General features: G+C 41.8%; 3 protein-coding genes across 4 annotated transcripts; 2 read left to right on the top strand and 1 right to left on the bottom strand.

The window, feature by feature from the left end:
- The first annotated feature begins 2,800 nt into the window (after positions 1–2,800).
- On the top strand, positions 2,801–13,477 carry GGCT (gamma-glutamylcyclotransferase). Of its 2 annotated transcripts, XR_013921860.1 has the most exons (5): positions 2,801–2,966; positions 6,125–6,270; positions 9,286–9,421; positions 11,686–11,993; positions 13,072–13,477. XR_013921860.1 is itself a non-coding variant. In XM_080339958.1 (4 exons), exons 1-4 carry the CDS (start codon positions 2,832–2,834, stop codon positions 11,833–11,835), a joined length of 567 nt encoding a protein of 188 aa, XP_080196084.1. In that variant the 5' UTR covers positions 2,801–2,831; the 3' UTR covers positions 11,836–13,477. The 2 variants fall into 2 exon arrangements, 1 of the variants encoding a protein (XP_080196084.1); XM_080339958.1 differs by having other exon boundaries at positions 11,686–13,477.
- Positions 13,478–24,163: 10,686 nt separating this feature from the next.
- Positions 24,164–44,637, top strand: NOD1 (nucleotide binding oligomerization domain containing 1; the record flags this gene model as incomplete). Its single annotated transcript, XM_080339830.1, has 11 exons — positions 24,164–24,379; positions 26,226–26,400; positions 27,628–29,431; positions 31,505–31,588; positions 32,619–32,702; positions 34,254–34,337; positions 36,550–36,633; positions 38,731–38,814; positions 39,428–39,511; positions 41,568–41,651; positions 44,506–44,637. 11 exons carry the CDS (start codon positions 24,164–24,166, stop codon positions 44,576–44,578), a joined length of 2,856 nt encoding a protein of 951 aa, XP_080195956.1. The 3' UTR covers positions 44,579–44,637.
- A 15,532-nt stretch (positions 44,638–60,169) lies between these two features.
- Positions 60,170–113,050, bottom strand: ZNRF2 (zinc and ring finger 2; the record flags this gene model as incomplete). The annotated part of the gene is made up of 4 exons (XM_080339314.1): positions 112,578–113,050; positions 81,262–81,357; positions 60,984–61,089; positions 60,170–60,227 (listed from the first exon to the last, which is right to left on the bottom strand). Exons 1-4 carry the CDS (start codon positions 113,038–113,040, stop codon positions 60,170–60,172), a joined length of 723 nt encoding a protein of 240 aa, XP_080195440.1. The 5' UTR covers positions 113,041–113,050.
- Positions 113,051–144,179: the final 31,129 nt, after the last annotated feature.

The following is a 144,179-nucleotide window of genomic DNA, read 5'->3' as shown; positions in this document are numbered from 1 at the left end:
ATGGTGGAGTCACCATCCCTGGAGGTGTTTAAAAGATGCATAGACAAGGTTCTTAGGGACATGGTTTAGTGCTAGAGTTAGATTATGGGCTTCAGGAGTGCAAATTGACTGACTCAGTTAAATTAAAAATTAATCTCAATGCCATAAATCTCAACAGCATTTGAATTAGCATTATGCTATATTTGGAATAGGTAAAACCAGCTTACACCACCCACACCAAAACTGCGGTCCTGGAAATACTATTTCTCTTTGGTCATTGAACAGGCTTGGTATTCAGTCCAAAGTATAAAAATTGAAACCTCAACGTATTTTAATTTGAAAATGCCTTTTTGAGTGATTAAGTACTTAGAATTGAAAGTGGCGGTGTTTTAAATTAATTCTTGTCCCATAAGTTTAACTGTAATTTTGCTAACCAAGGTTTTCACATGCATAAACCCAGCTATGAGATCAGGGACTCAGTCTCCTCATTTGTCAATCATCTGACTTTGTAACATTTAAAGTCTTGATTTGAACAGCATGAAAAAGAACGCAAGCTTAAGAGTTTCCCCTTGTTCAAAATATACATGGGTTTTGAGTGAAAAATCATCAAAACAGTTGTTGAAACTCTGAGTGTCAAGAAAAGAAATGGCATTTTTTTTGCAGAATGTCCAAAGTTTCAATAATGCAAAAAGTGTTATGAAAGGCTGTGTAGGGATTTCTTTTTTAAAAAGTTGTTTTGAGATGAAAAAGTTAACAATTGCTACGTGCTTCATTCCAATTCCTATATAACATTTCTTCTGTTCAGAAGGAAATGTCAACCTCAGCTCACGAGGGAGAGCTCACAGCAAACCCAGACGGGCAGTTCAGCACACACCAATGCCCTCCGGCAGGTTTGGTCCCTGGAGCTGGCTGATTTTGGGGTACACAAAGCTGTGAGCTTTAGTCAAAAGCTGGGGGCCCTCCAGAGGCCGCTCGTGTGGGATCCCCACCATCCCACAGCCATCTCTGCCTGTTTTCTTGAAAGTAGCAGAAACTTGGTTATCTCTGAAGGCTCTTACTTTCTGTCACCTCTGATTGAAATTAGCCAGCAGTCCAGCAGCTGCTCGAGGAGCAGCGAGACAAACTTCTCCTTGCAGAGTTTGCGTTTCCTCAGGGAAAGGGGACTAAAAGCAGATACCAGAAGCAGATTTTCAAAATCTGCTGTTCAGCTGCTTGCTGTCTTAAGGAGCAAGATTGAGGGAGTATTGCTGTATAATCCTATGACCCGTGTAACAAGTAAACATGATGGTTCCCTCTCGCCCTAAAATATTTATTCCTACATAAGAAGAAGAAAAAACAAATCAAAACATCAACCCCAAAAGAAACAACAAAATTAAAAATAGAAAACTGCTTGTCAGGAAGGATCAGACTCACATTTATCACTTTGTGTGTTTTATGATGAATGACTTTGCCCACGCCTGCGTTGGGAAAACTAAAGCAGGGATTCAAATGAAGCACTGCACATGCAATCAAAGGAAGGAGGCTGCTTATTAGCTCTCCTGCTTGCTGCTTTCCCTTGCATGGGCGAAGATGTGTGCAGAGAGGCTGGGCGCTGTGCTGCCAGGGATCCTGTGCTGAATCCTGCGTGGGCTGCCTCTGCTCAGGATACCAATGTGGGCTTTTATATGTACACACACACATGTATATATATGCACATATTACTTCAGCGGCTTATTGCTTCTTCACACTGGTGAGACCCCACCTGGAGTCCTGCATCCAGCTCTGGAGTCCTCAGTACAGAAAAGACATGGACCTATTGGAGAGGGTCCAGAGGAGGCCACCAAGATGATCAGAGGGCTGGAACAGCACTGCTGCAAGGACAGGCTGAGAGAGTTGGGGTTGTTCAGACTGGAGAAGAGAAGGCTCCAGGCAGAACTTATTGCAGCCTTTCAGTACTTAGAAGGGGCCTGTAAGAAAGATGGGGACAGACTTTTTAGCATGGCCTGTTGTGATAGAAAAAGGGGTAACGGTTTTAAACTAAAGGAGAGAAGATTCAGGCTAGACATGAGGAAGAAATGTTTTACACAGGGTGATAAAACATTGGCCCAGGTTGCCCAGAGAGGTGGTAGATGCCCCATCCCTGGAGACATTCAAGGCCAGGCTGGACGGGGCTCTGAGCAACCTGATCTAGTTGAAGATGTCCCTGCTCATGGCAGGGGGGTTGGACCAGATGAGCTTTGAAGGTCTCTCTCAACCCAAAAGAGTCTGTGACTCTGTGCTCACGGGTGGCCAGTGGTGAGGTCTCCTCCTGTCTCACTTATGGCAGGGAAGGAGCGGAACTGCCCGTGTGCCTCTGCAGTTCCGCCTGCCCACACACCTGCATCTTCCCACCTTTTACTCTTGCATGTGCCCAGTTTGCTCTGAGCGCTCCCGGCTGGTGCAGGCTGAACTGCTTTACTACTCTAAAATCCTTTTGCTAATCTAAAATTCATGACTGCTTACATTCCTCTCAGAGGCAGCCACGATGCTCACAAGCAAAATGCATTGCACTATTATTTATAATGGTTACATTATTATTAATTTAGCGGGGGGTCTCTGACTCTCCCCGCGCTGGAGGAAAGGGCGTCCGGCTCCCGGCCATGACGAACACACCTTGCTTACGTCACGACCCCGCGTGACGTAACGCCGACAACACTCCCACCGCTGCTACGTCACAGCGCGGGGAGACCTGAGCGATCACGGAGCGGCGGAAGTAGCGGGGTGGGGGGCGTGGCGCTCAAGCGACTCTCCAATGGCGAGCGGCTCCGCTCGGAGGCCCCGCCCAGGCGGCCGCCGGCGGGAGGAGGTGTTAAAGCGGCGGCGCAGCGGGGCCGATGGAGTCGAGTGGTGGGACGAAAACGGGGGATGGCGGCTGTTTCCTGTACTACGCGTACGGCAGCAACCTGCTGCGGGAGCGGCTGCTGCTGAGCAGCCCCTCGGCGGCGCTCTGCGCTGTGGCGCGCCTGCAGGTGCGTGCGGGGAGCCCGGGGCGGCGGTGCCGCGGGTGGGAGGAGGCAGCCCGTGGGTGAGAGTCCGCTTGCCCAGGTGGGGTCGTGTGTGGGCCTGGCTCTGCTGCCCCAGCCCCGCTGGCCCGTCCTTCCTACCGGTAGCGGGGCGGACGTGGCACGGTTCGAGCAGGGGGGTCCCCATCATCCTTGGTGCCGCGGCGTGGGGACAGCCAGGGCCTGCTGTCTGGGCTGCCCTCGGCCAAAAAAACCCCAAACAATTTATAATAGTCCCACCTCTGTGGGGTTTATCTTACTGGGTTTAACCAAGTTTGTAAGGCTGCAAATTGAGATGTGTGAAGAGTTGCAAACCTGAAAGTGTAGGTAGCAGGTGCTTAGTTGGGTTTATGGGGCAAGTTTCTGGCAGTTTTGAAAGGATGATGCTTCATTAAAAAAAAAATAATCTAAATTTCTCCTTGCCCTTTGCGACAGTGGTTACAAGTGAGAAGCCTTCCCCACACCATGTGTTGGGTGGGACAGAAGCTTTCACCCTGTGCTGCACAACTGCAGCGGGCACCCTCCTGTGCCCAGCAGTTCTGCACACACCTGGGATTCTTAAATGTTTGTATATCAACTTGGCTTTGATGTAGACTTGGAAATATGAGCTCATGGTCATCAAGCTGTTGACATACACATCTTTGCAACTGGAAGGATGCTTGGAGGAGCAGAACATTGATTGATACTGCTTAAGGATGACTTGAAGGTTCTCTTGGGGTAACTGGCAGGAGATGACCTACATTAGAGCATGTGAGGGTGTTCCAAAACCTTGTAATTAATAGAATCCCTGTAGTCAGGGGGTTGGTGTCTCTTGGAACCATCAACTGAGGCCTGCTCACGTAAAGTGTGAGGCACTTACAGATGCCCCTGAGGAGCCGGATGTGCCGAGAGCCCAGCACCTTGCAGGATCAGACCTCAGAGGTGAGAAGGGCAGTAGTATTGCATACGTACCTATGAATAAAAGAAAGCCTTCTGCATCAGCCCCCCCTTTTGGGTTTCAGGTAGATTTTTCAGGTTAGACAGTAAGTGTTTTTGGCTGCGCTGCAGGCTGGCTGTTGAAGAGCTGTCAGTCAGGTGCCAGCCGGCCTTTGACCGACTGCTGTGCTCCCTGCTAACGTCGGGTGGCTTCTTTATTTTTTAAAGCTCTGTTAATCTTCAATCAAAAGCTGTAAGAAATGGGATTTCTAACAGTCACAGAAAGGGTATTACACTGCTACTTAGAAGGAGGGCCAAAGACCACGCTCTTGATCTAAGACCATATCTAGCATGTTCCCTCCTTCCTGCCGTGCTGGCTGCAGTTACCCGCATCGCCTAACAGAGGGTTCCTGCTTCCAGAACTGGAGCTAACCATGCTGTTTCTGTGCAGTCTCTGTTGCCATTTTGTTTTGTTTTGGTTTCTTTTTTAATACTAGGTTGATGTGAACACACTTGGCTCCACAGGATTGTTTCCTTGGAGCTGCCCTGCAAGCTCACATCCACATCTGTAACTTCAGTCTGTGACTCAACTGGGCTGTTTACTTGTCTGCAACCTGCTTAGGCTTGACTGTCTGCAGGGTCTAGTCCACAGTTCTCCTCATGCAGTAATCCAGTGACCTGAACGTTGCAAAGCCATTGTGCAGCAGGTTGTGGAATGGTTGATGACTAGTATGTCTAAGTAAACTTTTTTTCTAATGAAATTAGTTTAATGAGGGATATTTTATGGGGAAGAAAGGTGATTGTGTTGATGGAGTAAACAGTATGGCTTTGCCAGGCTGCTGATTATCACTTACACTCACAGAAAAAAATCATTAGTGTTCTGATCAGTGCTGTTTTTCTGTCTGTAAGCTTCAAACTACTCACCTTTAGCAGCCTGTTCCCCATATCTGGACAAATTACAAGAAGGTAACGTGTCTCAGAAAGTGAGTATTAATATGTACACACATATATTTCAAATCAAAATTATGGCTTGAAGAGGGTGATCATGAGAAATAAGTAAAGCTGTGGGGTTGTATAGGTTTGGGTTTTATTTTTCTTGTAGTTTTTAATTCTTTTTGCCTTTGCCAGATTTTGTTCTTGTGATTAAGCAGGTAGCCTTCCCTAAAGCTGTTTGGTTTGTTTTGTTTTTCCCTTCTCTACTGTAAGGGAAGGATCCACAAATTTGCTAACAAGTTAGAGTGGAAACTGAGTGTATCGAGTCAGATGGGAAATCACACTGGAAAAGTGCAAGAACCTGTTGTTCTCTTTTGTTTATATAGTAATATGTGACATTATTTTAGAAATCAAGTATCTCTTTTTCTTATAAGTGATGTTTTACCTTGAAAACACCTGAGTAAGCTCTCTCAAGGAGGCATATGCCTTGGCTTAAAAAATACCCAAGAATGTGCCAGTTGAGTGATGAGATGGCACAAAACACTGGAAAATACAGAGGATGGTACTTAATAATTGGGCAGTTGTATTAGCATATGCGGACAAGACCCAGTGCTCACTATCTTATAGGCTTTTTTGCCCCTAACTATTTTCCTGGATTCTGCATGGTAGCATTTGAGTCTTATAGCAGCACCAAAAGCTGCAAAGGAATGGGCACCAGGCAGGCTTGTCTTTTGAGGAACAAGAAGAAGGCAGTAGTCAGGTCCCTCCTCCACAGTACACCTCAGCCAAGGGCCCTTCAGCCTGTCTAATGGGAAGCCCATCAGTGATTCCATCACTGCCAACTTGGACAGAAGTCAAGCTGACTTCTCTTCAGCACTGCTGTATTTACTGCAGAACTGGGTATGTGTGTTACTCTTGAGAAAGGGCTACCTCTGCTTTCTTATCCTTAGAAATTGTCAGCTAATGTTTAGGCCAGACTACTAAGGGGTCTGTATGTCGATCCAGGTCTCTGCAAACCAAGACTTTTATCAGTCATGCTTTCTGCCAGACTTTCCTTCCCTTTGTCCCAGGGCTGTCATTTCTCATGGTGAGGTGGAAGAGGCTGACTTCAGCCCCATCTGAGGTGGGACCTGGATCAGTTCCTGCCTGTCTGTTCCTTCTGTGGGCCCAGCTGACTACTTGCAGCCTCTCCTTTAGCTGCCCTTTCCATGTAAAGAATAGCCAACGACCCTTGATCTGAAGTGAAAACTGATTCTCTGCCTTGGTTTCATTTGCAGGATTTTAAGCTCGAGTTTGGCCATCATCAAGGCAGGACAAGTTCTGTCTGGCATGGAGGTACAGCTACCATTGTTCAGAGCCCTGGAGATGAAGTATGGGGAATAGTGTGGAAAATGAACACTAGCAATTTAAGTTCACTGGATAAGTAGGTGACTTAACTTTTGCTGTCTTCTACTATATTAGGGAACAATTGAAAAGTAGCAGTTACGTTTTAGTAAAGAGCTGTGTGGAAGCTTTGGCATTGAAATCAAGAAGATGCTTTGAATTTAATATGTGCATTTCACTTCACAGTACATGTATTGACTTCTAACGCATTTGTGATTAAAATGGCTTTGTTTCCAAGCTGTTTGTCCTGTGACACTGTTCCTGTTGCTTTAGGGAGAGTTTCCCTTGAGACTGACATCAGTTTGTCTTTATACATCTGTAAACTCCAGTTGTAGTGGAAAAGGAAGGGATTGAGGACAAGACTTTGCAGAAGAGAAGGAGGTCTTTAATATAGGCAAAGGGACCTTTTGAAGAGGTTGTTTTGCATGTCTTTTCTTCCAAGGATTCAAACTTCTGTGAACTTGAGGTAGATCCAAGCAGGGAGCTGGGGTGTTTGGGTTTTGTTTTTTGGGTTTTTCTTTTCCCCTCTGAATGGGAGAGGCCGTCTGCACCACCACAGTGCATGATGGAAAATGTTCTGCCTGTGCCTGATAATTAAGACAGGTTTTAGGCAACCTGAGCAAGTTGTTCCCAGGCTGAAGTCTGGAGGACCACCTGGGTAAATAAATCAAGGAGTAGCAGAACTTCTTGCATGGTCTAAGGCAGGATTTAGAACTTATTTTCCAAGATTTTGGCTGGTGTCAGGTTTAGTGCAGCTTCTGGGATGTGCCTGCACAACATGGTGCTTCTGGTACACAAGGATCCTTTGTTCAGGGCAGTTCATCACTGTCAATTAATTCCAGTAGGAATCTGGGCTACTGAGGCTAAGGAAGCAGGGCATATTAAGCCCATTGAAAGCATTACATTAATACACTTCTTCTGCCTCTGGTACTGTTGCGATCTTGGTTATGGCTGCACTGTGCTGTGTAGACATGTCCTTATAACCTTGGCCATGAAACTTGAAGTTACAACTTGCTTTTCATTGCCTACAGTGAACCTGAAACACAACAGAAACTGTTGCCCAAGTTCTTTTAGCACATCGTGGGAATGGGCACGCTCAGCACTCTCAGGTCCTGGTTGGGAATGTTAGTCCCAGCAGGAGGGCATCTAGCTGGTATGCTTCTGGTTGGGGAGAGCTTCACATGTCCCTGCTTTACCTCCTCTGTTGCTTATACTAGGACTTACCTCTTGGTCCCTTTTCTGCTGACCTTTACTGAAATCTCCCAATTTACCATTCTTTCCTAAAGTGTAAACTTCAGAAGTATGAAAATCCTATCTGGTAGCTTTCATAGTAACACTTCATTTCCCCTCTATGGGGACAGCATTTTGTATTTTGTCTTCTAAAACTGTTGTTTATGTACTATAGAATTGTGGATCCATGGCATTTGTTTGATAGGAGATAAACTTTAGTGCTGGCTGAGATGCTAGAGCCTTAAGTGCTGTACCATCACCAGAAACAGGAGGACAGTCATTAACATTAAAAATTGGGGTTTTTCCCAGCTGCCTCATTGATGCCATGAAGGTGGACTGGAAATGGAAGGAAACAGGATGTGTTTTTGGCTTTTATAATGATAGTCGATGGTTTTCTTCTAAGGATTGCTCCTAACCAACTCAAGAGCTTGCATGTGTTCCTGCTAAAGAGCTTGGGATTCTTTAGCTGTGCAGAAGCACATATATTTGTAAGTTCTCAAACAAGTTATTTCCTGGAATTTCCAGGTATCATGAAAAAAACAAAACAAAACTACTTGCCCTTCCCCACTGCCTTTTTTTCTCCCAGTCTGGATAAAGAAGTCTCTGCTTTGTTATCCAGAAGCAGAGGAAGGGATGTGTAATTGATGCTGCATGTAATTAGTTGAAATACAAATAAAACAACATAATTATAGAAAACAAATATGGGAGGGGAATCTTTTGCTTAGATGGGTGTACTTTTTGGCTTCAAATGCATTTTTGGTGCTCTCTCATAGATTATTATTTTTTTTTTGTCCTCTGTACTTCACAAATCTCTATGTTACAGGCTAAATCATGACTTTTCCTCATATATCCTAGCAATGGATGTTAGTTAACTGGAACATTTTTCTTGCTCTTACACACCTGTGTGCCTTATTTTGCAATTTGTTGGCCTTGAATCTGCAGTTAGCCTGCAGTCTATATTTGCACTTAACCTAGTTACTCATCTAATGTGGCCTGTGTTTTGTACATTAAATAGCTTGAAATGGTAGTAAGTCTTTGAAAGAAAGTTGTCAAAATTATGTCCTGACAAGCAGCATTTAAACCCACATGGTGACTTGTGTCTAAAGTTAATTGTGCTATAAAGTCTGTCTTGTGTTGCTTAAGCTTGTCGTTTACTTCTTACTATTTCCTCAGACTGTAATTGGTGGCTAAATGCTAATGGTCAAAGACAATAAGTAGCCTTGGGTTTGAGTTTGGTTTTGTTTACCTAAGACAGCATGATTGTGCTAATTAAACAAAACAAAACAAAAGTTTTGCCCTGATCTGGCTTATTGTTGCTGTCTTATGCAAATGAAAGGGTGTCTTGGATTATTCATTGGAATGTACACTGGAAGAGTTGTGTGAGTTTCCCCTTATTCAAATGTAACACAATGGGTGAGATAAAACTTTGCAGTTGTTCATTATCTGAGAGGAAGGTAATGAATACGTGCCTGGTTCATTAATTCTGATAATCTTGGTTATGTTTCTCTTGCAGATTACCAGACTTGCACAGTAATTAATTGACAAGGAGTATTCTCTAACTTTGCAAGTTAACCACTAGTCACCTATCTTACAGACCTGAAATGATAGAAGTGAACGCTGCTGCTGCTTTAGAAACTTTTTTGATATGAAACAAGCTTGCACAAAAAGGGCAGGAATATGTTTTGCTTTATTTTTCTTTAAGACTGTTAACAGCATAGACCAGTGTCCTGTCTTGAATTCTGTTATAATAAATGCATATGTGTAACTGCACAGTTTCGAAGATGCATGAGTTATGTGGCATGAAAGAAATATATGTCCTTTACAGGCAAGAGGGAGTTGAAGGTGGTATTTATGTCCCAATAGAAGTTAATGTCCACACTGACGCAGGAAAGGTACTGACCTGTCGAAGCTACCAGATGAAGGACTACATCTGTGGTCCCCCTTCTCCTCAGTACAAAAAGGTAGGTGTTGCATCACTGTAATTTTTGAGAGAATAACAGAAATATATAATGCAGTAGTTCTGTTATATTTTAAAAGTACTTTATTTACAGTGGATGGAAGGCATGAGAAGCTCTAATGTAAAGGTATAACTTAACCCTTGTGCAATGTAATAGTGTTGTGCCCACATAAGATTGCTAGCTCTTAAAGGCCTACTAAATCAGTTTCATTTTTTGGCTTAGTTATGCCTTACATGAAGCCTCTGTTTAACTCGTGAATTAGTTATGATGGATGCAAGGATTTATGAAGGATGTTCATTACATAGATGCAGCAATTCTCTGTTTGAAAAAGTAATGTACTCCACTAAAAGGACAGAGGGAAGCTCCTGGGGGGAGAATACAGCACCCGGCTTGTAGTCTCAAGGACACAGATTATCCCTATTGTCTTATGAAGTATCTTACCATCATTTGTATCAAGAGTCTAACTGCCTCCTTTTATCAGGAAGAGGAGGGGCAGGTGCCGATCTCTTATCTCTGGTGACCAATGACAGAACCTGAGGGAATGTCAGGAAGATGTGCCAGGGGAGGTTTAAGTTGGACATGAGGAAAAGGTTCTTTCCCAAGAGGGTGGTGGAGCACTGGAACAGGCTCCCCAGGGAGGTGTCACAGCCCCAAGCCTGACAGTGTTCAAGAAGAGACCGGACAATGCCCTCAGACACATGGTGTGAACTGTGGGGTTGTCATATGCAGGGACAGGAGTTGGACTCAATGATCCTTGTGGGTCCCTTCCAACTCAGGACATTCTATGATCAGATGCATCGTCAGTGCACCACAGGACTTCCCACAACACTGCAGAGTACTGCAGGGTTCCCACTTGAAGGCTGGCGAGGCAAAGTGTTTCAACACCCTTCTGCAGCACGCTGGCTCTGTAGAGACACATGATCCAGTCACGCAGCAGGCCTGACCTGCTTAGCTTGTGAGATCCGATGCAGGTCCCAGCCTCAGTCAGCATGACTGCGTGTCTGGAATTGTGCAGCTATTAGCAATTGCAGATAGACATCACTGGAACATGTTGACTTTTTCAGACAAAAGCAAAGGGGCTTGAGCTTGTTAAATCCCAAGTGCGCCACCTTCTCTTACCTGAGGAACTCACTCTATGACTCAGCTTCCAGGGGGACAGCTAAGCCCAGCTGCTGCAGGACTTCTGAAAACAAAGCTTGCTTAGAAGGCAGGCTCTGCTGCTTCACAAACCTCCTCCCTGCCAAGCTGCATCCTGTCAGGACAGATCTTTTGTGGCTTTTCAGGGAGTTAATACATAGTCTGCTGCTGTGTGTCAGCTCTCACTACTGTGCTGTAATGGCAGACCTCTGATATTGGCAACTTTATCAAGCTGGACGTTCCCTCCTGCTGTTGTCAGGGTCAGTTTTTAGTTCTCTTCTTCATCCCTGCCCCCAGCTTTTATTTCTTCAAGTTAACTAGGCAGGAGGGGTGAAAATTTAGTACACGTGACTGCATCGGCATACAGTGATCTACATCGATCTACTGTTGTGTACTTTTTGTGGCAAAGTTCATCCTTTCTAGACACTTCATCCTTGAATTTCCTGGCTGTTGAATGCATAAAAGAATATTTACAATAGCATCAGCTTTTAAAATCTATGTATTTATCTGTTCATTTTGATATGGGAGCTTGCTGGTGTCTCCTTTCCCCTCAATGACACTTCTCTTTTTTCTTGCACCAATACTTAAGTTTATTTTGTATGTATAAGGAAAGCTGCAGTAACAAACTGTAAGGAATCTCTGCATTTTCACTAAGCTAAGTATCTGTTACTGTTATTCCTATAACCTGTCTAGGTACTCACTGTTGTGCTTTGGATTTGAACAGCTTAGTTTTTAAAATAACTTCAATAATATATGCTGCTTCTCACTCAGATGTGATACTAAGGCTGGCTGAAGGCATAAAAAGTTTTCATCCTTGCTGGAAGAAATAATGGAATAACTGAACAACAGCATAATTGTACAGTCTTGTGCACATTAGTAACATGTCAGAATCTTAGGGGTATGCCTTGGTAGTTACAAGCCTTTTCAGAGGAATTTTGTTGACACTATTAAGGTCTTCAGTGGTCTTTCAGAAGCTTTTTGCTGTCTTTAGGTATCAATAGCATTGTTGGGGATGAATGCTTTTGTTACCTCAAGTGGTTCTTCCTGTACGTGTAAATGTTTGGAGGGGTCTGTCCTTCCTAATACTATTATTGAAGACTTTGTTTTGTTTTCTCCCCTTTTGATTATAGGTTATCTGCATGGGTGCAAAACAGAATGGCTTGCCAGCTGACTATCAGAAGAAATTAGAAGCTATTGAAACAAATAACTATGCAGGGCCGGTACCAATCATGGAAGAGATTGAAGCTGCTATTAAAGCAAAGAAAATAAAGTCTGCATAGAATACCTCTGCACTTGCTTGGCCCTTCACCTTGATTTAGATACCTCTCTTCACTGTGCTGATTAGCAGTTTCTTTATTTATCAAGAGAAGATGAGTTTGCTGTGCATCTACAGTAAACCATTAGACACAATTTGCACTCTGAAGGCACACTGACATTGGTAATTTCTTTGCTTTGTATATATAGCTTGAGTACCTGCTGAAGTTTCTGCAGATTTAGAAATTATCTTTCTGTAATTGTCATGCAGTGCTGCATGAAAATTTGTGCTTCATGTCCTGTTTACTGACCTTTTTAAAAGAAAAAGGCCATCTTAATGAGTATTGGCATCTGTTGCCTCCAGAGGAATAAAGGCTGCAGGATCAGGCCCTTTGTTCTTAAATGTTGTATACATGATTATCAAGAATTTCAAAGATTTGTTAGATGCAAAGTAGACTCAAAACTCTAAACCAAAACTAAACTTTTTCCCTCTGCTGCTTCTCTTAATGGTTTGGAGCCCAAGCTATCTGAAGCTATGGTGTTCTTGTTTCTGTTTATATAGTTACCAAAGAAAGATAAGGAAATTTTTTTTTTTTTTAACTATCTCCATGTTATTAAGTATTAGTCCAAAAGGCAACCCAGGCATGAAGACAACATTCGGGAAAGGATCTCATTCAGAGCATAATGGACAACTCCTATCTATGTCTAGTAATCGTCATAAGTGATCTGGTTAGGTACAACCAACAGGTTTTAAAGAATTCATTTTAGCTGGATAATTCCAAGGTTTTTTTAAATGACCTTTTTGATGAGCTTGTTGCTTATCTAGGCCTCGGTCTTGTGTCCAGTGAAATCAGGAAGTCTCCTGTGAGTCCTAGTATCACAATATCACAGTATGTTTGGGATTGGAAGGGACCTCAAAAGATCATCTAGTCCAATCCCCCTGCTGGAGCAGGAACGCCTAGGTGAGGTCGCACAGGAACATCTCCAGGCAGGTTTTGAATGTCGCCAGAGAAGGAGACTCCACAACCTCCCTGGGCAGCCTGTTCCAGTGCTCTGTCACCCTTACTGAGAAGAAGTTTTTTTCTCAAATTTAAGTGGAACCTCTTGTGTTCCAGCTTGATCCCATTATCCCTTGTCCTATCATTGTTTGCCACCGAGAAGAGCCTGGCTCCATCCTCATGGCACTCACCCTTTGCGTTTGTTTCATGGTTTTGTTTGTCAAACTCCAGATGAACATACTTGTCCTCTCTTTTTTTCCACAGCTTTAACCTCTCCTGCAAAACTGGAAGCTCTTGTAAGGTTTAGAGTACTTATCTTCATGGTACTTGGCAACCCTTGTAGGTAGTCTGTGGGGGACAAGGAAAAATTTACAATCTGGAATATTTCAAACCACTGAATTTTGTCTTCTGTACAGTGGGGTTTTTTTTCTTTCAATGTACAGAGGGGTGTAAGATACAATCAGTGTCACTGAGTGACTACTTGGATAAATGATGACAAAGTAACAGACTTATGTCTTCTCTGCACAAAATTTTTCTGTAAACTGCTGCCATGCCTGTAGAGGTGCTGTCCTGATGTCTTATGCTGATTTCTAGAGCTGGGCATGATGACCACAGTAAAACATGGTACTTTCTGTATTAGCACTGTCTAGTCTGAGTGAATAAAACTGCAATTACCAAACATCTCCCTGTTCTGTTCAAGGCATGCTTCAAGAATATCTGTGGTGCTTATGTCAGCAAGAGCTGGTGATGTGGAAACGTTAACTGAAACTTCCATGGGCTATTTGCATTTTTAATGGTATAATTTCAGTACGGAGGGCAAAACTTGATACTTGAACACACTCCTCAACATCAGCACCACTTTTGCGTTACCCTTTTGGACTTTTAAGGGGGGGTTATTTTACTCTTGTGAAAATAGAAAATAGTAGAAAATAGAAAATAATATTCTGATGGAATTTCCTGCCCCTGGGGAATAGTGTGGGTGGAAGAGACTCTCAATATCATCAAGGCCAACCATAACCATAACTCTAGTGCTAAACCATGTCCCTAAGAACCTCGTCTATGTGTCTTTTAAACACCTCCAGGGATGATGATTCCACCACTTCCCTGGGCAGCCTGTTCAATGTCTGACAACCCTTCCCATGAAGATTTTTTTCCTAATATCCAATCTAAACCTCTCCTGGCACAATTTGAGGCCATTTCCTCTTGTCTTCTCACTTGCCACTAAGGAGAAGAGACCAACACCTTCCATGCTACAACCTCCTTTCAGGTAGTTGTAGACAGCGATCAGGTCTCCCCTCAGCCTCCTTTTCTCCAGGCTGAACAGCCCCAGTTCCCTCAGCTGCTCCTCATCAGACTTGTGCTCCAGTCCATCAGCTTTGTCATTCTCCTTCCATAATTTTTGTGTAATATATGTATCCATTTGCTTCCAATCTCTACTCATTTTTTACTGTTCTTGAACTATGTAAAATAGTTGAGTTCTTTTAAAAGTGAGAGCTGCTGTGTGGAAATAGGTTCTGTTTTACTTATCTGTTATAGTCAAAGACTGGCTGCTGCAGCACACATCAAACAAAGTTTGGAAAATCAGTGTCTTTCTGTCTCTCCCGATGATACTCTGTTTCCCTGACAATAAGACCTACTCTGAAAATAAGCCCTAAGTTTCATTATTTTTGAGGATGTTTGAAATAGAAGCCCTACTCCAATAATAACTCATTGCCAGGGGGTACTTGATGGCTCCTGTTGAGGAGCTCCTGAGGGCCGAGGGAAGGCCGCCTGCCCCAAGGCGGGACCCCCGGCAGCTCTCTCGGGGAAGGAAGCCTTCTGCCATGCCGGTGTGGGCAGCGAAAGGCGATGTTCGTGAGGCAGAAGAGCCCTTCGGCCATGCCTGCGTGGGGAGGAGCCGAGGCGGGAGCGACCGTGTGTGGGGCGGGAGAAACCCAGCGTGGGGCGGGAGCTCCTTCCCGGCGGGCCAGAGGGAAGCGTCCGTGGGCCGGCCGCCGCCCTGCTCCTCCCCTCGCCCCCTTCCCTTGGCCGCTGCGGTGAGTGCGGGGGAAGGGCCAGGGGCGGAGGAGGGTCGCGGGGCCGCCGCCCGCTTCGTCCGCCGCTCGGCGCCGGCGGTGCGGGGGGAGCGGCCGCCATGTCGTGAGGGGCGGGTGGCGGGACGGGGCGCTCGGGGCAGACGGGAGGGGACCGTGAGGTTGGCGGCTGCCCAGCCCCGGGAGAGCGCCGGAGGGTGTAAATCAAAGTATTCTGCATTTTGTAAACCAAAGTTTCTCTGTTACCGCGTGAAAGGCTGCGAGGTGGAAGGGGAAAGAGCTTCGCCCCGGCGTTTCTCGCTGGCGTCCGCCTCTCGGCGAGCTTCTCGCGCTCCTGAATTGAAAATTTTAGGACTTTTTATTTCGTTTTTCTTAAGCAGGGACGCCCCCCGCCCCCCCCGCCTCCGGGGAGGAGGTTGCCGAGTGGTGCGGGGCGAGGAGACGGGCAGGCAGCGCTGCCCCCGCAGCGACCCGGCGAGGGACACAGCGCCTTCCCACAAATACACAGGAATAAATACTGTTTTATAGCTGCTGGCCGGTGATTTAATTATCCTGAAGGCCGCTGGGGAAGGGTAGTGAGGAGCCGGGGGAGGTGGGAGCGAGCGAGCGCCCCGCAGCCGGGCGGAAAGCGCCGGCTGGACGCGTTGCCCGCCTGCCGTGGAGCCTGCCTCGCCTTTCCCGCCAGCGACGGATAAAACAGTAAAAAAAAACAAAAAAAAAGCCATTAATTTGCCCTAAACCTGACTGAAGATCCGTATCCGTGTGCTGACTCAACGTGGGAGTCGTTTCGGCCCGGTTGCTTTGCTCATTTAATAGGAAAGAGGGTGGGAAAGCAGGAGGTGGGGGCGGTTTGGACAGGTTGGTGGCCCATGGCTGTGTGGAGGTCATGGCGCGGCAGGAGGATGGTTTTAATTCCCACCCCCGCTGTGCTGCTGGCACCTGCGGTTAATTCAGCCACACCTTGGAATTCAGGCTGTCCCTGCTCGGGACCCCGTGTTGCTGGGTGGGTGGATGTGCAGGCACAAGCGAGCGGTGGTGTTGGGCAGGTGGAGTGGCTGTGGCTTATTAGGTTTGCTGTTAATGACCAGGACAAAGCTTGGGTGATAGAATGAGGAGAGCTGTGAACATATGATTCTGTCAATCGCAACTTTAATTGTAGAATTCACTTTAGGCTGAATGTGAAAACAGTAAATAATAGCAGAAAACAGGATGTGGATGTTGTGTACTTAGACTTCAGTAAAGCCTTTGACACCGTATCTCACAGCATTCTCCTGGAAAAGCTGGCAGCTCATGGCCTGGATGGCTGTACTCTTAGCTGGCTAAAGAACTGCCTGGATGCCCGGGCCCAAAGAGTTGCGGTGATTGGAGCCAAATCCAGTTGGCAGCTGGTCACAAGTGGTGTTCCCCAGGGCTCAGTATTGGGGCCAGTTCTGTTTAATCTCTTTGTCAGTGATCTAGACAAGGGGACCAAGAGCACCCTCAGTAAGTTTGCAGATGACACCAAGCTGGGTGGGAGTGTTGACCTGCTGGAGGGTAGGAAGGCCATACAGAGGGATCTGGACCGGCTGGATCATTGGGCTGAGGCCAACTGTATGAGGTTTAACAAGGCCAAGTGCCGGGTCCTGCACTTAAGTCACAACCATCCCAGGCGGCGCTACAGGCTTGGGGAAGAGTGGCTGGAAAGCTGCCTGGCAGAGAGGGGTCTGGGGGTGTTGACTGACAGCCGGCTGAACATGAGCCAGTAGTGTGTCCAGGTGGCCAAAAAGGCCAAGAGCATCCTGGCTTGTATGAGGAATAGTGTGGCCAGCGGGACTAGAGAAGTGATTGTGCTGCTGTACTCGGCACTGATGAGGCCTCATCTCAAATCCTGTGTTCGATTTTGGGCCCTTCACTATAAGAAGGGCATTGAAATACTAGAGAGAGTGCAGAGGAGAGTGACAAAGCTGATGGACTGGAGCACGAGTCTGATGAGGAGCAGCTGTGGAAACTGGGGCTGTTTAGCCCTGAGAAAAAGAGGCTGAGAGGGAGACCTTATCGCTGTCTACAACTACCTGAAAGGAGGTTGTGGCATGGAAGGTGTTGGTCTCTTCTCCTTAGTGGCAAGTGAGAGGACAAGAGGAAATGGCCTCAAATTGTGCCAGGGGAGGTTTAGATTGGATATTAGGAAAAAAATCTTCATGGGAAGGGTTGTCAGGCATTGGAACAGGCTGCCCAGGGAAGTGGTGGAATCATCATCCCTGGAGGTGTTTGAAAGACACGTAGACGAGGTTCTTAGGGACATGGTTTAGCACTAGAGTTATGGTTATGGTTGGCCTTGATGATATTGAGAGTCGATTCCATGATTCTATGAAAAGCAGTTCAATTTTTTAGACATACCAGCAAATAATTTCCCTCCATCTCTTAAAAAAACCCTCAAGATTTCTCTGATTGAAGAAAGTTTGTTTGCTTTTTTTTTAGTAGTGGTTTCTTCACATTTATTGAACTTGTCCCACCAGAATGGAGTTATCAGAAAGCCACATCAAGTCTTTTTGACAGGGGCTTGTTAATTCATCCAAATATTGTTAATGAAGTTCTGTTTCTTTAAAAGTATGCTCTTAGGAAATGTAGCAGCAAAACCTGTGAGGGATATGAATATTTCTTTAAAAACCTGTGCATTTTAACCAAAAAATTGTTAATTTACCAGGTGGAAGCAGAAATAATTTCTTATGTGTACTTTTGTATGTGTTGCTTTTCAAACAAAAAAGGAATGGCTGCAAAAGCCTGTGCTACAGTCAAAGGAGAGAGAGAGAGGAAGGAGGAAAAATCACTGAAAGATGCTCATCTCAGAACAATGCGAAATGAGTTGTAGTGGATTTACACTAATGTGATGTTAACGTATGACTCCCAGGGCATTTATTGACATAGTTAGAATCTATGGTGGTATTTATACACAGATTGCAAACTCGGGTATAATGAGTATGTTTTAACTCATAGACACAAAATAGCATTTAAGATTAGTGCAGAGACTCTGCACAAGCTCTACCAGGGGCACCATTTGTGCTATAAAAATAAAAGGCTATTTTTTAGTAACTCTGGGAATATATTACATCGTTTCTCATCAAAACTTGCATAATTTTTGTGTAATATATGTGTCCATTTGCTTCCAATCTCTACTCATTTTTTACTGTTCTTGAACTATGTAAAATAGTTGAGTTCTTTTAAAAGTGAGAGCTGCTGTGTGGAAATAGGTTCTGTTTTACTTATCTGTTATAGTCAAAGACTGGCTGCTGCGGCACACATCAAACAAGATTTGGAAAATCAGTGTCTTTCTGTCTCTCCCGATGATACTCTGTTTCCCTGACAATAAGACCTATTTTGAAAATAAGCCCTAAGTTTCATTATTTTTGAGGATGCTTGAAATAGAAGCCCTACTCCAAAAATAAGCCCTAGTTACAGTTCATTAAAAAAATCCATTTAAATAGTGTCCAGGCAGCTATACGTGTAAAAAAATAAGCATCTTTTGGAGCAAAAATTAATATAAGATCCTGCCTTATTTTCAGGGAAACAGGGTAGCAGAAAGTTGAGTTTAGACTGGCCCGAGTCTAGATTACCGTTATTAATGAAAAAGCATGGCGAAGTCTCCAATTCTCCTCTTTCTGTAATGACTCTGCAGTGGGGTGGCTGGCACTGTAAAGTAGCTTTTCTCGGAAAACAAATTTGACTTGGAGACACAAAGGACACATATTTTCATGTGAAATGGGGCCCTATTTTCATACAGCCACCTCCTGAAGATTAATTGAGTTTTGAATACCGTGGGCAGAAGGCTGTGCCAACAGGGACTCCATGAACCCTGGGCTGGCACTGAACTTTGTGTGTAGGCACTTCGCTGTTGTCCTGCCAGAGCTTGCTAAGGACTGCGAAAATCCTGAAGATATTCCAGCTATTGACAGCTGATAGCTGGGTATGTGGCATAGGACTTTTTTTCACAGGCAGTTTAGAGGAACGGTATTTGTCAGAATAGCCAAGACTACAGAAGAAGTAGTATTGTCTGCGTTTTCTGCTCTTCAGAAATATTCTAGTTGAGTCTTAAGTTTTAAGGGACAGTTGCTAATTAATTTGCTTCTTGTGTTGCCTTTACTGCTTCATCCTACACAGTCTCCTTAGGGGCAGCCAGCTCAATGAGGAGTGAATTCCCTGGCTCACCCAAAAGTGGAAATGTTTTTTGGCTATTCTTTAAGATTTTTCAACCCCTTTATCTACAGAGTTTACATTTGGTAAGACCTGGTAGTGATAAACCAGCGTATTCTTCACTGTCAAAGGACTTGCAGCACTGGAAGCTGAACAGGCCCAGCAGTTTTGTTAGAAGAGCAAGGAGATTTTAGCGAAAAGGGGATGTGAGAAGGGCAGGGCTAGGAAAGATACAAATATATATATGTTTGCACAATGCTGAGAATAGAGGGAAGTGAGAAGAACCGCTAGATAAAAGTGCCAGTGCCTTCACGCAGAGGCCATCAGTGCCACTGCAGTTTGTTGACATGGATTATACAAAACCTTGCTGTAAGAACTGATCCTTTTACCATACCTCTTACCATGACAGATTTCATTTCCCTTTTTCATTTCCCTCCTTATCCCTGTCCCAATCACCATCGTGCTTCCTCTTTGTTATTCTCAGTTGTGCTGCCTTATGATACGATATGCATCTCTTGCCACACTTTTTTCTCACATCACTTCAGTCCCCATTGACACTTCATTTGGCCACAACCCTGTCTTCTCTCTCTTCTCTGCCTTTACAACGGATGGGTGAGCACTCTGCTCTCTGGCTCTTTTTAATTCCTGATAGTCTGTTTTATGTCTTCTTCACTTGACCAAAGCTGCCGTCCTCAAAATGGCTAACTGAATTTCCTCTCCAGCATCATTGGCAGCCTCTTGAGTAAATAATTGGTTTTTCATTTGTCCTCTCAGGAGCAAAAGTCTGTTCTCTTCCCACATAGGAAACTTTTCCCTATAAGCATCTCTCCTGTTGTCTCCCCATACTGGACTCCTGCTTTGCCCAGGTATCATATCTCATTTCTCTCCATTCCTCCTTAGGTGTGTTCCTGTTTCAGCTGATCTATCAAGCTTGCAAATCCCTTTCTCCTGTGTACATACCTTTCTGTGTACAAACCTCAATGATAATGCTCATGTCTCTAAATATATGTGTTCACAAGCTGTTGCTGTTAGAGCAGGTGATCTGTCTTTACTGTAACTTAGTGGTATTTTACAGAGGATTGTAGGAGCATTAAGGTGGCCTTTAGATAAATGGTGTTATTCATTAGCCCTTTCAGAAATGGAAGAGTTCCAGAAATGAGGCAGTAGTTCTCAGCAATGGATGTTCTTAGACCTTGGTCAGTGCACTGAGGTGTTACACACTAATTTGTGTATCAGTCTTTTCTAGCAGCACCCCCATGACTGATGCCACATCAGTCACAAGAATTGCACTGGAATTGAATCCAGCATCTGCAGTGCCCAAGATAAGGCAAGGAACACTATAGGCACTCTAGCAAGGACATGCTTTCAACACGTATTTACAAGCTGCATAAGCATTTACCTTTAAACATACCAGATGTGTAACCTAGCATTGTAAAACTAACAGATTCTTGTAACCGGAGACTTAGTACTTTGTAACCTTGTGATCCCTCACAGAAAATACTCATGTTGAAGCACTAGGGGAGCTTGGACTCTTTCCAGAAAGAGAGGTGGTGGACTTGCTGATTAAGTTGTGTGCTTCATGCTGTCAACGCTTGGGCCTTGTGTTTAAAAAAACAAAAGAAAAATGAAACCAAAATACAACAAAACAGCACCCACAACAGAAAACAAACAAACAAAAACAAAAAACACACTAGCAAAGCAGAGTCGTGTATGTCAGAATCTTACAGACAATGTGTTTCTCTAAGAGAACAAGCGCATTTCTCAGGCTGATCGGGACTTCTGGGTGCTGTTGCACCTAGAACTGCAACTATAGAAAATTTTTGTGTTTACTTTAGTCTGAGTAGGACTTGAAGTTTCTTCATATAGCTGATGTACTTTGCTATAAACATGCACATACCTGCCTTGCTGTTAACTACATGTGGCAGAAAGTCTTTCTGTTCCAGCACTGTTTAAAGTGTTCAGCCACTCATTTGATGTGGCATTTTCTTAGTCTATGGATGGTGGAAATTTCAATTTCTTCTTATTAAAAAAGACTGATGAAAATTACTATTTTCTTCAGTACTGGAGGTTGTGCATTTTTTGCCTTGAGGTTAATATTGCCACTGCAAATATCACTGAGTAGGTCATCGTGTACAGAATTCATATTACCAGCTCTGCCTTCCCTGCTTGACATTTTTGCTCTTTCTCCTTTTCTCCCCTGATGCCTCTCTTTTTGATTGCTTTCTCATTTCTCCACTCTTGCAGATCACCTTGTGTGAAAGGGAACATGTTCTCTCCTGCAGCACAGGTGTGCACACCCCTCCCAGTAGCAACCAGGTTCTGTACTGACTTGGACTTAGTCAGATGCAGGGCAGGCATCTTTGAGACCTTCTGATCATTCCTGTCCTGTTGCTGTATTTCTTCTTTCTTTTCTTATCTTATCCTCTTTGTAGATGGATCTGAAAGAGTGAAGAAAATACTTATATTTGGGTTTTACACATGACACCACTTTGGTTCATTTTTATGGTTTCCTGGATGTTTGCCTCAGTTCTCACAAAGTAGGAAGAAAGAAAATGCATTAGGATAACGTGGTCCCTGAATAAGCAGGGCAAGCAGGGGATGCTGGGTAGACACCGTATCTTGAAAGGAAAGGGTTAATATTTCTGTTGCATGTGTTTTAAGGTGACTCTCTTTAACTAAAAGCTTGCAAAAGCTTTAGAGTAAATGTTGTTTTCAACATTGTTTGGTGTTCATGTTAGAGTTCATTTATGGAATGAGCTTTCCTGAACAAAGAGATATGCCAGTGTGGCTTCTAGGAAGCTGAGTGACTCAGAAGTCAGCCACTTCATCTGGTAGGTCATGTGAATGGTGTAATGAAAGGTTGATTTGTCCAAGTAGATGCAGTCACTTATTCATGTGGTAAGAAAGTCAGATCACTTGGTTACATTCCCTTTGATTGAAAGAGTTTTGCAGTTTTGGAGTCGGCTGTGATCCAAAAAGGTTGTGCTGGGGATTTGTCTGGTCTCAGCCTTTGGAGGGCTCAGTTCTTAATGCAGTTATTTGTGTCAGCAGCAACCATAAGTTAGGACCTATTGGTCTCCTGAAGTCAGAGGAGCTAGGGGCATTTGGCCTGTGGTTGTAAGTGCAGATATTGCTAAAATACAGTAGTGTAAACTGTGTCTTCCTCCAGCATTGAGCAGGTGAAGCTACACTGATGCAGACTGCAGCTTCTGCTGTGGAAAACCCATTGAAATGAGTTTGTTCCAGTAGCAGAGTGCTGGGGAGCATTTGGCAAGTTTGCTGACAGTGTAAACATCTTGGGAAATCACGACAATTTTGTGACAGTAGAACTGACACCTTTACAGAATTGTTGTTCTGTTTTTATTAATATGACTGCAATCAGAACCTAAGGACTTTCTTCCAAATATCTGTTGAGCCACTGAAGAAACAGGACATTTTACTTGTTACTGGAGGGTGCCAGTAATTTGCATGGGTCATGCACATTCTCATCATCTATGTGGAGACATTTCAGTTGTGATCTTGCAAAAAATCTGCTTTTTGTGTGGGAAATCGTATGTGCAAGTTTCATACCTAAATAGTACCTAAATGAACTTAATGTTGAATTCTAATTACTATATAACTTCACGCCTGCTATGTGATATATTAACTGAATTTCAAAAAAAACCCTTTAGTAATGCAATAGAGAGCAGTCTGATCCTGATTCCTACTGTTTTATGCCTTGTAAAGAAGAGTTGGAATAAATGGCCATTGAAAAAGAACTCTCAAGAGTTGGTAGAGAGGATGAGGGCATACACAGCATATGTATTTCTACAGCCATGAGAGGGTTTCCTGAGCCCACAGCTGTCTGGGTTAATGATCACATTCTGTCTCTGCTTGTATATACAGGGGCTGAGATCAGGCATTTGAACCTACGTGTTCGCACAGGCTTTACATTGATATCTTAATTAGAAGCTGTATTGGGTGCAATCTCCTCCCTTTATGAAGATGGAGGTGGGTTGGATGCCAAATCCAGTGATTAATATTAATTGCGATGCCATCTTCAGGCCTAGTTCATCATACGGGGAAAGAGTCTGTGAATTCGGTTACTCTGTGCAATTCCTGCACAAGGAGAGGTCCAGATTTTTCTTTTTGCGAATCACTGGAGATGGGATCTTGTATATTAACAATCACTTATTTCAGTCCTTTCTGTAACATTGTTATTTCTCAGATTCTGAAAAACCATATGTTTAACTTTCATGGCTACTCACTTGAATTTTATAAGATTGACCAAATTAAACCAATGCAATAATATTTTCCCTGTTTTGCACGCTGTCTGAACCAATAGCTTTAGGAGTTGAGAAGTGCTCTGTGCCCATCAGTGGCATATTAGCTCTGAAACCTACAGCAGCATTTTCACTTTTAGCAGCATTTTACTCTTGGCTTTCTTAACAGAAACATCTGATCAGTGTTTTTTCCACAGTCTCACTACTGCCTCTCAAACCTGCTGCCCTGAAGCTAAATGCTTTTTTCTAGTTCAGCTAAAATTGTCTCAGAGTTCACAAGGCTTTGCTTATAGGAACAGTCATTGTATTGGCAGCACTTTATACACATGTTGTAACAAAGAAAAAGCAAAGTGAGTTGCTACTGTAATTAATTCTACAAAATCAATTGCTATGAAATATAATTTTATTCTGTTTATTTCCTTGTCCAGATACGTTTGGATAGATGACCTTCTTTGGCTATTGAAACATGAAAAGATAACAAAAAATATTAAATTGTACACTGAGAACAAGAAATTAATAAAACAGATGCCAGTGGTGTTGTCTGAGGCAAGCTACAGTAAAGTACTGGTACAGAGGGGAAACTGCCTGCTGTAGGTATTTTTTTCCAAAACCTGAACAAATAAATGGATGTACCTGAGGAAGAAACTCCTGAATAAAGTTGGACATGATATTATGCAGAGTTTAGAAGAATTATTTGATGGCTAATTGAAGGATATATCTGCATAGGATGAGGTTTAAATTGAGGTTCTTCCATACAATTACTTTTTACAGGCTCAGTAACGTGAAGGACAGATTATTTGTTTCCCTGATGATAACTCCAAGCTGATTCCTCACTGTAAATGAAGAGTTTGTCAAAGATGAGGCTTGGCAGAGCATCTTCTTGCTATCTCAACTATGGAAGGCCAGCTTTGTGCTAACCCAGAGATTTCTGTGAAAAAAGCTCCAGGAGCAAGTCCTCCATCCTTCATTGCTTTGCTGAAAGTGCACCGAGAACTTCTGGTCAGTAGAATCCGAAACACGCAGTGTTTGATTGACAACTTGATTAAGAATGACTACTTCTCCACTGAAGATGCAGAGATTGTTGTCCAATTTCCAACTCAAGCAGATAAGGTATTCTTTTTATTCCACTAGCCAGTGTAAGCTTTTTGTTATTTTTAATTTACCACTAAGGTTGTGGGCTTATCAGGCAATTTTACATCTAGTGTGTTTTCCAATCTTTGTTACTTCAGAGCTTCCCCACCTGGTTTCTTCTGGACAAGTGTCTCCAGCTCATCTCTTCACAGCACATCTGGCACGGCTTGTAATGCCAGTTGGTAGCTGTAAGAATGAGCAGGGTGATAATTGTTGTTCTGTCCCCCCAGCTGCAGCTTTTTCCTCTGATAAAGAGGTGACCACAGTGGCTGTTTGTGTGCAGCTTGCTATACACAAGCCTTCCTTTTTGTGCAGAGTATCGCAAGGAAAAGCCACTTCAGGATGCTGTGGGACTCATCATCCTGCTTTACAGGAGGAGAGACAGAAATGAGATTTTATTTTAGAAGTTAATGATTGTGTGTTGTCCATGTGCACACCTTCCCTTCTCTTTAAAGACCTATGTACATTGTAACTGTTTGTATGGAAAATTGATGTATCCTGACACATTTCTAGTTTTGATTTATCTTTGAACATCAGTAGCAAAAATAATTTCCTAGAAAATTATCACATTGACACAGTTGCTCTTTTGCATTGTGACTTAAAACAAACTCCTGATCTGTTTCTCTGACCAACAGGTCATGCAGCTTCAGAATGGTGTCACAGTTAGAGGCAGGCAAACCATAAAAAATTCAGGGACCTTGGACTTCACTAACAGTGCAGATTTTCATAAAATAGTAATTCTTGCTGGCAAATTGAAATGGTAAAACAGTGCTCACTCTGTGCATAGGGTCAGAGCAGAATAAATGCATGCTCTATGTTCATCTCCATTTCTTATTGTTCAGCATAATGTGGATGATTGTTGTAACAAAGCTGAGGGGGAGGCTGTGCATCAGGAGTCTAAGCAGAGACAGGGAGCAGGCCACAATAGTAAGTGAACTGGACTCTGTGGGAGCTTCTCTGAAAGGCATGAAATTGCTTTTTAGAGCATACAAATTGTCAAAAAAATACCATGTTTTTGCTCTGCTGTATGTACCTCACCCTGCTTTAAGCTCACAAGAGATCACAGTCTCTAGAAACCTTTGTCTGGTGTAGAACTGAATTCTTCATTCATTTATAGCAAGAACAGTATCCAAACATTCAAAACAGGCCTCTAAATGACTGCTCTGTCTTGCAGAGGGTTTTGTACTAGGGTTGCCCTGTACTGGTTGCACAGAGATCAGATTTTGTCCTTAGAGATAACAGTCTTGAACTGCTCCAGCCACTGCCTGGTAGCCATTAGTTTTAGTAAAAGTTTCAGGCAACGAGTCTGTTGTGCAGAGGGAAGCTGCAGTGATAAAAGGAAGAGTTGTAGTTTTTTGGATCTGCATTAAGATCCAGAAAGAGAGATTCTGTCTACCCCGCTCTGGATCTGGCTGGATCCTGAAGTAAATCTAAATGTGACTGGAATATTTACAAATCAGAGGGTGAATTTAGGGCACTAAGAAACCACCCCTTTCTTTTTTATTTTAAACAGCATGGGATTTAAAATTACTATTTAGCCAGGCTAAGGAAAACCTTTGGGTTCCATATTGAGGAACAGTATTTATCTGTTTTGTTTCAAACCTTAACTTGCAGATCCAACTTTCTTGCAACATCCAAATACAAACATAATGTTGGTTTTGTGGTGGTTCAAATTCAGAGCTAGATTTTTAATTCATTTTTGAAGCATCAGTTTTGATATTGGGGCCCTACTCCAGCCCAAAAAGGATCCTAAAGCAGTCTACAAGTGTAAGTAACTATGATAAATTGCTGTATATCAATGATCTTTCATGTGGTGTTTTTTCAGGTTCGCAAAATTCTAGACTTGGTTCAGAGCAAGGGAGAAGAAGTCTCAGAATATTTCATCCTTGTGCTGCAGAAAGTCACTGATGCTTACTACGAACTTCAGCCTTGGCTGGATGAAATAGGTTACAAGCCTTCAGAGAGTATTTGTAGTAAACCTGTGGTAAATACAGATCCAGGTGAGGTCATGCATCTATATCCCTTTCCTTAGAACTGCTCTGCTGTGTAGAAAGCTCTAACCAGGTGATGTTAGGATAAGAGAGTCTAGGCACAGCCAGGGAAAATAAATGTGCACATGCTGTGCCTGATAGCAGTGGCAGCCAGATAATTAAAAGGCAGACCATCTAACACAACAGTGGTTGATATATTACATCCTGGTTTGCTAACGTCACGCTCTTTCTGCGTTTGTGGATATACAGCATAATGGCATAACTATCTTGTGCCAGCTGTAGTATTTTCTAGGCCTCTTCTACAATTTATTAGCAACACTGGGATGTTTTGGCAATGAAATAGCCATCATTTCATGCTGAGGACAGTCAAGCAATGAGGCAGGTTGCCCAGAGAGGCTGTGCAGTCTCCATACTTGGACGTTTTCAAGATCCAACTAGATAAAGCCTTGAGTAACCTCATCGGATCTCATAAATGACCCTGTTCTGAGAAGGAGGTTGGACCAGACACCTTCTGAAGTGCCTTCCAACCTGAATCATTCTATGATAATAAATGATGAGTTACACTAAAAGTCAGTTTAAGTATTGCAGAAATAAATGTTTTCTTCTTGAGAGGTTTCTTCCTATTATATAAATACAATCAATAGTTTGCCCCATGTGAAGGAAAGTTTCTTTTGCACTAAAAACACAAGCAAATGTTGCACAATAACTGAGACTCTCTCTTTTTTTTTGGTCATCATCTTGAGGTGCGTGGCACCCAGTTTGTAAAATACATGCCTCCTATTTAGAATAATAACAATTACCAAACAAGTTAGGAAGGAATAACCACCCATCTGATAGAAAATGCAGGTAGAATATAAATATACTGAAAAGACAGTTGCCAAAGCTAATCAGTGACCACCAACCTCTGCCTTTGCAGAGACTAAAAGAGTCTTTAAGAAAAAGTCAGAGGCTTGGCTTCGAGTCTCAGGTGAAAGATAGCAGCCCCTTAAAGCAGTGCAGTGTCAGTACTGGCTTTCAGGAAACGGTGGCTCACACATTACCTCTTTCATTAGCACCTGAATTTGCCAGGAGAGTGATGATGGCAGCACAAATCGATAGAAGTGATCTGCCAAAGAACCAATTTTAGATAATATTTTTAAAAATTTATTACCCCCTCTCAGTTCCAAAGAGGTAGGTCATCGTATGCATAGGTTTTTTAGTAATAGTCTTTTTAATAATAGTTCGCTGTCTTTTTAGTTAGCAGGTATTGCCAGAAACTCAGATATGAATTGGGACGGGACTGCAAGTTTGTTACGTCGTATGCTCAGAGGGAAGAGATGCTGCTTGAAGAAATCTACTCTGACAGCATTATGGAGCTGATCAGTTTTACCAATGACAGCCTAGGCAAAGTGTGTCAATTAGAAGCCCTTTTTGATGATGCAGTTGGAGTAATCAATGAAGATGGAGAGACTATTTATGTCTTTGGTGATGCAGGAATTGGAAAATCCATCTTGCTGCAAAAGATACAAAGCCTTTGGGCCAAAAAGGAATTGGACATAGGGGCCAAATTTTTCTTCCGTTTCCGATGCAGGATGTTTAGTTGTTTTAAGGAAGATGAAGTCATATGTTTGAAAGACCTACTCTTCAAATATAATTGCTACCCAGACCAGGACCCCACAGAGGTGTTCCATTACATCCTACAATTCCCTCATACAGTTCTTTTCACGTTTGATGGCTTCGATGAGATCTATTCCAACTTTGATCTCAGTAGTGTTCCTGAGATGTGTTCACCACATGAAGCCATCCACCCCCTGGTGCTGCTGGTAAGCCTTCTCAGAGGAAAGCTGCTTAAGGGATCCAAGAAAATTCTTACAGCGAGGACAGGAACTGAGATCCAAAGAAACATCGTTAGAAAGAAAGTGTTGCTCCGTGGTTTCTCCAGCAATAACCTGAAGCAGTACACTACCATGTTTTTCAAAGATATGGGGCAACAAACCCTGGTATTGAACCAGTTGGAAGCTAACCCCTTTCTCTGCAGTTTGTGTTCGGTGCCTTTATTTTGTTGGATTATCTTTAAATGCTATGAACACTTCCATTCCATGTTTGACAGCCATGAGCTTCCAGCCTGTTCTGTCACATTGACAGATGTATTTTTGCTCATGATTGAAGTCCATCTGAACCGATCTCTGAAAACAAGTTTGCTGAAGAACAACACCAGGAGCCAAGCAGAGATGTTCAAATCAAGAAAGGAAACTCTTCTAGCTTTGGGTAAAATGGCACGTAAAGGAATGGAGAACTCTTCCTTTGTCTTTGAGCAGGAGGAGGTCTCATCAGCAAGCATCTCTGAAGAAGATTTGCAATTGGGCTTTCTCAGGACAGTTAAAGGTTACAGTGGTTGTGACAATCAGTCCACTTACGAGTTCTTGCACTTAACCCTTCAGTCTTTTTTCACAGCTTTGTTTCTGGTGATGGAGGAAAAAGTGGGTGCCAAGGAATTACTTCATTTTTTCAATGAATGTTCTTCCACTGAGACTGCCCAGCCTACTTGCCTTCCCATTCCTTGGTTGAAGAAACAAATAGCAGGGAAGGATCCTTTCCGGAATAATGAACACTTTCATTTTACCAACCTGTTTCTTTGTGGCCTGCTTTCTAGATCAAAGCAGAAGCTCTTCAGACATTTAGTTTTGCCTACAGTCATTAAGAGGAAGAGAAGGACTCTCATCACATACCTCGGGGAGAGCATGAAATCCCACCTGAAAGGCCTTACTCGATCCAGGCTTCAAAACTACAACCAGCTCCAGGTCCAGCCTAACTTTGTTTGGATGCTGAGGTGCCTTTACGAGACTCAGAACGAGAAAGTGGGGAAGTTGGCTGCCAAACGTATGCACGCCAACTACATCAAGCTCACATACTGCAATGCCAGCTCTGCTGACTGCAGTGCTATCTCCTTTGTCATGCATCACTTTCAAAAGCACCTGGCTCTGGATTTGGACAACAACAACATCAATGACTATGGAGTAAAAGAGCTGCTACCTTGTTTCAGCAAGCTTGCAGTGATCAGGTAGGAGTTCGAGCAAGCAGGTCCTTGCTTATCCTTGGTCTGTTCCACATACTGCTGAGCTGGAGGAACTGATCTTGAAAGTGGAGAAAGATGAGATTCTTACTGCTGCTAGAAATTAGTTTCAGATCTTCTGAAATCTTTGTTCTGCCAGTCACAGGAGCAGGGACAAGCTGTGAATTTGGAAACCCAAGTGTAAAGGGTGATAAGAAGTCCTTAGAAGGACTTCTCCTGGCTCCTTAGAAGCCAGGACTGTTCAAACCTGTAGGTCTAGTTAACTCAGTCTCAAAATCTCAGAAGAGGATTTTTATGGGAGAAAGTGCTTAAGGGAAAAGAAAGGAAACAGAAGTGCTTCCTCCATTATCTGAAGATTGCCTGAGCCTATCTCTGCCCTTGGTCATACAGGGTAAGAGAGGATCTACTATTCAAAATAACTCTTGATCAAAAGCTCTGAATTTCTTGCTTTTATATCCTGCCAAGATGTCTTACTCCACAAAACAAAAGCGAACATGTAGTACTCCATGAAAGGATATAGTTGAAGTCTTTAGATGTGGTGTTTCCCCGAGGTGATGTGGAGGGAGGACGTGGCTTGGTGTGATCAGGGAGAACTAACTCCATCTCTCACATCACAGGCCATGTTGTTCTACCTCCAGCCCTTTGAGGTTGTGCCATGTAGCTGTATCTTATTTGTCCAAACACTTAGGTGCACAAAAACAAGAACTTCAGTTATCTTTTTTTAAAGCTGCTTCAGCCTCATGAGATTTTGGGGTTTTTTTTAATAAATGGATTTATTCCTCCTGGTTGTCTGTGCTCTGCCTGGTTTTCCTCTAGGACTAAATCAAAGCAAGTGATGCTTGTTTTTTCCGGTTAGTTGCAAATCAACTGACCTTCCAAGAGAAAGCAATAAGTAAACTCTGGGGGGCAATGCATAAGTATGTAAGACAAACCAAAGAGGAAAGGGTCAGACTTTCACTCCTTATCCCTGTCATATGATTGTGCCATACAGAGCGTGATCTTAACACCATCCCCAGCACCAAACCAGTCTGTTAGGTTGCCTTTTTTTTTTTTTTCCTTTGTGGCTTTTCTGATGCTAGGACTTTGATTTCTAACAACCAATTTCTGCAGGTCAGGAGATGTTGTTTCTAACAGCTTAACCATCCCTTTCAAAGAAGACGACTGTTCTCATCTGTAGAAATTGGTTCTGATTTCTCCTCTCTGCTAGTGCATTGCAAAGTGGCCAAGTTACTAATTAGCAAGAGTCAGGGAGGCTGTTGGTGATAAGGGACTCTTAGCAATGAATGTTCAGCTTCAGAGCTTGTGTAGAAACTAAAGCTGGTCAAAATGTTTTCACAGGGACAGCTTTACCCAGAAAATGTGATTTATCAGAACTGGAATGCTTCACTGAGAACCTGTCCGTTTAGGCAAGGTGAAAAAGCTTGAGAAATTAAAAAAAACCCAACCAAACTAAAAACCACCCACCAAAACAACGGTTAAAAGAAGTATTTTTATTCTGTGAATGACTGATGTTGATTTGGTTTGTGTCTAGTTGGGACAATAAAATTAGAAACCTCTAGCGCACTCATGGGACTGCAGTTCTATTTCCTGGCAAGGGCTTTTCACAACCTTTATTCAGTGGAGCCTGAATGTGTTGTGGCTTTCAAGATGCCTGGCTTTCCCTAGGTACTCAGAGAGCAGGTTGCAAGAAGAGTTGTTTGGAAAGCTTGCTTTTGCTAGGGTGTCAAGCAGAATTTCTTTCTGCATTCACAGTAAGTACAGGAGGAGGATGAGGTGTTTGTCTCTGATTTCTGACTGACTACATTTTATTGTTTTCGGTTCTGTGAACAGCTTCTAGAGCATTACCGTGGAGATTTGGGGCTTTTTCTTTTCCATGGTTTTTGAAGTGAGCTGTATGAAACTGACCTTACATTTCCCTTAATGGCTTTTAATATGTGGCTTAAGGACCTGTTAAAATATCAGAGGAAAGTGCACACAACTCCAGTCATTCATTAACTCGTTGATGATGAACACTTGTAATCTATATTGATTCAAACTTTATTTTATTTGCCTTCATTCCAGGCTTAGTGTAAATCAAGTCACAGATCACGGAGTAAGGATCTTGTATGAAGAACTCTCCAAGTACCAAACTGTGACTTACTTGGGGTATGTACCACTATATATTGATACTAGAACATAAAACTGCAATGCTGACAGTACTGACACAGCAAAGGTGAGGTGGAAACCACACTTACCTCTTCATTTATTGAACATAAGCAAAGCAGCATTTCATGTCAGAAATGATTCAGCTGCTGTCCTGTAACAGGTCACTGGGAAAAGGACCAGAAATTCCCTTGCACCACCTCACAGGGTGGCCTCCACTGACATCACGCTCTCCTGTGACGCAGTGCTGACCACTGTCAGGTTACTGAACTGTGTGGGCATGCTGATTTTATACCTAAAGCCTTCTGCGGGCAGTGGAATAGGGAGAGAGACTGCGAGCAAGAGATTGTGCGCTTTATAGCTAGAGCTTCCTGCTTTCTCTGCTGTAAAATGGTTTATTTCAACTATGCATAGCACATATGGCTCTGTGGAGACTAGTACCAGAAACATATAGTTTCAAGTGTCATCTTTGTGGTACCAATTTCTTTAAGACCTTAATTGCCTCTTAATCAAGTTAAAGCTGGAAAGCATGTTCGCTCTGACTTCCAGCTCTTGGTTAAGTAGCTACACAAAAATGACTTTTTGAGAAGTGAACATGAATACCAAGGATCGTCTCCTTCCTCCAGTGCCCTAATGTAAATACATCTGCTCAGGTATCTGATCTTCAGTAATATTTGCAACAGGATTATATAACTTTTAAAAGACCAAAAATACATTCTTCTGGTGTTTTCTGACTTCTCTTCTGGCGATATTATTTCTGTACTAACACAGGAATAAAGGGAAGCTTTGTTTGCTTGGAGAGACCATTTATTAAAAAAATATATATATAATTTTTTTTTGTCTCCTTGAATTTTATGTCTAGCCATTCATAATATGAATTGTATATCAAAATAGAAATACAGAAGCTATGAATATGTACAAAGCCATACAAAAAAAAGATAGATGCTATGCACGCTTTATAAAATATTCAGGCTGTAAATATTAAAGTAACAGCAGAAATAACCTATTTTTACCAATGTGAATTTTCTTTAAGCTTATACAACAACCAAATCACTGATGTTGGAGCCAAGTATGTTGCAAAACTAATTGAAGAGTGTTCAAGCCTTGAATATGTTAAGTATGTTGGATTTTTTTTTTCTTCCCTACAGTATCCTTATTAAGGTAAAGCAACTTGAAATAGGAGGGAGAATGCAAAAAAAAAAAAAAAGACAAAAACTATGTTTCATATAAAATATAGCTTAGTTTGCAGTTGTATATTCTTTTTTTTCTAGCAGTGAATGGCAGCAGGTGAAACTCTTGAATCCATAGTCTTTACTGGAATATAGTAGTAAGCAAAAGGAGAGCATAAGACCTGTTCTTTACCTAAATCCAGTCTGAGCACCTGAGTGAGGCTTAAGTGGTACCTGAACCTTGCTGTCTCTTGCAATAGGTGAATTCACATAGATTTAGTACCAAGCTTTTTCATATCTTGTCTTTTACAAGTCATTGGAGTCATGCTGTGCTGGTGTCATAGTTCTGGAATTGTCCAGATTCAGTCAGTGGGTTGTTCCCTTTAATTCCTGGAACTTCCCTGGACAAGAGTGTCTGGCCATGCACAACACTGGTTTTACATAAAGGTAGATCATTAACCAATGGTTTAATTGTGACCATAGCAGAAAATAGAGGTAACTACAGCTATGTCAGCTGCTGGTATTAATTTAGCAACCAGCAGCCAGGGACTCTTGGGTTCTTTTTCTACCACTAACTTCCCCTGAAACTCCACACTAGCCACATCCTTCCCACTTAAAATATTTACAGAATTTTGAAACCCAGGAGCACTCTGGTTCTTTCACTGCTGTGACACCGGACTTTGCTTATTTAATCTGACTTTCACAAAAAAGCCTGTTGAAAGATAGTTACTTTCAGGCTGCATAGTAACCCCAGAGATTATTTTGAGATAGAGTGCATATTCATGTGTCTGAAGTCAATCAAACAAGCCAGCTTTACTTTATGTAAATGTAGTGGGTTGAGGGGTTTTGGTTTTTGTTTGTTCTTTACATCAACTTATGCAATAGAGACTTACCTCTTCCTTCAACTCCAGCCGTTTGGTATCCCCACTTAGGCCAAAAAACCAAAAGGTCTTCTGTAGAGTGCCAGCCAAGGACACTTGCTGCTGCACTGGCCTGTGCCACCACCCATAGCCTGTGCTCAGGACAGAAAGACCTGAAATTATTACAATCTGTGCTTATCAGCTGCAGTCTCCTCTGGAGCCACATAACCAAGAAATATTCTGTTCCCTGTGGCTTTGTGAAACAAGCTACATGTAATTAATGTATTCTGTAGCAACTGCTGACTGAACTGGATTAAAAACTAGGCAGGGGGTTCTTGTCTTGAGGATCAGTTCCTAAAGCTCATTTCTGACATACCGAGCACCAAACCCAAGACTCTACAGTAATATTTATGATTTGAGGGCCTGACATGCAAGATATGTAAAAGACAACAAAAATTGTGTCTTTTGGTCAAAGGTAATGTGCCTGCAGTATTTTTTTACTCTAGGTTAATCTTTGATAAGTGTAGCTACCCCCCAGAGTTAATTAGCCTTAAATACTTGTATCCCTTTCAGAGCTTGTGTTCTAATAGCTGTACTGTTGTAAGTGACCTACCTCATCAATTCATGTATTTTGTGCAGAATAGGAGCAAACAAAATAACAAGCGAAGGAGGGAAATGCCTTGCCCAGGCCATCCAGAAGAGCAAGACAATGTTTGAAATTGGGTAAGTTCAGTGCTAAGGAGCAGAGCTCAGGGCTTGGGCTTGTCAAGGCATCTGTAAATCCCTTAAGATTCCTTCTTTCAGTCTTACCTTCTTTTCTTCTGCCATTCCTCCTTGTGGCGGCATTAGAACAAACTGATGCAGGAGCATAGCCGCATTTTTGACTCGGAGTGAAAAGGAGGGCTGCTTTATTCTTCTCCAGTTCACACAATGTTTGTTTGGGGTTTGTTGTTTCTGCTTTTGGTTTGTTTCTTTTTTCCCTGTTCTGAGAGAACCTTGAAGGACAGGCAAATTAATGAGGACAGTATGTAAAGACAGCCACTTTCCTTATGGCAACACAGCTGCTCTAGAGATATTTGGTCATTTTTAAAAGTCTGGGTGGTTTTATGACTGTTGGCAGTGTACCCAGTTATTGAGTGTCATTGTTATAATTGTCAAACGTTCTGCATAAATTCCTGATAAAGTTGCAGCCTGGGAGGATATGAAGGAATTCCCATCATCCTTCCCTCTAGTCTGTCCCAAAGTGGAGAGTCTGCTATTATTGGAGAGAGGTCTGAATGTACTGTAAACTTTAACTCTTGTCCTCTTTCTCAGGAGTAATGCTAAATTTGAGAGGTTTATATTACTTTTCTTTTTTTTCCTTCCCTCTAGCAAATGCCAGATTCTCTTTCCACTCTACAGAAGAACATTTTTCTCAGAATCTAATACTCAAATACACAGAATTAAAACCTCTGTTTGGCCATTCAGTAACCCTGAAATATGAAAATCGGATTTGAACAATTAGATTTTTGGCCTTTAATTTTGTTGTTCTACAACATTGCACACATACAGGCAACAGCTTGAACACTCCCATTGTCATATTGCTGGGCCTGCTGTGCTGTACTTGCTGTAATTTCACTGAAGTACTCCTATTTTCTCCTCTGGAGGAAATAATCACTCCAAATGGATTTAGGATAGCTTGGGCAGAAATGTTTGAACAGATATATTCAGCATTTACATAACAAACTGCACTGGGACTGAAGGACAAGGAAATTTTAGGGAACTTACTGGAAGTGCATGTGTTTAGATACCACAAAGCTCAATTGATTTTAAAAGAGCTGCCAACTAATTACCCATCAAGCTGAGTGTGGCTCTGAGTCATCAAGCCGTGATCCCTGTAAAAAAACAAAAACACCTTATACCTCAACAGAGGCGCTTTCAGGCCTTATAATATAGGGTGAATTTTCAAAGTGGTTGGACTGCATAGAAAAGATTTGACCAGATACTGCTATTAAATGTTGATCAAATCTCTGCAGCTTTTACCATATTACCTTCTCCTAACCCTTTCTGTTACCAAGGGTTGTTTTACTGTTGGAAAAATTAATGCTATTCCTTACAAATGTGTGGAAGAATCCAGGGTCCTACTGTCCCTGTGAGATTTTGCTCTTTCTCTTGGCAGCTGGAGAGGGAGGAGATACCACTTGGGTGTAACACTGAAGGAATCGTAACTCTTTTGCCAGACGATTCTGAAGGAGAAGGGGAGCTTGTAGCGCAGTTCACTTCAGAGACTCACCCATTTGGGTGCGTGTCCCGGTGCAGTTGTGCATATGAGGAGTCTTGCCCAAAACATGTACTTTGCACTGTGTAAAGGCCAGTCTGTGCCCAGGAGAACTCTGGCAGGAGTATGAGAAGGAAACGCTGAGCAAGAAAATGATCAGGTTTAGGACTTTGTGTGTTCATTTCTCATGGCAGCCCACTGTACTCACAAGACTCCCTTACCCCATAAGGGTACAGGGCCACAGAGGGTTTGCTCAGTCCCCCATCTCTGGAGACATTCAAGGCCAGGCTGGACGGGGCTCTGAGCAACCTGATCTAGTTGAAGATGTCCCTGCTCATGGCAGGGGGATTAGACTACATGACCTTTGAAGTTCCCTTGCAGCCCAAACTATTCTATGATTCTATGAAGGTGATCCCAGAAGCACCCCTGCTGCAGCAGGCTGTCTCCTAGAGCTGCTTCTGTGCTGTGGCCTTAGGGTACTGGTGAGTCAGCGGAAGCTGATGGGGTGGTGTGCAGGGAGTGGAACACGCCTGGCTCAGCAGGGAGGGTACCTGCCAGTTTTCTCGCAAGCCTGAAAAACTTGAGTGGGATGGGAGGGAAGAGAAAAAGGGAAAATGCAATGCCAAGGGGCAGGACGGCAGCATACCTGATTATCTCCTGGTTTCTTCTCTTCACCAGGATGTGGGGTAATCACGTTGGAGATGAAGGAGCAAAGGCGTTTGCACAGGCCCTGAGGAACCACCCCACGTTGACAAATGTGAGGTAAAACACCAGCAGAGCTGGGCAGCTCAGTGTAGTGCTGGATTTCCCATCATGCTTCGAAGCGATGACTTTTCCCACCAAGCATTAATTTGGAATCACCATCTGGTATTGCAGTCTTCATATCTAACAGGCTCCTGATGCGAGGAAGAGGCCAGATTGAAACAAAAAGCCCTGTGCAGCCATTGTGCAAGTTAAAAATATTGCAAGGCTGGCATCCTTTCCTCTGTCTGCACCTCCTCCTCCCCTCATGCTGCACAGTTGCTGGCATTTGTGAAAGCACATGGTCAGTGGGTGCCATTTTGATCTGGGAGCGTTAGCAGAAGGACATACCAGCTGTCACAGAATTGGGCTCTGAATGAGGTCAATGTTAAAACAGTTTCTGTTGCAAAGGTACGGCAGCTTTTACCAAAGTAATTTTTAGGTGAGAAACTGTTTGGGTAGGGACTGAGGCATTCTTAATTTCAGGCTCTTCCTGTACCCCCGTGGAGCTACACCACTTCAGTGCTAATGAGATGTAGTTCTCACTGGAGTTCAGTGATTAATCTCAAACTGGCCTTCTGGAAGCCCTGGCATGGGTGAAGCTGGTAGCACAGCACAGGGAGAAGCCAGCAATATAAAATAGCCCATCCCCTGCCACACTTTTAAATGCTGGCTAGGGATTTAAAGATACTTACTGTGGTGACTGCTGCTGTTCTGGTGTCCCTCCACACAGCTGGAACACTGGGTTCATGGTGATCCTTTTGATTTGTCTCCCGTTTCCATGGGCCTCCACAGTGAAGGAGCAGACAAGGCTCCTGGGTTTCCCCACGAGGTGGCACATGGCACTAGTTTCTTTAGAAATACAGTGCTTGGAGTTTGGGAATCTCTGGGGAGCTTATTGCTGCCACTTCAGATCCAGGGATTTCAGAGCTGTTGCCTTGTCCTCCTTTCTGCAAGCGGATAGCCAGGCTTAAAAAATTAAAAGCTGAACGAACAGGTGCAGTGACCTAGTTATATTTAAACTTAAAAGCTATCTGAAATAGCCGTCTTCCTGTAATTGCAGAACCCATCCAGATGCATCAGACTTGAAAGAAAACATTTCAAACTGGGATTCTCGGATGGGAACAGATATGCGGATGAATGTGCTTGCAAAAATAAGGAGTAACTGTGCTGGCTAGGGCTGGGTTTTGCTGGCATCTGTGCAGGATGAATCTTCTGCTCTGCAGTGTACTTGCACTTGAGTTCATTTTTATCTTCCACTGGTTAATGTTGCTTCATTATTTGAATTCACAGCACCAGCAGTAGCTCTATGTGAAGACTGAGGGAAGACAGTCCCTACTACATTAGTTTACTTCAGCATATTTGCCATTTTCAGGGCCAATCGTGATGGACCGAGAATATCTAGTTTCAGCTGAAGCTAGGAGGGACTCGTGCTAATGCATATTTGTGTCATTACCCTACGTGATCTCCCTTTCTACCTTTTTTTGAGACCAGGCTCCAGCCTGGCTTTTGAGGGGAGAAGATGCTTTTTGAACTCCGAAAGCCTGGAGCATAACTTGAACTGGATGATTTTGCCAATGTCTATTCAAAGAATGAAGGGCAGACTAAGAAATGTTTGTGGTTTGTAATGGAACACATGCATTTAGAAGCTCATCTCTCCATAGACAACAGAAGGTGTTGTGTTTGGATGAAGAATGAGTTACTCAGGTGCCTGAAGGACTTAAAGGACAAAGTGCCCAGTTTGTACAGGGACTTGGGATGACAAATGCTTGTAAAAACCTGTGTACTGCTAAGCACACCACTTTGTCCTTGTTAAAAGCCTTGACTTTAAAAATCACAGGGTGCAACGTTGCTGTCAGTCCCAATAGTACAACTCACTGACAGCAAATCTTGTGGCCTGTGTGACAGACCTGCACTCAGACTGCAGCCTGTGAACTGTTCTCACTTGTAAAAGTTGTAGGAGCTTGCTGGTTTGTGAAGTATGTGAGCCTTTGAAATGCCCAGAATGCTGAACCGTAGAACTGGGAAACAGATCATCCAGGATATTCACTAGTATTTGGCAGTGATTGGTCAAGTGATTCTGGCTGTTTCTTACACGTTTGTGTCTTTACTTTGCAGTCTGGCATTCAATGGCATCACGACAGAGGGAGGCAAGAGTATTGCTGAAGCTATGCAACACAACAACTCCGTGAGAATATTCTGGTAATTGACACTGTGGTCTACTTCTCCTTTCTCCAGAGAAAGCCACAACCTAATTTTATTTCTTCCAATCCCATCACTTCCTACTCTCCCCTCCTCCTTCTCTCCCTCCCCTCATTTCCTTTGCTTTCACTACCAGCGAGCTATAAGCTATATCCCTTTGGAAAAATCTGGACTGGAGTAATGGATCAGGAGCACGTGTCCTTCAGGACACATTCCAGTGTCCCAGTGTCATGCTTTGCTCTGTTCCCTCCATTGTGCTTTCCCCATCTTCTCTCACTTCCATCATCTAGAGTCAAGTTCTTTGTCCCCAGTTTTTGCACCTTTTCAGTGTTGTCTCTACCTCTCTTTTTCCATTATACTTCATCCACCTTTTAGACACTAAAAAAGTATAATTAGAACATTGCTCTGAGAAATAAAGATCTGATACTCTTGTCTCTTTTACCTCCAGGGCTTCTCTTCAGTATCTCTTTGTGTCCAGCCTTTAGAAATTGCTCAGGGCAGGAACAGCACATCCCCCTTTGGCTGTCTAAAGCTAAGTCACAGACAAGCTGGAAAAACAGGAGGCTGAAAAACAATCACAACATCCTAAGTGAACATTTTCTCTCTCACTTAGGTTGACTAAAAACGAGCTGGATGATGAGGCAGCAATGAGTTTTGCAGAGATGCTGAAGGTCAACAAGAAACTGGTGCATTTATGGTGAGTTACATTCCACAGAGGCGCAGGCTCTTTGGCAGTCGCTGCATTAAAGCTTCACCTTCCAAGTCTATGTAGGTCACAGTAAGCTTTCTGTGCGTAGTCTGGATGCAGCTAACTGGTTGTAGACAGTTCTAATGGAAAGTTAATAAAGCTGCTGTCTAGTGTTTTGAACCTGCTTTCATACAGGGAGAACCTGAAGCTGTTTGTGTGTCCTGGTAACTTTTGAACTACTGATTTCTCCTTAGGGGAACAGTACTGGCTTCAAACATGAAAGTTTAAAAAAAAATATAAGCAGACAGCTAGAATAGAATAACCTTACTATGATTCTTACTATCTGTCATCACACTATGAAAGTAGCAAGCTCAACTCTCACTCTTCAGCCAAGAACCTACATGACAGATGCTTAAATACGTCCCCTTTGCCCGATGTTTTCTTGTAGGGCTAGCGCTTTCACTCATGTAAGACACTCATCTATAAGACATAAATCCCCGGGAAACCAGGGATTATTTCTAGCTATCACAAAGAGACTTGTTAAACCTCCAAGAAAACACAACATTGCCTGTTGTAACCCAGAGGTTCACAAGAATTTGTTAGTGGATGGAGTCAGGCAGATGTGGGCTGTGAAACAAATAGCCACCCATTAATTCCAAGTGACCAAGATAACATAATCAATGGAGTCCCTTTATGAAGGCTTTGCTAACCAGACTCCAGCATCCCCTGCTGTATTCATCCTAGTTCCCTCCCCTTAGGAAGCAAGCTGGTTGTCAGAGGTTGCCAAGTACTTGTAGCTGCTTTTGAAAGCAAATAGAAGGTCTGGTGCCCATCACCCTGAATATAAAAAGAGAGGAGGAGGGCTTGATTTCTTTTTGCACAGCTGCAGATATATTTCACTGAGCAGTTTGGTTTGAATTCATGCTAAAAATTTCCCCAACGAACAAAGGCGCAGTAATCTAGATGCATGTCTTTACCATGGCTCAGTGTTGTCCGAGGGTTTCTGCCAGCAGACATATTTATATCATACTTTGTTGGTTATACCAGTGGATACCTCCAGAAAGTAGTGACCTATACAGATAGTTGAGGCAAAATTAAAATCTCTTTCCGGTAGCTGAAAGCATCTACTGGATCCCTTTGCATTTTGATTCATTTACCAAGTGTGGAAAGTCCTTTGATGGGAATGCCTCCTTCATTCCTTTCTTTCTTCCCTCCCTAAGAGAGCCTTCAATTCATTCAGATTTTCAGCCTCATCCTGAATCCTGTGGGATTCACGCCACCAGTCACATGGAACAGTGCAAGCTATGGTAGGCTGAAAGGTAAATATTGAGTTAGGCTAGGCTGATGAGTGTTTTTAAACTCATGCAGATGAGGGAGCTTTGCTCATTTTTAGCTAGGGGGATGGTTTACAGTGGTTAGTAAATTACCTGCTGCTTCATCAGTTGTGCTACTTGAGGATCTATCATTTTTTTCCCTCAGCTCAGATGAGACAGACTTTATAGCTGCTAAGGTGGCTTCCCTGGGACTTGCACCTGCTCAGACCAGAGTAAAATTCAATGCCTTGTTTTTCAAAGATCTTGCTGGTCTGATGATAGTCAAGACAGGAGGATTTGGCAACCTCGAGATCATAACTGCTAAAACACTGGGTCTACACAGGGTCTGTACTCAGAATTTTCTGTACATCACTTAAAAACGTCTCACAGTGTTCTTAATAAGAAAACAGCTAAGAGGTTAGTCTGTCTCAGAATCCAAATATCTCAATCCCATACCAGTAGTAAATGGCTCTTAGGAGAAATGTGTCAGCTATGTAATTAAGCTCAGTATCTCCAGAATGCAGCCACATGCAAGATTTAGAGGAAAAGACTAATACTCTGGGCTCTGTTTCTTAAAGTGTACGTGTGGCATTTGACCAGAACTGTGTACCATCCTCACAGACAGAAATCACAACCATCCTGTGGCAAACAGACGGCTTTGCTCTTTGATAGCAAGCTTGACAGCAAGGTTGTGCGTGTGCTTATATAAATTACTTTGTGTGTTAGTTTGACGTGAAGTGCTTTCTTTTTAGGCTTATCCAGAATCGAATTACAGCCGAAGGGGTGAAGTACCTCAGTGAAGCTCTCAAGGAGAACACAGCTATTAAAGAAGTCTGGTAAAGATCTATTCCTCAAAGGCTCACTTTGTAAACTTTATTTCCCTTTAAAACACTTCTGGCATTACTACTTTCCAGCCTAAAAAATTCAGAGCAAGTTTATGTGAGGCAGGGGTTGTAGTTCCAGCTGCGGGTTTCAAATAGGTAAAAACTCCCTGTTATTGAAACACTTCCCTGTGTGTTATGAATCTCAAGCAGTTTTGCTAGTTCACGTCTGTATCACTGATTTGCGGAACGTGTGTGTTTGTTTGCGGAACGTGTGTGTTTGTTTGCAGAACTGGGCCCTAAATTTATAGACCAAGTTTCACTTGTCCTTATCTTTGAATTTCTGAACATGTTCATGCTTTTCAGGAGCTAAATCCCAACAAGCATGAGATGGTTACATTTAATTAGCATTACTTATTTGGTTCATAGTATTTGTGCTTGGATTTTCTTTGGGCAGTGCTCCAAACACACTGAAAGTGCTAAACTGCAAAAAGGTTAACTTTCTGTTAAGAGCTGCTTGTTTTAGATCAGGTAGGCAACACATAGTTGCACGTGTGCATCGTAAGGCACAAAGCCAAATACCACATTCCTTCCCGCACCTCAAGGAGCTCAGGAGTCAATAGGACTGTGCTGTTTTTACCACCGCTGCTTTATTATCACAGTATGTTTAGGATTGGAAGGGACCTCAAAAGATCATCTAGTCTAATCCCCCTGCTGGAGCAGGAACGCCTAGGTGAGGTCGCACAGGAACATGTCCAGGCGGGTTTGGAATGTCTCCGGAGAAGGAGACTCCACAACCCCTCTGGGCAGCCTGTTCCAGTGCTCTGTCACCCTTACTGAGAAGAAGTTTTTTCTCAAATTTAAGTGGAACCTCTTGTGTTCCAGCTTGATCCCATTACCCCTTGTCCTATCATTGTTTGCCACCGAGAAGAGTCTGGCTCCATCCTCATGGCACTCACCCTTTATATATTTATAAACATTAATAAGGTCACCCCTCAGTCTCCTCTTCTCCAAGCTAAAGAGACCCAGCTCCCTCAGCCTTTCCTCATAAGGGAGATGCTCCACTCCCTTAATCATCTTTGTTGCCCTGCGCTGGACTCTCTCCAGCAGTTCCCTGTCCTTCTTGAACTGAGGGGCCTAGAACTGGACACAATATTCCAGATGTGGTCTCACCAGGGCAGAGTAGAGGGGAAGGAGGACCTCTCTCGATCTACTAACCACCCCCCTTCTAATACACCCCAGGATGCCATTGGCCTTCCTGGCCACAAGGGCACAGTGCTGGCTCATGGTCATCCTGTTGTCCACCAAGATCCCCAGGTCCCTTTCCCCTACACTGCTCTCTAATATGTAATTTCCCAACCTATACTGGGACCTGGGGTTGTTCCTGCCCAGATGCAGGACTCTACACTTTCCCTTGTTAAATTTCATTAGGTTATTCCCTGCCCAACTCTCCAGCCTGTCCAGGTCCCACTGGATGGCAGCACAGCCTTCTGGCGTGTCAGCCACTCCTCTCAGCTTAGTGTCATCAGCAAACTTGCTGATAGTGCACTCTATTCCCTCGTCTAAATCGTTAATGAATATATTGAATAACATTGGCCCCAGTACTGACCCCTGAGGCACTCCACTAGATACTGGCCTCCAACTAGACTCTGCACCATTGACTACCACTCTCTGGCTTCTCGCCTTAAGCCAGTTTGCAACCCACCTCACTACTCTGTTGTCTAGACCACACCTCCTCAACTTAGCTGTGAGGATGCTCTGGGAGACTGTGTCAAAGGCTTTACTGAAGTCAAGGTAGACCACATCCACTGCTCTGCCATCATCCATCCACCTTGTTACATTCTCATAAAAGGCTATGAGGTTGGTCAAGCATGACTTACCCTTGGTAAAGCCATGCTGACTGCCCCTAATAACCCTCTTATCCTTGATATGCCTTGAGATGGCACCAAGGATAAGCTGTTCCATTACTTTCCCAGGGACAGAGGTGAGGCTGACCGGTCTATAATTACCCGGGTCCTCCTTTTTGCCCTTTTTGAAGACTGGAGTGACATTATTGAACATGAAATTTATTTTAAAATATATATATATTTGTTTTAGCAAGAGGACACTGAATTCTTGCTTAGAAAGACGATGACTTACTACCTGACTGGTGGGTTCTCTGGAGATGTGGAAGTGATGCTTTTTTTTTCAAAGGGCACTGTCAGCTTTCTTGTGCTGAAGGGGCATCAATTCCCATTCAAATCACTCTGGATCTTCAGACTGAAATCTCTTTCGATTCTTGCCTGAAGTTACAGGGGTGTTAATTAAACTGAATAATTTCAAAAGCCTAAATGGTTTAATAGATTTCAGCAATTCTGAAATCTGCACCTTCTAGGTTGCTCATTTTCAGGGGTGTAAATATCAACGTAGATTATGTAGCCAGACTTGAAAACGTTACTGTAAGTCATTTCACGTGAATAATACCTGAGTACTTAACAGAGTTTATTTCCCATGTTGTCATGGAAGACACAAAATGCTCTGAAGGCTTTAAATTTCTTTAAACTAACCCACTGTGTGGTAAGAACCTTTGTCAGCTCTGTGCTGCTTGCTGAAATGCTAACAGCTGAGTATCCAACACTGATTTCAGCTCAGTGAAGTTTAGGTGATAGCTCAGTTGTTTTCTCTGTCGTTTGTTTGTTTCTGTTTTTTGCCTTATTCCTCACCTGTGCTGTGGCCTGTCTGGGCCTGGTTCCCAACGGTGGCCCTTTGAGAAGCATGTGGCTCATACAGCATTGCAAAGCTGTGGTTCTGCTCCAAAACCTTGGGAAAAATAGAGGATAAGCAACAGTCTCTACCTTACTTTCACATCCTTTTTATTTTTCCCCTCCAGTTTGAATGGGAACCTGATAAGCCAAGAAGAGGCCAAAGCTTTTGAAAACGACAAACGCATCGTTTGCTTTTGAATGAGGACTTTCCCATTTTGACAAGTGTCATGTTACAAAGGTTACTTCTAGGCTTGGACTGCGGAGTTTATAAAGGTGCAATTCTGCAGTGCTCATGGCAGGAGAGAGGAAACGTGATTAGCTGCTTTTTTTATGAACATGCCGTACTCCCTCAGCGCCACCCCTTCCCCTGCCTGTTTTTCGTAATCCTTTTGGTGAGTGGAAAGTTGCCTGGGTAAATAATTAATGCTTGTTTGGGGCTTTGAAGATGAAATGCAAAGTGTTAACAGATCAAATCTGCTGGCAGGTGTATGCATTTTGATAACTGAGTTTAGATTTATTCTGTACACTGATGTAAATAATCTCTAACTTATTTATATACATAAATATATACACACATATCTATGCAAGAAAGGGCGCAAGACGCACAAACTCCACAAGCTCGCAGTATTATCTGCTCATAAATTAAAATGAACACACATAGCTTTATTTGGAGCAGAATCCATCTCTAATCGTTGCATGGTACCAGTGTTTTCACCATTAATACCCTTCTTCTGTCTAGAAATTAAGGCCTTATTTCTCTGCTGTCTCCAGGCAGTGGTGTAGATGCTGGGGCTTTTTTGTTGTTGTGTTTTTTTGAGAAATGGATACATCAGGCTCGGATTACTTTCAATAATCTTTTTTTCTGTGTTGAAGCCAATACATTTTCTTTCGTACAACCAGAAGTCCTTACTGCCATCACAGTAAAAGCATAAAACTGGCAGGAAAACACTTCTGCTGAAAATTTCCCGAGGGCTGGAGAGAAACTGCTACCTGCTGTTTCCACGGTGTTTGTTCTGGGGAGGGGGCCTGGAGATAAATGTGAAATATTAATTAGCAGGCTGTTCAGTGCCTTGGCTCTTGGCCGAGACGCCGTGCCGGTGGCAATACAGCAGTAGTGAGTTGCCCAGCCTCAGTGTGGAGAAAGGATGATTGAAAATCAATTGTGACAAGTAGAAATCCCTTCTCCCAGCAACATGTAAGCACAGAGAAGGATTGAGATTTGCTTGGAAAGCTTTTATTCTGCACTTGAATTAGTGGAAGGAGCAAGGCAAAGGGCAGGTAGCAATGATAAAAACCAGCAAGAAAACATTATCTTCCCCCCCCCCCCAAATTAGCATTTAGGGAGTGTAACTTCAGATGCACTTAAAAAAAAAGTTTGCAAAGGAATGGTGTATTTATATTTTTGTGTGTGTGTAAATTAGACATGCTGTATAAAGGTAAACTCAAGTTCTACCCCACAGTGTGTACAAGGAACCTAAAATGGAAAAGCACGATCCCTTTTCCTTCTTCTGTGTTACCACCCTTGCAAAACTTGGAGAAACGATTCTCCAGTCGCTGCCTGACTCACAAAACCTTGGTAGGCTGGAAGAAAAGTCTCCAGTTAAAATGCCAAACCAATGAGCCCTCACCTTCCCATCTCCCAAATCTGCCTCATAAAGCAAAATAGGAAAGAAGGTTTGCTTTGTAGGTTGGAGTTTCTCCATTTCTAGGTGATAGCTGATGTTTCACAAGCCCCAATTCTGTCTGTTCCCTTCAGCTCCCCAACACATTTTCAAAGTCACAGCTTTTCACAAAACCCATAGTTTGTTTCTTTTCTTTTTTTTTTAAAAAAAAAAAGAAGAAGAACTTAGTGCTCATTATTTTTGAGTGCCTTTGCCTCCCTGTCCATGATATCAGCACTGATTTTTCACAGGGAGACAGCTGAGGCTTTTGGCCTGTACCAGGGGAAAGTCAACTCACGTGAATGATCTCTGCACCTGAGCCATTTGTTTACAGAGGCAAAAGGGAACACCGTTACTGAAGAGCTGGAGTTCAACAGTGAAAACATCTGCCAAAGCCAGTCATTTAAAGGCTTCTCAGCGATGTTAACAAGTCGGACAACCGTGCACTATCAAAATGTTATTCCTGTTTGGCCACCCTGCCCTCATGGCAGGGAGGAAACACTGGTGCAGAAGGGCCTTCACCAGAGGTGGCATTTGCCTGTGTTGAAAGGCAGAGTGCTCTCAGTTTGCTCTAATAATTGAATTACTTGCTAATTTACCTGGTAGAAAATATCATTTAAAACTCCAGCCCCTGTCCTCATTTCACCAGTAGGCTAGAGCAGTACTAAGTGTCCCTGACAGTTCTCTCCAAGCTTTCCAGTGCAGACACTTCTGCCCCTTTTGTTTTTGGTCCAGAGCAGCTTTTGGAGCGAGACAACAACCCCAACCCTGTTGCAAATTCTGTTACATGCCCGGCTGTTAACAGCCAGGTCATTGTGTTCAGGGACAGGAGCATCTACGGGGCTGCAGCCACTGAACTCAGAGTTAAGTGGTGGCAGAATCAAGCCCAGCTCCACATAGGACAGAGTTTGGCACCGATGACGGTGCCAGTGACCGTGCCAGTCACAGCCACTCATTGCAGAGGTGATTTTGGGCTGCGAGCACTCATTTAGGCTGGACTGATGATCTGAGCGCAGCTCAGTCTGGCTTTGACAAAACCAAGGAGTTTCACAGCATCCTGCTCCCAGCTCGCCCAGGGCAGAGGGTCTGTGCCCCACAGCATGTCACAGCTTTGGGAAGCTGCTGCTGGGGAAAGGGGTTGCTACTCTGGGAGCAGCTGGAGTTTCCTTGTTGATCAGCACAGTATTTCAGGCTGCGGTTCTTTCTTCGTAGTCTTACTGGACTATTTGTGGAGTGTGCCAGAGCATTTGCAGCTTGAAGCCAGAGCCTTGTTTACTCAAGTTCAGAGACAACTCTAACTTTTTTTAAGACTTGTTTGTAATTTGCTAAGACCTTCTCTGTACGCGGCGTTATGTTTCTTCCACTTGTCCACTGTGATAATAAACAGCTTTTTAAAGAACTCCGACAGGCTGCCTGCAAGTGCTTTGGCTCTGCTGAAGCCCTGTCAAGCAGATACTTGGCTATATCACAATGGGACCGTGACAGCCTCACTAACTGTGGCTGCAGGCAGGAGAGGGGACCTGCCACAGCTGGAGAAGGGCACTCGCAGCTGCCACTGTCCCCGAGAGAACTTTCCAGCAGCAGGTTCCAACCCAGTTAGGGGCCAGGAGGGAAACCACGATGGTTTCACACTCTGCTGCCGTGCTGTGTCCAGCACTGGCTGGAGCAACTCACTGTGTTTCCATCCGCTGCTAGGGGCACACTCTTGCTGGCTCAAGGTGCAACACTTTCATTTTGCTGGTACACGCTGTGAGTGATTGCTGGTGGTGCCCAATAACAGAGTGGCCCCCAAAGAATCACACACACAGAATCACAGAATGGCTGGGGTTGGAAGGGACCTCTGGAGATCATCTAGTCCAACCCACTTGCTAAAGCAGGTTCACCCAGAGCAGATCGCACAGGAATGTGTCCAGACAGATGTTGAATGTCTCCAGAGGAGACTCCACAACCTCTCTGGCCAGTGCTCTGGCACCCTCACAGTAAAGAAGTTTCTCTTCATTTTTAGAAGGAACCTCCTTTGCTTCAGCCTGTGCCCATTGCCCCTCATCCTATTGTTGGGCACTGCTGAAAGGAATCTGGCCCCATCCTCTTGACACCTACCCTTCAGATATTATAAACTTTTATGAGATCCCCTCTCAGCCTTCTCCAGGTTGAACAGACCCAGCTCTCTCAGTCTCTCCACATGAGAAAGATGCTCCAGCTGCAACACAGCACTGCCCCACGCTGTCACACACTGCCAGGAGTTTGGGAAAGGATCCTCCTCTGAGCCTGGTTTAGTGCCACTAATGGGGTGTCAGACCTGCATCTCCAGTTCAAAACTCGCAGCCCTTGGTCCTCCACCACAGCCAGCGCAGGATCCCAATATCCCATCCATGCTGTGGGAGCAGCATCGATGCTGAAAGGCTGTGAGAGACGCACCCCCGCTTCCCTGGGGCTTCACTTCCTTCCCTTACCTAAGGCAAAGGAAAAATTGCAAAATTGTATATATGGCTGCACTTGGGAGCGAAGGCATCAGAGCCAAGGCAGCAAGGGACGGGCATGCCGTGAGGAAGGAGAGGTTGCTGCAAGGGCCACTCAGTTTTCAACTAATGGAACAAATAATCTTAGCAGCAAAAAGCTGCAGCTGTGCACAAAGCACCTGATTGTTGCTTGAGAAGGTAAAAACAAAACAGCAGGATCGTGCTAGATGAAAAGAGAGGCTGGGTTGGGAGCTGCCTGCTGCACCGGGGGACCCTGAATGTACTCACAGGAGATGGTTTCTATTCCCTTGCTGGGGGCTCTCCGTTGCCTTGTGGGATGAACGAGGCTTCTAAAAACATGATGTAGCAACAGCAGCGAGTCCTTCCTCTCTTCCCCAGGCGGGGACAAATGGCAGGAGGCTGCAGGAAGGGCCATGGGCACTGGGGAGGCCCCTGTTTTGTCCTGAAGAACTCACATTCAAATCCTCCATGAATCTCAGCAGGGCCAAGGTTAACTGTCCTCTCCCAGAGGTGAATGAGAGGCGAGGGCACGAGCTGCCATGCTTTGAAGTAACTTGCCTCAGGTACGCAGCTGGACTTGAAAGGAGCACTGGTGCTTCAGAGAGATGAGCAGGTTCAGCTTCAGAAGCATCATGGCAGGTGAGGGAATAAAAACTGGCCTTGTTGTCAGGCAGGGGCAAAAACTACAGCCATTGCTTTATATTGGGAAAGCAGGGGGTGTCCTGCACCCCCACACATCTGCTCTGATGGGAATCCCTGGGTGACCGCACCAGAAAGCAGGAGATTCCCAGCAGGGCTGATGCCACCTCACCCACCCAGCTCAGCGCCTTCGGGGGTCAAGCGAGGCGTTAAGGTGGTGATACCTGAACCCTTGTAGTGCCGGGGTCTGCAGCTGCTGCTGGCACCCAGGCTGCTGAACTGGGGACTTCCCAAGAGCTGTGGGAGGCTGGGACCTTCTGGAGGCATGTAGAAATGGAAGATGCAGAAATGGGTGCCAAGTACAGGGGAGAAGAAGTAGGTGTTTCCCTGGCTCTGGCTGTCCTGCTGGTAACCGCCACCACGTTTTCTCCACCCAGCAGAGCTGCTAAGGCACGGCCTGGAGTCCAAATCCCAGCCCTCGCCCTGACCTTGTCCCAGCCCAAGCCTCACACGTGGAACAGCACAGCTCAGAGTCACTCACATGGGAGCAGCTCCATCACTTCACTGGACGCAGTTTTCCTGCTTTGTTGGCTCCTCTTATTCCCTCACCCAGAGCCACCGGCTTTCAGAGCCCCAGCTGTGCTTGGGGTGCGGCAGCCCCGCGCACCAAAGAGGAATGAACAGACCCTTTCCCCAGGCTTAGCATCCCTTGCCCAGGGGCAGTTCAGTGCAGCGCAGGTGAGCCTGGATTTGAGAACCTTTGCTGAGAAAGGTGCTGCGCTTCCCCTGTCCTGGCCCCCAACACGGGCAGCTGGCCCATGAGGTGGCTGCTGGTGGCTCAGCCGATGGGCCACTTGCAGCTCTACAGTGAGCTGTGCCCAAGAGCAAATCAGCCCAGGCAGAAGTGCCTGCTCTGCTCCCATGGGGGAGAGAGATGGAGCTCCAGCTCTAGCCAACCCTTTGCAAACAACTAAATTATTCCCAACTACTTGCTTCTGTGGATTCATCCTATACAGCAAGGTAATTAGCTGCTTGCGAGCCGGGAGGCTTAGACCTCACAGGCTGGAGTAAATGAAGCTGTCAGGTTTTCATGATTCCATTACCTGCCAGACTCCTTAATCCTGAGTTTAGCAGATGTTAATCCTGGCCCAGGTGACTTGTGAAGAGGAAAGCTGCCCCCTTTAGAAGTCACTCAGGCAGGGAGTCCACTGAGGCAGGGAGTGAGTGAGGAGACCCCACAGGTCATTCTCCTTGGTGACAAAGCCTGTCCAGGCTCAGACAGAGGCTTTGGGTTTCCCTTCTGTTTGAAGCCAGCTTAAAGAAGTAACTAGGAATGGAAGGAGGTGGAGGGAAGAAAGTCTTTGTTACAATTTAAACCCGTGTTCAAACAAAGAAATCTGTAACTAGAGTGAAAACAAAAAGCAGGGCAGAAGGTCAGCAAAACATGACTCAAAACATAAAGAGCCCAATCCAGAAAGGCACCAAGCACCTGCCGTCTCCACTGAGCTCGTCTGAGGACTCATCCCTGTGCTTTTAATATCTACCTCCTCTACGCTCTTGCCTTTACGAGGAGTGAGTCATCTTGCGTCAACTGGGGATGGGCTTTACACAATTATTTATTTATGTCAAACCCTCCTCCCTGCCCCCACACGTCCCTGATCTCATCCCCCTCAGAAAACAGATGCTTTATTGAATGAGGACTGGAAAAATGCCGTCTCACTTGACTTCTGCTGAGGCTCCTTGTCCAGTGGCCGGCTGGCAAAGAGACAGTGGGCACGAGCTGCACAGCACCTCACAAGCAGTGTCCTCTATGGGCTTGTTTGGCTTCGTGGATGCAGACACCCCTCTCCCTGCACCTCCTCAGCTAAACAAATACACGGAGTGATGCTCACAGAGACCAGCAGGCTCCAGCCTGAGCCCCAGACATTGCTCAGGTCTTGTACCCTCAGAAGGAGCACGGGACCTTCCAGCACAGGGCACTCAAAAGCCAGGGGAGAAAATGTCCCCATTTAGCTCCAGCTGCTGCAGGGGACTCTCCCCTCTCTCCCTTTGCTGTAGGTGTTGCTGCCCTTCCCGCTAAAAGCAATGCTGCCTCCAGATGCCGGCACTGACTGTAACAAGCAACAGCGAGCGGTAGTGGGGACAGACACACACACAGACACACGTGCAGCATCACCATCTCACGCTGGCAGCCCCTGGGAGCAGCCTGGCACCAGCCACCCGTTTACCCCCATGGCAAGTAACCTGGGGCAGGGGCAGCATGTCCCAGCCGTAGGAAGGAGCGCAGGACACGATACCAACAGATGCCACTAATTTAAATTCCACGCATGAAATCCTGTACCTACTGAACTGGAATAATTTCCAGCAGATTTTCCTGATGCGAAGCCAAATGTGGCTCTAACTAGTTATCAATTGCTTCCATAATATGGCTCGAGACTGAGGAGAAAAACACAGGAATTACTGGCAATGAAGGAATTCAGGCTTCCCAGAAGGTGACTGGGGAGGGTGTGAGGGGGGGAAGTTACACGAGCAAGAGACGTGAACACGTTCCTTAGTAATTACATCCAACTGTCTCTTGATGCAGACTTGAATAATTCATGCATTAAAACTACCATCTCCCACAGAGAGAATTGTGAGGGTTGTAACTATCACCGTGCTTTAACAAGGGGTTCTGCTACCCCTATCCACACCAGAAGGATTCTCCCCAAAATGGAGCAAGCAAGGATGGACACCCAGCCTCAGAGGAACCTGTGCAATAAATACTTGCATCACATTCCACCAGCAGCTATTACCAGCCTGCTGACATCCAACCCATCTGGGAGCAGCACCCTGTTGGGTTGAGATGCAACGTGCCAACATCAGAAAAGCTGTTTCTTGCCCGGAGAGTGAACTCCTTTCATTTTCCCCACTGGTGCTGCACATAACCTTGGTGAAATGCACTTTGATTTTGCTCCACCCCCAACTAGTGTGGAGGAAGGGGTGTAAAATCGCCCTCTTCCCCCCAGCAGACTTAGACCATACACCATCATACTGCGTGTCCTCAGTAGCACATGGCTCATCTGTGCATCCCTCCTCATTTCACTTTTAGCACCAGGGCTGCAGGAAAGGTGTGGAGTAAATAACATGGTCGTGTCTCTGTCCCCGCGGTTCCCTGCAGCAGTGGAGATGACCTGAGCTCCGGTAGCTGCAGCTGCTGCCCCGGGAGGAGGTTCCCAGTGCTTTGCCCTTGCCAGAGAGCTCAGCTGGAGAATGATTTAACACCCTCCATGGCTCTGGGCAGAAACTCCCTCCTCCAGCAACGTGGCTCTGCGGCAACTTGTTGTAGCAGCCTCCTCCCAGCTGTTTAGTGACAGACGAGAGAGCTGTGGTGACCACTGGGGACAACGAGATCCACACACTGCCTAGCCATGGGCGCACTGGCAGGGAGTCAGTCTTAAAGCGGACAGTATGAAGCATTTTAGGAGGAAGCACAAGTGCTGTTTGGGGAGAGGATTCTGAAGGAACAAGCAGTGTACTCAGCTAAGCTTGATATTTCGATGGAGCTTCCCACTCCCCGGGGGCTGTTTGGCCCTTCTTTTTTTGGTCTTTGTTTTTTTCCTACTCATTTTAAACCACCTGCATAACTTTCCCACCCTCCAGACCTGGCAGTCCTCATTTCTGCTCACCTTGAAGGCCACTTTGTCTGCTGAGGATCACCAGAGGACGCATCGAGCAGAGACACCTGCAGCCACCAGCCACCCTGGCAGAACAGCAGCTCCATCAGCTCTGCTTCACCAGCCCAGCCCAGCCAGCTGGATGAGAGCTGGTCACGCAGCTGCTTAGCAGGACACAGGCAGAGCGCAAAAAGGGGCTCCGAGAGGGGCTGCCTGAAGGGTCTGCACTCCTGCCCGCAGAACTGCAGACAGGCGAGATAACAAGTTGCTTTGGTAGCTGTGACTGTAAACCACGTGTTGCTTTTCCTTCCTCTGCTTCGGTTTGGTGTGCAGCACGGACATACAGAGGCCATAGTGAGGCCTCTTTCACTAATATTAAAAAAAAAAATCACCTGGAAAGTGTGAAGAAAAGTGTGCTTCAAAAGATTTATTACATATATTTGTACATATTTTACATGAATGGAATGTTAAACATACAACCTAAAAATCAATAAAAAAATATTTTCATTCATGACTATGTACTGGCAAACCACTGAAAAGAGTACCTTAGGACAACTTAAGTCAACTTGCAATCATACCGCTCAATTAAAAAAAAATACAAACATGTTTTACATTAGACGTTGCAAATTACATTCTGATTTCTGCTCTGGGTAATGAAGGAAGACGTCTTGTCCATTACCACTGCGCGTACGGGTGGCATTTCAGAAGCTAGCACGGAGTTCCCTCTAACTCCTTGTGGGCAGGGTTAGCTCTGTGGGCAGAGGCATCCAATAAAAAGGGGGAATATCCACTATGCTCCCTACCAGCGGGTACCTGCCAAAGGGCAGGAAGAGCCAGAATGAGATTTGCAATCAAGTGATGAGGTTAATTCCGGATCACCACTCATTCAGCACTGATGCTACAGCTTTTAAAATCAAGTAGTTTATTAAAACATCCCCTCTACAGCTAAGCCACCTCCCTTCTTCCTTGAAAGTTATAGTGCTTTGGCAATATCAGCTAGGAGAGAGAATTCTTGACTGTACGATAACAAATACTTCAGCTTCATCTTAATATATACAGGAAGAGCACAGAATCACCCTTTGATGTCTCCGGTTAGCATTTCACACCTTGAGAGCTTGTGACCAGGCATGTTGAGAAGTGTTTACTATTAAATATAACAAATTAGCAATGAAAGGGATAGACTTGAGGGAAAACAGGAGGAACAGGCTTCGGCAACAGATTAGATTCTTGCAACGTTGGGTTACTTAGACTTGAAACTCTGCCAGAATCAAGCAAATCCTACTTATCGTTGCAAAATCTTTGCCAAAGCACACCCAAGGGCAAAAGTCTCTCAAACAAACATACAGAGATTAAAAGCTGCCAGAAGGATCAGCTAGCGGGCTCACTGCCCTCTGCTTCTTGTGCACCAGCACCTTCTTAGATCCAAGACAGAGCCAAATCCAGCCTTTTTCAGGTGCCGGCTATTCCTGCGGTTGTTTACCTGAGCAAATCTACAGCAACTAGTAATGCCCCACAGTCAGGTCATTTTATGGTTTATCCCGTCATCAGCTCTGATGTACTTAATTGAGAAATGACTTTACAGAACACGATGCAGCAGTGTGGGAAGCCAGCCAAGCTGCCCAGTCGGATAAACAAACACAACTTGAGACAACTTGAGAGTAAGGATTATTTTTTTTCTTTTTTCCCCTTAAGAGGCTAAAACACCTTCAACCTGACTTCAGAAGCAGGTTAATTTATATGGAGAAACATCACAGAAGTTTTACATTTAGAAGACAAAATCTGGACACGGTTCTGTAACTAATTTCTGATATTAAGAGTATTTGGAACAACAAGAAGTGGTAGAAGCTGATGACACTGCTGCAGGAAAAAGCGTTTTTGGCTGGGTTGAAGCGAAACCCCTAACAAGCCCCCCTTTTCCAGCTACAACCTCTGACGTTACTTTTGCCAATGCCTGTCCAAATGTTAAAAAATTAAGGGGATATGGCCTAATGAGATAATCCGCCTCTGGCAAAGGTGAGCTGGAAGATTCATAGTAGCACTTCTTCGTTCCCAAGTATCAGGTCGTCTCTCGGCAGGAGACTCCCAACTGTACAGCAAAATCAGGTACAAAACAGCAATACCAGGTTTGCACACAAATATGGGAAAGCATCTAAGATTCACAGAAACTCGGAGAGATCGTGGCCTACTTCAAAAGCAATGTGTGCTTTGTTGCTGTTTACGTACAGATAGCGGTGACGTTCAAGTGCCACGTTCCCTGCTTTTGGTGGAACGCAGGAGAAACGCAGCAAGTTTCTGAAGCCCTCACACGGAAAAGGCGACATACTAAAAGCATCCATAAGCACATCTTACGTATTAGACATTATCCAACCAGAAACACCGAAGACCCACTTTTCTGAATAAAATTATCTTTCCCACACGTGCTGAGATTTTAGTCTTTTGGGAGTCAGTTTTACCAGCTCTCCAGCCTTTCAGCAAAGACTTAACTAAGAAGTCAGTGCTCCTAGCATTAAGAAGTAGGATAAATGTATAAATCTCAAGATTAAGTCAAAAAACCTCCTTTGCATCATAAAGAGGGAGGAGTAGGGGAGAAAAAAAGGTCACAAGTATACACCCATATCTTTGTACATTACCTACATGTTCCATTTCAAAATACTGCGGTACACTTACCCTTGAATATGAAAGTAAAATTAATTACTAATAAGACGGTCTGTTTTCTGCTTTATTCTTCCCCAAACTAAAATACCACAAATCTGCAGCATGCTCTGTATTTTTGCTTTTATGTCTCACTGAACTCATCGCTGAATGTACACATTGAATGAAAATTAGCTACCTCCTTCAAAAGGCAAGTGTTATTTTATATATGCTGCTTTATAAGAGACAGGACAATGGGTGCCCTGTGCTGACAGTAGCGTGTTTCTCTTGGTATTGGATGCAGTAGGGTTATATACAATCCAACTCATAGCCACCTTCACTACGAACTTCGAAACTCAAGTTACTACTCAAAATACGCGGATACGTTACAAATTCAGAAAATCCCACATTTCAAGACAGTGTTGAGTCTACTCTTCCCCTCTGGCAAGCAGCATGTTTATGGCAGACCTGAGTATGGGAATTATTTCACACTCTTACATACTTAGGGAAGATATAGGCCAGATGACAGAAAATACTCTGAAACAGCACAGAATTGGCAATCTCAAGATATTTACAGACAAAGAAGCATATCGCGCCGCAATTTAAGTTATTGCTTCTTGTGGACGAGCGTGGTGTTCCTTGATCGAGACATGGGGCTTGTTTGGTGTTTATTTTCCCCTTCTGAAGCACAATGACTCAGGACCTCTGTGAGAACATTCTTAAAACAAAGGTGTTGCCTATGACTAGAACTACATCTACAGCATGGTCATCGCCAGCTGACCAACATAGCTGGTGACAGAAAGCTGACACAGGTGAGCCTCCACAGGTGTTTGCAAACCCAAGCATCACTTTCATGCTTCCAGGGTCATTCTAGGCTTGGCCTATATTACAGGTTTTGATACCAGAAAACCTCCTGTAGCCTTTCAGAAGAGATTTATGGACACCAAGAATGCCAAACTAGGATCTAAGGCTGACCTCATATCAGTTCTTCAAATAATCCAGGGTATTGCTGCTCTACTGTGCTCATGGAAGCAGCAACACACTCTTGCCTGCAAAACCACGCACCAGTGTGATCACTAGCGAGTTGCTTTTCAGACACTGGGCCTAACTGCAGGACAGCAGGGATAACTGCTGGGTCTTCAAACCAGCTACTTGCATCTGAATACAGAAAATCAAGGTTTTTCAAAAAAAACTAAAACAAAACAAAAAAACCCCCAAAAAGTAACCAAACTAGAAATATGAACTACCAAAACTGAGCTTAAGTTGTAAAGAGATTTATGTTTACAATATTCACCTACTTAATTCCCAAGCCAAAGGCTATCTATGACCTCGGAGCACAGGACACCAAAACACTTACCTACTCCCTTTACATTATTACAGATGAGTTTCTGTAGGCATGAAGCCAACAGTAAACTTTAAATCAATGCAAATGAAAAAAGCTTTACTTTCAGAAGACAGCAGGAATTTAAAACCTTGGGAACATGGGCCTGCAGGCAACACCACTGTTGGGGTATTACAGGTGCTGTAATTCCTCATCCCCTCCCTCCCCCCCAAGATAATACAAGGCAACACAAATATTCTTGGCTAAAAAGGAATCTGTACAGGGAACGACTGTACATTTGATGTGACTACAGAATTGGAAGTGTGACAAAATGATTCTGCTCCCACTGAAGAAGAGAATACAACAGGGCCCCATACTTACAGGTTCAGCTGAAACCGGTGATGCAAGCCCAAAAATGTGGAAACCGCACGAACGATCATGACAATTACCTACTTTGGACTCTTTCAGATTTGCAGCATAACAAAGGCATTTTACAGAGCAACATTCAGGAGAAAGAGAATTGCAAGAATTGTTCTGCAAGCAAGAGAAAAGAGCTTAGTAACATGTACCACACTTGTTCTCCAGATAGCAGCAGTTGCTCCTGTTCTGTGCCCTTTTTGATATGAATCACAGTAGCAACAGAGAGAATTATGTACTTAAAAAAAAGCAGAATTACGGATATACAAGAAAAAAATGTTCAAAGTGTTGTGCAATTTATTTTAACTACTGAAACTCACTAAAAATGCTGTTGGTAATAAATATTTATAAACTCTTCCCTGTGCTGTGAAATGCAGAAACTACTATGATTAATTCTTGATGCAAAAAGTATGCTTCTCAGTCCTGATATCTGTTCCAGTTTGGCTTTCCCCCCCCTGCCTCCCTGTCTTTGTTTTTTTAAAACTGTGATATTTTATGGGAACTAATAGTTCTCCACAGTTTTACTTGGTGTACCCAACCAGAGACATCCCTTGTTCATGGAGCCCTGGTTATATCAATATAATACAGCAAAATAATAATAAATTAAACAAATGCAGGTGCATTTAAAAGAATTTTTAAAATCCCACCAACCAAAACCAACAAGCACCAAAACCCACCGCCAAATGCCGGTCTCCACATGAAGAGACCAAGGATTTAGATGCAAAGTATTACAGATCCTGCCACCAAAAAAAATAATCCAAACAAGGAAACAAAAACTTATACATGTTTTAAAAATTCAACACAAATCCCACCTCGATGTTATCTCAACCCATGCCTAGAAAAACCTCTTGCTGTGCCCACATTTGCAGCCATTCGTTTACACCTCAGGAGGCAGCCTGGAGATGAGAATAGTACAACAAAATAATTACCTGAAACATTTTTAAAAAAATACCCGTTAAACAAATTACCTTAACTGGCAGCACTTAAAATTGGTAATTCTTCTTTTTTTTTCCTATTTAAAAAAAAGTTGCATAGCTGTAAGATTTTGCTTTGCTGCATTTTTGTTGTTGTTGTTTTAACTCACGAGCAGTAAAAGAGAAGTTTGAGTTACTTAAATAGCGACACAATGTGCAGATTTCAACAATCCCTATAGCTTCATCAATATAAATTAGTTACCTGTCCTGGTTTTACTCTTTGGACTGTATTGTGACAAAGATTTAGTTACAAAATTTTGAAATACAGTATTCCTATGCAGAGGAGTTTATGTTTTCTGTTCTTGAAAAAAGTGAAGAACGTAAAACAGGGTGTGAATTCAGTAAATTAAGGTCACACTGTTAGATTATATTTAGTTTGCCATTTACTCTTCTTCAGCCAACAAGAAGGTGAAAACGTTCCCCACTCCGAACCAGGGTCATCCTCCTGCAAGGGTCTCAGATAGCACGTATCGAACGTCTCCGCTTTCGCTCAAGGCAGCAGGAAACCTGTCCAATAACCTGCTTCTTCACAGAACCGCAAGTTAGGCTGAAATTAGGAACTTTGGCCTTCGATACAAAATAGTGTCAGTAATGTCTGTGGGGAGTCGATTGTTACAGAATGTGCAGCATTTTCAAGATCCCTGTGTGTTCTTTGCGTGAGTGTTTGGTATACCGAGCGCTGCTGGCAAGTAACCGGTGTCTGCAACGCTTTTTCCGTGTCACTGTCCATCTTTGCCTTTTTCAGCCACAAAGAACAGTAAGTCTCAAGCCAGGCACGCTGTGTTCAGCACGGGAACCTCAAATCTCCAATGTTTTCTGATCAGTGGAAGCAGCTGTCGAAGAAGCAGAAGACAAAGTACCATCATTTCAGCTGTTTCAGTGTATAACACTCAGGCATCATGAGTACAACCACTGTGTTTTCCTTCCCCTTTCCCCTAAGCCCCCAGTTATCACTAACTCTGCTGTGAAATAAAACAAATCCAATTTAACAAGAGGTTAGAACACCCATGAGCATGTGCAGAGACAAATGTGCTCATCGACAGCACGGAGGCTTCTTCCACAATTCAGTTGTTGGGGGCACAACAGGAAAAGCGTTTGTTTATGAATTTTGGCTAACACCGCCCTGAGGTTGAAACAATTATCCCTGTAGCAGGGAACCTGCCTTCAGGTTCTCTCTGCTACCCCTGCAACAACCACTGCACCACAGTGTGACCTGCAGCACAGACTCATGAAGCAAGATGAAACAAATGAACAAACGAATGCCAAAGTCTTCAGAACAACAAAACTAAACCCTCAGCTACCAGCCAGAATTTCAGCTATCTCCATTTCTCTAAGAACCACGCTGATTGTTGGTATGTTTTGCAGCGCTTAGGGGGCAGTAGTTTAATGCAAGATAAAGTTTTCAAACTAATCCATTAAAAGAATAAACGCAGCCTTTAAACCTTTGACACTGATTGCAGATCTGCAATCATTAACACAAAACATAAGCTGGAAAAATGTGAACCTCCGTGAGATGGGATGGACAGAAATATGATAACTTATTTATTTATTTATTTATTTTAAACGTTCTGGAATGCATTAACATAAAAGTGGTTTTGAAAATCTCTAGTTTCAACTTCTTCCTATAATTCCAAAAGCTTTCCGTCAGAAATAAATGCCAGCACTTATGGAACAATCCAAAATTACATAATTGTATCTTTTAATTCTGCTTCATTTCCATGGAAAAAATACTCTTTAAAAGTTAATGCTAAAGCTTTATTGGCACTGACTTGCCACTTTCCAGTATTAAAATTGGAATACATCATTTCAGACCGTGCCATATAAGGATGCAGAAACCTTTTACATATTGCAATATACGTCAATACTTACTGATTAATATTGCAGTTCTGAGACACAGTAGCAAATTCACAAACTAAAAAAATAGCATAAAAAGTTATTTTAGATAATCAAGATATTTATGGTTGAAGTGTATGCATCTAAAAATTAATATTACCTAAAAACATGAATCTTGTCTTAATCTGATGGATGCTCAGGGCAAGATCTATTTACTTCAAACCATTCATCTATGCAGCTGTGAGATGCAAGACAAAAATGAAAACAATTGACATGAATATCTCTGTAACATTTAGCTGTAAGATATAAATATAAACTGGTTTCTCATCATTTCAATGACTAGCAAGATTTTGTATTATACAAATAAGTATATGTATAGCACATACATCATTGGAAAATTTAATAACCCGAAACCACGGTAATATTTGGATATTAAACACTGTTGAAAAACTAAATTTCCTAAGTGTTAAAATTCTCTAAGGATACACTTTACAAGTTACTATTCAGCTATTATACACAGGTTACTTCGCTACTAACACTATCAACTTGCTTTTATCATTCATTGACATTTTACTTCCTGCAGTTACAGTTATTTGTGAAAACAAATATCAAACAGGTTTAGAAAGTGTTTCCACTCCTCCCCCCAAAAATCTATTAGTATCTGACAAAACTTAGGTACATAGAACCTAAGCTCGACAGCCATGATGTGCATTCCTTCCCAATACAGGTGATTTTGCCTTATTTTTCCTGTGGGCTTTTCATGTAACCATGAGAAGACCATAGGAGGGAAAACTGACTTCAAATACATTGGTGGAGATGCAGAAAGATGGCATTTTAAAAACATCTTTGGGGTTGCTGCTCTTGTTTCTTTGTTGTTTGTTTTTTTAAATGTAAAAAGCAACTTAGTTTTAGCGTTCCTTTAAGTAGCCCTTAGACGAGTTACCCACTACATGCAACCACCTGGAATTTTATATGCATCCTGAGGAATACTTGCCCTTTATGGTATATGCAGAGGCAAGGCAGCCGTGCTATAGTATCTCCTTGCTGCAGCTCTTCCAGGCATATTGCACACTCCCCAGCATCTTTACTCAGCACATCCTCTGAAAAAGAGCATGAAATGAAGCGGTTAAAAAGCAGACTGCTACAAGCAAAATGTTCTTTATTCAGAACATCAAGGATAGCTACAGAAGATACTACTTCTCCTACAGAAAGCCCTGCCAAGGTGAGTGAAGATTGCTGGTGGGAGACCTCTTAGCACCTCACATTAAAATATGATTAGGATTCAGTTTCTTGCCTGAACAACGCAGTTGCAGCTCAAAATGAAGTCCTGTAGGTAAACATCCATATGAAGAGGGGTAGCCGTAACCAAAAGCCAGTATCTCTTTGGAGTTCATCGACTTCCAGCAGATCCGTACCCCACCACACAGGCTGTTTTGATCTGACCTGGGAAACCCAGGCTCTGAACCACGCAGGCACAGCAGACACGCTCTGCTGCCAACCCCAAGAGCCAAGCACTGGAAAAGTCGGTTTCTTCATGCAGATGGTACATAACACCTCCAGTTTTGAGGATTCATGCTGGGTGGGTTTTTCCTACCTGTACCTTCTCCCCCATGCTCAATTTTCACTACACTTAACTTTGTTAAGTTCAAGCCTAAACATCACATTTTTCCAGACATGACACTGCAGGTAATTAACTAGGAAAAAAATGTTTTTAACTTCTAAACACTCAGCCTATCATCTGCTTTTTCTACACTACTACTCATCTCCTACACATCTGGCTTTCTTTTACCAGCATCGTCAGTACTCATATTTCACACCTTCAACTGCCTCTTACCACCACATCAGCATGTTCTACTGCATCACATCCCATCCACCTTTTCCTCTATGTAAAATATGCAACTGGAGTTTTCCATCACGGAAAGATCAGTGCTTTATAGTTCCAATGACCCTAAATTCCTGGAGATACTGATTTTTTTGCAGCATTACCAATTCCCAAAACAAAGGAGGAAAAAGTAAGTTGCTAGGAATGCACAGGAGTTGGCTTTCACACAGAAGTTTCTGGGAAAATTTATTATTTTTAATAAAAACATTCATTCTTGGCCACTTTTTTTCACCAGAACATGTGATGCGGAATTCAGTCTTAGCATAAAGCAAAATAGGAGATCATGTAAGGCCCCGTTTGCCAGAAGCAAGTTTAAAGTCCCAGTTAGAGGTGACCTCACGCAGTGCACAGAGCATTCACAAGGGACCATGCAGCAACCACACTGCCAACCTCTGACAGATCAGAAAGGTGCATGCTTGGCAAAATAAAGCCCATGTGTTCAAATTTCCACAGTTTCATGGGAAAAATCTTCCCCTTCTTAACCAAAGGAAGTCTAAAGGGACTGCTTATGGAGAATACAGTTGCCAGGTATGACTGAGAAACCACCAGCTTTTCACTATTCTCTCCAGTGGCTCCAATATTCATTACTATGGTTTTCTAAACACAGGAAAAATGACAAGCAGACAACTAGAAAGCTATCATGGCAGCAAAACGTAAAATGAAATTAGGTCTACCTGTTTCCCTTAGACTGGCAGCAAGCTGTCTTGCAAGTGCTTGTGCTTCTAACACAGTGCTTATTTCAGTCTCTGATATATTCATTGATTATGTTAAAAATGCTGTATAATGCCACATGTGTGGCATCTTCATAAGGATATGTGAAGAATATCTAACATGAGGTAAACTGTTATAAAGAAAAATATTCAAAACAAAATAATAAACAATATATATCCACCACAATGAAGAAGATTAAAAATGTATTTTACATGGTAACATTTTTGGTAGGCATTGTATTAAGAAACTGCTTCTTTTGTTCTATTAATATCACAAGCTGTAAGCTTCTGAGAACATTAGAGATACCTAAGAGACAAAGCAACTTAAAACAACACAAGAGATCTTAAGAACTCTTGTCTGTCAACCTGACAACCCTGACACTAAGAACTTGCCCAGAAGAGGGTGCTAAGGATAAATACTTCCGTGAGGTTGTTTTGGTTTTGTTTTATAAAAAGATACTTTAATATCTGACACCAGGAGGCAAAGATTCTCCAGACAGTATTGTCTCGCTACAGAGATGCTAATCTTTGCCTGCAGCTCTCAGACTCTACCCTTCTAGACTGCTCTTTGCACAAGTACTTTGCCGAAAGTCCTGTGAGCAGATCCACTCTATTCCCACAGTTAGGTTGCAGGAAGAAGTGCCATTAATAATTCAAGCACGTATCATATACACAGAGCATATTTAATAAAAGTCATTTTTTTCCACGGAGTCACTTTATCAGATCAGCAGCTGGTACCCAACACAAAAGATACCTCCAGTGAATTAAACCCCAGCCTCCCTCCCTCAGTACTCTTAAAAGGGAAGCATTTAGTCAATGTTTGATAACAAAAATTAAAAAGCTGTCCAATAAAATGTAATTTATAAAAGAAAGCATCCCTGTGAACTGCTAGCCCATCATTCTCTGTTGTACAAGCCTGGCTTATCGTGCACTCCTCAGACTGAACAACACTTGGGTCTGAACTCCCACTGAGCAATTTAACAAGGTTCTGCATCTTTTGGCTAACATAAGGGCAAGATGCCAATTTAAACATTTGTATCTCCCACCAGCCCTGGCATTATGTTTTCTTCCCTCCAGTACTCCTGTTCTCTTCCCAGCTGCCATTAGCCTCCCACTTGCCAATACCAGCCCAACTGCACAATAGAACCATAAAATAGTTTGGGTTGGAAGGGACCTTCAAAGGTCATCTAGTCCAAGCCCCCTGCCATGAGCAGGGACATCTTCAACTAGATCAGGTTGCTCAGAGCCCCATCCAGCCTGGCCTTGAATGTCTCCAGGGATGGGGCATCTACCACCTCTCTGGGCAACCTGGGCCAATGTTTTATCACCCTGTGTAAAACATTTCTTCCTCATGTCTAGCCTGAATCTTCTCTCCTTTAGTTTAAAACCATTACCCTTTTTTCTATCACAACAGGCCATGCTAAAAAGTCTGTCCCCATCTTTCTTACAGGCCCCTTCTAAGTACTGAAAGGCCGCAATAAGGTCTACCCAGAGCCTTCTCTTCTCCAGGCTGAACAACCCCAGCTCTCTCAGCCTGTCCTCACAGCAGAGCTGTTCCAGCCCTCTGCTAATTTTTGTGGCCTCCTCTGGCCCCTCTCCAACAGGTCCATGTCTTTCCTGTACTGAGGGCTCCAGAGCTGGACACAGGACTCCAGGTGGGGTCTCACCAGAGCAGATCAGGGGCAGAATCACCTCTCTTGACCTGCTGGCCACGCTCCTTTTGATGCAGCCCAAGATACTTGCAGCCCCTTCTGGGCTGTGAGAGCACATTGCTGGCTTGTGTGCAATCCTTCATCCACCAGCGCCCTAGGTCCTTCTTGGCAGAGCTGCTCTCAACCCCTTCATCCCCCAGCCTGTATTGATAAGCCCCCTGGCACACATTGCCACCCTTCCTGCTTCACCCCAGGCTTTCCCACTGGGATAAGCCGCTGGGCACACACTGGGCTTTGCCCAGTCCGGCCACTCCTGCAGAAGAGATTTTGTTAACAGGCTTCAATGGTCTTCCTCTGAAATAATGAGGAGTTGACATTCCCTACTTCTTGTGTTAACCTGACAAATCCTACCAGGTTCTCACACAACAGAAAAGTGTAAATACTGAAGGAATTAGTACAAAATACTCAACTGCTCTAAATGCCCACATGCAGCTTGGCACTGCACATTAACAGACTCAGAACCTGTGTAATTATGCTCACGATCAATTACACATATAGAATGACAACAGCAAAACCAAATCCTTCATGGACCTATGATATTTTGGGTCTGACTTCCTTCTGACCATTTTAGATGATTTGGATCATCAATCCCAGATAAAGAAAAAGAAGTAAAAAAACCTGTTAGACCTGGATTCAGTTCTGCACTTGTTTCATACAGCACCTTCCTGTACCAACACTGGCTTACACCAGATGGAAGTCAGTTTAAGGGCCATTTAACACTGACTTTTAAACATATCATCCATGGAAAAATGTGTAAATCGTTTTACACAGAAATGCTGCAGTCTGAACAATTTTTTTGTTTAATATTTTTGTACAGTGGAGTGATTCAGCAGATACATATTATTCTTTCTCCTTATTCTCTTTTCTCTTAAAAAAAAAAAAAAGAGAACAGTTTGAGATTTCATCAATGTTATGATTAAAACATTTATATGTGTGTATTACTTAAATGGAAGTGGGAAGAGGAAGTAAGCAGAGGCCACATTTTTCCATTTCGCCCACGCGTGGGTACATACACAAACACTCACCGCACCCCCACATCCATCTGCCTTGCACCGAATGGGAGGTAAACACTCCTCCACCTTCCCAGCTGTTTGAACAAGTACTCACTAGCCAAAGACTGGTGTCAAAGATGAACTCTGGCAAAAGAGCGTAGTCTTTCCCTACTTTGTCTGCTCAAGTACTCCTCGCCTCTATCCCTGGTTCATAATATTACTGTTCTAACTTCTGGTTGTCAGTAATTTTTCCTCCTAGAATTCTGCTCTTTACTGAAAAAGAAATTCTATTCCACTCCTGCATTTATAGCAAAATAGGAAGGCGCTGAATTACAAGACAATCATCCTGGCAATTTTGCATGTAGTTTACCAAGTAAAAACTTTTTCTAGAACTTTTGAAAAATATATCCAACAACTATCAAAGCCATCAGCTCAGCCACGGCTAAAATCATAGGCAATGCCTGTGATGAAATAGTCTGTCTTTAAGCTGAGGACTGCAAAAGCTCATGCAGTACATACCTTATGGATTAAGTCATTCAAATCTGTGCTACTGCTTTTTGTTTTTAAAACACAGATAGATACAGCCCTAGGCTCAGGAAACCCCAAGTCACAAATCATAGAGACAGCGATAGTATTTGGGGAGATATCACCTTATAGCCGCAGTATTTTATTTCTCTCTGGGCATTCACTGGAAACAGAACACCAAGTTAGAAAGACCTTTGACCTAATCCAGTACGACAGTTTTTCAAAATATCTGTATTTTTTTCTAAAACTTAAAAGCTTAAATGTCTGTGGAAGCTGCCACTGCAGCTAGCTTAACTGGGAAGGGCACCACAAAAGTGCACCCTTTCAAGAATACGACTGAAACTCAATGAAATCATACCTTCTGAGCAGTCCTATCAGCATTAAAACTGGTAAAACAAGAGCCATGAGAGGTTAAAGAATACTGATGGCACTTAATTAAATGGTATATATCGCCATATATCTCTTACACATTCATTAATTTTTGCCGCTGATTACTAAAAACTCTCTCAGTTAAATACTAGAGACTGCCTTTGCTTGTTTTTAAATGGAGAAATCAAGCTCTAGACATCTGTCCAGGGAAGTGGTGGAGTCACCATCACTGGAGGTGTTTTAAAGGTACATACATGAGTTTCTCAGGGACACAGTTTAATGTCAGAGTTAGGTTATGGTTGGACTTGATAATCCTCAGGGTCTCTTCCAACCATAATGATTCTATGAAACATTTCCTATGGCTCTAATACAAGCAACCTCCTCTATATCAGACGCAAAAGGAAACCATTTTTTAACATCTAATGTTTTCACTTGAATCACAGCTAAGTGGTTTTCAGCGTTCTCAACACCAAAAAGCTGAGCATGTGAAAATTCAGAATTCAACTCTGCTAACTTCAATCCAAATTCCCTTTTATACTGCTTAAAAAAACCCCTAATACCCATACGCTAATCAAACAAGAACATGTTGCAACTTTGTATGTGCTTCCGCCACATATGATAACCCTCAACACCAGCTCATGACTTGCACGGTAATACCTAGAATTTAACCAATCTGAAAACACGTTCACCACCACAATATACAAAAACATAACCTCTCTAAACCAAATGAAGCAGCTACAACAAATGTGACACTTCCTCAAATACTGACAAAGCGTTTGGTGAATTTTGGAGTCTTTGGTTGGCATCTCACTCTTCACCCTTTGCAACGGATCAATCCCTTATGATTTCCTATTCAAAGTCCAAGTGTCATCCTTGTTCTCCCCCTTCCCTTTCACTTTGCGTAGTGTTGGTCCAAGACTGAGATATCTATACAAAAACAGATACCCATCGTGAAACACGTCCTGCACAAACATTGCCTACAGACTTTGGTGCTCTCTCCTCTTAAAACACAAATGGGAGGGAGCAGACAAAACAAAATTGCGCAAGAGAAGTATGTGCAGAATAAGGCCTAAGTGGCAATATTTGCATCACAATACTGCACTGAGCTAGAGGGAGGTCGCTGCAGATGTTTCACTGTTCCTCAGCTAACACAACTTTTGAAGAACTGGATTTAGATTTTTGTGGGACATTCTCAGCTTTCAGAAGCAAATTCTGAGAAATAGCTAGATGCTTCCTGTTCAGACAGATAATGATCAGGTGTATGGTAGAGAAAAAAATACTTTCTGTTGAGTAAAGATAAAAACTGAAATAGCAGCGATAGAAATAAATTTTAGGGAGCAGGATGAGTATAAAGGCCTGTATAGTCTTAGCTACCTGGATACGATTCTGATTAGGTAAATTAAATAATATAGGGAGGAGAGGGATTTGTGCAGTGAGGGAAACAGTTCTTTTGTAAAGGGGTTTTCATCAGTGGTCACAATGGAAATCTATTTGCACCTTTACGATAGATGGTGTCAATACAAGCTACGCTTCTGCAAAAAAAAAAAATTTAAATCCTGAGTTTAAATAATAACACAGTTTTCACACAATGCCCCATTAAGACACCTTCCTCACAGACAAAGTCAAGTTTGCACCCCAGCACTCCCAGTGAAGAGCTAGGCTTTGAAAAAAGGTCAAGCAGTCTGAGAAATAAAGCTCCTCACTTCCAAGCAACAACATCCACAGTCGCTCTTATGCTATCCTGCTCAGTCTAACAACTTTTTTGGCCCGTATTTGTTCTTCTGGTAGAAAGTGCTGAGGTGAAATAGGTACTCATACAAGACAAATTTTATCAACCCAATTGGACATGAATGTCTTGTGCTCCTGTCTTGAGATTTATTGCTGGAGTGACTATGCGTTTCTACAGTGATTCAAGATTAGCTCTTGATACACCGACAATTACGTGATTGAGTCTGAAACTTCTGCTTAAGCTACAGTCTTTCCAGCTTCTGTTTAATCATTCTTCTTGTGGTTTGAAGTGCCCTTCACCATTAAATCATCTCAATACAGCTAAACAACTTTCTCCTGTTGCACTGACTTCTGAAGATAAGTTCTGTTCACCACATTTCTAAGTACCATGTCCCTAAACTGTCAAATTTTAGTCTAGATATAGGTCAAAGAGCTGCATCTGCTCACAAACAAACCACAAATAAACAGTCTTGTCCTCCAGAACATGATGTAAAGAGACTTTGTGCCAGCCTTACCCATCTTGTACTAAGTCGCCGTTCCAACTGAACTGATCCCTGTTTGTGTTCTGAATGACCCAAGGGGTAACTTGTTCTTGAATAGTCTTCCTTGGCATTCTGTGTTTGTCCCAAGGCTTTCCGCTCTCCCTTCAGAAACACTAGTCTTGGGAAATGAAAACACTTTTCAACGTGGTCTCATTAGGAGGCAACTGGGTGAAAATGCCTCGAATGCAGCAGTACCAAACTATTGCCCCACCGTGAAACCCCATCATGAATGGTGTACCCCAGCACATACCATCTGAAAAGCTGCTTACTGCAGTGCATGGAACAAGGAAGCTGCCTTTAGGCTATTTTCTTGGGTTTTAATCAATATCACATGACCTCTTGAGTTATCATGTATTAATTTTGAATGTCAGGAGCTAAATAAAAAGGAGCACGTAAAGGGGCAAACCCACAAGAAAGAAAACAGCAGTAAAACAAGACTCCTGAGGAAACAGCACAAGGAGCTATCACTTGGGGAATACCCTCCCCTCCTTGGCTCCATCAGGTAAGAACAATTTACACTTCTCAAGGCTCAGTTTACCATCAAAGAGGATCTTACACCACAAATATGCTACAAAAGAAGGAGTGGCTGAATAAATGGCCAGGGGCAACCAGCATGCATTGCTGACAGAGTCTGCTCCAGTTAGAGAGGATTGCTTCTTACAGGGAGCTTGGGACAACTGGGATGAAGGAAAATTACAGAAGAAGGCAAGAAAAAATACCAGAGCAGAATCCATGCATGCAGATTTTCTATAATTTTCATTCGTTGCTAAACAATGCTTCTTATCTTTGAGGAGTAAAATAAAGCATAATATTTAAGGGCTACTTATATGTACCTCTCAGCCTGTGCCATCACTAAGAAACTGCTATGATAGATGAAAAAATGGATTTAGGCCTGTTAAGAACCTGGGATTGTAATTGAGAGATCCAGTCCAAAGGTGCCTGAACTATTTGGTTTTCCCCTGAGCAATGGGCAGAAACTAAGTCTTGTCACCAAGAGGGGGACACTCAAGAAAGACGAGAGACACTTGAAATCTAGCCTGCTTAGAGTAGATTACTTCTTTACCAAAGGTAAAAACAAACAAACAAAAAAACCCACCACCAAACACACACACACACATCTCATCCACACAAAACAAATCCAAAACCCTGCCCCCTCCCACAAAATCAAAGAAATAAACCCCAAACAAACCAACAAAATAAAAAACACCCACCAACAAAAAAACCACAACCCCCACATACGAAAACCCCACCACAACCAACCAGGCATAAAACCCCAGGAGTATTTATCTACAGAAGCTTCTTCTAGTAGTTAATCACTTGGGAACCCGAGTTAATGATTTAATGAGGAAAAGATACCACTGCGGTCAGGAGTAGAGTGATTCCTTTCATATACTGTGCAGACAGTCCTCTTCTAATAGCTCTGTGGTCAGAAGGAAGACTTAACTGTGATGCTTCAAGCCTGTCAAAATGAGCAGCTTTTCCAAATCAAGAGCAGATGCTGTCACCAACAGTGTTCACAAAGACTGGGAAAGTGAAGCAGAGCGTGGATGTGGCAGAGTAGGTACGACAGAAGATGGTTGTCTTTGATCAATCGAAGGGAAAGATCTAAATTGGAAAAGATCTTGCAAATGCAGGATGTTGATGTGACTGTAGAAAAGGATCCCCACTGAGGTTAGAAAACCTTTCTTGCTTCATCATCTTTTTGAAGTGACTAAGCCTGTTTTATCCCCAACACAAGAGGAGACTAAAAAGACTGCAGAACACAGTTTTTCCAAATGGCAAGGCTTCAGCCATTTGCCATCACTGAAACTATGGCCAGAAGTCATAGGAATCGCTTCGTAATGATTTTCAGTTAAGAAGTTTCACTCTTGTAATGGCCTGCGATGAGCTGAGAGTGTGATAGGGACGTGCTTGCCTAATGAAATGTATAAGAACTCTCAACAAACACCAGGTAGATGCAGTGGGAGCATTAGAAACCTTTGTGGAAGGAAAGGGTAGGGCAATAGCATCCCTGAAGAAGAGAGAGGGAATGAAGAAGCTCAGATGCAGTTAGCTATTCTATTACTCTGGGGAACAAGGGTTACTTTAATGGTGACTTGTTTTGAAGTTGGATGTAGGGTTTGATTCAGTGTTTTGTTCACATTGTCCCTTTTGAAGTTCCTATTCCAGGCTTCCTACAGGTGCTATGAGCACAATGATTTTTGCCAGGTCTTTCTTCCCGTCTTTTAACATTGGCCAAATAAGTGACTCATTTCTTTGCAAGCTTGCAGAAGAGTTTGGTTTGATCTGATGCAAAATGAATGCACATGGAGCACTAAGGATGATGGCATGAAAGATGAAACTATAAGCCTAAGCTTGAAACAGGAGGAGGGGAGAAAAACAGGTGTGTTTGACTAAGACGCTATTCTTAGGGAAGATATGATGCATTACTGAGCAACACACAATGAAAACGCTGGTGCCAAAACTCAGTGTGCATAAAGTCTGGCTTATTAACCCCAGTGCCAGGTGCTAGGCCTACAGGGAGCTTTTTCTAGCAGGTTTGAGATCAGAATTAACTTGGACAGACTGACTGTCTGCTGTCAACGTGCATACACAAGACAGGGATATAAATCACTGCATAATTTTTACTTGTCTTTTCTGTTCATAGCAGACAGACTGCTCTTTTTACAAGCTATTCCTATTTTAAATGCAATTATCCTTGCGATATAGATAGAATGAGAAACACTTCTGAATGCAAAAAGTTCTGATAACATTAAGTACTGAGTCAGAGGATTCAAAGTTACCCAGTTCTTCTGCTCTACACTAACCCATAATCCAATATTATCATTTATTCCAGCAAGCACAGAGATACAGTATTTCTGATGCTAACAGCTACCTACAGGTTTTTACTATCCCAGTAAGCATGTGGGTCTTTAATTTCAAGAAGGGGAAAAAAACCCTCCCTTTATACTTCAAAGCAAATAGCATCAATTTCTGGATCCAAGCAATTAAGTCAAAGAGAAGACACTCACATAATTTCAGTAGTATTCAGCAGTCATGATCATTCACAAATAATAATACAAAAAGATTAACATGGGAGATGTGTTTTAAAAAAACAAAAGTCCTCGAAGACAATTCTCCGGTATTTGTTCAAAGTTTTATGCACATAATCTGACTGTGTATTTCTACAATCACATTAAAGTTTGGGGTTTTTTTCTCCTAATTTTTTAAATTTACAGGCTAGCAGAACTATTGGACACCATTATGACAACAAGGCATTGCAGCTAATAAAGCTGTAGATTGAAACAGACTTCCTTGGAACTGAGAAGAAAAAAAGATTAAAGTGTAAACCAAACAGTTCCACCCCCATCTCTTCAGTCCAAACAAATAAACACGATTATGGACCAAAAATGATCAATGAATACTACATTTTTGCTTAGCTACATGAAGGATATCCAATATTTAATGTTATACATTAAAACTATCTAAGGAAATTTCACACAAGAAAGGGAGGGGATGAGGAACATGGTTGAAATGAAGAAAATTTTATTTGGCTTTAAATTACAAATAGCTATTAGTGCAGGTTAAAACTGAAGTTATCTGAGGCTTTTATGAGGAAACGTTAACAAGATTTCATAAGTTAATACAGTTCAGCACAAAATCTAGCACAAGTGAAGTTTTTCGTATTTCAGCTGTGTGTTAGAACTTCGGGTTATTACTGCAGCTGAACAAATCTGTATCCATGTGAGACAAAGAAATGCAAACTTTGGGGAGCAAGAAGGTTCCTCCATGGAGCATACAGCAGGCTAATCTAGTATTTTGTACCTATGTCAATATCTAATCAATGTAATTCCTGTCAAAAGGCAATTTACAGCTGTTCTAGAATCACTGGATTTTGATACAAATACTAAAAACTGCTAACATTCTCTCCTGTGTAAGCAGTGATAATAATCCCCAGTTTAGGACAGAGATACTCCAGCACATCAATAGTGTTTTCACCCAGTTTGTTTCTGAAGAACTAGACTTGTTCTACCACTGAAACCCGCTGCAAAAGCTGGACTGGACTTCTTTTGTCATTGGAGGCTTGAGTCTGCCAACTGAGAAGCACAAGGCTATTTAAGTAATCAAAGTGTAGCAGGTTTTAAAGCAAGATTATAATCTGAAGAATAAATTCCATATGACATTTCAGGCAATACTTTCAATTGATCTGCCCTTAGGGCAGTTTGTGAGCAAAGAGTGCCTCCCATTCTTTTATATTTCTTTAGAAAAAAAACAACAATCTTGATCTGTGAGCAATCTGTTCTAGTTCCTGCAAAACAGTGAGGGATTTAGGGAAGGAAATACCATGAAATTCCTACATAGATCACTCGGTCTCAGCAAGATGTAGTTTGGTATTTATTTTTTAAAAACCTAAAGATTTCAAGTAGTTTAATTTCAAAATCCAGCCACTGAAACCTGTTCTCTAAGATTCTTTCGAGGTCCCTTCCAATCCCTAACATTCTGTGATTAAGAAAAACTGTGTATTTTCAAGGGTTTTGCTTCCACAGAGCAACTACAAAAAATAAGTCAGTTTGCTGCTAATGAACGAGTAAAATCTTAAGGTTTTATAGCTATCAGCTTTAAAGACTGCAGAATTACCATATGAAACTAGGAACACGACTTCCCCTGAAGCTAGGTTCCCAGCAGTCACAAGACTGCAGCAGTTGCAGACGCGATTTATGACATCCTCCCAATGACCTCGCAAAGCTAAGACTGATTAAGTGTAAGACGGGGAAGGTAGCTCCTGTCTGCCCGCGTCACATGGTGCAGAGTCACGGCACAGCGAGCGCTTGCTGCCGAGCCAACAGAACCATCCCTGAGCTTTTCCACCGCATGCAGCACTGCGCTGACATTATATAAGGGAAACACAATGACATACAGCGTGGTATAGCGGTTCCCCTTCTAATCCGATCTGAATCGCTCCTCCTGTCACCCGCAGCTGTTCTTTGCATCACTGTTTTGCAGGTGTATCTGTAATTTTCTAGGACAAGAATTGTCATTTGACTTAAGCAGCACTGTCAGTACCAACGCAAGACAATGGTAGTATCTGAGGTTAGGAGTTGCTTATAAGGAAAATAAACAACTTGAGCTATTCAGCACATGAATGATCCTATTTTCTCTATTTCTTTCAGAAACAAGCAGGCTTGTTCTATAGTTGTCAAAAGCTTTACTGTATTTCTCCAGTGCTGCACATAAAATATTCTCATGGCACATGTGTGCATTTATATAAAGGTGATTCCAATGTACTGAGGAAAAAATTGTTGTCACACTCCCAAGAACTGAATTAAGTATGAGGTGACATTGCAGCTATTTTGGCCAGGAGTGATTTGCAATGGTTCTGTCACAGGAAGTTCAGTCTAGCTGACTTAGGCCTGACTCGAAGGAAAATACATACAGAATCACCCACCAAAGATCCTTCTCCCCAGAGGTTCATTAAAATAATAAGTTGCGTTCACAACAAATCAGAGAAAAAGTTTAAGATATGAATGGATGTAATCTCTGCTGTGTGTCCTCCTCAATAGGATCCAAGCTTGTTAACTTCATTACAGCAAGAAAATTCAGCATAATCTATTGAGGACCCCCAACCTGAACCATGAAAGTGAGCTGTCATAGCTTCTTTACAAATCTATGCCTCCCTGTCTCTTACATGAAAAGCAAAATAATAAGCAATACTGATACCTCAACCACCACCACGAAACCTCCGAGACTACATCTTACTAAGATAAATGGGGCAGTCTGCAGTTCTGGGAACTGCTGTTCAGACAACCGAAGCACTTCCCTCTCTGTTACACTATGTTCCCATTCCAGGAGGTTTCTTCACAGCGATACCATTAGAAATACACAACTTACTTTTTGACTCCATAGCAAAGGGTTGACAGTTTGTGGGTGTGAAGGAAAGATAAGACACTGCAGCCTCTAAAAGTGCTGCAACTCCATGCTATCACAGACTGACCCAATTCATCCGCTGACTTGAGGCTGAAATGGGGTCACTGAAGCAGGTCCTACCGCCTTTAGGAGGTAGGTACATGTTGAACTTCATTGTGGTTTTATTTAGTGACATTTGTCAGTGCTACTTTTTAAAATTAACCATCTCCCTCCCAACAAACTTGAACTCTTAACAGGCTGCTTTTGCAGTGGTGCTCTTCTGTGAGGTACCAAAAACTGCTGAAGGAGAGATTTGGGATGGTTGGAAGGAAATAAGGCTTTTCTGAACAAAAGGGAGGAAGGGCCAGAGTTTGCCACTGTTCCTCTTGGCCATCTGGTTTAGACGAGTAGCTATCCATGGCCTACATGGTTGTGCTCCTCCTTGTTCAAATGTTGTCAACAATTCCCAAAGAGAGGAAGTACAAACTAATCAATATATTTTAATCACATTCTTCAAACACAGTTTTGCTCCTTAAAATTGTAACAATTATTTGCAGGACGAGCTATGAAAAGCCTGAGCTGACATTATACCAATTCACAGAACAACAGGTGTGCAAATGTCCAAGATTAACATTTTATTGACTATAGTAATGTTCTACTGTCGTCATATTAAGCAAAATCTCAAAGTTTAACAGATGTGCAACAGTTCTAATTATTTTCAAGAACCACTGAAGAAAACAGTTTTAAAACACCAGGGAAACTGACTGAACCTCCTACATACTCTGCAGGATGTTCATGAGTACACAAGATCAGGATGAGTAAATGTCACTGTTTTAACTGCAAGCACAGGATAAGTGTCTGTTTATGCATCCTGTTGAACTACCTTATAAAGTATGTTCTCCCTCAGCACTCCTGAGAACAGAGCACAGAACCATCTAGGGCATAGCAAGAAGCTAGAAACTTTCAGGCAAGAATCTTGTTAAACTCCAAGAATGGAAGAATTGAGATATTATATGGAGAAGTTTATACTTCAGGTAAAGTGGAACAAAAGAACTGATTTACCTTAGTATTATTTTGGACTGCTTTGCTTAAAGTCTAGTCCTATTAAAGGATGAGGACAAGGAGGAAGGCTTAAGCTTTTCCAGGCAGACTGGCAAGATGCCCTTTTGCAAGGTCTTTAGGGTATGATCTCAGGAACCTTGGCAGAGAAGTGAACTTGAAGTCAGCAGTTTTTTTTCATTCAAGACTGAAGTTTTGAGTGTATCAGTCGAAACAGTTGACAGCATCAGTCCTGCTGAGTAAAATACTCTCCCTTCTTTTGTGCAATGAAGTGACCAAGGAAATCAAGTCACTGCACTGGGCAGAACTACCAGAATAATGTATTTTGGTGGTCCTAACGTTAGATTAAGGTGTGTTATTTTTTCTTCCCTTCTACTGAGCAATATAAACCAAATAAGTTTTAGCACAAGTAGCTTGCCCCAAAGACGTGAAACAGCCACCAATCAACAAAACTTAGAACTTGTGTTAGAAAAAATTAGGTCAGTCCCATTCACAAAGAACATTTCAAAAATATTTTGTTAGCCCTTGAGGTGACTCATGCCAATCTTCAAGTCTCTACTTTTGATCAATATGCATACGTTATGGCTGTCATTTAGCAGCTGACAACTCCTCTGGCAGGATTATTGCTCATACAGCAATTCCAGCTCAGGATTCTGACACTCACTCACATGCAGGCCTCAGCATGTGGCTGTACCAGCATTTCTCATCCCTCACAAAACAAAACTTAACGCAATACCTCAAACTGATTTAGAATAAACAGTGTATTTAAATCCTCACGACAAAACCTTGTTTTGCCTCCTTGCTAATCTAAATCAGTTGCACTGCTGTGGCCCAAGTCACTTTGAATTGGGTTAGATGGCACAGGAATATTTAGCTAGCTGTGCATGGTGTTAGATGTGAATAGCGCAGATGACAAAGTGTGTTGCCAGACAGGAACAGAACACTGAGTTTCACTCAGGTTTTCCTTCCAGTACACCTACCTTCATTTTCAATATTCTGTCTGTAAGAGTCTTGCCACATACTAATGCTCTGTTTGAAACACAGCTGGATAAACTTCAAATATAAAATGATATTTGTAATCCATGCTGTGATGTTTGATCCCCAGCTCTTTTTTGGCATAACAGAGCTAAAAAAAATAAAAAAAAATAAAATAAAATCACTCATTCTAATTTAAAAAGTAGAATGGTAAAGTTGTTACCTCGAGTAAGGGAAAAAACCTCCAGCAGCTCACTCACTGGATGTCTCAACACTCTCCCTCTCTGAAATTACACTAGAAAAAGCTTTTCTCCTTAAAATGATCGTCAGACAATATGTCAGCCAATAATCAGGCTGACTGCTGTATCTGAATTAAACGCAGAGCGGTCCGAGTGAAAGCAGCACTGATGTCATAGCTGTACCACCCTGAGCAAGCGGCTTTGAGGGGACCCGCTTAGAAAGTTTCCAGCAGAACAGCGTTCCAACACAAAGTGCTGACTTGATGAAACCCAAAATATTCCACAGGAATGTGCTAATCCAATCAAAACTTTTGAAAGAGGACAGGCCGGCTGGCTGAGCCAGCCAACCAGTCTGGTGAGCTGACTGGCTCTCCCCAGCTCTGCGGGGTCACTGGCTTCCCCAGCTGGCCAGCTGCCAGGCCCTGCTCTCAGAGCAGCCCTTTAATAATAATAATAATAATAATAAAGCCTTGTAAAGTGTTCTGGGAAACAAACAAAGGAATTTTAAAATGAAAAAAACTAATTACTTCAGAACCGACTGCAAGGTTTCTTCAAGAGGAATTGGTTGCACCAGCACCTGAAACTTGTGCTCCTAAAGTCACAAGTCTCTCCTGCGTCTTGTCAGTTTTTATAAAACATCTTCCGGTGGAAAAAAAGTATCAATACTGTAACAACACAAAACCAACAATAATTATATTAAAAACCTAATCATTAGCAAGGAATTAAAGGCAAGTTTCTTCCAAAGCACTGAGTAAATTCAAGTAAATGCCCCTGTCTGACTAAAACACAGGGCTACCCTGTAAGCTGGCCAGAGCAGTCCTTAAGTGGGCTCCCTGTAACTCACCATGGCAAACTGGGACGAGACGGCACAAGGGGCTTCATTAAACACTTTGAAGAAGCTCAAAGGAATAGGTATGGCTATATAGTATTTTAGAAGTGGTTTTCAAAAAAAAAAAATAAAAATCTGTCAACTAGCAAGCAACCCACTTATTCATAAAACCGGCTTTTGCCTGTGGCTAACTGGTGCATGGAACCTACTCTGGGTTCTCCGCAACTCAGCAAGTAATAGTATGAAGAGAGCTTTTAATTGCTAAAAAAAGCAAGGCTATTTAAGACCGTATACACCAAACACCACAATGTTTTTGCGCAATTCCATTCATTTAACCAGCTTTTGTATCAAAATGCCTAGACATCAGTTCATGTGTGAGCACCGCAAGTAGTGTAAGAGACGTGGAAAAAAGTTCCACAGAATAAAGAAAGAGCTCTTTTTACATGCCAAATTGAGTCAGCAATGAGATCTCTGTTGAAGGCAAGTCACATGATTTTGAAAGAATAAGGCTAATAAAATGTACTGATTTATTTATATGAAAATCAGCACAACCTCCAGCATAGAACTGGGACAAATTTGTGACCAATCTCTTTCAGAAAACACATGTAAATCAGACAGCTGCCAGAGTTTGCAGTTCACTGACCCTTCCTACTGCCAAATGCAATGCACAAAGGTAGCTCAGAAAGCAATTAGAGATTGGCTGGGAGAACTCATTAATCTTTTTGAACTTCAAATCACAACTAGACAGTCTTATAACATTTTTGTGGGGAAGACTGCATGCCTCAAATTCACATTTAAAAAGAAAGATTTGTCTTTTCAGAATGACAAAATACATACAATCTGCTCCCTGTTGTTTCTTAGAAAGAACAACTAATACTTTTACAGTATAATGAAGAAACACATCTAGAACAGAAAAAGACATAAGCATAGTTCAATCCAACTGCTCAGTTTTTAAACATCTCACCATCTGCAAAGTCTAAGGCTCCTTTCAACTACTTCCAACACAGAATTTAGAGACAAAAGAAGGTGAGGAGAAAAAGAGAAAAAAAAGAAAAAGAAAATATATTTTCCTGCTAGTGGCAATAGGGCTAGGAACCTCCAGCAAGCAAATGAAGCCTACTTGACTCTATGCGAGTATGTACGGCATAAGGCTAAGATAACAATGAGAAAGTAAAGCATAAAGATATGCCTTCCATTTTGGAAGAAGGTATCAAAAGTTGATAGCAGCACCTTTTCTTCTCTCAAGCAAAACTTGAAATGCCTTTCTTATGGCTTATGACAAAAAGGCAGATTCATTACTGATCTCCTCATTATGGCAAACAGCAAAACATACAAGAAAATAAGTGCATGCATGTAGACATTCATATGCAATTCTGGGCCTGTTATCATGGCGGGATTAAGTTAACAATCTGCTAGTTAATTCTATTTCATTAGCCTCATTAACAGGATTACAGTCATGCCATAAAGTAATAACTGAGCGCTGTGCAACTCTGGAGCCATACCTCACTTCTTTTGTGCTGCAGTAATTTAAGTAACCAGCTATAAACTGTAATTTAAGATTTAGTCCATGACTCTGGGAGCTAACCAACTGGAGTTACAAGGATCAATGCACACTTCTACTAAGTGTTTATGAAAATGAGACCATACCCTAAGTAAGCATCTCTCAAATCAGTCTATGTAATTTAGTAGTTTTCTCCTTTCAAGCATATAAAACCGTTTCCTAGAATGAGTTTCTGAGGCTTTCTATACAATCCTAAATTGAGACATGACACATTGCTGGTAATAACCTATATTGCATTGTCCACAACTGCTTTTGTTGTGTTGCTGATTATCCAAAGAGTGTCTTCAGGTGCCACTCACGGTTCTTACTTCTGCTCATTTATATAGAAGTTTGGTGACTTAAGAAACTGTGCAAAGGCAACAAGATGGCCCAAAGGAGCTCCAACCAGCAGTGTGCCAGCTTAGAGAAACGGTGCAGGAAAAAAAGAGGCTGCATATGGCACAGTTGTGATACAAATAAACATCATAAATGACACTAAGAGAGTATATTATGTAATTCCTGTATTTTTTTGAAAAAAAGGTTAGTCAGCTGAGTGAGCTCATACATACATGTAGGAAGCTGCAGGGGCAAAGGATTTCCATCAGTCAGTGCATAATTTGTGTGCATCCCATCAGCTGGATTATTGCCAGAGCTTGCTCTCTGCCAGCCTGCCTCCTCCTGCTCCACCCTAACTGATCCCAAGTGCATTATCCCTCCCTGACTGGGGCGACTAGACTGCTTCTCCCTCGTGTTTAACATCCCTCAGTACACAAATTTCTATCAACTTGTTTTGGAAAATGTTCGGTCCAAACTTTAAAAAAAGTGAAACAAAGAGAAACAAAGGTGCCTCTGTTAGATGAAGCCAAGCTTCCAAAATGTATATGTGGTAATACCAGGAGAAAAAAAAAAAAACTTTTCCCGAGTGCTATGCTTTGAAATGTATTTCATAAATCAATTTGAAATCATATGCTTTGAGTTTTCAATTAAGAGTCAGCATTACTGCTATCCAGACAAAGAATAAGGTGGGCCCAATCACCCCTCAAGACTTGTTCCAATAAGAAAAAAATCCAGTGCAGGATGCTGTAACATCAAGGTGCCAGGAGGGTCAAAGAGCCTATAACACTGAAGGTTATTTATGTAATAAGTAACTTACGTTGGAAGGGACCTCTGGAGGTCTTCTGGTCCAGTCCCCTCACTCAAAGCAGGACCAAGTTAGACTAAGTTGTTCAGGGCCTTGTTCAGTCAATTGCAGATCATCTCCAAGGATGGAGGTTGCACAACCTCTTCCGGTATCTGCTGCTGTGTTTGACCATCCTCATTATGAGCATTTCCACTTTACATTGAATCAGATTTTTCCCTGATGTAGCTCGTGACTACTGACTCTCAACTTTTTGCTGTGCAGCTCCAAAAACAATCCAACTTCCCGCTCCTCCACAATTTCTTTCTCATCACCTTCTGTTCTCACATATTCCACATCGGATGACTGGTGAGCTATAAGCTCATTCAGAAGACACTGTAAGATTTCCTGATGGCAGGGCAGCTCTGGCAAAGTAGGCACTAAGATTTCAGTAAGATTTTCTAATTCCTAGTTTTCTAAAACCTTTTTGTGTGCTTGCTGTAGAACTGAGCGTCAGCCTAAGCCACAGTGATAGAAAGGTTTGATCCCAACAGAGGCAAAAGTCCTGTTTACCTTGCATCAAAGATTGCCTAGGAAAACTCAGTAGTAGGGAAAAAATTGGCAAGTTTCACTAAAATAACAAAAACATACATATCTACCAGTCCTTATGAAGTATCACATACACAATCAGCTAAATGAGGAGAAAGTTCTTTAGCTCCTTTAAGAAAGGGTCATTTTCTTGAATAATGTGCAAATGCACAGTGCATCAAGTTACAGTCCTTAATAATGTCTCAGAAAGAGACTTGATTGACCTACCTCACTACTTGATGCCATTAGATGAGAGGACATTTAAGCTACGCATATCTCAAGCAGGCACTAAACACACACTGACAAATATGTGATCTTGTGGTTAAAAAAAAAATGAATAAACATACTCAAATAAGAAAAATTTTATATTTGCGGAACAAGTCAACAATGTAAATTATATTGGCATGAAGTATAGAAAAGACCAAGGTCTTAGGAATTATTTTGAAAAAATAAACTACTTGCAAAAACCATACATAATTTCTGAGTCCACTGAACTAGTTACCAGAGTACCTTATTAAATAGAATTATTTTCACTTTAATGATTAAAATGAATAAATAATTATCAGCTTACTTCTTTCTTACCATTGTAGGTTATCCTTGGCTTTGTCAAACACATCACAAGATGTAAGTCCATTTCATCAGAAGATACAAATTTTGAACATACAGGGCACTTGAATCCTATGGAAAATAAAAATATGTAAGTGTGAGTACACTCAAACATGTTGCAAATATGTATATTTAAACAGAAAAACTATTCTGCACACATTAAAAGAAAGAGAAAAATGTATGATAACTTTTCAGTTTTGACCTGACATTTCTTAAATTAATATAACTCCCTTGATAGCCAAAGATCTCAAAACGGACCATCGTTTCTGCAAATTGATCTGCTGCCAATTGCAAACATGTCAGCACCTCTGGAATACAAACTTTCCCAACAATTCTAAGAACAGTTTAAGACAGGAACAAGAAAATAATATGAATCTACTAAAACAGAAATTAGAAATGTAGAGAGAACATAGCCATTAAAATCTGAACTTGGGCAGGAGCCCTAAATTAGCATATTCATTTTCACCAGGAATAGCATTGACACTTCAACAAAGGATCTCAGTTTTACATTTCATCATCCAAGGTGCACCATCTTTTACCAGTCTAGGGTACAGGGAAAACATTAACTCAGGGGTGCCACCTCACCTACCGATTCACTAATATTTCCTGTAGCGCTGAATTCATTTGACTTCTCTCATCCTAGCCAAGCATGACCTTGTTTAGCTTGTGAGGTCACAGCCTAAGGCAATAAGGAGTAAGGAATAATTAAGACAGTCTGGATTTTGAGGCAACTGCACAATAGTCCATAGCAAAACTGCTTAATACTCGATGTCATTACCAAAGCCAGTAGACTTCCAGTTAAAGGACAATATTGGCTAAACTAGTTTCATGGTCCATAGAAAAGTTTGAGAAACGTCTGACTGATTTTGATCTGCTGAATAATTAACACACAAGTGACAGACAAAAAGCCACAAAAATGGATCTTGATGCATAACAGCTGTTAAGAAGTTTACCTACACGAAAACATATGGTGAAAATATCTAAATCCACACTCAGTGCAAAGAAGCAACTTCTTTGATGCTGTTGAAAAGTAATGATGCAGGTTTGTATAAAAGGCCACTGCACCTTCCACCAGCATCCACATCTGGGCCTGTTCCCACACGTTTTAGTTTGTTGCTCATTACTTTTGTACTTCTAACCTTGGAAGTCCACAACAAACCGAGTCGGTCAAGGATGACAAGCGACTTGGTGCTGCACTTTCAAGTTACTGATGCCTGAGAATTTTGATCTTTGCTGTTTACTGTTATTCAGATGTAGATCAAGCAAGTAACCTGAAGCACTTGACAGAAGTAATGCACTTCATTTATCAAGACTGGTTTTTATTTCTAATAGGAAGCAAGTCAAAACAGACAGCGGCTAACACCCATGAGGAACTCTGAGCAGCAGCTGAACATGGACTGGAAACCACTTCCTGAGCTAAAGTACAGTTCTGATTCTTCCCATTTTAGTCATAAATAGTTCATATCTATTTCTTCTTGTGTCAATCTTCCATTTCAGCTTAAATACTGCTCTTCTCTCCTTACTTTTCAATCCTCCTCCTCCACCTCACATCTTACAAACAATAGCTACAACCACAGGTTAACAAGCATTTAACAGCCAAACATGCCTTTTGGAAAAAAAAACAAAAAAACCAAAACAAAACAAAACAAAAAACAACAACAACAAGAAAACCAACAAAAAATCAAGTTGGAAAATAAAAAAGTTGAAAGAATTAATTCAGCCACTGGGTAGCCTCCTCCTCCTCCCAGGCTGCATCTCAACATGACCAAAACTGAAAATAGTATCTCAATCATACAAATACCGCAAACCACCCATAACTGTTTTGTTATGGTTTTCTTCAACAACTGACCCCAGGTAAATATTCTCTCAAACTTTATCAGCCTAACGCAGCTGATTACTTTCAAGTCTATTCAAGAGTTACTAAGATCCATGCATTATTCTCGTTTATATGCTTCTGTAAGACATAATTGACAACATATTTTGATGGAAAAAGCACATAACTTCCTTAACACAGTGCGGACTCAGTCCAGCTATGCCAGAAGAAAGCGTCTGCATTACAGCAAGTTAACATTTATGTTCATGGCTAATTATGCACTGGGACAGTCATTAACAGGTTCCCTTTGCTTTCTGGACAGAACCCTTCTAGCTTATTCCCTAGGTTCATCAGCACTTCTAACTGAGAGTGACAGGGGGCAAGGAAAACCAGCAATAGGTGTTTAGAACCATTGCTAAAGTTAAGAGTGTTATTAAGAAGGTATATATCTCAGGTTAGTAATAATAATGCTTTTACTTAAATCTATGCTTAAAGACAGATAGCTGTGAAAAATGTTTCTGGTTATCCACTTATTCAGCTGAATTTGCTTTTACTATCATATACCCCCAAACCTAGTCAACAGTCTTCATTCTAGCAATATAAGTACATATTTTAACAATATAGTATCTTGTGGCTTCTCCAGTGTCAAGGGACATCTGAAGGTAAGAGCGAAACAACTACAAATATCCTCCTGACACCACAAGTTTGGGATATCCAACTGCTGTAGCTGTCCTTGGCATGCGGAATGGTACACTGAAGAACCCAAGAACTAGAGGACATCACACTTAACTAAGCCTTAGCTGCCAGTGGTAAAGGTGGCTGTGTAGAACAGATGTGCTTCCAGTGACCAGCATCTGCTGCATGCCAGAGACTAGTATAACAGCAGAAAAACAACCTTGAGTTTGCAACACTTCCTGAAACATTTTTCAAATACAAGTGAAATCCAACTTCTCATTCCTTCACAATGTTCTGCTGCAATAAGCAGCTCCTGGATCTCTCCCCAAGAGATGCAGAGTGTATGTTCTGTGTGAAGGAAATTACCATTTCCAACTCCTTTAGTAACCCCAATGAAAAAAATATTTTTACTGTAGACTTTATTTTTAACTGTATTTGAAAAATGTAACTAAGTGAACAATTGACACTGTCCACAAGCCAGTTAAAGGTCCTTAAAAAAAGCTGGTATTTCCCCACCTTTCCTCAAATCAGAAGGCAATAGTTTCATGATCCAGTTTACAATTAACTACTCTGTAAGAACAAAGACTCTATTGTACCACTGCCCAGCAGGCTAACAACATTTCTAGCCTATGTTTGTTTTTACCAGTCTCAAGGAACAATTCCGATAACTTGAAGAAACTTTCACATGACTTTAACAATCAGCAGCAGGTCAAAAATAACTTACTCTCTACATGACTTGCTTTACTGAGTTTTGCAGATAAACAATGCATCCACAGACATTTGAACAACGAAGTGGAAGTAGTCATCAGATGAGGTGGCATCACATGAAGCGTCCTCTAAAAACCACAAAGCTCAACTGACTACTTTCTCACTCTCTTTACAAGGAGAGCACAAGATATAATGTATAGTTATAGGTAAAAATCCAGCATCCCTCATCCAAGGTGAGGAACTATCACCTTTGTATTAGAGTCATCACTGTTTGTCAGCATATCCCTACAAAGTTGTCCTTCCTCCTCCCATCAGAGAGGACACCTCAAGTCAGGGGGAAAAACCACCTCCCACCCCATTCTCTTTCTGTACAACAGGAAAGACCTGAGCAAGCACATGCCTCTAGCTGACTTTTACACCTGCATGCTTAAGAGACAGGGAGACAAATTCTTAAAAGCTCCCATCATCTAGTTTCCCAACCCTGACTGCAATGCTGAAAGTAACATACTACTTAAACCAAAACCAAAACCTAATCCTGGAAAAAAGTACGATTACAAGAAAAGAGAGACAGAACAGAAAGTTACAGTACGGCTACTAGGTGGCACAGAAAGTTTGATATAACTAAACCTGTGTAAATAGCAGGACTTAAATATTCAGAAGTGAATTCTATCTCTCATTTTCTCTTGAATGTATCACTTTCTTCAGACACTGCTGTCTTTTGCAAATGAACTTTCAGTTAGTCAAAAAATCCCATCTTCTCTCACATGCAGGTATCGAACTAGTAACTTTAATCTCTGGCAGGCTTGAAAACTATCCACAGGTCAACAGGTGGCTACTAACTCTATCTGTACCAATTTCAGCCTCCTATTGATATCTTCCTGTGTTTGCCTGGCTTTGCAAACATCGGACTGTTTAACTTGCAGTTCAGTGCATAGCGAAGCAAACAAAAACCATCCAACGAATAACAAACTCCTGGACCTCTATATTTTTTGCAAAATCACATTGGCACTCATTCTTGAATATCTACTTTGTAATGGGAATTAAACAACAGAGCTAAGAACTTCCAGACAATACAGTGCAGAGTGTCACATAACTGCACATGCAGGAAACATGTTAATGTGGTATTAGACTTGTACAGAAGAACGGATGATCCTTTTAGCCAATATTAAACAGCTGTAGCAAAAAATAACCACAAATAGAACCCGTACCAACTAAAAGACTGCATCAGGAAGATCAGAGTAAGCCTTCAGCAGAAAATATCTCAACTGGCACGTTGCAAAAACAAAACTAAAAGTATAATGAGACCAGCTGTTCTTTTGAAATAAGTATGCAACATATTAGTATTTTAAAATTTTGAATCCATGTGTTTTCAAATAAGATGGATAAATCCATCCTGGTTTACATTTAAAGAAGTCATAAGAAAAGAGAAATCCTTGCATACACATACTTTTCTAAAATGTATTTGACAGTAAGAAGCCTGACAAGTGTTACTTCTATACTTACAGTTGTTCTTTGATACTTAGAAAAGTAAATATAGACAATCTGGAAGCACAGCAGCCAGTAAATATGACAGTATGAGGGTGCTATGCAAGATTACTGTCACACAAATAAAGCCTGAATAATGATGCTAAACCAAAACAACACAAATAATCCCCTCCCCACAATAAACAGAAAAGACCTCACATAATCAGAGAAACACGTTAGAAAGGACCTCAAGAGGTCACCAAGTCTACCGCATACTGAGAAACTGGGTTAAACATACTTAGACAATCTAATCTGCCCTTAAAAATCAACTAGTGAAATATTTCACAGACATCCTAAACAACCTACAATGCTGATCAGCTGTTTCTAGAAGCTGGAAAAACCTTCCCTTGTCTCTAATCTGGCAGCCTGCACTCACAAGAAAGGTTGATTACTTCTGATGTGTTCAGCAGACATGGAAAACAGTCGGCACCTGTCCTCAGTATTAAAAAAAACCCAAACATGTTCACACTGGAAAATGTGGGCCCTTCCTCTAGCCTGAAAAACAAACAAGTTAGTCTAACCTTTCTTCACAGGCCCTGCTGCCTAAACCTTTCATTCCTATTGCTGTCCTCTAGGCTCTCTCCAACCTTGAAATATTGCATTGCCAAAAACTTGGCATAACTTCAGGCCAAGACTTTGCAAGTTCTAAGCAGAAATTAATAGTTACCTATCACATGGTTCTGTTATAGTAGGTGCTGAGTTTCTATATATAGATCTATTTATACATAGAGAAATCTCCTTTAGGTGTGTGTATATAGGCACGTACACGTGCATTTTAAACAAACCCACAGATTATTGGCTCATTCCTCTCATGACCCATAACATTCCCTAAATCTTCAACAGAATTGCTACTAGCCAGATCCCATTTTTTTAGTGGTATGTTTTATTTCTCTTCACATTTAATAATTCTCATTTGTCTTTTTTTTAACCAATTATGAACAGTTTTCAGACGTGTTAAAAACAGTTATGAACTCCAATTTCACCCTCCACAGTGTTTTCATATCTTAAAAGTTTGTCATTCTATTTCCTTTTTAAAGTGCCCACTCTCCAAAAAAAGATTATTGAAAACAGACCCAAAGCAGTCTAGCGTGATACTTGATTTCAGTTGCCCTTCTAGAGCAGTTACAGGATTCTCTTTCCAACTTTTTCAGCATCCACCTACTTTTTCACCTACACCATTTTCTCTAAGTTTGCTGAAGAGATTATAAAGTAGAATAGCATAAATATTTTATTAAAGTCAAAGCATAATGCCTCGACTTCTTCCTTTTATATTCAGTCGTGTAGGGGACTACAAAGGGAGATGGTAAGAATAGTAGAAAAATAGATGAAAATAATTCAGATCCTCAGAGAAGTAACAACAGTCTTAGTGAAGACAAACCTCTGTTACTCCCTTCTTCTGTAAGCTCATTTGTTAAACTGAAAGAAGAAGAAGAAGAAATAAAAGCTTCAGTAAAGACTACATGGTCTATCAGAATTATGTGGCCACAGAATTCTCTTCTCCTGAGGCAGCTAAAAATGGAAAGACAAAATAAATAATTCCTTAAGCTCAAAACCATGAAGCTTTTTACATGAAAGCATATTGCTTTAACACAGCTAACATCTTACCTGGTAACTTTACCCTAACCATTAAAGAGAATATGAAAATTATTTCACACTAAATTTAAGAACAGAGAACTGAAATTTTAAAAATTGCTTCAAGTTAGAAGGTAAAAGAAAAAAATAGCATTACCAATTCCCAGGGAACCCTCCACAAGAGAATTTCTGGGTGCTGTTGCTCCCAATACAAGTGGCTACTCAGAGAAAGTTTACCACTTTATGTACAGAAGTTTTTTATGAAGGGAGAAAGTGTCTTGGTGAAAAGATATATCTAGTTCTCTAGTTTCCATCCTTCCCTATGCTGTCAATGGCTGCAGACCAGAGAACACAGTGTCATCTGGAAAGGCTTCTGGAGATGAAAATAAATAGATATTCCCCTCAATTTAGGAGACGAGAGGAAATCAAATAGAAATAAGAAACACAATACGAGCATTCCAAAATCTGTCTTTTCTAGAAAACCGAACCAGGATAAGCACAAGTAGTTTCTTCTCAGCCTTTACTGATATTGTGTTTATAATCCAGAGGGTTTTTTTCCCCACTTTAGTGCAATAAAACTGAAGTAAACACACCTGTGAACTCTCTGAGGGAAACAAGGGATTTTCTTTTATATTTTCCAATTTAAAGCTCCCACAGCATTCAGTGGGAAAGGAGTGATATATAAAATGTGGAATAAACACAAACCCAAAACTTCGTTAAGGAACCCACAGAATAATTAGAAAAGATATGTTTGGATAAGACTTCATCTCCTAAGCAAAAACTTACGAAAGACAGAATCTTACTACATAACTTCTTTAGCCCCCTTCATCTTGGTAACTGGGAAAGTAAGATCTTCAGTAGCAATCACTGAAAAATAATGCAGTACAGAATGAAGAAGAGAAATTGAACAAGACACATTTTCTTATTCATAAATAAAGCATTTATCAACTGCAAAACTTCAGGTGTCTAATACCAATATAAAAATAACACATGATGATGATGATTGTAACTGACAGCTGCACACTTTTAGAAAATGAAGAAGAATAAATACAACCATTAAAAGAGAGAAAAAAAGCCCCATAGTAGAATATCTTGCAAACCAGAAGATGAAATTACGGGTGCGAAAGACCTGTGGAAAGCTTGATTTCACTTCTCAATGCAAAAATAAAACCAGCTGTTATTAAAGGAACAGCTTTTCAAAAGTGACATTTTAAACTGATGCAAGCACCCCAAGAGAGGAGGAAAGACCTTCTTAGCTCCACCTGTGTTGGTGAGTGAATGTTACTCCCACCATCCCATCATCCATAGGTATCTGTAGTCAAGGTAGATGAGAGACTGCTCAAGTCTCCTTCATCCAAACTCCTAGAGTCTTCGCATTTTCACACCAACAAGCACACAGGCAAGAACTGTTTTTAAAGTGACTTGTAAGCTATTTTAAACTTGCTACTTTATTAACTGCATTTCAGACACGTCACTCCCTCCTGCAGAGATCCATACCACAAGTTTCTTGATGGAACAGAAGCAGCTGAAGTCAGACAAGTGTGAATATAAAGGTACGCTGGGAGTTGCATTTGGTAGATTTACAGGTAAGAGCAAGCCTCAGTTTTCATGTAAAAAAGGCTCCACCCACACCCTAAAGCCAGATGATTTTTTATTTTAGCTTACTACATTTGAGAAGTATATTTTCAACTACTGACCAAAACCTCCACTTATCAACAAGACCTTCCCCAGAAGAACACCATTAACTTCCATAGCATCTTTCCCAAGGAAAAAAGGAGGCAGGGGAGAGAACCCAAAGGAATACACTTTATCTCTCTCTTTTATACAGGTGTGATGACTCCTTTCCAAAATCTCAATCAAGGGCAACAAAGGAAATAAACTTTTGCTCTCTCTCATGTCTCTCATTGTCAGATCTCTGGCAGAGATAAGAGCAAGGTCCCCTTCTAGCCACACCTGCAGAGTAACACCAGTAGCATGGGAAGAAACCAGCCTTATCACCACCTCAGAGGCTTCTGGACACACAAGGTGTTCTTGCCACTCTGGAGAAATCTTGTAGAGCTGTGTGGAGGACAACAAAGTTGCCTGGAAATGCAGTTAAGCCAGGTTGGACACATTTTGGTGCCCAATCAACTACCTTATTCAGAAAGCAAGTAGCCAGAAAGCATGGTCAATGGTTTGGGGCACAAATGTATTTTACTTACACATGGCAGGCAAGATTAACCTGTCAAACAAGCTTAGTCCTTCCATTACCAGATAACGACAAATAACTGACAAAGTCAGCTTGCAGGTCTGAAAACTTTATGGAGGTAAAATGCCTTAAAACTCTTACTTTAGAGATACTACATATTCCCATTGCTCTTTTATTCTGAACTCATCCATCATAGTTCAAGGAGGAAGAATTCTTCTCTCCCATTCCTAGTCTCCCCTGAATCTGTATTTTTATTTTCTTTCTTCTTTAATTTTCCTACTCCCTCAATTTTGCCTCATTGCCTGGAGCAGTATTTTTCTCAAACACTTGAAAAAGGTCTTTGCACTTATCATTTCACAACAGAAGTTGTGGAAGACAGAGAGGACAACGGTCTGCTGCTGCCAGAAGTAGGCTCTTCTGGAGTAACTGAGTCATTTGGCAAGACAATTACAAACTTTTAAGTACAGGGAATCAGTTTGTCTACACTCCCCTTCCCTTCTTCACACTGTCAATAAAATCACTACTTTAAAAAACATACTAGTGTTAAAGAAAGTTTCCATTAGAAGTCACATCATTTAAAAGGAAGTATGGGAAGAGCTGCTCCAAGATCAGAAGAATGGAGTCCTACTTTTTAAAAATGCACAGATGTAAATATCTTGAAAACTTGTACCGTACAATGCAACAAATCTGATCAGAATTACATGAAGCATGATAATAAGAGAGGAGAGGGTAGCTACACCATGCTGAGAGTATAGTTAATGATAGCTAAAGGGGAAGAGGTATGACGTGAAAATGGCTGAATAATGGTTGACAAGGATGACTAACTGAACACGTGAAACAGAGCATCTTGTTGGACGTGGAGAAGTCTTCTGAGCAAACTGGCCAAAATGCATACAAGGTCTTACAAAAAAAAAGAAATGGGAGAGACAAAGTAAACACTGCACTTGGAACGCAGCAGACAGGAACAAAGGAGCAAGCCCCAGGAGAAGGTAGCATCTTAGAAGACAGCACAGATAATAATGCTGCTGGAAAGCATGCAGAAGACAAAGTCTCTCGGAGAATCTGAAAACTATTACTCTACTACACATACAAGGCGATAATGGAGACCTGAGAAAGCACAGCATTTACAGACAATTGGTCTGTTGCCTACAAAGTTTTTACCAAAGTAAGTGAGGGTCAAAAAAAGAAGTCCTCACTAAGGTAAAACTTTGTAAAGTCTGATTTAGTTGAAATACTTACCAATAACCTACTTGTTCCTGCAGAAATAGAGGTAGCAGTGACAGAGAAAAAAGGGGAAAACCAATCAATGACAAAAAAGTCAGAGTACAAAATATTAAAGATTACAACTGGGAAGAATATATATGAATAGTTAAATTATGTGGGATGTTCTCAGGAGTTTAAATATTAATTCCAAACATAATAACATTTCATTTTTTGACAGCAACTTTAAATCACGTATCGAATGTATTTATAACTACATTTAGCATTCAGTATAACAGAAAAATTATACCTATTAAAAGTACAGTTTCAAGAAAGTCAAGGACAAACATTTGAAAGCATACTTGTTTTCCTGTGCTTTTCATCTCATTTTCCAATCACACATACAAACATTTTTATTACCTAAGCACAACAGCAGACTTTCCTACATTATTATACTCCGTCTTTCCCCTCTTTAGCTCTCCAAATGGCAGTTCTCCACAGAAGGCACCAATTTCTTACATCTGCAGCAAAACATCTAACCTATGGACTAGTTTACTTTCATTCACTTGAAACTGGTGAGGGTAAGTGTGTTTGCTTGTTTATTTATATCCCCAGACTCAGGAATGACTTATGAATAATGATTGAGCTTGGTAGAAAAGTCTGGGCTGAAAAATATCATTCATTCTCAGCACAATGGAATTTTGTTTAAGGAATAACTTTTTTAAAGTACTGGCATCTCTGCTTGTCATAAAGCAGCCTTTTGTTTTTAAATGGAAAATTAAACTAAGAGAAGTTCACTCATCCCTCTATTCTTTCAACTTGGAAAATATTTACCTTAGTGTACAGACTATTGCAGAAACTAGGATGCAAGTTCATAAGAAGACAGATTTTTAACAAAATAATTAGAGAGAATCTTAACAAATGGGGAAAAGACCAAAGGTTACAAAACACATAATTTCAGAAAGCTGAACAATGGAATTAGATCATTAAGTCATTTGGTATTAACAGTATTTAAGTGTTTAACAGGACTTATGTACAAATTTTGATAAAATGTGAGAGCAGTTTCTTAAGGTTGAACAACATGCATTTATATATTATAATGCACCACTTCTGCAAAAATTCCTGTTTCTAAGACAGAACCTTTTAATAACATTTGGGGATGTACCACAGTGAAGAAAGCATGCAAAATACCTAATAGGAGGAATGGTATAGAAGATGCATAACTAGTTCAGAAAAAGCTAGAACTGAACCCATAAAGAAATAACCCCCCAATCAAGTTTTCTTAACTATATTCAGTAAAGGCTGAAAAAAAATCAAACTATTTATTCACATCCTCTAAACATAACCACCATGACAGATCCATCTACATTTAATCTTTTATCTCTATTAAGAGACTACATAGCACCTATACCATACTCTGCAAAACCTTAAAGAATATCCATAAATCACAAACCAACCAAACTTTCAAATGACATGCCACATCACTCTTACTGCAGCAACTGAGTCAGCATTGTAACTCTTGCTTTTTCATCATTAAGATGGCACTCTTTGAAGAAACTTAAGAAATATTTTGTGTATCATTCACATTTTAAATGGGCTTTGTAGAGAACACTAGTGTGTATTTTATATTTTTCCGTTTACAACTGCTGCATTGGTCTATCAAATTGTTGAGAAATTTGATTCACTACCTTAGAAGGGAAACATCTTGTTTACATTATTAACCAGATCATGCTAATAAGATGCACATATGCATGCGCACACACAGAGCATAGACTGTAAATAAGTTTTAACAGGGATAGGCAGCTGGAACAAATTAGTTAAAAGGACAGGTATTTTGACTTTCAGCACTTTGAAAAATGACATGGTAACTCAAATTATTTTACTTATCCAATTATGGATTTTATTTAATGAAGTACAGGCTTTCATTGCTTTACTCATCTACAATGCTATGGAAGGTAATAGAAACTGCAACTATTTAACAAGTGTGTTTTGTTCGTCACTGTTCAAACAAAAACATGATCTCTCAATTGATGGATATAAGCATTATGCATAAGAAAGGAGACACTGTCTTGAGTTTGAACACTGAGATAGCATGAAACTGCAACATGCTACTAAATTGTGTTTTAATAAGAAAGGGGTTTTGGGTTTGAGGTTTTTTGTGTGGGGTGTTTTGTGTATGTGTTTTGGTTTGTCTTTTTTGTTTGTTTTTTTAAACAACTGACTAAAGAGCAATCATAGTCAGTATTCCAATTTCAGGAATGCCCTTATAAAATCAGGATCATAGTGTACCAAGTGCTGCAAATATGTTTGTTTGTATATATGTATTAGTCTCTCCTCCAAAGAGCTTACACTCTAAAATATACAAGAACAAGCAATGGTTACAATGTCTTCATTATCTGCTTTAGAAAGACAGAAAGAAACTTGCCCTGGCTTACACACAAAGAAAAGCAATTCTTATAAGTCTCTAGGTCTCACCTTACATAAAAATGCTATTTGCCCACAATGACATTGAGACAAGGATCACGGAAAAGGTAAATGACTATATAAATTTCCTCTGCCTTTCACACAGAATCACAGAATCAACCAGAGCCTTACCTAATCAGTTAGCAAGGCTCTACCACAGATCCCTAAAACCAGCAACAGACCAATTAAAGTATAAAGAATAAAATGTTCAAACAGCAACAAAATCTGGGCAGCACAAGTGCCAGAGCTTGAGCCTGCGCTCCCCACAATGCATCTATGCATTCATCCCCTTCCCGCTGTCCCTCAGCGGTGCCACCTCCTCTGCTCTTGCTGTCCTTCCCTGCATGGCCATGTCAGCTGGTGGGGACCAGCCCAAGCAAGGAGGACCCTGAGCTTCCCCAGTGGTGTGCTAGAGCAGCCTACTGCACCTTGCTGCATTAGACAGCCTGCCGGCAGCATATAAAACAAGCCAGAGGCTGACAGGATCCAGCAGGTAGAGAGGGCAAAGACCAGTAAGGTGCATTTAAGTAAACCCCTCCATGATATAAACAAACCAACCAAACAAAACCACAATAAAAAACCTGTAGGTTTCTACAACAACAGACAAGCAAATGAAAGATGCATCCCCAATGAGTACTATATACATATTTCAGCAGCAAACAAACTTATATAAAGAAAAAAATAAACTTCCATGATGCACATTAAATAACCAAACATCTAGCCTTTCTCAAACACCTATGATTTAATTCTCTTCCAATTCCCATTTTTTAAGTGTAAAGCACTCATGAAAAATAACTTACGCATCTTCCATCACTTTAGAATCTGAAGTCTTGAGGTAAGACTACTCAGGACTACTACCACCCAAAATGATGAGAGACACAGATTTATATTTATTTTTACATTGTAGTCTTTCATTCTAGGTTGGAAAAAAACTCACAAATTCCCAGAATCTTCTGTGTAGGAAACAATAGTTCTTGAAAGGCATTTTCAGTTAAATAAACCACTCTCCAAGCAAGAAAGATTTTATACTGCTAAGTATTTGCTTACTGAATTGTCACATTACTTTTCACAAATGGGTTTAAGAACTGTAAAGAATTAACATAATTTATAGACATTTTTCTGTTGCAAATTAGATCTCCCACTTTCTCTAAGAGAAGCATTAGTCCTTCAAAAATATTTTTGTTTCAGTAGACAGAAGCTGCACTTTCATCGTCTTAGAAAATTCCCACATGAACACCAGTTTAAATCCACTCTTGTTGTAGGAGAAGCCCTGGGAAGGCAGGTCCATTGCACACAGGTGAGTGCAGTCACAGTAACTGTGATAAATTTCACAGTATGGCCACCAGCAAATTAGCGACATTAAGCCAGGCGTAAGTCATCAGCTCTGGTGAAAAGAGAGCTTTGTTATATTGTAAACTCTATCTGTATTAAAAACTACTGAGAAGTACGCCACAGGCATGTAAAGGACAGACAGCCTCTGCCCCCAGGCTTTTTTGTTTCATCAAGTAACTTCTTGAAAAATTTGCTTTTAGCTACCATTTTCAGGAATACCTAATAAAAGCTCCCAAAGGAAGCCTGACATTCATGCCAGGCATCACAGAAGTATACTCATCCTTTTGCTAGCAGAGGTCTTGCCATACCTGTCCTTCACAGCAGTTGTATCAAACCAGAAATCAGTAAACTGGGAGATGTGCCAATAAAAGAAACCTACTTTTATTGGTTTTTCTTAAGAAGCAGTGATACACAACACAATTCCTGGCTTTGTGCAGCGGGAATGGCATTTAAACGTGTGTCTTTGCTTTCCAGAGCTGTGTAGACATTGTACCATTCATTCTATTACTCCTGTAATCTACAGCAGCAGTTTCTGTTTTGGAAAACATCTCCGCAGGGCAGCAGGCAGGCTACAGAGCACTAACAGCTGTCTAATCGTTCAGGGAGAACCTCCAGCTCCAGGCTGGAAAAGAAGTGAATGCTGAACTTGTTGTTCGAACAGAAGACTTTAGCCTGACATTGCCGTCTGTCTGGCACTTTCCACAAAACATGGCAGGACAGGCTGAAATTCTGCTCTTTGGGTAAAACCAGTCCTTAACTAAAAATGTATCAAAACTGTCCAGAAGCTGGCCTAAATATGACCAAAGGAAACAGATGCAGTTGAAGGGGTTATGTCATACACATGGAAATACAAATATTTTTACACACAAGCATATGCTTTGGGGTAGAAGTCAACATAAACATGCAAATTGCCCTCCTTAACTATTGTATAGGTTGGACTATTTTTGCTGACAGAGACATTCAAAACAATATTGAAAAGTAAGCTTAGTTAAGAAAGGGAGTTCACAGCACTTAACACCACCTATACAATGACTTCTAGGAAGAAAAATGAAAACTTTAACTCATTTACCAGTTTTCTACCTGCAAAAATATCCGTACAAGTTGCACTAAATCTTGAGACAGACTAATCTTGTTACACTGTCACCTAGTTAGGCTAGACTCATAGTAACAACATTTCAAGGGAAACAAAGTCCATTTAAGCTCTTAGAAAAAGAAATCAAATGTTTCAGCTCTATTTATGTCAATTCAGCATATTACTCAACCCACAACATAGGTGGAATTATAAATCCTGCAGTATGTTATTGTTGCTCTTGACCTAGCCATGTATCTCACAAAGTTAACAGTAGCTTCATCCAGCAAAATAAAACAGCAAGCCTTTTGGAATAAATCAAAAGTACTAAAAGGCACTAAAAAGTACTAAAATAAAGACTTCTAATCTATTAATATTCTGGCAAGAACATGTATACATAAGTCTGTGCCTTTAAAACCAATTTAGACAAAAAAATCTGATCTCAAATGTATTAATATGGACAGGTACAAAGTTTGTACATAAGCAATTCTTAAAGACACAGGAAACATCTTCCAAAGTACCAGATATGACAACTTTCATTATCAATTCCTATTCCCTCAGGGACAGTTTTACAGAAAAAACCTCTTATAAAACTACTAACTTTCACCTTGCACTGGCTAATCTGTTAAAGTAGGCTTTAAATTTATTTAAATGTAAATGTACATGGTGGGTTCCACCTCCAACCCCATTCCCCCCATCCAAGCAAATATGAAAAGTGTTTCATTCACTATCCAATCTCCATATATTTCTGTAACTGCTCAGGAAACAAACCATTCTTATATAAAACCTAAGAACTCAGAATACCAGGGAAATAACTTTTACAATGTGACTTCAATAAAAATCTTCAACTTATAAATAGAATCCTGTTATATATCATTTCTCCAACGAAGCAAGTTTAAGACAAAAAAAAAAAAAAGTGGAATGTAACCCCGGAAATTACCCAATAGCTTGCCACAGTTCCCAGATATATGGTAGAGGTCCAATCCAAACAAAGAAATGTTACCCGTAAGTTAGGAACAACTGATTTGGAAACATAGCTTTCCCAGGACACTGAGGAAACTGTATTACTAATTTAATTTAATGATGGTATTCCCATTTTTCATTTACAAGTTGTAATGCATGTATTCCAACCATTGACACAGCAAAATGAGTTGGTTGGTTGGTTGTTTTTTTCCTCCTGAAATTCACTTTATTTCTTCCAGTAGCGAGGGAGTGTAAGAAATGCAGGTGGCTTCCTTGTTTATTTGTTTAGTAGTAAACTGAATAAAGCTGCCAATGTTCTTACAGAAGCTAACGTAACAGTATGGTAGTACACCAAAAGGTCTTCAGCATAAAAATGAAATAATATTTACTTAGGATTCCCACCCCTAAGGAACATGCTGCAAGACATTTGTAAAAAGATAACAGTAAGTAGGGGGGGAAAGCACATACTATCTTAAATAAACTGCTCTTAACAATAGGGAAAAAATATTCAAACCAGATAGATCTCTGCAGCAGGGTCATAAAAATAAAGGGAAAAGGTCACTGAAGTATTTATAAACCTTGTTTTCACAAATGAATCAAAGTATTACTCTGTTTTCCATCTTGGCTTTGAAAATCATTAAGTAAAATTAAATATTTACAGATTTTGTTCTTTTTCTTCCACATAAAAGATTACTCTTGTCTTATTACCCAAGCATTACTGGATGCAAAACTATCCCTTTTCAAAAGTAAGTATTTCAGAATACCATCTTCTAAATTTTAGGTTCTTGCCAAGAAAAACTGATGTTATTTCACAAGGTTAATCTGTCAGTGAGTCTCCTACTGCTCAAAGCATCTTTCTAACAGTAACTCAAAACACATCAGAAGTTTCTCTAGGTTTTTGAATATTTAAGGTCAAATATTCCAGTCATCTCATTTTTTAAAAAGTGGTATAACATAGCAACAAAGAAAACTGAACAGACAGCGTGATAACAGAAAGGATCTGTATAACATGCTTTTTTGTCTTCTATTTCCACTTACTGGAAGAAACCAAGCAGGGAAGTCCAGCTGAAACAAGACTAAAAAAACTTTTAGCAGAAAATGAGAACTAGCTCCAGAAAGTCCTTAAACCACGTGAAAGAAGAAGAAGAAGAAAAGAAAGAAAAAACCACAAACACAATGATGAAACTAAGAACAAGGAAGCTAGCCCACCAGTGTTTGGGAAAACCATAACATGAAATGTTTCTGAGGAGAGAAGTGAGCAAATAGATGACAAGTGAACTTCTGAAACCCAAGTAAGATTGAAATTAAATTAAATCAAACTTAAAACCCACCCACGTAGGAGCTGAAGGCACATGAGTCCGAGTCCCTGCTCAGGAGCCCCGGAGGGGCCCGGCCCAGCCTTGGAGGCTCTGCCTGAGCTGTCCAGGCCGCGGGTGCTGAACAGGGCTCTGGCCTGAGAGGGGCTTGCCCAGGCTCTGGGTTTTTCCTCTTTTTGGCTTCAACTGAGTGGGTGTTAAACCCTGAACGATTTATCCTTGATTATTAGTCTTTTGTTAATCCTGTCATCAAGTGCAGTTAGGCAAATACCACAACAATGACATAAAGAGATGTATTAATACATGAGGTCTGCCTTCTGCAGCCAGGCCAGAATCAAACCCTTGTAATGGTTTTTACTCTCGGTCTTTAGCCAAAATTCATGGCTTAAAGAAACAAATACATTAATTTCAGTTTATGTAAAGGATAATGAGATATATACAAGTGTGAAAAAAAAAATTAAATCCCCCTTTATTTATACAGCACTAGTGTCAACTTGTATACACAGTCACAATTGTACTTTTGTCTGTGTTACAGAACAGTTTTTCATAGCCCAATCAGATGCTTTGAGTTTTAAAGAATAATTGAAGCTGGCTTTCTTGTTTATACAGGAAGAAGCAACTTCAAGTTTACTAGCTAACAGAAATACTAATATCAGATAATATAAGTCTATTTTTAATAAAGTCTCTTATCAATCTATCCTCCCGAATCTGGCTAGGCAGTTGCTGACAGAAACAGCAACTTAAGTTTTTTAAGACAGTTACTTTATTGTTAAATGTTGTCTGCTTCATTACCACCCTGGTCCTTTTTTGTCATACACATCTAGCAAATTATAGCTTTCTACAAACCTAATTCAAAGTAAGCAGATACACAAATTGAGAGATACAAAATCATAACAGTGCAATAAATACCCTTTCAGTTACATTTCAAGGCTATATACATTGTTGACACTGCATCTAATAGCTAGAAAAATTCAAATACAGTTAAAAAGGAAAAAAGAGCCATTCACATTTGTAATGAAGAAAGAACTACCCATTAAAAATGCATCAACTGCAAAGTTCTGCATTGAAAATTGGGAATTGGTTGTGAAACAGTAAGAATAATTTGTTGATTAGTTTTCAACTTGCAAAATTAGTTTTCAAAATAGAATACTCAAGGAAATAGGTGGTTTCCACTAAGAAATTAAGAAAGAATAAATAAACATCATCTGCTCAGAATCAGCTAAACCCAGCTCATCCTGCATTCCAGTGACAGGAAGAAACCGTTAAACTCAAGGTCCCTTCAAGTGCTATGATCATCAACAAAGAGAGTTTCACCCACACATCACAGCATCTTTTGTGTAAAATTTTGAGGGGAAAGGACATCGTATGCCTACTAACCTAAAAATAATAATGAAAATTCATTGATAATGTCAAGAGCAAGGCCTGTTGTTTTCCAACATACTGTGTGAGAAAGGAAGATGCAATGCTTAAGTATTACATATAACAATAACTGACTCTAATAGCTGACAAAGTATCTCTAATCTATACTTACCTCTCTGTGGACAAGTACTTCTGGTGATATTCCTAAACCTCAGTTACAGAGTTTAATTGTCAGACCATTCACTGACTTTCAGAGTTAGGAAAATACCTTTAAAATTAGCTTGTAGTTTAGGAGTTTCTGCAGAGGGCTATAAATCTAGCAATTTAAAGACATGAATACTGAGATTACAGAAAGAGCTCCCTTCCTTCAACAGAGGAAGGAATCCTTGTCAGTTATATACAATTCCTGACAAATGAGATTATGTTCTTCAAGACAGTTTTGTGAGTATACCAAAAGTTCTGCATGTGCAAGACTCACTGACTTAAGCTGCCCTCATGGTGTTGTAGCTGCACCAGTAGCTTAAAAACATTGCACCTAGTACATTTATCATCACTGCCTGAAGGAGAACAAGGCTCATTATGTCAAACTACAGTAGGAAAAATACAAGAAAAACAAGGTGCTGACTTGAGGCCTTTCTTCCTTTTCTATTTCTATATGAAATTTCACGTCTGAAGTTGAATTACAAGTATGTAATTTTGTAAATTTACAAATCTGTAAGGCATAAACAGAAAACTGATAGGATTAGAATTTAATATGTTGATGTTTAAGTTCCAGGCTTTAATGCTTCATGTTATATGTAAAGCACATTTACCTGGTTAGACCTTTGAGGAAACAAGTTACATCGGTTTTAACTTGTATGCACTTCAAAATACTGCTATAATGCAAAGAAAAACATTACATCACAATTTTCAAGTTTGGGGAAATGCAAATCAGAAGAACTGGAGACAAGAAAATATCTAAAAATAAATAACCTAAAATAGAAAATTCATCAAAATGGCCTCTCTTCTCTTTAAGAGAGTACTAATTATCTATTCCGATGTGTTTCTCTTCAGTGTTATTCCTCCATTAACACTACAGATATAACTTCTGTTAGATAAAACTAGGATAGCTAAGTTAAAAATCCAAATCAAATGTAATACCCAAAATTATGTCTTTCTAGGAAAAAAATAGAAAAGAGTCCTAAACTAAGACACTGTTTGTTTGTTTGTTTCAGGTATTTTATGTAAATATTTTGAAGATCCGGGTAAATCAATATTTATACAGATTTATTTTTGTAATTTCAGTTACTAATACAGGTGTAGCAAGTAAGAAGACTCATAAGCACAGAAGACAGCAAGATGGAAGAGAAAAGGGAGAAAAAATAAGAGGTTCTCAATAAGCTTTAGTGTGTCATAGGATCACAGAGACTGGAAAACAACTGTACCAGCACATATATCCGTGCATCCTGATTTCCTCTGAGTAGGAATAATGCAGCAAACACCACCACTCCATACAGACTTCCCCCCTCCTCTCTCTTGCTGACAAACTTGGCATCCTTTTCTGAGGATTTCCTTTGAGGTTAATATTTCCTGAGGTGCTTATGTTTTTCACTCATTCTAATTCTGCATCTTTGTGGATGGTGTCAGGCCAGCCACATGTTCGATACAAACATTTGTTTTTAAATGTATTTAAAAGAATGCTTGCATTCTACAGCTAACAAAGTTTCATAATTAAGAACAGGCTGCCATGGGATGCAGCTGTTAAACAGCCCAGAAATACTCCAAATCCATGATGAGAAAAGGAAGAAAAATAAGAGTCCCTAGAGGTGCATATTATAATTAGTATTTTGTGGCACTTTCTAAAATGCAGAACATTTTACAAATATAACAGCTACATAAAAGCAGAGACATTTGACTACTTGCAAGCATTTAAGAGCCCTCCTCATGTTGACAAATTATGCATCACCTTTGCATATTTAACCTGCAAGCTAAAGTATTTGTTGAGCAAAACAAGGGTGGAAAAAAAATCAGAATCTTCCCCAAATTGATACCATCTCATCTAGACCTGAATACCTTTCAGGTCTCCCATTCTAAGCTCATTATATCAGAGCTGTAGCTGGGGCAATTTTCACTATCAAAAGGCAGTATAGCAACACTAGCCCAGCACTCTGTTTCTCAGCATAGTTAGCAATCCAGACACACCAAACTAAAACCAAAGCTGTATAGCTTTTCAGACTTCAAAAGCCAACAGCATCCAATACCATGCTATACTCTCATTCCACACGCCACTACACCTGCCATTTTCATTAGTTAACTAATGGAATGGCAGAGATGGAAGCACCTGTGGATAGCAAAACACAATCACCACTTCTCCAGTACACTTCAACAGGGATCCACTTCGCTTTTCAGTGCTTTCAGCTACTTCCAGCTTTGCTGCTAAATATATGTTTTTCAGCAATAAAATACCAGGATAAAACACAAAATCTGTATGCCAGTGTTTTTCATCAGTAAATTAAAACTCAGCTAAAATAAAGATCAATATAATTAAAAAGCAGGCAACAGCCATACATAAGCAAGCATTTTTTCAGAGAGTGTCATGTCTGTTACAACAAATGTAAGGCAAGTTATACTTCGCATTCATAAAGACTGTTCAATTTTTCCAAGGGTTGAAAGAAGTTACAGAAATTAATTACTACAGACTTTTCTAGTTCTACTAAAAGCAAGGGCTAGAGCAGAGGTCCTGGAAGGTTTTTTGCTGTGTCACTTAATAAAAAATGAATTCAAATATTTAACAAGTTTTTTCTTTAAAAAAAAAAAAAAATTAAACTTATACAGTTGTTAAAACTACCTAGATCAAAGATTGTAGCTAGCCAGTCCCTAAAAGAGAATCAATACTGGCCAGAATTCAAAAAGTAGAATGCTTTTCACATCCACTCCATGACCTCTTGTTCCACGTCCGCATAAAGTTGCCTTATCTGTGTGGATAGGAACAAACAATCTCAACACTGCTATCAGCCCAAGTGCTCTTTATAAATCTTAGTTCTAGCCCACTTCTCACAAATCAACAAACTTCCCCAACTTATTAAACTCTTAAACGTCCAGAAATTATATCATCCAAGCTTAAAACTCTTCTGAGCATTTCTTCAGAATAACGCTTTAAAGTAAAATGTATAATCATTAAATACATTTAAATGGTTGGCTAGCTGCACACCTGTAGAGGGAAGTCATATACAGAAGCCCAGCCCCCTAGAAGGAACTCTTGCCCTCCAGCTCCAAATGTGTTCATCATTTCCTTTTGACTTCGGCTGAACGCAACCGTGTTTTACAACTGGAGAGGCACAGTAGAGACACAAAGGAGAATAACCTGGGCTGACCCACACTTGCACAATATAAAACACATTATTTGCATCAGCCTTCTTATTTCTTTGTTTGCAGCAGAACTAGTCCCACTTTTGCAAGGAATATTTCCTCCACTCTTTAGGTGTATGCTGTCACTGGATCTTGATCTTATCAAGTGTGCAAAAACCCAAGTTTATTTTAGCACACATTTTATTAGGCTAGCAATGCAATTGGTATTTCCTCCAAACTGGAAGCTATTTCAGTATTGTATTTTACTTCAAAAGCATTTTAAACAGTTTGGTTTTTTCATATCCACAGCTACAAATAAGCCCAGTATCATCTGTCTTTGAAAACGTTATTACTTACAAAACACACAAATTCGTGGATACGAGACATCTGGATATAAATTAATCCAAAGCTGAGCTGTAGCAAATATCCAATTAAAGTTAACTGAAGTGTAATATAGTTCAGTCCTTAAGAAGCGAGGTAATGCCTGTACACTTGTCATCCAGTATCTAAATGTTAGGACAGATGAATTAGATATTCAAAGGGTGCTTCTTTGATAGCATGCAGTCCTTTTACATACGTGAATTTAATGCTGTTTTCATTCACATGCTATTCTAGTAGATAATTTCTCTTCAAGCAGCAACAGCCTTATAGCTCTATTGCACGGATGGAGCAGGTATTTTATTTCTTTACACCACAACTGAAAACTATGGAAGTAGTTTTCCAGTTATGTTTCATTGTTTTGAAATTGCAATTAATCAATAGACTGATAAATCTTTAACAAAAAGTAGGGTCGTTTTTGTTCTGTTTTGAACTCAGACAATCTACTTGTCATACATTTAGTAGTATTCCCAATATAAAAATAAAACAAGTATCTATCTACACTGATCTGACTACCCCTAACAACTACATGCACATGGATAAAGGAAAAACAAACAAACACATTCAAACCAATCTTAACTGACCATTAAGTTGCAAAATCACAACACTGAAAAATTAAAAAGCTCTAGAAGAAAGTTGCATAGGTAACCCTGTATTTGGGCACTTCACACCTGAACTCAGTAATAATGCCTTTCAGGACACTTCATCAAAATCACCTCTGCAGAAGAATCACGTTTATCCAGTTTAAGAGACTACAGGAGCCCCAAGTCACTTGCTGCACAAGCATAATATGCCTTCCAGCACTCAGAATGCAGGTGTGCGATTTTAAATTCATTCTTCTCAAAAGACAGCAAAACACCCAAGAAAATGGAGAGCAGCTCCTCAAGTCTGTAATCTTAGACTGCTTCAGTCCTCCTTACTTTAGGCTACTCCAGCCATCCTTACTGAGGCATAAAAGACCATGAGAAGAAAGAGGACTGAAAGTAGTTAAATGAAGGTACAAAGTAGTTAAATGACCATAGAGAACTGTATGTTACTGTTGCCATTTTCTTTATATTCTAGAGATTGTCCACCATTATCTCTTTGAAACAACTGATGATGCTCTGCTCTATTTGGTAGAGACACAGCATTTTCTCCAGTCTGGTAAAACTTTTCCCCATACTGGAACTTCAACTGATATTCATGCTCAAGAATCAAGGAGGAGTGATGTTCTCCAGTCCACAAGAAGTAAAACCCTCATAGCTGCAGAAAGGCAGGATTCAACAGCAACATGTTTTTCAGGGAACTACCTAAGATTCATGGCAAGGAGACAATTTTGTTCTGAAAAACTATCACCAGGTTGAAAATTTTTTTTTATTTTTTTTAGATTCTCAAAATACTGTCTATGTTCAGACAACCTGCAGAAAGCACTTCTAAGCAGACCCTTCTTTTACTGCACATGGAAAACTTCACCAGTTTTAAGTTTCTTTCACAAAGGCCACATCTGTTAGTGTACACTATGACAGTTTTTATTTTAGCACTGCAGAGGAACTGCATTTAGGTTGCGCTCAGCATAATTCAGCAAGAACCCATCCTTCAATTTTGTGTCAAATTCAATACTCAAAGACAGATGCATCTTTATTTCAGTTAGACATGGGTCCCTCTCCTTTTGGCATTGAGTCCTACTAATATTAAAAATGTTATAAATGCCTTAACTATATTTCAACTCAAGTGAATGTATATACACTTTACGAAAAAAAAAAAGGCCAGGAGAATCATAACACTGTACTCACATAGCAAAGAATGTAATTTACTAGTGTTGATACTACTCCACATGCTCAACTAACCTCTCATATCTAACAACACCTTCAATTCTTAAAACCTTAATGAAGTTGCAGTATAAATCAATCTGACATAAGGACTAATTATGGTAGCCTGACTAGGAAGTGTTTTGGAACACTACTAGCTTTAAAAGCCATTTACAGTTAAAACGTTGCTAAATAATTGCTTTATATAAATGACACTTCATATGGAGAGCCAAATAAATTGTAACAGCCGATTTTTTTTCTTGCCATTCTTCTTAGATGAATTTATTATAAGTTAATAGAGGACATGCAAAGTGCATGCCAGACGAGAACTCTGTATTTATAGCACACTAAGTCAGCAAACAGAATCTACTAAAAATAGCCACAATGGTATGCAGCACACCCACCCCTTTGGGGACTATTCACAGGCTGTGGTGGTCTGATTTTTAGACAGAGCAGACAAGGAAGATGAAAACACCCAGGTAGGTCAGTTCCTAAAGACGACTAAGAGTAATGGAGCCAAATCCCACGCAACAGTTGGTATTCTGTTTGGCAGGCAGTCAGACACCCCAAGCCCTATGAGAGTTTCCTGCATGTTTCCTGATCTCTCCAGGTCACTACTAGGCAATTTCCATGCAGAAAACAGAAGCATGTCCCAAGTGAAAGTGAGAACCAGCCTCATTCTTTCTACAACTTACCCTCCCGCTTTTGCAAGCATCAGGAATTTGAAGCCAACCAAACAAGAGATGTCAAAGAGCTGTGGATGCACACTGAGACATCCTTAAGAAAGTCACAATGATCATTTACAATGGAAAGGTGGCCTTGGGAACACAGGCACTTGTTTAGGAAATATCTAACCAGAGATAAGACAGTAAAAACACTTTTCTGGATGCTTAAGAAGTGCTCTTCTAGTTTTACTTGGGTAATAGTGGTTTTTATAAAAAATTGCTTTCTTTTGATTGATAAGATGTATATTATTAAAGATATTAAAATACAGAAACTCAGAACACTCAAAGGTTTCTCACTGTTTTCTTTTCATGGCTTAAACATCTGCAAGAACAACATCTTCCATTACACTCTAAATGAACACCATCTGTAGAAATGACCATATGTCTCTCCTGAAACCAATTAAACCATTAATGAACAGCACACATGCTGCAGAAAAATCTTGAAAATAATCTAGACTTGGTTCATGTACCTGCAAATTGCAAGGAAAACCTATCCTAAAAACTCCATAACATTATTCAAAAGTTTCATGCAAGGCTAAGACAGCACATCAAGAACATTAACATGATGAAGTTTTCCATGAGCAGCTGGAAAGAACAGGAGGAGAACTTACCCAAACAGATGGGTAGGCACCGTGTTTTAAAAATAGTTTTGAATTTCTAGCACTGACAAAAGGCTTTTTTTATAAGACAAAGAAATTACTTGGAAGGTTGCTGGAGACTAGTCTGCAATTATGTGAGAGAACATGAAGAGAGGCACACTGTCAGGATATCAGGGTTGGATAGGTATTCTGAAGACATTTAAAAGGAAGGCCTTTGTTTGAACTGGCACTGCAAAGGCTCCATCAGGTATTATCGCTGTCTTGGTAGCCAAAAGAAATATTTATATATGCCATTACAATTAGTCTGCTTCCCTTTCTTCAGACTGTTCACTATTTACAATTCTGCCATAAATGCAGTGCTGCCATTTCTATTATTTGGCTTCTCTTAACCCTTTTTTGTATACCAGGCAGGAAAAGAAAAAGAAGCCCTTCAAAGATCCTCCATCACTCGCTTCAGCGTTTACTCCAGTGCCTCAAGCCTCTCATCATCATGGAGACCTGTCTTCAACCAAAGGAAATGAAACACGGCTCCCAGGGGCTTTGCTAGCACTACCAGCAAATCCAAACGTTTCTTTTCGTTCATTTGTCCAAACACTTAAAATTTGAGACTAAAAGCACTTCCCTGACTGAGCTAGAGCAGGGGGTGGTGGTGCTGGACTTTTTGCTACTTTTTCCTGTGCCCTCCTTAGACGAGTTTCCGTCTCTGCTGCCTACCAGGCACCGTATGCTGCCCACTCTGTGTATGCAGGAGCAACAGAGGAGTCCACTAAACACCAGAACAGTGAGACCCTGAAAAGGCATCGGATTCCTCAAATCCAGCTGTCAGAACAGCTCTTCTAAAACTCCCAATCAATAGACTTATCCTTGAACTGCTTTCCTAGCACACTGGATGTTTCAGTCTGTATTTTGGTTAACGGAATACTAATATATTTTCAAAACCTCCCACATCTTCAGAGGCTGCAAAAGTGACTCTTCTGTCTCATTTTAGAGTCAACTCACCAGTATAACCGAACAGAAAATGAGACACATATCTATCTCCCCCCGCAATCTGTGGTTGTTGTGAGTTATGTGTATGTGTACAGACATGTTTGTATTTCTCTCTGCTTTCAGACTGGTGTCCATTTTAACTTCTTCTACAATCAGCAGACTTCAGCCAGCCTCTCATTGTTCTTGCTCTCTTTTTTTCCAAAGTGGACAAACATGGATATGATTGTGTTTCAATAGTGCAGCCAAGTGAACAGAAACAAATCAAAATACCGAGGCAAAGACAGCTTCTTAGCTTTCACCGTTCCGCACCTTGTAAGACCTACGAACTAGAACAGCTAAACTATGTGAAAATGCACATGGGATTTTTTTTTTGTATTCATAACAGCAAACAGCAGTGTTATCGTACATCTTTAAAAAGGCAGAATTTTTATGGAAAACTTCTAGTTTTATTAGACTAAACCCTTATACGCTTTCCTCATTCTGAATGGTCAAGAAGTAATTTAGAGAAATATATATTGTATCAAAGATTTACTGGCCTTCCTCAAATATTAAAAAAAAAAAATAAAAAAAAAAAAATAAAAATCCAACTGCCAGAAAGAGAAGGTATGTCAGGTAGTACCACGGCACACTGGCTGAAGCTGCAACAGCAAGTTTCACTGCTTCTAACATGATTCACACCCCTAGGATATCCCAACAGTCCCACTGCAAAGCACACTTTCCAACGCTTCTCCCAAGTCAGGGGGCAAAGACCTCTGAGCTACAACTTTAGCTGACAAAACAGGAGCAGCACTGAAGTCTGAAGTGTTTTAAGAGTTTCACAGTTCCTCAAAGCAATAGTACTTGTGTGATACTGGGAGAGAAAGGCAAGGAAGTGGCCAAAAGATAGTCTTAAGCCCCCAAGAAAGGTGTGAGAAAGATGAAGAGAACCTCAAGACCATATTCAAATTCCATATAACTAAACAGATCAGATGGAAAACAAAACAAAATGCAGCTTTCCAGGCAGTTTGAGAGATGTCTAAAAAACTTTTGTGACTTTATGTCATTCTTCTACTGATATCTGCTTCCAACAAGTAATTCAGGTTATAACCTGGGGCTTTCATGAGCTTTCTTCTATAGAGTAGAAGAATTAATTCATTACTTCTACCAGCTATTACTACAAACAAATGCTACTGTAACATACCTATCAGGTTCTACCCATACTGTGTTATGTACATTCAGCAGCTGGCAATAAATCCTGAACTGTAAAGTACAACATAAAAAAAGCCTGATCGCTATCTGGCCTGAGAAGAGAACAACATAACAAACTCCTTCTCCTAACAAAGTTGAACAGATGCAACTTGATCTCCAAATTATTACTCGAAGTCTTGAGATAGGCCCGAAAGCTGTCAACAGTTGTGTCTGGCAACATGATATATTTAAAAACCTGTCTATAAGTACATCATATAAAATTGTAAATGACCATATATAACACAACCTGAAATTTTTACATAATACTTGTATGGTCACTGCTCAATCAATTGGAAAGAAGAACTGATACGGAAATTTAAGACTCAATATGTAACATTTCTGCCTTGTTCAGATGAATTTTACATATTCTTCCCTACAAGACTTTTAAAGAGGAAAAAAATATTTAAAGGCTTTATTCTTGTCTTACAACAACATTCCTAAGAAGAGATTTACATTTGAACACCAGAAGGATACTTAATACTACGTGTTTTCACCAAGATCTCTCCCTGTTGTGACCGCCCAGAATCACAAACATGAAGTGAGTTCTGAGGAGCTGTCAACATTTTTAGTGACAGAAGTAACACATCAGCAGTTACCCAAAGCAAAGAAAATTCCAAAAGATCATCCATTTTTAGTTGAAACAATTGTTGCAAGCACCATTGCCAAAAAATAAGCTATACTGTAACTACAGCGGTGGCTTTGCTGCAGTGCTGACAGTTTACACAGGAATACCTACTGGCTAAAAACACAGTGGAAAAACTAACTGTGGATCTCGGGGCCAACTCTTCTACACACTGTTCTTAACAGAAGGTAAGAATATTTATTTTGGGGCTGGGAGAGAGGGGAAGTCCCATTCACTGAGGAACAGAGTGGGAAACTACTGATCCAAATTCCTGATAACAGCGTTATCACCTCAAAGGAAGCCGGAACCCAGCGCCGTGTTGCAAGAAAGTGCTTGAACGTCACGCACAGGTTTGGTCTCTGCATCTGGGAGTGCCGTAAGATCCTATGGAATTTGGGCCTCGCTCTGCTTAATGCTCTAAGCCTACTCCAGGCATGCTCACAGCACAAACATACACACACATGTATATAGTGCAACCAAGGCCTCAATTATTTAGTGAATTGAACTCTCCCTGAGATGAAACCTAAGCTTACATAGCAGCATTTACTCCATTATACATTCACCATAAAGGTGCACTAGCCTGAGACTAGACAAGAACATGAGGCCCTCAGAGTCAGGAAAGGCTGTGCTTACTACAGTTCCCATTGAAGATGAGAAATAATTGATCACACTTTCCAATACATTACATATAATAACATAATACTTTTTATATTCTCATTCAAATATTATATTAACAAGCACAGTAGGGATTTAAGTATGTTACATTAGAGAATTAATACCTAGACATTACTTCAGTACGTAAAGCTGCCCAGTAAAAGTGACAATATGGTGTAATTCACTAATAGCAAATTAATTACAGTAATTTAACAAACACAACACCCATGTGTCACTGACTGATGAAGCCAAGCAGCATGCCTAAAAACATAAATAGCTGGAGATTCAGTTCAACCTATGGAAGTTATTCTAGTTCTTTTTTATTTTAATTTTCATAGAATTGCCATGCTAATCCTCAAAATTAATTTCAGTAATTTTCAAGATAAAAAGAAACAATTTGGGTAATTTCCAAGCTACAAAACAAGGGAGGGGACTTCAGGCATGCTTATGATACACAAGATAAATGCCAGATACCACACCTAAACAAGCTTGAGCTAGTTACCATCAGGGCAAAAACAATGCTTCAAGTTATTTTTTACCATGCTAATTCTACTGGTGTATGATCTCCAGTGGGGCTACTTGCTCCAAGCATCCAGTTATTACAAGGAATCAAGAAAACACAAGGCATGCAGCTAAATAAGGATCCCAACATTCAATGTGATGTGGAGTAATGGATCGCTGATATCACAGAATATTTTAATTGAAAAAAATAATGTTTCAAGTGCAGCCTTATTCACAGGTGTTGCAGTATTATGACTAAACAATTATTCATCCTGATAAGAAATACTAAGATTTTTAGAAGAGAAAAAGCAAGTAGATTCATGACCATCTTGTGACCACATAAGGACAGTGTATCTTGAAAATTGCTACTCAAACTCCTAACATATGGCATTCTTTATTTATTAGTCAGTAGATGACGAGAGTGCACCCCTCCTGGTACTCTTCCTCAGCAGGAAAAGCAAAAAGCTTTGCATTCATTTCAGCCCAGATCCCCTTCAGTATGCCAGTTTCAGAGATTTGCAAAACACAAAATATGGTATAGTACAGCAATTAACTGTAGAAAAATACAACCAAATTCAGAATTATTCTGAAGAGACCTTCCTGCATCTGAATAGAGCTTCCTAGGTTATTGATCCTCATCATTGCATTTACATTTAATCCACTCCCTCCTGGCAGCAAGGCAGGTTGCAAGACAATGTTTAAGCAACAAGAGGAAAAAAACCACAGAAGTTTTACCTTTGAACAACACCTGCCTACATGTTTTAATGATTCCTTTGTGCTTAGCACAAACTGCGCAATACTCCACGATAGGGCATCCTTTCATCACTAAGGGCAATGCATGCACCTTCTTCCCCCACAGCTACCGTGACAGTATAATGAGCATCCTTGCAACAAAGCACTCCTATCGAGCAGCCTGGCACTATGAGAGTAGTTATGTTTCCTTTCTTAAGGGCAAATATCCCTTTATTAGAACAGGGTTTGACAGCTTTCTGTTAATGTTCAACCACCGCGCTGGGAGGCAGCAGTGTCAGATCTAGGAAGTAACAGCTATACTGTTCTCAGGTCAACACACAAGAGCCCAGAGGTGGCGGGTCATGGGACAGAAACCCCACCAGGGTAGGACTGAAGAGAGCTCTGCTCTGGCTAAAACTAGGTTGCGTTACAGAAAAGAAGAAAACCCAGCCTGCTACAAATAGAATTCACAAACAGATTAATTAGAATATAGAAACACAGGAATTTTACAGTAGCCTCCTCTTTCTCAAAATAAAACTTCTGGGGAAGTTGGTTGGTATTTAGACAGGTTATAATACATATATATAGATATATTAGAATTATGAAGAGAATGAATCCATTGCAAAAGTCACCTTGCACCTTAATGTTTGACTTAAGTGAACAACGACCTCTAGAATAAACAGTACTGAAAGTAGTCAGTAACTTTGAAAGCAGCTGGCAACTTATAGGCAGATTTTTAACTTAAAGAACACAAGCGGTAAAATGCAAAGCCCTATTCATCTCAATATCACAGAAGAGACAAAAAAAACTATGACAAGTTGCTCCACGTCTAATATGCCCCTTAAAGGGCCTTAGCTTCTTGGTTAATTCCGAGTTTAGCAGAGTGTTTCTCCTGCCTCAAGTGCACACGTTGCCATCCTCAAGACTGTACAGGACCAGTGGTGCAAGCCTGTCATGGACAGCTATCCGGCTCTCCTCATCTCTCAGGGAGAAAATAAGGAAAGAAACTTACTTCTAACTTCTGTTTTTCTTAATCGACTTTCAGAACCAAGAACCCAAGAACTTAGAAAGAGGAACAGACATCAACTGCATATTAATCAGTACCTAAAGAGGGGTTTGGTCTGATTTTAGAATAAACGGTGGAGACACATGATCCAATTAAATTCTAATTATGTAAGTAGCAGGCAAGAGTATTTACACAGGCACTGATTACAGCTATTAGAGTCTAAAGTCGCCAGCCGGAGAGGCTCCGCTTCCTTTTCGCCGTCCAGACCGTACCGCCGCGGAGTTCGGTTCATTTTTAACCTCCTCCTTTCACATCTCTCGTTACAAACAATAGGAGACGCTGGCCTGTCAACCCCGTCTCCAAATCGTGATTCCCCCCTCCGGCGGGCGCAAGCTTGGAAGAGTCGCCGCTCTCCCCAAAGTGATGATTCATGACCCGTCCCACCTCCGGGCCGGGAGCCGCGGAAGGAAAGCCCCCACATTCCCCGCTGGGGACCCCTCACCCGCAGCAGCGAGAGAGGCACCTAAGCCCCCCCGCCGCGCCCGCTCCGCCGTCCGGCCCTTACCTCCGAACAGGTGCGGCGAGAGGTGAGCGGGCAGCGAGCCGATCACTAGCCGGGGCCCGCCGGAGGAGCCGCCGTCGCCCCCCGTGGGCCGCTCCCGGCCGCCCTCCTCCGGGGTGCTGTTCACCGAGTCCTGCGAGCCGTAAGGGCCGCTGCTGTGGGGGATGTTGAAGGCGGACTGCGCGGCCCGGGCCCCTGAGGCGCCGGCACCCCCTAAGGACCTGCTCCGGGGTGCCGACCCCGCGGCACTCGCCGCCGCCGCCGCTCCTCCTGTGGCCGTCGCGCCGCCGGGAGCGGCATGAGGCGCCGCCGCCAGGTGCGCGTACCGCCCGCCAGCGCCTGCCGAGCGCCCGCCGGTCCCGTTAGCGCCGCCGCTGCTGCTGCTGCTGGAGGAAGGTAAATCCCCGCCCGAGTACGCCCGGGTGCGGCCATTGGCGGCGGTGGGGCTGCTCTGCTTCGCACCCATGGTCCCGCCGCCGCCTGGCGCTGCCCGGTGCCCTTCGCCGCCGCCTTCCCCGCGGCGCCCGAGGGTGGCGGGAGTCCGGCCAAAGCGGGGGCGATCCGAGGCGCGGGTCGCGCCGGGGAGAGAGAAGAGGGTGCGCCGAGGAAGGGAAACAGGTCGCTCGGTGGGTCGGTGTCGAGAGGGGAGAGCCGCCTGCCGGGATCCGACTCAGCTGGCGGCCCCGGCGCGGCCGCTGCTCGCGGGTCTGGGGCGCCACCATGAGCTGCTCGGGACGGTGCTGGCTCCCGCCGTGCGGCCGCTCGGCCCTGCCGCCACTGCTGCTGCTGTTGTGCCTGCTGCCGCTGTGCCCGCCGCCGCCGCCGCCATCCTCCTTCACTGTCGATGAGCTGTGTGAGGGGCAACGGCGGCAGCAGCGCCGCCGAGGCCGCTCGCTCGCCCGCGGCGCGCTGTGCCTGTGCCGAGGGAGGCGGGAGGGGGCGGTCACCCTAGCGCAGCCGCTCCTCTACCGTGTCGCCATACTGGGGGCGGCACCAGCGGGCGGGATAGGGAGCGGTTACAGCGGTAGGGGCCGCCGCCTCTCTTTCCCCCCCGTCCGCGAACCGGCCCCCGGCGGCGTGGCGGGTCGGGCCCGCCGTCTCGGCCCGTCTCACGCAAGGTGGGGGGCCGAGGGGAGAACCTGCTAGGAGGAGGACGCAGGCGGCCGGTTGCCTGCTGGCCTGAAGGGGGAAGCCCGCGGGGCGCCGGAGCGGCCGCCCCGGCGCAGAGGGAGTTAAAAGCCCAACTGCCGCCAGCAGGAGCTGCGCTCTGGCGGTTGGTGGCCGTTGGCGGCGGCCGATCCTGGGGCTGCGCTTCGTGCTGAGTCCCGCCAGGTGAATGGGAGAAGCAGCCGCAGCGGGAGGCGGCTCGGTGGGGCGGGCAGGACGGGGGTGACCAAGCGTGGGACGCTGTCCCCCCCAAGGCGGCGGGTGCCCTCCTGCCGCGCCGCTGCTCCGTTTGCCGTCGCAGCCTCAGCGAAGCGCCCGAATGCCCGGGCTCCGGGCCCCACAGGGCGAGCGCGGCTCCCGGCTCTGCGGCTCCCGCGCACCGACTGAGGGCCGAAGGGCCCAGCTCGCCGCTCCCCAAGCCCGGGTTTGGCGGGGTGGTTGGTGAGAGGGCCGCTCACTCCCGTCGGGAGCTTTCCCGGGTAGCGGGCTTCCAACCTGGGCTGTTTTCTCGTATATCTCGTGGAGAAGCTGGACAGAAAGAACGAAAATCTCTTTTTTTTTTGGTTCACAGACAACATTGGAAAATCCTGCAGACCTCAGTCTCTCAGTTTGAGAAAAACTTCCCTTATGTGTACCATTTGTACTATAGATATTACGTGCAATTACTACATGTATTATGCTTATGAAATGTACAAATGTCCATTACATGTACATGTATCTTTAACACTCATCCTCAGTTGCAAACAATTTCAAAGGCCTCCCTTTTCCCCTTATTTTACCATCTACTACAACCACATGCAGTTGCTTTATGGTATCAGTGCAACTCACAGTTAAATTTGCAAGAAGATAAACCATAGCTGGGGATGGCAGGAGAGGTTACCAGCCCTAACACTACATTGTAACACCACTTTTCTGGATAGCTGAGACACTCTGAGTAATCTGGAGAACAAGTCTTATGAGGAGTGGCTGAGGGAACTAGGGCTGGTTAGCCTGGGGAAAAGGAGGCTGAGGGGAGACCTTATTGGACTCTACAACTGCCTGAAAGGAGGTTGTAGCATGGAGGGTGTTGGTCTCTTCGCCCAAGTGTAGCAAGTGATAGGACAAGAGGAAATGGCCTTGAGTTGTGCCAGGGAAGGTTTAGATTGGATATGAGGAAAAAATTATTCACAGAAATGGTTGTCAGGCATTGGAACAGGCTGCCCAGGGAAGTGGTGGAGTCACCATCCCTGGAGGTGTTTAAAAGGTGTTTAGACGAGGTTCTTAGGGACATGGTTTAATGCTAGAGTTAGGTTATGGTTGGACTTAATGATCCTGGGCGTGTCTTCCAACCAAAATTATTCTATTATTCTAATCTGAACCCCATTTAGAGGCTTCTGTTGTAAACCATTGCTGGTTTCAGTAAGAGGCAGTGATTCCACAGCTGTCTCATGAACAGCTTGGTCTTTTGTTTGCCGGGTGCTGGGCAGACAGCTGGGCTTGATAATCTGCTGTCCCAAACTACATCGTCCCCACTTGTGAATTACAAGCTGCTGTCTCTGCTAGCAGTGGTAGGTACCTCCAGGTAGATCAAGCATGAGTGTCTTCTAGACAGGTTCCTACAGAAAGAAAATCAGCTCTGCCACTAGCTACTTTTAAAACCCTTGGCTAGCTTCAGCCAAATCTATCAGAGACAACAACTATAGAAAATAAGTAGCTATGTAGAAGATAGAGACTCTACTAATGTTCCCACAGAAGGGAAAGCTACCATAGGAATTCCTATCTTGCAAGATTCCAAGAATCCGCATGGGCAAAGGATATTGCAGACATGACTCATAATTTCTGCTGCTCACAGGATGCCTGTGGTGTGTTCAGCCCTATCGGAGCAGGTTTAGAGGACAGCATGCTCAAGAGTTTTATAGTTTTTTAAATTTCCACTACTGAGAGCTAGTGGAACTGGTCAGCTGCTAAAATAAACAGCATTTTGAAAGTAGTATGTTGCTACACAGTACTTTCTGTAATTTCTTTACAGGGGATCTAAGAGTTGAGTGGGTATTAAATACAGGTTATATTTGGCTGTGAATAACTTTTTATTCAATTTAGAATTTAAAAATTTTATGGGGAAAAAAAAAGCCGTTAAGACATCCAAACAGTTACTTAGTCTTAGAATCAGAAAATTACCTTTAGCAGCATAGAATATTTCACAGAAAAGAAGTTACAACAACAGGACAGCCTGTGTTCCCTTCTCAGAGAATGTGACTTGCTGGTACAGTGTGATTTTCTTTTTTCTTTTTTGGGGGAGTCTTCAGTTTTTGTTTTGCATTTAGGGTATATATTTGCAGTGCTCTCACTATCAAGTGTGAGCCTGAACAGGACATTTATCACAAAGAACACCTCTATTTTCAGAAAAGCCATATGACATGCTTCTGAACCGGCTTTCTTCCCAGTTCCTTTTATAAATGGTTGGATAAAAGTTTTTCTACATACAGAAATTGTCTTTATATAGCCAACAGTACAGTTAGGTTTTTGAGCTAACATTTCTTCTAACAACTGTCGACTAGCCATTAAGTCTTGTAGAAGAAAGTACCTGTCACTGTAACCTCAACCCATTTGTTCATTAATACACTCCAGAAATAGTTTGCATAGAAGTTTCCTACCAAGCACAGAAGCCAGTGACAAGAGGAACCAGTGCAGAGAGAAAGGAGAACATCTTGCTGCTGACCATATTCCACAGATCTCAAAGACTCAGTGGAAAGCAGAGAGTTACATAAACATTGACTTCTGTGAGCCCATATGGGTGAATGCTGTTATGAGTCCTGTGGAAATATATCTATCTAGGCAATCTTATTTGTCATTAAATAAGCACAAAATAGGAACTAACCTTCTTGTTCCTTGTCCAGAATAGTGGAAAAAACTGGTTTAGACAGGCAAATATACTTGCTGTTCTTTTTTGTAAGCTGCATACCTCCACTTCTGTTCCAGTTATACTACCTTGTCTATCAGCAAGTGAAAATAATAAATGAACTTGTTTTTTGACCAGTTACCTTGAAAATACCAGGTGGCAAGTGTGCCCTGAGCATACAAAATTAGCTGTGAATTCATAATACTGCATGTTTTTGTGTGCTAATAAATGGTACAGGGGTCTGTGTTTTGCTCAACAGTGAGCTGCATTGACAGATCATCCTCTCCCCTCCTCTTCCCTTATTTGTTGGCTTTTACAGGGACACTGAATCAGGCTTTCAAGCAAGGTTTCATTTCTGACAAAAGGATCTGACCCTGAGCTAATAAAGCCAGACAGAGGTTTGCATTCTCTTTACAAAAGTTTAAAAACTAATGGCACTTGCTCATACAACTTAATTTTTAGTAGCTCATGTGGGCTCCTAATAGAGTTTGGGCGACTAGATTTACTGAGCAGATACCAAACTAGAGGTGCATGTTGTGGTTGGAAGGGATCAATGCAGTCTTTACACTGCTGTATATTTCAGTTGTTTAAAATAAGTAGTGCTGCACACCACTTCTTCACAGATACTGGAAACAGAGACTTCTAAACTGTTCAGTTGCTGATAGAGAACACAAACCAGAACTGGCTTGTGCCTCTAAAGTAAGATGTGTAAAATACACATGCCTTACATCTGCAGCTAGAGTAAGCCATCCAGCAGACAAGATCGTTATATGTTCCCATCTGTAAGCTGAGGGAAATAGGTCTCATATTTTGCCTGTCAGTGTGACTACGAATTATACATAAACCTATTGTAGGCATATTTTTAGATATATTTTGGTATCAGTGTATCTCCAGCTGGTAATTGGTGTTTTGAGAGATGTAGGAGACTATTTTATTTGGTATCTTAGATTTTTATTTGCATTGAATAACTCTTTGTACATCTTGACTTTAATCCTTTGAAGATTTACACATACGCTTACTCTGATGTACAAAAAACAGTCCTGCAACATGTTGTGATCAGCCTTCATGGAATAAAAAAAATAAGCAGCTCATAAATCTTGAGGTTTGGGTCCTAAAATTATCCTGGAAACATGTTATGATGTTTACAAGCATAAGGAAGTTTATCCTTGCTTTATAAAAATTCTGCTTAAAACCATCTATCTTTTGTTTAAAGTTTATGCTTTTCTGAATCTTCTATCACACTGTAAACAGTATGCTGTATTTTGTACACTGGAGTTACCCATAGAGAAGACTGATGTTCACAGAAAAGATAACAGAGTCTTAAAAATAAACTGACATTTTGACTGAACGTATTGATTGGCCGTTCTGTACAGGAAAAAGCACTTGGAAATAACTTACTTGAAGAAATAGCAATTCATGCTGTGCATGCCATTACCACATGCTATTAATATAAAGTTGTACTATACAAAATATACTTTAGTCTAACAATTTTAACAGGAAAGATGATTCACTATAACAATTTCTAAGCTATTTTTACATTCATGGTCGTATTATCAGCCACTGAGTACCTTCATAGGTAACCAGATGCAACACTAAATGTCATTGGTATGAATTTGCCATTTTAGTGCATAATCGGGCCAGTGTTGTTACTGATAATTGCATTAATTTTACTTGTTGGTGGCTTTTTTGTTATCACCTTGCATGAATTATCCCATCGTGTACCTTCCTGACCTTTCACCCATCTATAGCCCCCCCAGCACTATCTTCCTTCAGAAGCTGCTGTGCAGACCATTTTTATTTGATGCTTAAGGAATAACAGAAGACAAGTAGTTGCTTAGACTGTGCCCGTATCCACACTAAAGGCATTTGCACTAATTCATAAATAAAGTGCCATCAATATGTGTTTATCTGGGCATGGTGTGATACACACATCTGTGGGAGTTCAGGAGTAGATGAGTTGACATACAAAGGTCCCATCCAGCTAATTTTTCTGTTTCTGTGGTTTCTAAGAAGAGGGGGTGGAGGACAAACGAACAGATGGGAAGTATGTTTACTCTCTCTTGTTTTCAGATCTTGTGTGTCAGCACTCAGCAATGCAAGCTCAACGTGGATTCAGGTTTTGGGGGAGGACTGTTGATGGCCTCAGTTCCCTCTGCTTCTGTAGAGGGAAATACTGAGAGTCTTTAAAGGTATATTCCCAAATTACACTGTTTGGCCTTGCAATGTAAAGTGCGAGACCACGAAACCCTTCCGCACCTAGAGAGGCAGCTGGCTTTGCACAAAGCCTTATCTGAATGGTTCATGATGGTTAATAAAGAAGGCACTTCAAGTCTTGACACAGGGAATATTACACAGGTACATGAGTCTTGAGAAGCTGATTGCAAACAAGCTCTTCTACGGAATACATCTTTCATTAGCAGTACTAATTGCTTGGATGCTAGGCATCTGTAGAAAGAGGTGAGTAAATGGAAAACAGCATTACAGAAACAATAACAAAGTGAAATGTGTAGGACTGACAGCAGGTGGTGGAGCCATGTGACATTAGATTTGCCAAGTACAACTTGTATTCTCTCAGGCTCTGTATTATCTGCCAAATATTACCTTAACTTCTCAGAATCCAGGAGAAAAAAATACCTTTGTCCTTATTTTTGCACAGTATTTGCTAATATTTTCAATTGATAGATTTAAGCACTATTTTAGTATTCCGCAGCCTCCTACTCACAGTCTGCTACTGATAAGACTAATGATGAGAAACAAAAACACACTAGGTAGTTACTCATAGGGCTTTTAAGCACAGCTGAGCTGCTTGGGCAGTCATGCGTGTGTTGCAGTGACTTCTTGCAACGCAAGTCAAAAGGACAGATACAACCTTGAAGTACAATAAAAGCAAGGCATACTGGTGTATGTATTAGGGTAATACTTTATTAACTAGTGCATAGCGAGGAATACAAAAGCATGTAACTGGATTTTTCTGAAGGCCTAGATCACAGCCACAGCTATACCGAGTCGGGAGGAATGTCAGCGAGCTCTGCTTCATGTTCTCTGCCAGTAGCGTTTTCTGCCTCGGCTTCTGTGCATCACGCCTGGCGTAAACCAAGCACGAGGGTGGTGTAAAAGGCTCCATCTGTTGTTTTGGCTCAGATCCACTTGACAGAAGCCGGAACCCATGAAAGTAAGGGATGAGAAATCAGAGTTGTGAACCCGCTTCCTCCTCTCCTCACTTTCTCCTTTCCCAGTTTGTGTTTCTTCAGGATCAAGAGGAGCAGTGTCTTGTTCTAGATTGCTGCTTACAAAATGAGGGGAATCGGGGTGCTTCATGTGTCTTCCTCAGCTCTTCCATAAGAGCACAGGGATCACTCACAATTTAGACAGCTGGACTTAAGTTTCTTAAAGAAACAAAATGTTTTCCAAAGAGTGATAGAAACCAGTCATTTCATCACAGAAAGCCAGCACACACTTCCTAGTTGTTTGCTTTGCCCCAGGCTGGTTTCAGTTCACTATTCAGAAAGTGCCAGGCAAATAATAAACCAGATTCAAGTTAGAACAGTCCTTGTAAGAGTCTGGTGTAGCAAAGCATTTCTAGATGATGCAATGTCTTTCTAGACAATAGGAATGCAAAGACTCAGTCTCGTCAGCAGGTTCATGTTGAGATGAATACTGTTAGTTACAGGATTAATCATTCCTGTGGTGCACCTGTTCAACACTACCTTAGCAGGGTCACAATTTATCAAGATCCTTCAGAAACATTTCTTGTTCTTTATTATTTTCTAAACAAAGCTTTTACTCCAGAGCCATGGCAGCTCCTCTTTAACTCAACTGTTATATGGTCATGAAATGGATAGGGCCCTTTTACAGCCATATTAATCCCAATCAAGGACAGAATGCAGTTCTACACTTACCATGTCAAGTTTAAACAGTAAAGAAAAGACCTGTTTTGTAGGAAGGACATCATGAGGCTGTAAAGACTCGGATTCATTGTGGATGGCAATTCTCCCTCTTATTAAAGGGAAAATGCAGAGCAATCTGGTATTGCAAGTCCACACTGACATCTAGTGCTGAAAAAATTGCACTAGTCAGTGAGGAAACAAAGAAGGAAAAAGGGGTTGGACTGGAATGAAGCATCTAAAAATATAGCAAAGCATCCCTCCTGCTCTATGGAAGTGACTGGCAGTTTGTGGACCTCTCCAGTGGGTAGGAGGTGCTCTGGCTGCATGATCTTGGGTACTGTGGGGGCATCCCTTGGAGACCTGCATGGGGTACCAGGTCTGACAGCCAGACAGTCAGCATTGCAACCCCTGGCTGCACTGAAAACTGCTCTTCAGGACACGAGGAATCTTGAGCTGTGACTTGTTTTAAATTTGCTTTGTAGCTACCATTACTGTAGGACTTGGCCTGGAGCAGCATAACTAGTAGGACACTGCTGCCAATCTTGATTTCTGAAACAAAGGCTTCACAAGGATGAAATGTTCTCACCTTCTAATCTGAGAAGAGAATTCTATAGTACATTACACAGAATCACAGAATGTCAGGGATTGGAAGGGACCTCGAAAGATCACCTAGTCCAGTCCCCCTGCTGGAGCAGGAGCACCTAGGTGAGGCTACACAGGATGGCACCCAGGCGGGTATTGGAAAGATTCCCTCTCTAACCTTTTCCTAGGGAAAGGAGTAATTTGTTTAACATTGGCTTTTAGTTGTTAATCTTCTCTTACATTCTATTTTGATACAAAACATTCTCACCATTTTTACATGCACACACAAAATTGCACTTTGTAATATTTTACTGTGCCTTTAAGGGTTAGCAAAGACTGTAAAACAAAATATTTGTGATTATTCATTGTACTTTCTACCTTCCGTGGGGAAGTATAAAGTAATAATAATAATGTACAGAATAATGAGTGTTTTTCAGTGTCTTAGCTGCCAGCGCGCTTCCTTCCCTGTCACCAGGGAAATGGTGAGATTAAAACCATGTGCTCTGTGTGCTTCAGAAGCAAGATATGCATGCCAATGTTGTATAAATCATCAAAGGAGACAAGCAAAAGGACAGATCCAAAGCCACCCAGATCAATGGACATTCCCCCCCCAAGCCCCGCATTGAATCCCAGGAGCTTTGGATCAGGTCCCGGTGGATGTCAGAGCTCTGCCAGCCCCACCGAGAAACTGTACTCCAAACGCTGCCGTGCTGTTTGGCAAGCCACAGCTGTGAGGTTAAGCAGAGGCTGGCAGATGTTTGCTCCATGGAGGAAATCCTGGTGTTGGCGAGCAGGATTTCTCAGCGGGACCCAGCACAGGGGTCTTCTTGTTTCTCTGCTTGAAGGCAAAGCAGGTCTTCACCTACCAGCCATTGCTATGTGTGAGGATGTCCTCTTCCTCCAGAAACCCTATGCTGGGCAGTGGGGCACGTCGGCAAGCTGTATCTCCTACCACTTTGTACGACCTGGACGTTACCTCCTCTTTCACAGCACAGTGAGCAATGAATGGCAGGATTTAGCCCTTACTGCCTTGCCAGTGTGAAAGCCTGAGTAGAAAATGTGACTTTTGTCCTGTCCATAGTACCCTTCCTCCCCTTATGTTCAGAAAGCCCAAGTGCTCAGATACAATTTCTTCTTTTAATTTTCGCAGTTCTTTATTTTTCTGAACAATACTCGTATAGAAGTAAGCATGTTGTCACATCTAGCCTGCATTTCCACCCTCCCTCCCCCCCCCATCTCTTGTAATTAACAACCGTATGCAGATTTTTAAAACATTTCAGACTCTTGTGTCTGGGCTGGACAGATTGGGATGTACAAGGAGGATTGGCAGGCCCAATTAGACAATAAGTAGCATAAGTAGCTGTCAAAAAATACGGTTATAGCAGGAGAAAGCATGTGGCATCTCTTACTAGATAAGCTAGAATGATTGGCATTCTCAGTCAGAAACACTCATTTTTTGATTTACTGAGGGCTTAAGACAAATTTTTTCACAGCTGAGACCATGCAAATCAATCATTAAAATGTAGAGTTACAGTCTGATGTCAGTTTAAATTCCATTAATATCTGTGGAATTATGCCCAATTTATCCACCCAAACTTATAGGGTCCAAAATTTAGTCTGTAATTATTATTATTAGGAGCAAAAGCATGCCAAACTGTATCACATGTCTAGAATTTTCTTGAAATAAAAGGTAATGGAATAGTAAAACCTCAAAATGTGGAATAGAATAGAGTAGAATAGATAAACAAGGGAAACAAGAAGGGAAAGTGAAAGATTAAAAAAGAAGGAAAATAAAATGAAATAAAAAAAAATAATACAGGAATTTAGGAAAATTCCCTGATGAAATTTTAAAACATGGAAAAAAATTCCACATATATAGTAATAACATTGAATTAAATAATTTCAGCATCAGTGTCATCATATCATGTTCTTGTCCATCCTTTTAAGCTTTTAGGAGGGCCCAAAGGATATGTAATCTTGTGGTAGCAAATTATTCAAGAAGGTGCCACTAACATCTGAACGGTGACTAGTTTGCAGAGCATATTCGATGCAGTGATTGAACATCCAGTATTAATATATTCAGCTGACATTAGCACCTAAGCCTTTAGGAACACAGCAGAGTGTATTCGAAGCAATATTTTTTTTCAGTAGAGTGCTAGGCAATAATGGAGATAATCCCAACTAAAAGCACTGACTTGCTTTGTGCAGAACACAATCTATTATCATGACATTTTAAATTAATTTTGGGGAGCAGTGAGTTAGGTTGAATGCTAATAGTTTAGTGTCCTGTGCTTAATATTAAATTCTCCACCGGATCGTTTGCCTTGTGTTTAGGAGTGTGGTTCAGTGAAGGGAACACTCCTGTTCGTACCAACAGCATGAAGCAGGGCTGCTTGTCGGTGAGGGCTGTGGGACCGCAACCCAAGTCAGAGATGCTCTGTGAGGCCTTTTAGTGACCCAGGGCTTTGACAAATCCCCATGTTGGGGTGAAGAGGTCGCTTTTGTGAAGCAATAGACCTGTTTAACAAACTGCTGCCTATGAGAGAGGGAATATTGTGTCCAGTTCTGGGCCCCTCAGTTCAAGAAGGACAGGGAGAGAGTCCAACGCAGAGCCATGAAGATGATTAAGGGAGTGGAGCATCTCCCTTATGAGGAAAGGCTGAGGGAGCTGGGTCTCTTTAGCTAGGAGGAGACTGAGAGGTGACCTCATTCATGTTCATAGATATATAGAGGATGGAGCTAGGCTCTTCTTGATGACAACCAATAATAGGACAAGGGGCAATGGATACGAACTGGAACACAGGAGATTTCACTTAAATATGAGAAGAAACTTCTTCTCAATGAGGGTAACAGAACACTGGAACAGGCTGCCCAGGGGGGTTGTGGAGTCTCCTACTCTGGAGACATTCCTGTGTAGCCTCATCCAGGTGTTCATGCTCCGGTGGGGGGATTGGACTGGATGATCTTTTGAGGTCCCTTCAATCCCTAACATTCTGTGATTCTGTGTGATTCTGTGATGACGGAGTTTTGGCAGCATGCAGAGCCATGCAGCAGCAGGTGAAGCTGGGGTGACTGACGTATCTCCCAACCTTCTTTGGTCATGATGACCTTATTGTAGAGGCTGGCATCCTCGCCTGGAGCTGGCAGAGGGATATGGATGGCTTGACATGTTAGAGTAAAGCAAAGAGGATGTCAGTTGGGAACGGTGGCAATCTGGGAGCTGCTGTGTGGCCCTTCAGTCGTCTTCCCTGTGGGGCCAGGAAAAGGAGCAGAGCAGCCCGGCTTTAACTCACTGCAGTGTCTGAGGTAATATCCTGGTACTTCAAGATTTGGCTATGAACAGCTTCTAATTCAAGCTGTCTGTCCTCAGCGGCAAATGCCTGACAACAGTTATGGAGTACCGTGTTTTAGACAATGATCATGGAGGAAAATAATGCTTTAGAAAATTCACAAATATGTAAAACCCCTTGAACTGAAGAAACCTAAGATTTTTTTTCTTTTTTTTTTTCTTTTTTTCTTTTTTTTTTTTTGCTGCTCCCTCCTTATATTTTGAGTAATTCTCCTTGCTTTTGCCTGAAATTTGTTCTTTCCAGAATCCTTTCAGACTCCATACTTCTTTTAAAATCTTATTTGATCATCTTATAGTTTGCTCTGTCTGACAAAATTACAATGCAGTTTTCATTAGCTGTAACTCAGCTGATCTGATGTGCCACTCAAACCAGGTCTTTGATTCAGGTCCCTGTTTTCAGTGGAGACTGAAGGAGAAATCTTCATGCATTGCGATTTTTGTGAAGGGCATTTTGCAAAGGGAAGAGTAAAAGTAAAACGGCATAAGGATGCTCAAAAACTATTAAAAAACGTGTCATTAAATCCGAAATTATTCAGACGAATTTTTTCTCACTGGAAGAAACTGGAAAGATGATGCAGTGCTTGGAGAGTAACAACGTAGCTCACAAGGAAACTTGTCATTGCTTTTCAGCTATCTGGCTTGATTATTTGGGCAACTTATAAGTCACTTTGTCTCTTGTTAATTCAGTTCCTCCCTTCCTACTCTCTACCTCTATCATTTTTGTCAGGATAAAACATGTTACAAATTGCAAGAAGCTCAAACAGTAAGTGAAAAGATGTTAATAAGCACAGGAGGTCAATATATTTTATACTAGATCCCTAAGACAAGAGCTTTGGAAAAACAGAACTTTTACAGAAGTTGTGATATCCAAGTTATGCAAATGTTACTCACAAAAAAAGAAAAAACCACTATGCTAGCTTGCTAAGCAGAGCCAGGAAGCACAGAATATTCAATAAACATCTCTGCAAAAATATTATGTAAATTCACATACAGCAGGGTATATATTAAAAAAATGGGCCACCGAAATACTTTATCATGTACAGATTGTTGTGGCTAGAGAAGCTGCTTTTGAATTTACCTGGGGATTTATAGATATGAGCTATACTGGAATAAAACAGATAAATATTTTGTCAATCAGCAGCTGACATAAAATAAATGTGTTTACTGATAATGCTGCTGTCACAATTAATCACAAAATCCCAGGAATGAGATGCTACAGCAACTACTGTTTTTAGTTAACATCACTGTGTGCTGCACATTAGGGCTTTCTCAGGTAGGAAATTAATCCTTATTAAAATGTCTTGCGGGCATCAAAGCTGAAGTAATGAGACAAGAATGAGCTGGAAATCCAGAAGCAAATGGGGTGGGGGGTTATACAAAACAGCTCCTTAATAATCAGTAGGGGGAAACTCCTGAGAAAGGAGGAGTATGCCAAATGGAAACAGCTTTGCCTGTTGCCTGAATAGAGCCTTTCACCCCATTTTTGAGAGGTAGGGAGGAACATCATCAAGGCTGATCAGTCCCATAGACACACAGTAAAGAATTTGGATTGTCTCTCTCTATTACTGTTAGCTAATGGAGCTGACTGGCAAGTCGGACCATTGGTACAAGTTTAATTATCAGCCCTGTTGTTTTCATTATAAACTGCTGTTCCTCGGGGTTTTACTGTTTCAGTTATCAAGGCCATTCTGTGTGTGATTTTGTCATGGAGGTAGAAGGACTAGATTGATTTAGAAAGAAATTGAGCCAGGTTGGTGCTGAAGTTGTGGTTAAACTAGCCTGACATACCTCTTCACCTGTTTCTGTAACACACATGCTAATAATCCTGCCATTATATTTTCCAGAGAGTCCAACAGAACTGGAACTGTGTCAATAGTCTTTGCAGAAAAAGTTCACAAAGCTGCCTTTCTAAGAGATGTATGGTTAATTTGGAATCTTTTAATGAGGCTACAGCCTGGCACATGTCCAGTGGGCAGGTCAGTTGGTCAACATCTGCAAGAAATCCTGGATTATATTCCAAATTTTGGTTGTCATGGAACTTGTAAGATCCTTTCCCCGTCATCCTCTTGACATCCTTTATGACAATCTCTCAGTTCTACTGCTTAATAAAGGTCTGAAAGGATGGTTGTTACTGGGAGGCTTACATGTGTTATACACACCAGCAAATGGATATGTCTGAAAAAGGAGAACCTGAAAGGACAGAAAGCAGATTTCTGTAGGCAGTGTTGCTGATTTTCAATGGAACATGGACATTTTTTTTTTTCCCCCACAAATCAAGCTGATTCTAGAAAGGGTGATTAGTTGCTCTTCTTCTCCACAGCAGGCAGTGCTTTTAAAGTTCTTCCAGAGTACTTGTCATCAAAGTACTTGTTACCTACCTGCTTGGGTCTTTAGAGGGCTACCACATATTATTTTGGAAGGTGTAATTGTATGACTGCGAATCCAGCATGTTGTGTAGCTATTTGTGTAGGGAGACATTATATAATGCTTCCAGAAAATGTTTCCACAGTGTTAAGAAAGAAGTTGGCTTTGACGAACCAAGTTTTACTAGGCCAAATTGTTCAGGTTTAGCCCCTCAGAATCTGTCTCCTCCATAGGTTTAACTCAAACGAGCAGCGGACCCAGCCGGAAGATGCGCAGCTGTATTGCAGGGCTGCATTTGAGTGCCATCATCTATCTTGATGATCTTAAAGATCTTTTCCAAGCAAAACGATTCCATTTAGGGTTATAACCCAGCCTAGTGCAGTGCAAAGAAAACGCTCAGAAGAGCTGGTCCCTGTTTGTAGATGCATCAGGGATTTGGCCATTGCACCCAGCTAGGACCCCGAGTAAATCCTCAGGGACAGCTGCCCTTTCATCCACACGTACACAGACAAATGGGAATCGTCTCGAGTTGCCTGTCCTCATCTGTCTTCTTGTCACGGCCTGCTGATATGTTACTGCACAGATATGTCCTCCATGCCCCAGGCGATGCCCCTATCTCAGCAGACATCTATAAACCATTTGCAGATCCTAAGCAAATCCATTTTAGCCTATATGGATATGTGTTATCCAGCCTGTCCAGGATGAATTTTAACTGGTGCATAAGCACTGTGTAATAATTGTTTTGTGTGGTATTCAAGCATGCTTTATAAAGATACCGCCCTCTGCATAGCTAGGGTGTTCCTCCATTTGTATGGTAATGAAGCAGCATTCAGGGGGCCTTTTCTGCTCAGTTCTTACCAGACCCTGTTCCCTCTGATATCTGAGCAAGGCCCCCAACAGCTGGGCTGCTAATGATGGTGGGGGAAGAAGAGGACAAAGAACCCCCCATACCTATTGAGGGAGAAATCTGCATCTGAAAGTGCCTGGTGGAAATGGGCAGAGTGCCAAACAGCAGGGAGAAGGGTGATGCTCTAGAATATAAAGGAGGGCATATTATTGTCTTTTTCTGTCTTGAAGTCACTGGTTATTTTTTTTTTTTAAAAAAAAAAAAAAGGAAACAAACAAGGGGAGCCCTTTGATTTGGCAGCAGCACAGTTTCTGTTCATATCCCAACAAATATAACACCCCTTCTCTCCCACAGACCTGCCTGCTGCTGCGACTCTTCTCCTAACAATACAACCATTCTCCTGTTCCACCTCTCCATAACAGAGCCTCTACCAACAGCTCAGGAATGTGCTCCATCAGCAATTGCCCCAGGACGCAGCAGCCAAGGCTGTGCTATCTGAGTCTGTAGGTGACTTAAGTGCTTGTTTTCAGGCATCACTGCCTTTTCGGGAGTGTAGATTACGCAGTTGAACACATGATGCTTACTTTCATCTCAGGTCACAGCCACCACCGTGGCCCAGCAGCTGTTGCTGTATTCCAGTTGAATGGGTTCTTGTTTACTATCTCTAGGCAGAGGTGCTGCCACCCTGCTTTTGCAGTTCTTCTGCTTTCACCCATTCTTACTCCTCTGTCATGGGGAAGGTGCCTAGGTCTTTCCCACTATAGTCCCCCTGAACTCCCTGCTGCCTCCAAGAAAAGAAAGTTGCCTCCAAGAGACCCTGGCAGCCTTCAGGCCCCAGTGTTTAGTGGTACCTCCTGCTGAACATAGGTCAAAATTCATAGCTTGCCTCAAAAAAGAAAGCAAAAAACATCTCAGCAGCAGGCTACAACAGCAAAAGTTCTTCTGTACTCGCAGTCACAGGGAACAAACTGCAGCAGGAACCTGGATGTCATGTAGAAGCAGCATGCCTATGCTGGAGAAGATGCCTCTGTTTTCCCTGCTGTACTCCTTTTTCAGTAGCTAGGTTGGTTAATAGACAGCAGCCCTTCTTCTGAAACAGAACAAAACAATACAATACAAAACAAAACCAAAACAAAGCAAAACAAAACAAAGAAAAACAAAACAAAACAGGAGGGGATTATACATAGGCCTAGAGTGAAAGAGTTCAACCAGGAAAGACAGTCTTCCCCCAGCAACCCATAAGTTATGCTTAGCTGTAAACCAGATTTTCAGCATGGTGGGAGGAAAGCTTCAGGCCCCTCAGTGAAGGTGGATAACAATGTGTGAATCGCATGCCAGTGGACCTGGGCTGAGAATTTGCTATCTAAATCTCAGCTTCCCCAGTGCCAGAAGCAGCCCAGTTGGGGCTCATCCAGTACTAATCTGCAAAGACTAAGAAAGAGAAGGAGCAATGATTGACATGGTAATGCAGCATCTTCCATGCAAAAACACACTCACCCCCTCCAGCATTTTCATAACCAAATACACACCTTGTTTTGCACTATAAAGAGCATGGGAATAAGATGTGATAATGAGACATAGTGAGATGCATGTATAAGACAAGTTGTGGACAAGCAGTGAACATAAAAAGAGACGTGTACATGTGCACAAAGGGAAGTATTGGCAGACAGGCACTTTCTTATGATCTAGCAACAATAATCATGATGATAATTAAGTTCTGTTTTCATTTTCAGTCCCCCATGCACCTTTGTGTATCTGGAGAAAAGAGGCAAAGAGTTTTTCTATTCAGATTCTTGTAGTTAGACACCAGTGAACACTGTCAAAAAAGCTCACTAATATCCACTTAAGTCATCCTGCAAATTTACTTCAGCTGTTTTCCCATCCCTTGCATTCCACATTTTTTTTCCTTATTTACAAGGAGAAAGCTGCACTGAAAGTCTTCAAGAATGCTTTTTACAGAGAATATTGGAAAATATAATTTCAGAATTCACTTTCCACAATCCATGGCACACCTTCCTTATCAGGAATCAGAAGCAACACCAGACCTGCCTCTATTTCTAATGCTTGCAAAATTAATATCAGCAAGCTTCAGATCAGAAAGGACTTGGAGAGATTGTCTGGCAAATATATTTGAATGATAAATAATTGGGGGGGGTGGGGGGTGGCACGGACTGCCTGGACAGTGCACCAGCAGAAAAAGAAGCAATATTTGTTCACTAAGCTCTCTTCTAATTATCAACATATTGCAGCTAATCAGCATTAGAAGCAAAAAGAATCTGTAATCTATCCATGTCTGCCTCTTTTTGGACTATTTCCAGTACTAATGGTGTGAGAGGAGCATTCAGGACTGGAATCCTCTGGCTTTTCCACTCATTGCTTAGAGGAACTCCAAGGCTACACAAAAAGTTATGTTTTCTGACTTTTGTGCATAACACTTTTGTTCTTTTGCCTTTTTTGCAAGGCTGTGGATCCACAGCAACTACCCTTTAGCTGAAAGCCCATTGTGAGCTGAACCAACAGTAGCAGATGCAGAAACAGATTTCCCTTGGGAGAGAATATCAAGTCAGTGTGACAGCTGCAGTGGCAAGTACTAGCAACGTTCGTTGCCCTTGTAAATCTTGGGGATAAACATCCCTAAAATGTCAATAACTGATGGTGGAGATTGAGTAGAGTGTGTTGTAGTACACAGTATACATTCCTGTGCTCTTGTTGCATAAAAATGGCAATAAATGATCATTTATATTGAGCAGGAAGTAATTGCCTACGCTGGGGCATGTAGCTCCTGGGCAGGCAGTGCCAAGAGTGGGTGATGATCCTTCCATGTGAACATGTCATGATGATCAGTGCTCATTGATTCTTTTATTCCTTTATATTTGTTACTGTCCAGGTGGATGTTTCCTCTGACTGAGGCAGGAATTGCTTATGCATGGTGCAGTGGCAAGAGCTGTGCAAACATTAAAATGTGGATGTGATTCATTCCTGGTGATGGAAGCAAACCTCTGGCATAAGAGATGCAAATTATTCCCCCTTCTCTCCACCATGGCATGGAAGTCTCTCTAAGAGGCTTGGGGTATTTCTAGTCTGTTTTTGCTCCCTGTTCACAAGAAACATTTAGTTTGCTCCCTGTACTACAGCCTTGCAGATGAAGTTGTGCTGGCTGCACACCCTCTTCTGAACTGGGAAATGTGCCTGCCTCATGACACTGGAACCATGCTCTATGCAAATTTTTCCTCTCGGCCATCCTTCCAGATACCATCTTTTTGCCTTTTTCGCCATAGGGTGCAAGGAAGTTACTGGTGGGACATCCGCAACAAGGGGAATTTGACTGGTGAAACCAGCAGCCCGCTTACGGTTGTTACTTTTACTCATGCCCGGATCATCTTGCAGTGGTTTCTATGACAACAGAAGAATTATTTCTTAACATAAATCAAGTTTGTCAGACTTATGCTTGTGCATCGCACTTGCTCAAGGCTAGATAAGCAATTCTGAGACCGAAAGCGGGCAAGCTGATCCGCTCTATGAAAATGGAGCTACCAAGGATCCAAAATAGCAAAGATCCCTTGTTTTCCTCAGGAAATTTGCTTTGAGTATTGAATTGTGATTGTTCTTTTATATTTTGAGAAAGAAAAGCGTGAGGACAGTGAATATCATTAATTAATACACTTATCTTTTAAATGCAGAGACTTCGGGACAAATCAATTGTGTTTCTAAGAAAAGAAGTGTGAGTATCCAGCACATAAACAACGTAAGAAGAAGAAGAAAGGAGAAGATTCGTAGAAGCTCCTCTTCAGAAAATGTGAAGAGGTTTCTGAAAATGGCATTCTGTGCCTGTCTGATACATGGGTAATGATAATAGTTCTTGGTAGCCTGGTCCCCAGAGTGCAAAATCTTGCATTTACCTTTTGCTTATACATTTTTTCTCATATTGTCCTCTGGCATTTTTTATTAGACCCTAGAAATATACTTATCTTTGGCAGATTGGAAGGACTATTTTGCAGACAGTTCATCCCTGTTGCATGTATTTCTGCTGCATAACAATGAGATTTTTTTAAGTATAAATTTATTTATGACCTGAGTGATTAATAGCATTATAGCATCCCATATATGTTTGATTCAGAAGTATTGTGAGTTTTAGTTATGACAAAACCCTTTCAAAGTGTAGTGCAGTTTGTTGCATTGATATAGGTATTGAGTTTAGGCAGTGGGTTACTCTTTTTAATCTAAAATAGATGTTTAATGGGCTGTTTTAATTAAGCTGTCTGTGATGTAGGGGGTATCCTCTTCACCCCGTGGAGGAGAACAAACTCCATGTCTGGGTATGGAGGATGGGCTAAGGTATGAATATAGGTGAGCATGTTGCCTTCAGTCCACAGCACAACTCTTGCTCATCTCAAAAGGAGCTACATACAATGAGCAAAGGCAAAGCCTCATCTTTTGCTGCAGCAGGTAATGCACCGTTTATTGTTCTTTCACTCTGTTAGTGCTTGATTCAGCAGAACTCAGTAGGAGTGATTTCTCTTTCCTTCCTTCCCATTTTCCTTTCTCTGTTTCTGCTCCACTTCCTTCTTGGCACCTCTCCTTTCTTCATCCTCCTCCTTCCAGCAATTCCAAACCCAGACTCAGCTGCATTTTGGCTTCATTTCCATTCCTCTCCATCTGCTAAATTGTATTCATGTATTATGTATCAAATGTTGACATTTATAATGGTGTCAATAAAGTTTTGAGTCAAAACCCGAATGTAAACAAGCAGCTTGGGCAGCATTTACCTCTCTCGTCAGTATTATTTCAGACTATTTTCAGACTCAAAAAAGGAAACGCTGCATAGTTGGATCATACTAGGAAGATTTCGTGAACAACCATGATTGACAGGGCCATTTTTTGTTCTTTAATAGAAATTTAAATGCCAAAGAGTATGGTGGTTCCCTGTGTTTAACTCATGAAGCAAGTGGAGCCAGTGTTTCAAGAGTCCTCTATCAAAGTAAACATACACAACTGCAATAAAGTGAATATGTAGATCTTTTGAAGCATCCACACATATGCATGGTTGGGTGTGAGGTTGCGTGCTTAAAGATGCAATTCCACAGCAGTTTAGCAAGATCTCAGATGGGGCTGCCATCCACCTTGACGTAGATGCGCTCTCCCATGCTCTTCTTCACTGATATTTGTCTGATCATACAGTGAGCCACTTAAAGGAGAGAAACTAGCAATTCATTTTATTGAAAACATTTTTTTAAAAAAGGAAGTGTTTTCTTCCAATTTAGTTTTCTGAACCAACTCACTGCAGGATTAGGTGTGTGGTGCCAATGTGAGGTAGAGCTGGAAAATCCATCCAGTAGTGTCTTGGGGCAGAGGGGCAGGTAATCAAGAGATAACAGCAACCTAGATCAGCTTAGGCTCTGACAGAATTGCAGCTTTAGTGAGGATTTTGAAAATCTCAGGCATGACTGTGCTGTGTCCACAAAAGCATCAGAGAGGTCTGTCAAACTTGCTTCAGAAGTATTGTGGCATTAGGGATGCTTAAATTTACAGCCCTCTTTTCCGTTTCTTGTCTTCAGTGTATTGATTGCTACTCTTTCTCCAAGCTGTTTGCTATGCATCATACTTTCATTTTAGTAGAGGTCTCAGATATATTTTGTCAGCTCTGGTTATCTGGATAAGACAAATTTCTCCTGCTCTACAGATTTATTTGATTTATGTTTATAGGATGCCCATATCTGGCTATTTGGATCTGAACTGCATATACACTAGAATAATTTGATTGCTGGTTCTGCGGGTCTTCCAATTACAAGACACTATATTCAGATGGAGGCAAAATATGAAATAGGATCAGGACAGGACCAGCCAATCCTTATTTTTCTATTTCATCCAATACAACATTCAGCACTTGGAAGGAAGGGAACAAAAAATAATATAAATCCTTAGGCGTGATTTCCTCTAGGTAAAAACCAATTAAAACGAGCCGAAATTCTGTTCCTTGATTGATGTGATGAAGTAAGAGCAAGGCTGGGTGGACTAACAAGTACATGTCTGGGTCTAGAAGGAAACAAAGGTGGAAGCAGGCTAGAGATGAGAAGAGAAAAAACAATGGTCTTTGTGAAGGCTTCAGGTAGTCAAAGCCCTGCACCAATGCCCAGCTACTTGAACTATGGCCTGTTTATTTTTTGATCTTGGTCTGCAAATGATTCATGGCACTTAGTGAACTGCTGTGCCAGCTTGCCAGACAGTTATTAGGGAGGCCTAGAAATGAGTCACAGCTCCTCCTTCTGCATCTCTCCCATGTTTTTAATTTGTTCAGATTATCTCCCAGCAGTGTATTAATATTTGCAAGTGGGAAAGCAGCATCAGTGAAATGGAGATCTCTGTCTCTGTAAGGCCCCTCTGCCAACCACAGCCTATGTGTTTAAATGTTTTCTTTTGTGTTTGGTTCTTGCTGCTCCTGATCTTTTGCAATATATCTCATTTTCTCTAATCATTTTACAAACACAGACTGAATCAAAGGACACCCTTCAGGGGAGAAATCACTTGTCTTAAGATGAAAAATTCTGCTTTGTTTACTGTTAAAGGTCACCTACTCTGCACATTACATTCACAATTTATTTTTGAGTTGCTGTTTATTCACTCTGACTGGTTCAACAGATACATAATATCCTAAAAAAAAGCCTTGGTCTTGAAACACGCTGAGGGCCACCCAAGAGCTGCTGAACATCTCCCACTTCCATGAGAACTGAAGGTTCAGAGTAACTTGCTGTGCTGTGCCTTAGCTCTTCTGCTCAGAGCAGCACTGCAAAGCTTTACCCTGATGCATCTACTTCCCACCTTCCATCCTGGCTAACCATCAGCTGATAGGTATCAACCAGAGGAACACATTTCTTCAGTTGCGTCTCAAAGAGAGAAGAGCTCAGCAGCACTTGTGGGTGTGTAGAACTTTTTAATGTGTTTTCTATCTATGCAGTGGTATCTATAGGGAAAAATAAACCCACTACTGCAATTTTAAGTAATGTGGGAGCCATTAAGAGTTCCCTGTTCGTTCACTGCTCTGTAACATGACACTCTGGGCCTGGAGAGGGAGCTGTGATTGTTGCCCTCCTGTTCCCAGGGTTCAAGAGTTACCAAAAAGCAGGCAAGATCACACAGGGAGCAACAAGCAGTACTGACTGAAATTACTGGTGAATGACCTCTTTCTGGAGAGCTGCTATACCCGAAGGAGACATAGTATAGCCACACCAAAAAAATTGTCTTATTTCAGGTGGGATAATCACCTTGTTCACAAGTCTTTCATGATGGCAGGAAACAATGCCTGTTCCAGGAATGATAAATGGTCTTTGCAGAAGAGATCAATTTTCAGGGGTCTGTCTTAGATCACCTTTCTCTCACTCTTGAAATAGTTATCTGACAAGTTCTTCCTAGGCATATATTTTGTCTCTGATGAAAGCTTCCTCTAACCTCAGTGCCTGAAGGCTTCAGAGCCAGGTCCTGGCTGTGTCTTTCCTTCTGTCCTAACTGTCCTTCCAGACTTGGGTACAGGATCCTGGAAGCCATGAGAACAAAGCCATGAAGGCCAGCTGGTGCAGTCCTGTTAGAAGTCCTGTTGTAGATTCAATGGGATGAGTACTCTACACTTAACTGGTTGAGATGTTCTTTATATGTAGTTAGAAAAGCTTTTACCTTAGTCCACAGAGCCCCAGTGAGAAAGAGGGAGCTAGTTATTACCCTTCAAAATGGAAAAAGCTAAATCTGGTGTAATTTTTCATCAGAATCCAATGCCCTCACTGCAAAAGGTCTATTAATTCTTAGCTACTCCTGCTGACACCAGCAGGGTTACTGGTGGAGCAGGTTAACATTCATTCCGAGGGAGGAAGGCTATAATCTAGCATATTTATCAGCCTGAAAGTCCACTGACTTTTGAGAGGGGTGGACAACCATAAGTATCCCTGAAGTCAAAGAGAACTGAGGGTAGAGACCAAGCCCAGGAGATTTCCTGGAGTTCTGTGTCTAGATCTTCAGGATCAACCTCCTGTAGCTATCCAAACACGATTTTTCATGGTTTAACCCGAGCTAGCAATACAACCACGATAGCCACTCACTCACCCCCCACCCCACCCAACCCCCCAGATAGGGGAGGGAATCAAAAGGGGAGGGAGAATCTTCGACTGAGATAAACACAGTTTAATAAAAAACCAAAATACTAATACACTACTAGTAGATACATGTGTAAAATAGAAATAGAATATATAATAAAAGATACTCAATGCAATTCCTCATGAACTCCATCCACACCGAGCAGGCAGTCCCAGGAAGCAGCACCTGGTCCCAACAATCGATCCCAGAGAGAGAAAAGAGGAAAAAGGCAGAAAGGCCCAGAGGCCTCTGCAAAACAGCAGGATGGCAAAAGGTCAAACTAATGTAAGTCCTGAACAGAACTCCCCCGGCTCCAACAAAGAGAGTGAAGAAGTGAAAAAGCCAAAGAGAGCACAGAAGATCCTGACCCTCCTTAAATGTGAAGCATGACGCTAATGGGATGGAATACCCTTATTGATCAGTCTGAGTGTCAGTCAAGCTCTGCGCCATCCATGCCCCCCTTCCTCGATGCCTCACACCTGTGGGCAGAGCACTCAGAATGTCCTTGGCTCTCAGGCCAGAGCAATTAAAAACATTCACTCTGTCCCAGGGCGTTATCTGCTTATTCTCAAACTAAGTCCAAATAATGACCATGCTAGCTATGAAAAACAAAGGTTTCTAACTGCGTGAAGAAAATTAACCCATTTTCAGTCAAACCAGCACACAATTAAATATGGAAATCTTTGCAGGAGAATTCCTAATCCCATCCCTCAGTAGATGAGCAGAGGCCTCTGTGGAAGAGTGTGTTTTGTATCAATCACAAGAGTTTTCAGTTTAAACATCTCATTCTGGTACATGTGACATCCGTGACTTTTCATCAGCTGCAGTCTGATCCTGTGATGCCATCACAGGATTGTATGTGTCTGTCTAATAATGGAGGCAAAGCTTATTTTCTCAGGAGGTTAATTCAGAAATGTAGCCAACCCACATGTGATTCACAGGAAGTACTGTATTATTTAGTTTCCTTTTAATATTTATAGTCACCAGGATCCATTAAAGCTGTGAAGCTGCACAAATGTTTGCAAAACTGGAGCTGTATTCTTTTAACCCATACTGCTCCTGGAAACATAATACAACTTTGCATAATAGACACCTGAGGGTTTTGTTAGGGGGGCAAAGGTAAGGTTGTGAAGTGATTTCAAAAGGAATCAGAAGAAGTATTCAGTCATAAAGTTAATATTTGGCACGGGAAAAGTGACATATCTATAGAAAACACAAAAGATGTTTTCAGAGGATAGTGAATGGAAAAGGATGTAAGAAGGCTGTGCCAGATGGCAAAACCAACAAATGAGAAAATAAACCTTACCACTTACAGTGATTTTACATGGCAATGCATAGTCTAGTGGGCTGTATTCTCAGCTAGTGTAGGCTGGAATAGCTCCATTAAAGTCAGTGAAACCAACAAGTCCAGCTGAGGACATGGAGGAAGGTGTTTCTTTATTCAGCCTTTTTGTGTAAACCGCACTTCAGTGCTTTTCATGCTGTTTGTTTTCCCCTTGTAAGACACTAAGGACCAAATTTGGCTTACAAGGTTGTCAAGCAGCTTTTAATGCCCAACCCTATCAGCATCATTGCTGCCACTTTCAGAACCAACACATGGAGAAGCGCTGAAATGCACAGCAAACAACACACTGTGGAGAGAAGCAAGATGCCCATGCTGAGCTATAGTGACAAATGGTATATGGACAGAAACAGACTACAGCATTGGAAACAGCCGTCTGAGCTTGTCTGCTCTCACCAGCAAACAGCTCAGGACTGGCAGGACCAGAGGTGCTTGGGCAGTTGGCGCTCCCAGAGGGATGTCATGCTTCATCTCCTCTGCACACCAGCTGCTTCTGCTGCTCCATTGTTTCCAGAGGAGGCAGAAATGAGCAATTGCGAATCTGCACACATACTGGCCAATTTGTTGTCCCATTATATCCCCAGATCTGCCCTGACTATGTCTAATGCAGTGCTGAAGTCAGACACAGTGTACTCTGTTCATTGAAACCCTGTGAGCAGTTCAAAAGGAAAAGCAAAGCCTTTGACAGGAAGCATTTTTGAGGTAACTAAAAACTGTCTTCTATAGCATGTAGAATACATGCTTGTGATGAAATGATCAAGTAATATACAACAGAAGACTTGCAGAACAACACCTGTGCTAAGCACAAAGCCATCTGTAGGGAACCAGGAGGCTCCTGTGAGGTTTTGCATGTTTCGCTCATATTTTCCTTTGGCAGCATGAATGCAAGTGAAGAATACACCACCTCATTTGTTTTTTCCTCCAACTCATTGCCCTGGACCTCTGCAAGTCAGAATCCTCCATAGGCAAAGTTTTGTAGCATTGACCAGCTACCTCAGACCTCAGGGTAAATGGATAGAAAGAGTCTTGTAGTGGCTCGGAAAGTTCATTGTTCTCAAAACGACTCACTCTGTTATTTCCTCCCTCAGATTGCAAATGACATTTCTTGAGGTTTTTCTCTCCATTTTTTATCCATCACCAAATGCCCCTTAGCCTTGTGGACAGCACCAAATAAATATGACCCTGTCATATTATGGGTCAAGAGGAAGATCCTAGAAGAAAAGCAGAGGTTAATGTAAGTACAGCACCAACCAGCTCATGTATTCATCAACTAATCTCAGGCAAACCTCCCGAGATGTTTATCAAGTTAAATGCTCAGTTATTTCCTTCTTTTTTTTTCCCGCCTCCCAGTTTTTTTCCTGTTGTCGCATTTGTCGCCTATTCAGAATAGTCATTAATTCTTGTCTCAGTAAATAGGAGTACTTTGGAACAAAGGACTGGTGCTTGTGGGTGACTTTTCCTGAACAGTTCCATTCCTGAGTACTGCAGTTCAGCAGGAAAGCATTATTAATTCAATCTTCCCGAGTCCATTTTGCACCTTCTCTATAGATAAAAGATGTCCTGATTTCTGATCAATGCAGAGGTTTTTTGGCATGGTGAGGAAGTCTCTCAGGTCCTCCTCATAATGGTTGTAACCATAAGAGCACAAGTGTTAAGGAGTTGTTAGTTTTCCTGCAACCCTCTCAGAGCCTACCAGAGCATCTATTTTCCAAGCAAAAGTCACTTGCTGCTGTCAGTAGGGCCCTAATAAGTTATTTTTCTGACTTGACAGTGAAAAGAGACACTGGGCTAAGCTATGAAGCCAATGTAGGTATTTTTTTCAGTGCTCCTTAGTGAAGCATAGATATTTATCCTATATTTCCTGTCCAGCTTGGCTATACCAGTTTGTGTTCATGCTGGAAGGGCTGAAGCAGTAGAGCTTATGTGCACAAGCCACTATTTAGCTGCTGAGAGGATACAGAAGAGCTTATGCTGGCAAATTGTAGCCTGAGCCTCCAGCCACCTGCCTGTGACTGCTGCACCAGCAGTAGCCTCAGGAGCAGGATGGAAGGCAAGCAAGTTTCAAGAAACCACTTTCCTGTCAGTGTGGAAATCCATTTTCAGAGCCTGTAGGGAGAAGCAGGCTGCTCAGCTGTTCATCCTCACTCCAGAGATACCTGGGGACCTCATAAAATACTTGAAAGTTTGAGCAGAAACTGGAATTCTTGTGGTTCAGGTGATTTTGAAAGGCTTTGGGCGGGGAGGGCTCTTTTGAGATGTACTGTCTTCTCTGCATGTGCACTCATCCATGTGATACAATCTTAAAAGAGCAGATTCGTGAATGAGGATCAGTCCTGGGACTAAGGAAAAAAAGATTGACATCCTCCACTTAACCTTATCTGATGTAGTTATTTAGGCTCTGTTTATAGTCACTTATCAGTCATAGGTGTCTTTCAAAAACTGTTCAGCCCACCAAGTTTACACTCCTTTTTTGGGATGTGATGATTGCCCCCAGTGGTGGCCAGTCTCCAGTGACTATAGAGATAGGCTCTGTACCAAAGTTAGTTTAGACACTTCATATCTAGGAGGCTAAATTTGGGTAAAGTGGATGCCCTCCTACATTATGAGATTTTGTTAATATTTTAGGCACGTTCACCACAGCCCACACCCGGCTTGGCTGCTGTAACCCCTCATTCGATATTGCAACCTCAATTTCTTGGACATTGTAAGAAACCAAACGTTGGCTGTTCTGGATCGCAGCAGTCAAAACCTGTCGTTCCTTTCTTCTCTTCAAATACCAGGGCTGTCAAACCTTATGTCTGAGATAGCATTTAAACTGCAAAATTACTTTCATTTCTTATTTATACACATATTTCTTGGCCTTTGCTCAAGCTGACCGAATGTCAGGTTTTGGAAACCAAGTTGCAGAAGAACTGGATGGGGTTCGGACTGGAACTGAAAGAATCTGCTGTGTCGTACAAGAAGTTCAGGAGTGTGTTGGGAACAAGTGAAGCTCCTTGGAGGTCATGAGGGGATTTGATGAACCACAGTCACTAATTCTGCTGGAACATGGTAAGGCAGGGATGGGTGTTAACATCACCCAGAGCCAGATTTGCAGTGTATGATTAGTTGCAAGACACCCAGGCTTTATTTGCCATTGAGAGGGACCCTGCATAGTATGGAGGACTCTCAACAGGTGATTTTTGTCCACCTGAAAGACTGTATCAGACTATATTGTTTGTGGTTTTGATCTTTATGGCCTATTTTTCAGAGACAGCTCTTACCTCCGGCCCCAGTGACTCTAACTATACTCTTAACTGACATAAATTGCCCTTTTGATTACACAAAGAAATAATATGATGGCTGTATGGAAGAGCTGCAGGATTGGACTCTCGAGGGTTAAGATCTCCTGGCTATGATCAGCTTCCTTGTTTGGTCAGCCTCCAACAAATTGAAGACAAGCAAAGCATTGACATATAATATACATTTCTGACACATTGCATCTTGCTGTGCCATCTCTTCTTAAATCAGAAACTGTTTTCACTCTTAAAATTTAATAGACCATAATATGAAGCCTTGAATAGAAAGCATTTCTTTTAAATTTGGCTAAAAATAGCTTTCCTTCCACAGTGAGATCATGGCTTTTTACTTCATCTTATGGTCAGCTGGCTTCGCCTTCACACATACACGTATTTTATGGATTCATACAAATGAGATCTCTAAATTATTCATTCACTCTGTGTTTTATTTTAATATTTTCCTGTTATAAGAGTTCTCAGAAAAGGAGTTGGCTGTTATGCAAATGCACATTCTGCAGACATAACGCCTGTTCTTGTATATACTCAAACACAGTTGAGTATATAGTCTTTTGCTTTTCATTTGAAAAGCGATAACGTCGATGGCTGTTGAGGAAGAGTTTAATTTGCATGCTTTTGTCCCCTCTGCATTTTGTTAATCTCTGTGACTGTAAATTTGCAAAATAAGTTGTATACGTTTGTTGATCAGACATAACATAAGGCCCTGTTCTGAGTAAAAACTGGGCTCTGTTCCTACGGAGCCAAGTACCTGGACTGAGGTTCTGGGAAAAGCTCTGGTTTTTTACTTTTCCAGCCCTCTAGGGCAAGACAGAGCAGCTTCAAGGCTGTACTACATTATTTTCTGTTTTCCAAGGTTTTCTGTTAACTCTGGGAAATAGACATCTGCTGGGAATGCTCTGTACCATTCCTGGTCAGCTGCCTGACTGCCTCACACTCTGCTTATGTCTTCAGTCCCTTTACCCCCATTGCAAGTGTGATTGCCAGGTACAATAATGGTGTTTTCAGCCACTCATTGCAGTGGAAATTTGCGTTAATGAAAACGGGAAAGAAAAAAACAGATTCTGCATGTTGGCGCTGCAGAGCTGTAGTTAATTAGCCCTGTGCAAGTTTTAATGAGTTAAGTTGAATTGTCTTCTCTGATCCACCATTAACAAAAACCTTCTGCACAATGCAGTCCTAATTATTCAGCCTAGCGGCATCAGTCATACAGATGCAATTTACTATTTATCTTCATTTTCACTTTAGCGTTTCTAGCGACAGCAGCATTAGGCATAAGTGATCCATCAACCACATCTCATGGTAGCTTGGTAACTTTTCTCTATACAGGACAGGTTGGTTCAGAATGCAGTAGCCAGAAGGATTTATTATTTGTGGTAACTTTCATTTCTTTTCCAAAGGGTGCAGGAAAGAAAGCTGTCCATTGTAAAATATATGTTAATAGGAAGCACCCACTAAGCTGTAGATAGTTTATGCCTATTCTGATCTAGAAAATGAGTTAGCATGGGCTTACCTCTTCACAATTTCATCCATGCTTGAAAGTGTGCTTGAGTGACTTTCTGTATACAGTACAATCAGTTTTGTTGTCCCAGCGTGTACTGCCCAAATGGACACATTACAGTAGAAAACCTTAGCATTTTGGTAGGTGAATGTTCATGATAATTTAAGTCTGGGTAGTATTTTAAAGAGAGCTGTATCTCTGGGCCAGAGGTTCTCCAAATTACTTAAGGATGGCAAGAAGGGAATTCACATTCCCTAAGTGCAGTCAAATAAGAAAGCCCTGTTCATTCTGCCTCATTAGGCTGGCACTGGTTTGTGGGACCATGTGCCACCAGCACAGCCCATGTTTGTTCAGGGGAGCTGTGACTGATTACCAACAATGATGTGACTAATTACTCGGAAGCCCTGAAGAGACCTGCAAGGGGATTAATACTGGAGAACAGAAAATGCTCCTGGCACAAATGACCTCATTAGAATAGATTTATTTATGGAAAGAAGACAGATTTGAAGGTGTAATTGATATTCCAAGGAAAACTTCTTTGTGGTAGGTTGCTTCAAGAGCACAACACGTTTAATATGTTTACTCTGTTAAGGATATTCAGGACCAATGCATTAGATGTGATGGCGAAAATGAATCAGGAGGTTTAAAATAAAAAAAAAAGCCAAGTAAGAGCCAAGGTTAGATTGTATGTGTGTTAGAAGCTGTGTCAATTGACTCAAAAAGCTGTAATGTTGGTTAAAGTGATTCTGAGCTTATTTGCAGGAGGTTAAAATATCAACAGACTTGCAGAAGTCTGAAATATTAGAGTGACATTAAGACAATGTGATTACACCTCACCAGGTCAATGTGACTTTTCTTGAAGCATTTGTTACAATGTCCAGAAATCTGCTGAACAACCAAATTCAAATATTTCCTTCCACTATTGGCCCACTATGACTGGACAAAAGAGGAAGAAAATCAAAGTGCAATGTCCTGTGCAGTGTGGCAGGGTAGCCAAAAAGACATCTGGCAAGTGGCAGACATTCAGCTGTGGATTCCTTTGTCTCTTAGTCAAAGGAAAATAATGGGAGAAGATGTCCTGTTGTACTACTGCACAGTAGCTTGTTTTTGTACTTTGCATTTGAAACAAGAGACCTGATCTTGATCTTCAGGGTGAACCTGATCTCCGAAGAGACCGACACAAAGAGCATAAGCACTGAGCACTTCAAAAATCTAAACCCTGCAAGACAATTGAGATCATGTCTAATTTCATAACAATGTGATAGAGCTAGTCTGTCAGTGCCGTGATTAGCAATACATAAGTGCAAACCCAAAAATCTGTTTCAGCTCTGCTGAGCAATCCCTTGCCATAGACACAGTCAGAAATATCTCAGGAGGTGAGAGCATTACAGGTGACTTGACAGCTTAATGTCAGCAGGGACTTCAGAAGGTACTGAAGTACTGGGTCTGCTGAACTCCTGTTAAGATTTAGAGCATGGGTCTCCTCTTAAGGAAGACCCTACGGAAACTTAACAGAAGAGCTGTGTTTCATAGAAACATCCCACCTAATGTTAGGGAAATGGTGTAGAGTATGACTGAATGCCACAAACCTTAACTCTGCCCCTTGGTCCATCATAGTACCAGCCTGGCAAAGGACACTTTAGGATAAACAGCCTGCTGGAAGGAAATCCTGGAAAGCCTATAGCTTCCATTAATGTGTATCTTAAGATATTTCTCTCTGCATTTCTCAAGTCTCTCCCAAGCCAGTGGTCCCCTCCCATGCAAAGCAGCAGTTTTTCTCCTCTGATATCTCTTTCCTGTGGAGTCCAAGGGAGGGGAAATTCTGCTACTGCTCTGTGAATCCCCTGAGTATTCTGAGAAATACTGTTATCAAATTTACTATCAGCTAAGCGTCACCTGGTTCAGGTAATTCCTGGAGACTGTGGGAGGTGTTGGTTTAGAGAGCAGCCATGCCTCTACTACTATGAGACTATCTCTTTTTCCTGTTCTAACAGGCAGCGGGAATGTAGCACGAATGATCTCCTTTCACCGTTGTTAAACTGTGGCCAAGAATGCTACAACTGTAAATTCATCAGCTTAGTCAATATTCACAGTAATTGCAAGAATAATTTCCACAGGTTAAATAGGAAATTCTTTCACTTCAGATGCCGGCCAGCACTTCAACCATAAAGTCGATGTCGGTTGTTCATAATTTTGTTAAATTTTAATTTTGTTATAATAAAGCTATATTTTTTTTTGGGGGGGGGGAAATAACAAACCCACAAAAACCAACACAAA

The sequence above is a fragment of the Nesoenas mayeri genome (genome assembly GCF_963082525.1).
Source record: "Nesoenas mayeri genome assembly, chromosome: 2".
Lineage (NCBI taxonomy): Eukaryota > Metazoa > Chordata > Aves > Columbiformes > Columbidae > Nesoenas > Nesoenas mayeri.
The sequence above is the reverse complement of the archived record's forward strand: the minus strand, read 5'-3'. Positions and strand labels throughout refer to the sequence as shown.

What these genes read in the sequence shown, in the direction of transcription:
- GGCT (XM_080339958.1), top strand. Translation starts at nt 2,832, where the DNA reads ATGGAGTCGAGTGGTGGGACGAAAACGGGGGATGGCGGCTGTTTCCTG. An exon ending in GCGCTGTGGCGCGCCTGCAG is followed by an intron (nt 2,967 to 6,124) that starts GTGCGTGCGGGG and finishes TTTCATTTGCAG; the next exon opens with GATTTTAAGCTCGAGTTTGG. An exon ending in AATTTAAGTTCACTGGATAA is followed by an intron (nt 6,271 to 9,285) that starts GTAGGTGACTTA and finishes TGTCCTTTACAG; the next exon opens with GCAAGAGGGAGTTGAAGGTG.